The sequence below is a fragment of the Caloenas nicobarica genome, chromosome 5 (genome assembly GCF_036013445.1).
Source record: "Caloenas nicobarica isolate bCalNic1 chromosome 5, bCalNic1.hap1, whole genome shotgun sequence".
Lineage (NCBI taxonomy): Eukaryota > Metazoa > Chordata > Aves > Columbiformes > Columbidae > Caloenas > Caloenas nicobarica.
In genome coordinates, this window is record NC_088249.1 from 60,140,609 (window position 1) to 60,274,194 (window position 133,586).

The 133,586-nt window shown below is 40.3% G+C and overlaps 1 protein-coding gene across 1 annotated transcript; it reads right to left on the bottom strand.

Moving 5' to 3' along the window:
- Positions 1-871: 871 nt before the first annotated feature.
- Positions 872-120,440, bottom strand: KIAA1549L (KIAA1549 like). The gene is made up of 20 exons (XM_065636892.1): positions 120,191-120,440; positions 69,255-73,055; positions 67,758-67,870; positions 66,013-66,232; positions 65,141-65,274; positions 62,601-62,763; positions 59,527-59,586; positions 57,802-57,953; positions 56,202-56,373; positions 52,690-52,853; positions 46,123-46,313; positions 42,119-42,246; positions 31,183-31,361; positions 29,346-29,563; positions 23,597-23,726; positions 17,819-18,166; positions 10,905-11,002; positions 9,555-9,700; positions 4,911-5,062; positions 872-1,153 (listed from the first exon to the last, which is right to left on the bottom strand). The coding sequence occupies exons 1-20, from the start codon at positions 120,438-120,440 to the stop codon at positions 872-874; spliced, it is 7,101 nt and encodes a 2,366-aa protein (XP_065492964.1).
- Positions 120,441-133,586: the final 13,146 nt, after the last annotated feature.

A 133,586-nucleotide genomic window follows, 5' to 3' on the forward strand; every position in this document is an offset into this window, starting at 1 on the left:
GTCTCAGGTTTACCAGCTTCACATGCATTCAGAGTCAAAAGCCTGAATACAGAGCAAACAGAAATAACTTCTTTTCATTTCTCCTGGAAGCTTCTAGCACCAATATCCTTTGTTTGCTTTCCGGGCATTGTATTCTCTCATGCTGAAAATAAATCTCTTCCATAACTCATCAGTGGTATTCAGGGACAAGGTAGCCACTGATTATCAAAATATCATTCACCTTCTTCACAGTCTTCTCTTCTTTCACTTCTTTGTACTGTTAATAGGATGAGGAGAATCAGGGCTATTTACAGGACATTTATTTGTATGACTTACTCATCTCGAATTCTTTTGGTTTGAATACAGTCTCTAGAATGAAAAGGCTGAATGACTCTGCATTGTTAAAATCAGCATCCCTTAAACAATATCCTGCAGCAAACAATTAACATGGCCACCACACCCTCTGTGGCCTTTAGCTAACCGTGTTCTACTGGATTTTCTTCTTTAATCAAAGTTTTGACATGCAGAAGTTATTTTCAGTAGCTCTACCTTTGGGCCTGCAAATGAAACGTGGTGTGGAGCAAACATATTCAGCAGCATCTCTAGTGACGATGGGTCATAGTACGAGAGCAAAGTGACAAACACTTGCATATTATCAATCTTATCCATATTGAACAGTTACCCGGCAGCATTTCTTTAGCTGGCAAGCGGAATGATGTATTTTCAGAGTCCTGTTGCTCTACTTCAAGTCATTTCATAGTGTTGATTTTTCAGACAGAGAAAAATGCCATCACTTTGGCACAATTCACCACAAGCTTGTAACTGAAAATGAAAGGAGTCACTTTCTTGGCTACCTCAGGTTGCGTGACAGAAATACCGTGCACAAAAGATGTTAAACCTGGAATTCAAACATATCTGTTTGCTTCTTGGCCAGTTTAGCAACTTCTTCTCTTATTGCCTTTACAAGGGCAGCTGTAGAAATGTTGGTGAGAGGAGCATCGGACGGGTCGTTTTCCGTCAGGCTCTGCTGGGAAGCTGCGGTGGAGGGCAGAGGAGCTTGTTCCAGGCTGGGATGCATGCTCGCCTGCTGGCTGTACTGCCGAGGAAGCCGCGAAGGAGAATTGTGTTGGTAGCGGGGCCGTGGATAAGCCTCGATGTACCCAGGTAGTGGTACCTGTGGAGCATTGCAATTATAGAACATTATACAGAACAGTTGATCTGTAGTGCCACCTGCCAGGTAACACAAACCTCCCCAGGGCAGAATAAGACATAACAAGTAGACCCATATGAAGTGAATGTAAACCTCATACTCCTAAGCATCAATTTCCAAAAGTCTGTCTTGGCATGTGCCATTTATGCACGTATGTCAACATATCAGGTACTCAACTCCCCAGACTGTGGCAGCAAAAACACCTAGTAGGGGAAATATTGCATGTCCTAATTTATCATCAGTGCAAGAAGTCAAAGAGAGAAGCCTTTTCTGAAAGTGTGTCCTCTGCTTACTATTCCTCCTAAACATTTCAGTTTTAAACTGACAGCATCACTGTGTTTCAGGACACCAAAAAGCCTAGAACAGAGCTTGCTGATTTACAGCTAGTGTCTAATCCAAGTCAGCCAAGTCTCTGGACTTACTGTTCCTAATAAAAACTCAATAGATTCAGACAACAGGGAGAAGCTCAGCTATGCCAGCCTGGAAACTCAACACTGGCTTCTCAGATGTATCAGTATTTCTGGCCACATTTAACAGAATTACATTGGGGATTCACAATTTTACTCTGTTGTAACTTCACTGATAGAACCATGATATCAGCATTTGCAGTCCTTGGAAGTTTTTAATGCGTCAAATAAAAATAGTATTTTTTTTATGTTTTGCAAAAGTCTATAAAACAGGAATCTACAGTCCTTCATTTTGAAAAAGGCTTTATGGTGCTACAGAAGGCAACCCATAACCTGTTACTAGGACAGGATAATTTCTGCCTGAGAAAAAGCTTACCAGCTGATCATTCTAGTCCATGCCAATGACAAATAAGGAAAGTTCAGTGATGTTTTTTTTTATGAACTGTGTAACTTGGAAAACTACACTTATCTGCACTATACTCAGAACACTACACTTGTAAGTTAACTGGTAAGTTTCCACAATGTTTAATCAACTAAGAAGTTACTTTGTAATTCTTTTTGCTTTAAATGAGAAAAACAATTTTTACTTTCCAAATACATTAAGGTTTTATGTACGTTTATAATAGAGACAGCCAGTTAGATATGTCTGGATTTTGGTCAGGCTGAGGTATAAGGTGCTTCACCTACCAGGGCTAAGGCTTTGGCTTCAAGCAGACTGAAATGTCAAGATTTGAAACATCTGCCTGTTTTACATACCTTCTGGGGGACATGGGACTTCGGCACTTGCTTCAGAATGAAAGCTTTGGAATTTTGCTTAACTCCCATTTTCGCTCTGGCCCTGTGAGAGTTTAATAACCCCTTGGGTGCTTTTGGCGCTTCAGGCATTTAAGAACCTATGAAAACCTGACCACTAGGATTTGCACATGCTCTATGCAATCTTAAATATCCATCAAGTGATGAAGAGAATGTCAAACATGTTCAGAATGACGCAATGAGACAAACAAAGGAAGCAGGCATGGTATGAAAGGGACCATCAAATGCCTTTGCATCTGTTTAGTTTACAATAGATTATTCAAAAGACAAACATTTTAGTAGTACAACATGTGAACACACCACTAGAGGCCACCAGGTTACTACTTTCACCAGGCAGCATCTAGCTAATTTGGAAAAGAAATGCCTTATCGGATAATGCCCTTCTCCCACAAAACAGTGCTTCAATACTTATCTTTTAACCGAGAAAATAGTACTTTATAGTAAACTGAGCTTATAAACTCATTCTTTATAGTCAGATCTCCCAATTCCCATGTCATCTCATTTACAGTCCAGAAATGCATGAACAGTAAAGAATTTCAATTTTCACCTTGTAGATATTAAGCCTCTGTTCTTACTAATTGTCAAGAAAACCTTGACCAAGCTATAATCTAGAGGTTCAGAAACCAGAAAGCATCCGGAAACTCAAACTGAGTGTTACTTCAGTTCTTTATTTTTTGCAGTTTTAGTCAGGCTTTCTGACCATATTATGTTGCTAACACTATTACTAGTTCCTCTAGTAATGACTTTCAAACACAGACAATTTCTTGACAGATTTGCAGTCATTGGGAGTGCAAATTCATTGTAGAAACTGAAGTGTTCTGATTTTACATTTTTTTCTCCTCTCCTGAAAAGTCACAGGAGGGCTGAAAGCCTGAGTAACAAGTTGTTGTTCAAGCTCTGTAATGGGTAAGTGAAGTTAAAAGAAATATTTGTTTCCTTTGAATTCTACATTGCCACAGTTATTTTTCAGACAGCTCCTTGCATCCCTCTCCATTTCTCTATGTACGGTCCACCAGCACTAACTGCTCTTCTCACCTATTTCCCAGAAGACAGGGAAACCCACAACATGGTTCCAACCTTCTCCTTCCAGAGGAAGGACCTGGAGGCTGGAGACTTGAGTTCCAGTCTTGTCCAGTTGATTTTCAGTCACTCTTTTGACAAGTGATATCTGACTCTCTTTTCATGGGACTGCAGCCAAGAAGTAGGGATACAAAAGGGAAGAAGAACGGAAGAGAAGTAAAATTCTTTTCCTGATTTGTTTTGTGTCTTGTTTGTTTGTTTCTTCTTCTTAAAGAAAGAGTTTAAAATGATTGCTCAGACACAATGGGCCTCGGATTTAAAATGTCAGTAAGGTTAAAAACACCTAAAAAAGGCCAAACAAACAAGCACCACACAAACAAATAAACAAAACAATGGAAATTTAAAGAATTTACATGCTTTAAAGGGCAGGTCTGGGGAGGGAATCTGTACAATGGCATCAAAAGCCTCCAGGTATCAGGGGCACATCAGCAGATGTGCTCAGTTTACAGATGAACATACTTCTTTTTTCTTGACAGTTCAGCCTACAAATTCAGACTTACATCTGACAGTCAAACTGAATTCTTTTCCTCACAGGCATCGGGATCAGTAATAAAGATTTGGCAACAAATATGCACCCCCAGGAACATTTATATGACAGTGTTGTCTCTTGTTTAGCTGCTCAAAGCCAACTGTTAGACTCCAACTGCAATTCATTAAAATATTCTGTCGATGATATGCACAAGGAAACAGAATTCATCTCCCAGTTTGTTTAGCTGAATTGGTTCTGCATAAATACCAGATGTGAGCTCAAGCAGCAGAATTGATCTTTCCTAGTGGAAAAAGTGCCCTAAATTTTAGAAATTGTTTCAAACATACTAACTACTGCAATTCATTTTAGGGTGTCCCAGCTTGATTTCTTTGACATATAGGTATTCTTTGGACTAAAAAATTGCATCTGTCCCAGACTAGGCTTGTGCAATTAATTATTTAATTTATTACCTGTCACTGCAGCCTGCAGGAGGACTTGAAACGCTTGCACAGCGGGGCTGTGGCAGCACCAGGAGCTGGGATTCGGGAGCCAGGGCTGTCTGGAGAGAAGCCTCCAGGTGGGAAAGATGCTTCCCAGCTTCCAAACAGCACAAAGCCACCTTGAGAGGCAGGATCGCCCCCTCCTGCCATGTGCCTATCTGAATCTCTATTTTGGGAAATAAAAATGATACCTGACATACCAACTTTGAATGGGTGCCAGCCCCTAACCTAGTGTTTGATTTAACTCTTTAAAAGACCTTATTTACAATTCATGGTATGGACAGCTAAAGTATCTATGCCCCTTCTCATAACTTTTCACTACTAGAAATTATTACCATTCAAGGAAGAATTTTATCTTGCTCAGATTCTTTGCTGATCACTTAGCATTGCTTAAAACCCCTCCTCTACAAATCACAGAAAATATATGTAGTTAGAAAAGCAAGGATGCTTACAGAGTCTGCCCACTGCCCTGGTAATTCATTCTCTCCAGCATAGGGCATCCAGGCTTGGTTCCTGTATGCGGCGGGTGGTGTTGGGATGAAATAGCCTGTGAAGCCGGGTCGGTTTGCTGCTGGTATGGCAAACACTGCTGGTACGGTATTTCCTATTAAGAAAGAGAATAGATATAATTAATGGCTGACGTTCTCAATTATCAATTAGAAGATAATGCTTATGAATTAACTGGCCTCAGTCACTTTTTAAAATTTTTGCTTGTATTGGTGAGAATGTGATCACCATCAGCTGAATGTAAGGCTCCCACCATCTGACTAGAACATCTCTATAATGCTGGGAAATACTAGAGAATGCAAGATTTGCAGTTGTCTATATAATCATGCACAGCCTTCAGATAAAGATATGACGACTCAGTCCTCAGGACTTGATCCTTGTAACAACTGATCTTCATCAGAGCTTTGAATCATTAGAAAAAAAAAAAAGGCTCTTTTTTCTCCTCTTACTTTTGCTTCCTTTTATTCAATTTTGAGCTGTTGTTACCATGGGTTCCAGAGTAGTGCACCTTTCTTTTCAATAGCAAGTTATAGAGCATTCAGTTTACACAGTAAAACTGTCTTAATATCCGTAGGCAAAAAACCTACCAAAATGAGTGAGCATTTCAAAGGCTGTAATCTCAACAACTCCCTCATAAAACTTCGATGCTTCCATAAAAAATACCAAGGTTCTACCAGCTCAATTCCTCTTCCAGCAACAGTCTATGACTGCAATAAATTATGCAGCTACGACTTAAATATTCCCAAGGAAACTTGTTGACAACAAGTTTTATCATGTCTTGATCAAGACATATGCATAGGGGCGTCCAAGAAGCATTCTACTAAAATTCCACTATCAAATTCCAAGTTGGGTGGGAAAAACCAGCCTTCTTAGTATGAGGTTCAGCCAAATCTCTGGATGTGGCTCCATCTGCTCTTTCAGGTAGGGTTTATTCCTGGGGCTCACAGAGGTGCATGGAACAATGTGGTTCTTGCTGCAATTCCTCAGATTACCTACAGGATATAACTAGGCTGTCTGGAAGACCAGTATCTTATCACATGCCCCTACTATTTCACTTGAGAGAACCATCATAACTCCATGTATTTACTAAGTTTAGAATAAAATACAAACAACTTGCTTGTCCAGTAAGTTCTGGAGTTCAGTCCAGTAAGAGTCCTCTAGTGTCTAATTGCATTTGATGACAGACATCAGCAGTGTACCGCTGCTACACTGTGGTCATAAAATCCTTATTCCTAAATCCTGGTTGGTAACGTTCTGCATCATCTGTACCGGGTACTAAATAAAGCGTGTGGATGGTGGTCCTTGAGTACTCAGTTATAGTACATGGACATGCATTTTACTTTTCAGATTCACAGAATATAGCAAAACCAACATCATTTATGCGAAAGCAGGAGAGCCAGTAAACCCCATAGGAACACGATAAAGTACAACTCCTTTTCACTGAGGAATGGAAGTACGGTAATGTTGGATAGATATGAACCAGCTCTGTACTAGAGTCAATGCAGAGAAAATGCCACTCCTCTCCCCTCCAACTTCCCATCATTTGAATATTGCCACTAATTGCCCTCAGTAGATATGACACCACTGTGTAAGAGACACTGACAAAATGGCAAGACATGGGCATTCCCCTAAACTTCAAACAGAGAATAATTGATAGAAATTAGCATTGCTTACTGGCTGCTTCATCTGCGCCCCCAGGATGTAATTTACAGCCCCGGCACATCTTTGCTTCTGAGCACTCTGCAAGAGGATTAAGCTGCTACTCTGATGATACTGGGAACACTGCATGGGCTTGGACATAGAGATGGAAAGACTCAAACAATGACACCCATTCCAAAAGCAGTCTCCACAAAACCAGCAACTTATAGGTTCTTAATGACCTCCCGTGGAGTCCTAGGCTAGAAGGGCTGTGGATGTAATCAGGGCATGCAAAGAGGAGAAATATATACGTTGTAGAACAATTGTCTCCAGAGTACAAACATATCATGTGTTTCAACACTGTCTCAAAAAAAAAAAAAAAACAAAACAAAACAAAAAAACCAAAAAACACAAAAAAGAACCCCTCCAAACAAATTAACAACAAAAACTAACCAAACAAAAAAATAACAAAATAAAAATAACGAAAACAATAACGAAAGAAAAAAAAAGAAAAAATGGAAGAAAAAAAATTTGGCTTAAAACTCTTTACAGTTACACAGTGTTTTCTATTGTTAGGGACCAAGTCTCACCTTTCATTTTGACATTGGGTTATAAGTGAAAAGGCACTACGTCAGGGAGGATGCTGGAGTCACCCAGCCCTCGGAGAATCAGTCACTGTGGAATTGCTATGGACCAGTAGGATCTACAATGCACAGCAGGTAACCACAGGGTAAATCACAGCACCTCTACCGCAGTTCCTCCAGTCCCTCCGTTTGCAAGGAGGTGGGCTAAGAGAAGAGGTGTGGGTAATCTTTGTTCTTCCCAGGTCACAAACAGTGCAGGGGTTGCTATTTTAAATGTGTTAGCAAGGCTGGAAATATATATTCTTTGGACACGTACAGAGAAGAAAGTGCTGCTCTTGTAAATGACACATGGCTTCTACACCAAAATGTTCTTTTAATTTAACCACAGCAAAATGAGCTACTATTCAAAATGAATACTCAATTAGCTGATGTAACACTTATCCCAATTTGTACTGCAACATCATTATCTTAAAGGTGATGTTGATGGGCTGCATGAGCCAACATTAGGCTGTTTCATGCCAAATCAGCACCTGCAGCAATGTTTCTTCATCTACTGGGGCAAGAAAAATTTGTTTTCCTATCAGAACTTTAGAAATCCTTGTTTGTATTACAGTTGCAGGATTCTTGCAACTCTCCTTGTCTTTCCCTGTATTGTAGCCATTTGTAGCCTCTGTCATGTAAGAAAGTTCCCTCCAACTACACGATGAATAATTCAGGCAAGCTCCACAATGTACACAGAGGTCACTTTCTCTTTTCTGAAATGCAGCCACTCTTCAGTGGTAACACAGTATACCTGTTTTTAACATCCAGCAATAAAATCTCCACATCACTGAACGTTATAAAAAAGTCTATCACACAGAACACATTACTGCAGACACGAAGAAAGAGCTCTTGGTAGCGTGGCAAATTTCATAGCTTGAAAGCTTTAAAAATGAAAGGGTGAGCATCTGCTCTTCTCAGATTCACAGTCACCGTTGGCAGAAGGTATGACAAGAAGTGAGAGTAGAATGGATCTTTCAAACCTACTATATTTAATTAACTGACAACAGATTTGCATATCCACATCATTATTCTCAGCAAAAGATGTTGAATACAATGCAGATAACTCTCTATTACTTCTGAGGAAACCAAGAAAGAATTTTTTTCTGGCAGATTAACAGAGCAATGTCTAATACACCTACTAATTTCAAAACTTTGAATTGGCAATGTAGATTTTTTTTAATCTTGTAAGCTCTTTTCTATAGCTCTTCAAGAAAACATTTTGCCAACAAGAAGCTATTTCAAATATTTCCCAGCTAAATGATATCCAAATACATCAAAATATTGTTTTAGCTTAATCTCATGATTAAATCAATTCATTAGTAAATAAAATTCATATCAAAAGGACCAGGAACTTGCTAGGCCTTTAAAACTGGGACATTTAGACCCAAAACAAGTTCTGCACTTGAGCAGGAACTACCTTTTCCAAAACAGGAGGGGAGACAAACTAACAGATTACCTTTGAGTATGCAAAAGCACTGCTGCTTTGTGCTTTGAATGAGAGGGGGCACATATCTTCAAATTACCTCCCTCAGCAGCCCAGTCTTGTGACAAGACTAGGGGGTTAAGTTTCTCAGGAGGAAACAGGGAGTCATAAATCTCATCCCATAGTCAGGCTGGAAAACCTCAGTCTTGCACACATTATTCTTCATGTCCACTTGTTTTTCCTCCCTTTCCTTACGAACCAAGCAGAGCTAAATGCCGTTAAGCCTCCTTCTGCAGTACTGCTTACAGCTCCATTGTATATACTCTGTTTTCAAGCACTTGGCCTGATATTCTTGACTTAAAAAATTATGGAAGGATCCACCTCATTTCTCCATGCCCTTCAAAATGCCGCTACCCGTCTCTCCCATTTTGGTTTTTTCTGTACACGGTGCAACACAACACATGAATCACACTGCGGTCCCAGTACCACAACTTCTGCTTGTGCCACCCAACACCTTCTATACCAGCCCTACAAATTCCACTGTATTTTGTGGTATGGATAAACTGTTTTACTGGGCATTAATAATTCAGAGTCCTTACCAGTGAGCCAGGAGAATGCCATACTTGAACCATCTGGTACATAACTGCTGGGTCTTACCTTCAGAAATGACCAGAAATGACCTGGTGCTTCTGCAAGATGAGCAGCATTTTACAATGCAGCTGATGCTGCATTTATGGAGGAGAAATCCTTTGTAGGTTCTCCTTAAATTGCAGAAAAACACACCTAGTACACCCTTTCTCCAAATAATCATCTGCATTTGCTATAAAACATATATTCATTTATATGCAAAATAAATTGTGTGGCTCTCAAAGCTGCAAGTTTGGTCTGCACTATTTTTTCACCTGAGTGAAAAGCTGTTTGATCAAGTGGACCAACTGACATCGGAGCTCTCGAACCAGGTGCAAAGGATGCCTGATCATGATGCTGGGCCTGATCTGCACCACTGGACTCAGGTATTCGCACTTTGCTGCCAATATCTGATGTAGACCTGTTCATTAAGAAAGAAAAAAATAGGAACTTTTGTCATTCTGACTGACAGATGAGATTCATAGCCATATACCTGCCTATCAGCTACAGTGTGACAGCTAGGAAAGAGCTATCTGATTTTGCTCTGACATGACGGAAGTTTGGAGAACCACTGGAAAACAAGAACTCTGGAGCAGTCTGAGAACAACTTCTTTAGCCTGGTCACTTCTTTCCCAAAGAATGTTATCACCATTGCATAGAGCCTTTGCTTGCTGCTTCTAACAAATGCTTGTGACATGCAATACAAAAAGCAGAGCTTTACCACAGTTCATCAATACAAGACTGTAGACAATACCATATTTCTACAGTATGTGTGGCATGGTAATAGTAGGACAATACTATGGTAAGTAATGTTAATTGCACTTGGGAACTACTAAAATCTTTTGAAATGGTGTTTCCCAGTTGCTTTAGAGCTGAAATATAATGGATGAACAAGAATATGTCAACAGTGTCGGCATCCTGAACATTTGGATGCAGTTCTGATATTACTGGCAGCCACTCAGAAAAGTTTCCTTTGGCCTCGGTGCTCCACAGCCGCTCTCAGCAGCCCTGCGGTGCCTCCAATTGCAGTTGGCACCAGGCAGTGCCCAGCAGCACAGCACTGACGGCTAAATGAGTTCATCCACCACAGAAGTGCAAAAGTTCCTTGAAATGCATTTCATAGAGTCCCTTACTGCGAGGAAGAGGTAAAATACGTGCATCGAGCTGAGGCAATCAGGATTTTGCATGTATTTGGCTTCAGAAATGCAGGTGTGAGATATCCGAAAGCTAGGCAGAAATCCGCGGGCCCAAGGTACTGAGAAACATCTTACAATTCATCCATATCCTGTTGCAAGTGCTTACAATAGAGAAAAGCAGGGAGAATGACAGTGTGAATTATCTACCACACATCTGCAACACAATACGCCATTATGCAAGTCATGTTTTAAAAGAAATCAGAGCCTGGATTTCCTAATTTTCTTGAAACTGACTGGAAAATAGAAGAGAAAATCCATTGTTGTTCCTTTCCTCTTCATGACAAAATGAAATAAAAACAACAAGTTTCTGAGTTCATGAATGTGTCTTTATAAGTGGCTTATAATTGCCCCTTCAGGGTTTGCCCCAGTTCTTATTACAAGAGTGGTTTTTAGAGATCATATCTAAAATACAAGAACAGATAAATATACCTTCTGAGAGAGGCAACTGCCACAGGACCTGTTCTGGGAGGGACAGGAGGAGGAGGAGAACCCATTACCATCTCAGGAAGCTGAGAAAATCTGTAAGCCTGAAAAAGAGAAAAAAAAAATTCTGAAACATCAATAGATCTCAGTCAAATAAAAAACCTAAAGAACCTCAGAAATTAAATACCTGCTTCATGTGCCAGCCAACAGGAAGGTAACTTTTTTCAGCATGAATAGTAATTGCATTTTATTTGAGAATTTACAGTGCTTGGGCGATTTTAGGATGTGGAAGAAAACATGAACAAATTATTTCGGAGCCAAGATGAAGTCTAATTAAAATAAAATGTATTAAACACTGCCTCCGTGACATCTGTAACCTTGCTGGCAAAGCAGATCTGTTATGATTATGTGAGACTCAATAGCTGCTTTGGACCCACAGGAAAACGATCTCAGCATTTTCGCTTCCTCCAGAAACACAGTGTTTTAAAGATTCAGAAAACATCCTCAGAGCAGCCACTAGTGAAGCTGCCTGAGAGCAATACATATTTCAACCTCTTCCTTTCAGCCTTGAAGAGATTAAAAGAAAACTCTTCACAAAAACCCCAAGCTCTGTAACTTTCTAAAGCAATAACATAGATCTCAAACAGTTCTGAAAAAGCAGAGTAATTCAGAGGAACACAGGACCAACCATTGAGTCACAAAATTAAGCATCTTGCCTGTAGTAATTGTGGATTTCCTCACTAATACATGTGAGGGACAAACAATCATGTGCATGGATCCCATGGTACCCAAGAAACAACATGTAGGGCAAAATTTATTTTCTTTGTAGTCCTATAGATTAGATGTCATAATTTTGCTAAATATACTTAAATACAGAGAGATTATTTCTCTATAGCACTTCATTGACACTTTTATTAAACACATTGTGGGTTTGGTTGTTTTTTCTGGTTGTGGTGGTGGTGAGGTTTGTTTGTTTGGATTGTTTGTGTTTGTTTTTAATTATGCCTTTATTGACAATACTTCAGAGCAATGCACAGGATTAAAGATAAGATCAGAGCAGTAGCAAATAACAAATTATGAGGAGGCTGTCCAGTATCGAGACATAAGCATTTTGACAAAAACGAGTCCAAAGTCCAATGGTGGGATTTGGCCCTCTAGACAAGAGGTATTTGGTTTAGCCAGAGAAGCTCCTTCTGCAAGCAGCATCAAAAGCTAAAAAGACGTTCCATGGGATGAGTCACTCCTGCCTGTAGAAAGAGCCTACAGGATTTACATTATTAGCTCAGACTTAACACCTACATTTAGGTTTGAATTTGGCAATATAAATCCCACACTAAATAGCAAAAACCACTGTCTTTCAGTAATAATCTTTTTAAATTACACATTTAGACAGTGTTCCAATACCTTCTCTCTCAAATAGCTGCAAAGTTGTGTTAACACAGAGGAAGGGTAACTTATCAAGTACTGACTTTTGGTGTCAGTGTCTCTAAGGGAAAAACAATGCAGACCAAGCATCTTTCTCCTACCTCTCACTGCCACCCCTTTTAAAGCAGGGTAGAGTCCCTCAAACGCGTGTCTATGAAAATAATTTTTCTTTTCATGCCACCTACAAAGTCTCCTAATATTTACTGTCACCATGCTGCAATGGTATTTAAAGTATTTCTATATTTAGGGAGAAAAAAAAAAATCTAAAGAGACAATAGTACATTTTCTAGCCAGGGGTTGGAAATACTGATTTTTAATGAAAGAACTGTATAGAAAAATGTAAATGTTATTTGCATCAAAGAAAACCTCAATTAGATTTCTCCTAATAGTGCTGGACTTGAAATGGTCCGCAACACCTCTTCTGCTTCTGGAAATCTAGCAGTGCTCTCTCAAGCTGAACCAAACGCTTCCTTCTGGCTCCACAAGCCTTTCATCCCACATCTTGCTCTCAGTGTGCATTTGTACAAAGTAGGAAATTATATATTTTTTTTCCCCCAGTTTTAAAAGAGCAGCACATGACAATGTTTCAGCGTGGTCAGTGACTCCAGATGCTGTTTGAGTATAACAGGGTAGACAGAGAGGTAGATTTGGGGTTTCTCTTGTGCTTTGGAATATGGACATCAAAGGAGGCGTTTTAAGGGATCACAAAGAACAGTTCACAAATGTGCTGCGACTTGCACTGAAAATTTGGAGGGAAAAAAGTGAAATATAAAACCAAAGCACTTATTTTGGTGCTTACACAGGAGATTAACAATTTTGAGTAAGTGGCAATATTTTGCTAATGGCTAGGCAGAAGAAATCCCGTTAAGGTGAAAAATCCTGTTAGCAGATCTGCTACATGATGCTGAGGAACAGTCTGTGCTTGGGGACAGCAGTGAGTCCTCTTTGTGCTGAGCTTCCACAGACAACAAAATGGTTATGAGAAGGAACTCTAATAAAATTTCTATAGTTTTTCCAATGGGTTGAGGCATTAGTGTTCTCCTACATGCAACACACAGATTAAAAAAAAAATTCAGAGGCTAAATTAAACCAAAGTTTTACTAAAGAGGCCTGTCTGTTGTAGATTTAGATGAGCCCTTAGGTTCTAAGCTAACTGGCATGATTGTAGAAATAAAGTCACTTCACTGAAATTCATACACTGTTGTAAATCCAAAGAGGAAAAAAATAACAAGAACAAAAACCAAAACCCAACCAGACAAAGAAGAAAAACCCCACACACCAGCATGTATGAAGATGTTGATTTAATAGAAAATTTGTCTAATTTTGTTCTTTAAAATGAGCTTATTCTTCAAAAAAATGTTGCATCACTTTTGGTGTTCACAAAAAAACCCCAAACCCCATACCAAAAAAAACACACCTTAAAAAGAGAAACATTCTGTACGGATTCCAGCTCTATTTTGTTGAAAAATGAGGACTTGTATAATACAAAAGCTATGATAACCACTGGCAAAAGTAATCACATTTCAGATTCAGGACAGATTGCACTTGTACTAGACTATAGATCTCACACCACCCTTTCAGGAAGAAATGCCACTGAAAGAGTCTCTTGTGGCTAAAACACTGAAAGCTGAAAAAGCGAAACAGTGCAGATATAAAAAGTAATAAGTGCAGTTTAGCAGGGAAACTTCAGCCTTTGAGTCCAGGAGAGACACAACACAACCCTCTGGAAGATAAAGTCCTGCTGCCAGTGCTCACCTGCACGAGTGCTGATCAGACAAAAGTCTAAGGTAATCCCTGTCAGGGTGGAGGAAAGAAAAGTTAAATCAGAATACAATAACTGGAGTCTAAAGGAGAAACCTTGCAGGTAGCTTTAAAGCTACATTTCACATTTTAACACCTCCAATTTACAGATTTGTTTGTCTTGGGTGAAATTATTCAACGTTGCCTTCTAATTACAGGAATAACCATCTCCTTACATCTCACCATAGGAATTAAAAGGGGAGCGTCTTTCTTTACTCATTGAATGATTTAACTAATTTGATTATTAAATTGCAACCCAGGAATAATACAAACTTATTGATTTCAGCTGGATTTGGGTTTGCTTTGCTAGCTGTCCTGTTTTGTATTTAGTTTAGCAACTTATCGAAAGTAACTGAACTTTGGTAAAATACTGTCACTTTACCTCTGTTAAATGAAGAGACGCGCTGAGGACCTGGATCCATTACCAGTCACTCAGCCTGTACATCTGTCCATCAGTGCCTGTTGTGCAGCGCTAGTTCTCACCTTGGGACCAAGAGCTCTGTTATGCTCACTCCTCTTTCCAGAGCACTAAAGTGGAAAGATGTGAACTAGTCCAGCCCTGTAATAAAAAGCTGGATGTTTTTTCCCCTGACTGTAGCTCTCCACTCAGATAAGGTGTGTGAATTTCCAAAGCATTAACATGATCTGCCTAAGCACAACGCTAATGGTCGGGCTTGTGTTAAACACTCAATGCTATAACTCCATCCTCCAGTACACCAGCTGGATGACAAGGACCCAGACAAGTATTGCTCATCCCATTTTTTGAGGCTCCAGAACAACACTAAGAGTTCATATTTTCCTAGCTTTTCTCTGCCAGAAAAAGGCACAAGCCCGAGATGAAGGAATTCTGTTATCACAGGTCACCCATGAGCAGTTTGACAGACAGGCATTCCTTCACAAGAGCTACAGAGAATTTAAGTGTTAATGCTAGCTTGTAAAAACCACAGATGATCTCAAAAGAGAAAAGAAAAAGGGAAAAGAAGACGAATGCTCTGGAGAGATACACAACTCTTTGATGGTGGGACTAGCCAAGAAGTTGACTGCAGAAAAATCAAAGATCTGTAACTTGGAGGACACCTGAAGAAACATAAACCTGAAGTGTGGTTCTGGTGCCATGAAAGCATATGGCACGGAGGGAAATGCTAAAATGAAGATTTGCGTGCAGATTTTCCCTGTTTTCCCTTGATCCACTTACAATTTGTGCTTTATAAAGGTAGGGAACATTTGTGCTAGAAATCTTATGCAGCACTTGGATCACCTCTGAAGTGTCTTTGCAATAATAAAACCTAAGGGTGCACTCAAGTTACTGGCAAGTCTGTGAGATCTTGTAAAGTTTAGAGTCTAATGTAACTGGACTGCAAAGGCCAGATCTCAGAAGAGTGATGGGCTGAAGATCTTTATACTTGCATTGTATCTAGAGACCCAACAGTAAAGCCAACGTTTGCATTTGTTCCATCTAAGCGGGCAAAACGCTCTTGAATACAGATTTCAAATTACAATAGCACTGTTAACGTTGACTTCTAATTGCCACTAAGAACTGAATTTTAAGAAAGCAGAAAAATAAATAATTCTTGGCTTGCAGAAGTAACATCTTCCCCCACATCACAAACATCCCAGTGGTCAGGTACTTCTCATCCCCAAAGCTGCTGGAGGCTGCTCACTCGCTCCTCGGTGAGCAGCAATTTTTGCATGTTTTTCCCACCCACAGATCACTTCCTACACACATCTCAGCTGGATATTTTCAATTCCAATCCTCCAGCCCCACTTGAGAACAAACCAGTAAATGGCTTAAAGTACAGCTCCTGTTTGTGAAACTAATATGCAGAAAACTATGAATTAAGAGCCCTTACCCAAATTCCAGTAGCCTGTGACTATCCTAATCTGTGGCGATCAGTTATCTTCAGGGAATTTTTTAACACTATCTTCAAAATGCCAGAAAGATAAGCAAATGCTTAAAGGTCCTAACCATGCAAACGATTTAGAAGAGTAATGAGTCTTAAAAAGAAAATAGTGAAGAATTCAAAAAAGTATGGCTGTTATATTTTTTAAAAATCTGTCACCATATAATATTTTTAATTTCATTTTAGAAAGACTGCTTCAAGTGTCGAAGTAATTTGGCTACCCATTAGCTGTCTCTTATGCTTGTAATCGAATTCTAACCATAAAATATGATTATATGCTGTATGAAGTTCATCGGACCAATTTCAATGTGCCAGAAATAACCTTTAGCATGATTTAAATAGCACCAGTCTGAACCTTTGCAGGCAGCACCATTTGCTTTCAAATATGTTCACAATAGTTCAGAAGCAGCATCCCTTAATGTATTTTTTTATTGTCATGGAAGTCATAGTAGTAGCTATTTTGAACTGAGGACATTTTTCTGCATTATTCTCTTATTCTAGCTTGAATAAGGCTCTCAAACTGAAATGCATTCTTTCAAAAAAATATTCATTTTTGACCAAAAAAAAATGAACAACTTTTCACTGATATTGATAGATGGGCTATCTCTCATCTAGAAGCAATCACCTCTGGTTTAGCTATTTTGCTGAGTTTCAGAATATCTTATTGGGAATTCAGGGGTAGTTTAACATGCCAAGGGTATGCGCAGTGCTACTGCGATGGCTGGCTAGATACCTACTGTATTCCATTAACAATTTCCATCCATGGATTTCAGTTCCTTATTTATTTATTACTTTTATGAAGTAAGGACATATTAGCCATGATTTGAGGCTAGAAAGTGAGGGATAAAGAGCCACTTACATACGGTAAACCGAGAAGCCTGTGGAATTAAACCACCTCTAGAGTCCCAAGCCAATAGCTATAACTACAAGATTTCATTAACATCCCATGTTTCAGGTCACTCTGATTATTGCACTTGATGCTCTTCAGTGATGGACCTCATGCAAAAGTGTTGAATGCTTCATACCCAGCTGCCTACAGAGCTGTCCTGCAAAACCAGATTCCTACCTAATGTGCATTCAGTGAATAGGAGGAGACAAAATGCATAATTCATGCTCATGATCTCATGATTTACACTTATGAGGAGCAGCTGAGGGAACTGGGGCTGTTTAGTTTGGAGAAAAGGAGGCTGAGGGGAGACCTTATCGCTCTCTACAACTACCTGAAAAGTACTGAGGTAGCTGTTGGTCTCTTCTCCCAAGTAACAAGTGATAGGACAAGAGGAAACAGCCTCAAGTTGTGCCAAGGGAGGTTTAGATTGGGTATTAGGAAAAATTTCTTCACTTAAGCATTGGAATGGGCTATCCAGGGAAGTGGTTGAGTTACCATCCCTGAAGATATTTAAAAGACACGTAGACGTGGTGCTTAGGGACATGGTTTAGTGGTAGATTTGGCAGTGTTCGGTTAACAGCTGGACATGATGATCTTCTCTAACATAAACGATTCTACGACACACAAACAAGTTCTTGATCTGTTGAACAGTCTGGAGCTCAGTGCAGCCCATTGCTTCAAGCACAATTTAGACAAGACAACCCTGTGGATAAAATGGATACTGAGTCTTCTTGCAAGAGATGGGTATGGGTAAGTATACATACACCCCACTACTTATAGCTATTTAAGCATGGCTTTACATCTGGTTTTAAGCATGTAAATGGGGCTACTTATTTTAAAAAACGTGTCTCAGAGTAGAAATATCTTTCTGATATTACAATATACCAAAGAGAAGTTTCACTTACTGGTCGTGGTAAACTGTACTGATACATTTCTGGTCTGTATGTGGGTACCCACTGTACCCCCGCTCTAGGTCGGGTCATGGTACCAGGAGCGCTGGTCACAACCTCTGAGTAGGGCAGGTGTGGGGCCGAGCTGTAGGCCTCCTGCCTGCTCTGTCCTCCATGGCCCGCAGAGGCCAGGCTGAAGGCCTCTTCCAAGAGCATATGCATCTGCTGTCGAACCTCATCAATGGAGGGCTGAGAACTTAAAGTTGAGGTCTCCGAGTGGCCTTTAGCCTGACGGGACCTGGCGTAACTCCGAGGCTCGTTGACACGGTCAACATTTGTTTCTTCTATAATTTCAGGCTCAGTCTGTTGGATGGAATAAAAGCATGTATATGTAAAAAGCTTTACAAGACAGTATTTGTGCTGCTTTATAGAAAACATTCTCCAACACAGATGCAACGTATACAAAGTCAGGAATTGTGACAATATAGACACATGACAAATATTGGAAAGGAGTGATATGACACAGACAAGTATAATAACCAGGGACTCAAAGACTCTTTCATATTGTATATTGTTTGCTGTGAAAACTAGCAGGGTCACTCTGTAGCACATTAAATTGTCAATGACTCACTTAAAAACAATGAGAATGAACATTTAAATTCTTTTCTTAGTTGTTATTATCAACAGGAGTACAACTGTGCCAGGAGGAGTATGGTTCTCCAAATAGTACCATCACTATGAAGGACCCCTTACAAGGGATCACTTGTTAAAACTACAGTGACTGAAATTCTTCTGTCCATTCTCACACATTAAAATTTCGAAAGAATTCAAGTTCAAGAGTGTTCCTGAACTTTCTAACCCAGTGAGGACCACTAACAATGACACTACAAACTAGGTCCTGTCCCTTGCAGAAAATATCCTGAGCCAGATCAGTTGTATTACCTAGCCACTGAACAGTAGTTACACAGAAATTTATACAAAACTGATGTGAGAACAGTGAACGAAGCACATACTGTAAGGAGCAGATAGTACTCGTACAGCTTAACTTGAAGGGTTACTCCTAGGGTAATTCCTTCTGTACGGATAAGTACAGACAGAAATCACATCCTTGATTTTTTTGGCTGTAACTCCAAGACAGAAAACAACATCATATTTTAAAAACTTGACAGTGAAATACCTAAGTTTGTCTGTATTCTGTAAGAGTAGCTTTACAGCCTATAGTTTTAAAAAACACACTTTAAACAGGCAACCTGAAAAAGCAACCAATTGCTTGTAATTCTTGAACTACCAATAAAATGCATTTAAGATGCTAGGATAAATGGAATGAAGAATAGGATATGTACCTCCTTCTATAGATAGCACATGGTTAGAATTGTGTTAACATTTTAAATAGTCACAAATAAAAGAATAAAATAGGATGTTCTTATTAAAAGTTCCAGTACTCTCCTGATAAATTATATCCATGCTCTGTAACTCCTAGTGTGGCATTTTTTTTCCCATGTAATAGTGCTTTTCTATACCTGACTAGATAAGCAACTGTGCCCCCAACCTTTTGCAAGCTATGTATCATCGTACATGCTATAGGACAATCATAGTAGATTTTTCTTCATTTGCAGAGGAAATTATCTAACTGACTTTTTTTCTTGACAATAAATTTAAACAAAAATCTTAATTTGTTTTCTCTCTTAGCTGGTATAACTATAGCTATATTTTGTACTTAATGAAAATACAGCAATAAAAAAGGAAAATCAAGACAATAATTAATCATTTGCATATTAGAATTAAACCATTTATATGGTTATAGTTATATGGCATATTATCCAAATTCAAAACCACAAACCTAACTTCAGGCTTCCTAAGTGGTATACACATCAGATTAGGGGAGTAACAACACAAAGTTATCTTAAACTGAAAAACTTTGTAGGAAACCTTCAAATAAATAGCTTCCCTTCATTTTCTTCCTGCATTTTCATTCCATTGTTATTTGTGTTGTTATAGGGTAGGGTAAATAAAACTCAGGTAGATTTTAGAAGCCTGACCATAAAATGCAAAGGCAGTTCGTGTAAGTGCAACCAAAGAATCTCTGAAATTCATACTGTCCCAACTGGGTGATTAAGAAACATGATTCTTCTATTTCTTTATGACTGTACAAATGTCAGTGAATGGAATCCTGCAAGAGACCTGCTAGTACCTGATGCTGAAATAAATCCGGTTATCTACTACAACTCCTTGGAGCAGTCATTAGACCTCTATAGAATGTCTAAAATATATCACATGAATAAATGATGCATACTAGCAGTCAACATTTAGTCAGCTTTGATTTATCAATACAAAATTTGGCATGAAGATTTTGGAGGAGACTGGTGACCATTACTTTTCCTCAAGTTTTAAAATTTATTTCAGTTCATCCTGTCACTTTCTGATCTATATAATTTGCTTTCCTATCAGTTAAAACACGTAAGTATCACAAATAGATGCCATTATAAGTTAGCGTTACCATTATAAAAATCTAGATATAGCTCAAACACAGTTACTGTACAATAAACGAAACTGGAATTACATGAAGAAGGAAAATAAAGTCCCGTACTGAGAGACAAACTTTATATACTACTGGCATAACTGCTGCTGCTACTATATCTGTAAAATTCTTCAAGTGAGCATTAATCTGTAAGCTTTTTGAGGAGTTGCATTCATTTAATTATATCAATACAATTATATCAGTAAATTCTTTTGCATATTGATCTCTTAAATGTGTATAATGAGGTAATTTTATTGATTTTACACACCTAAAACAGCCTAAATATTTTCTGCCCTAGCACAGATCTCGTTGGCAGCCTAGTGGTTCTAGATTCTTTCTCTATAGCATTTGCTGTACTCAACATTGTCTGTAAATGTGTTGGACATAATAAACATGTTAATAAAGTTTACTTAATCTACTTGCTAGGTGAAGGTGATGATACTAAAATCTGTTGGGATAATTTAAAATTGAAAGACAGGAACTGTTCAATAATAACCCACTTACAAATGGTGCTATAAGGGCAAGTAATATACTCAGAACATCAAACAGTAGAACGTACACTCCAAAATAATACAAAAGCAACATATTCTATACAGAAAGAACTGTAATTATTGACCTTGTATCCTGACCAGTTTTTAGCTCTGAGAAACAGAACCACGACTCAGAGAACTATCACAAAAAATACTTATAAGGAATGAAATATTTTTAGAAAACTATAATTGAAATATTAGAATTTTTTAATGTAAGGGGAACCAAAAATACACAAATAAAAAAATCAGTAGTGTGGAATGGCAGATTTCTGATCTCTTATTTCCCCCCCCCCATTTAAAGGACAAAGCAAAATCATGCAGATCATAAACTCTCATTATTTGGTTGTGCATATGAGTCTGGCAGTTCTTAAGAGTTTTTTTAAATAATCTGGGGGATCTTAGTCTCTTTACTTATTAAAAAAAAAACCAAAAAACCAAAAACACCGAAACACACAAACAAAAATAAACTCAACACATTTGGAAAGAGAAACCTCAACACATAATCGGAGCATACTGGTAACATCTCAAAAAAAAAAAAAAAAAAAAGGCAATTCATTATTCTATTACAAAAACTCATGACTTGGAAATAATATGAGCTATTTGATTCATGAATTTAATTATTTGGAACTGCTTATAAAACACAAATTTCAGTATACTTTGGCAAGACTTGCTGCTAAACAACATACTGGAGGAAGTTGTTAGCAGGACTCTGAGAAGGCTGGCACCTTTAGAAGAACAAATTAGATGTCAAAAAATCGTTCTAGATGTTACTGTATAAAGAAGAAAGGACACAAGATTCAGTGTACAAATCAACCCTTTTTCACACATTTGCAGAGATCAGATTTACAGAGATGTTTAGTTGCAACACTGGTGAGTTCCATATGAATTCCTTCCATAAATATAGACATAAGTGCCCGTCCACGGGTATCCTGGGAGATCGAGCCTGTCAGACGCTCGGCACAGCTTTGCGGAGCCTCAAACAGGAGCGAGGGAAACCAGCCCACGCTGCAAGCTGAGGCTTGGGAACTAAATTTTGATATCCTGTCCCATTTTCCCCTGGCATTTCTCTGCTTTCAGGCAGGAAATGCATTCAGAGTTAGAAGAGGTGCACTGCAGTGAATCTGCAGCACATTGGGCAAAAGGGATTTTTACATAACTTATCAGTAAAAAAGGCTGTGCCACGGACAACTTGCTCGACTGGAATGTTAAAAAAAGGCAAAAGCAGACTTGTTTGTGATGTGCACAGATCTCACAGTTATAATTACTTTTAGGACATATAAGAAGCTGCATAAGCTCATTAATCTACTTCCAAGGTTTTTAACAATTTTTCTTTAAATTCTATTTTATATATTACATACACAATATATTAAAATATATTTTAAAAATATTTTTAACTAATAGCAGGAGGCTATGCCTGCTCCCAGAATGTTTTCAACATTCATTTCAGGAAGATATCACCTATGAAACACTACCATTTATTAGCATGTTAAAAAAATCCCTTGCTTTCTAGAAATATATGATTCTCAGGGTGCTGAAGAAAGGATGGCTTGACAATGTTTTTATTACCTAAGAAAGCACCAACAATAAAGGAAACATTTAAATGGGATAAAAAAAGAAAAATTTTTCCTGCAAAATGTAATGCCTATTTTGAAAGGTTATACTGTTGTTTTTCCAGGCTACAGCAGTGTATTCTAATGCCTCAGAAAGCAGTGAACCAAACGTCTTGGTTACATGGCACAACATGACTCATGCAATCTGATGGGAAGTGTCCACATGCAGGAAATCGTTTAAGAAACGTGACACCTACCACATGCCTCGAAGAATTCTGTAAAAGATTTAAACTTCCCTGAACACATTTCCTGACCTTGGTACATTCCTTCACCTTGCTAAAAATGCATCCCTTGCAGCTGAGAGAGTTGACAATTAAGCCCCACACAAAATGCTTGTCATCTATAGAATTTAGAGGATGAACAACCACCAGATGAACTTCTTTATTTTCCAGAATAGTTTAGACTAATCTTCAGGGATGGCTGAGCTACACTTTTTGGACACATGACAAAGGACTGAGACGTTTTACATTACCACATTGTGGGGACTATTTTTATCCTCATTCTGGGCCCATACGGTGTCAACTTGTACCCCGTACATGTTCAGACTGCACAAGACAACTAACCTAGCTTTGTGTTGGCTGCACAAGTTCCTTGGACCATAAGCCAGCATCTCCTCTGGCCAGTTTTGACATTCACCTATTTAAAACTTTCCCCGTTCTGCTGTAGTAAGAGGACAATATCGTTCCTAGGAGATTTCCACAAAACACTGACGTCTGGACTTTAGTGAAATTCCCAGAAGCTGGTTGTCCATTCCTCTGAATCAAGACAGCAGCATCAGGGGTACAGAACAGAGGATTTTAATCGCAATGAAAATAAGCTCAGTATCATTTAAGTGGCTGCGTACCTAGAAGAAGTATCTAAATTCAAAATCTAATACTTTGGCAAATAATGAGTTTCGGGGCAATTTTTTTTTTTCAAGTTAAGACTGTAAAAAGACATACAGTGACGAAGTACATGAAAGAGTCTGTGCTCTGAGCATCCTGAGCCTTTTCCAGGATGCTGAGTGCACATAATGTACTGTAACATTAAATGCCCAGTGGCACTCTGGCTTGTAGCTTATCAGTAGTTTCCTGGTTTTAGGAATAAGCTAAGACTTTGCTGAGCAAATTTCACTGCATATATCTGATAAACTTACGTCATATCCACTGTTACGGATTCCACGTCTAGGTCTTTCTCGAGTCACTAGAAGATCCATCTCAGTTTCTCCTGGGCTAGGACTGTTCAACGACTGCCTGCTTCTGTACACTGAGTTCTTTATCGGTTGCCTAGAAAATATGAAACAAGAAAACAGTAAAAAAAGAAAACAAAAAAAGTTACTGGCAGCAGTTTTCAATACTTACCTTTACTCTAAAATGACAAGGTTCATAAAAATGCCACTTTATTACAGGATATTCTTTCTATGTATATGGAAGTGCTAGAAATCAGTGACATTATTTAAGAGATCATTAATTTTGTTTATTGTTAAGGAAAATAAATCAAGTAAAACACATGGACATCATATGTGGGGGCTTATCGGATTAAATATGTCCCAAGAAGATATCAGAACCATTTTAACCTCAGCTGATATGATTCAAATTAGTAAAAAATAAATAGATGCTATTATTGAAAAATAATAGGACCTCCCATATACTCAGATGGGGAGCAGAGATTTTGGTTGCTGATCCTGAGCAACAAGAGAGAAGCAGAACAACACTCCACTGAAACAAACACCCAGCAAAGTGAAAAGGAAGAGAGACGGGAGTGGGAGGGAACTGCTTGCAAGATGCTGTTTTTAAACAGATGGTTTGGTAACTGGCCACGACTTTACCAGAGAGCTGTGTTCCCTGGGATTAAACTGCTTTGGAGCAGCACTGGGGCACAGGCATCCCCAGGCACTGAGCTTTCACCTCTATGTGCTCAGCTGCAAAGGTCTTAGAAAGAGGGCATATACCTCAATAGTCAAAATATCCTGTCATCTTTCCAATGCAACCATTTCTTTCTTTGTTGTTGTCATATACCTTTTCTCTGTAAGACACAAAACATATCTGTACATAAACTCTTCAGGAACAGTTGCCAAATCGTGATACGGGAACTTCATGCTTCATCAAGCTGCATCTTTTAAGAAGGCTACATCTAAACCAAAAAAGTTCAGGAGATGCTGGTCTCATAGTGTATCTGGCCATTAGTCATTCTCTTGCATATCCCAGAGAAGCAATCTTCCCACTGGAGATCAATGACAAACCAAATAACGACATGCCAGTTTCATTTATTAACACAGTAACTACACTGTTGTTAAAGCCTGACACAAAGTTATCTTTGGCTAGTCATGCTCTTTTTCTGCTTTGTGCAACTATTTTATCCAAAATATTACAAGTAGATCAGGTCATCTAACATGCCTGTGTGTTGCTCATTTTGCACAGGGGACCTGATGATGTTCATAGTAAAGTAAGAGAAGTTGCACTATTATGTCTGAATTCACACTTTCAGTCTCTATTTGCAAGGTAAGATTTACACCTGAATACTTGCATTGTGCTATCAGATGGATCCCCAGCACAAGCTGGGGGCCGCTGGACCAGCCCTGGTCACTATGCTCAGCAGGCAATAGTAAGAGAGATAAACAAAAGTGTAACAACACAGATTTGGAAGCGACCTGCTCCTTCAGTGTCTGCACTTAGGTCAGATGGACAGCCATCCATACCTGCCGGGATAAATTGTCCCTTCCTCTGGCAATTGAAGCCAGCAGTTCTCACGTAACCCTCACAGACTGACTAGAAACACACACTTATTCCTTGCTTTCACAAGGTTGTCTTGGGTAGGCAGTACTACCCAAGTAGCGATGTTGCAGCAATGTTGTGTGTCCACAACATTATTTTGCTCAGTTATTCCTGAGAAAGTAAAAGCATCCTTAGCGTATCGCATTCATCCAAGGACAGTTTTACATTAGACAAGTTCAAAAAGGGCATTTTTTGCCCTTCAGTCAAATCTTAGCACAAGATCACTGCTGTGTAGGGGGTTCAACACAGCACTGGGATGATTTGGAGGCTACGGGAAGGGAGCGTTACAAAGGTAATAAACATCAGTCAGAGCACAACAGGCTTTCAGCCATGATTGATAAATTTGTGGGAATCAGAGAAAAGTCGAAAGCAGAAATTTGAAAGGGGCTACCAAAAGGAGAAGACTTGGGTGACTTTTCCAACATTCTCCTGTTTGCCAGGTAACTTGAGAGAAAATACAATCTTGTGCTAAGGTTTGAATGAAGGGCAAAGAAAATGCTTGTATTAAAGTTAAGTGAGCCTGTGGCTGAGAGCTCTATTTCAGTTAATAAGTGGGGTAAAAATAGGGTATCCAGATTTGGAAATGCTTGGAACTTTCTGAACTGACTACAAAAAGATCTACTACAATATTTGAGATATTGAAAAGCCTAAGACCATTTCTGTAAGTGACATAAGAGGAAAACACATTAAGTAGCTTCTCTTCCATTCAGCAATTACAAAGACTTCACAGTTTAACCTCTCAAGAGCCATCAATGAAATGAAAAGACAAAGCAGACCAAATGAATTCACTAAGAAGAAGAAATAATTCTTCAGATATTACAGATTTGATTAACAGAACTTTTTGCCTTGACAGATTAGAGCAGCAGAAACTGGTTTCCAGTAATCCAGGAAGACAGACATTTACATTATCAGAAAAAAAAAAAAAAAAAATCAATTTCATGCTTCTGATTAAACTAAGTACTCAAGCATGTACTTAATTTTCAGGCAACTTTCAAAAACTTCTGTGCGACTTTTAATCACAAATCTTCATGCGCATGTTTGAAAGTCCCAATTGCACTGCCAAAGCAGAACATAAGCAGGGGTTTTAGAACAAATTTCCCCTCTAAATATAATCGTGAATAAATTAAAATGCCTTATCTTTTTTTCTTTCAAGACTATACTGTCAGTATTACCAGAAAACATGGGGAACTAGGTTACGCTAAGGCTAATCAGATCTGACAATCTTTATGTTCCTACATTAAAGGTCTCTAAAATTTCAGACACATTTTACAATAGGTCCATAACTTAGTTGATGCAGTTGTAATATATTTTCTAAGGGATTCAAATATACAGCTCTCTAATACATGCAGATTCTTGACCTGATTACAAACTATTAAAGCAAACCCCAGAATAGTGTGTATCATCAGTAGACTCTTAAAAATTGCCTTGAGATTGCCAATTAGCTCATTTAAGAAAGTTTTACTAATGAGAAAGGAGGTATGAACACTAACAACTGGCATTCAAATGGGTTAGCAAGTGCCTTCTGGGAACACAACTAGAACATTTTAAAACATGAATTTTACGGTACAGACAATTCAAAGGTACTAAGAGCACAAAGCTGTTTGTTCTTGAACAAATAACATTATTTAATGGCGATGTTTTGTAAATCACTTTTAAATACAATTTAACACAAATCCAAAATGTAAAGATGATCTTGAACAATGTAATCAACTGCATCTTTTTTCTCATAGATTTTGGAAATGCTGTAATAATGTGATTTAAGTTAATGGAATATCTGTAAAACAGAAAAGAGTGGAATAGACCTTCTCCTTAAAAACGTTGAAATCTTAGACTTACTCCTAAGTGATATTATTTTTAAAAAAAAAGACAATTTTTGAGTTTTTAATTGCTGTAACTGTAACAATACCAATGATACACAGCAGAAAAAGTTAGAAATAAAATCTTTTAAATTTTGTTCTAACCTAGATTGCTTTAAAATCAATTTTATTTCATTATGGAAATACAATTGTATTGATTCATTTACCAATAACCAAACCCCACATTACCTTGTAGTATTATTCAAGGTTTTCCTCCAGCAGTGTGCCATATTATTACTAGTTCAAAAAATGAAGTAAATAATGCTGTCACGTGTGTTGCAGCGTATCAAGCCCAGTTCCAGGTCTTTGTATGGAAATTTTAGCATAGACTTTGGAATCGGTTTGTTTGCAAACATCTGCAACATCTGTGAAGTTCATTAAATGCCTCGTATCTTTACAGAAAAGTGCAGAAATGGTTCTTCTCTCTTCCCATGCAGGGATGTAAACTATATATTTAACAAGTAAATGCAGCAGTCAGCCTTTTATGGTTCAGCTACACAATGAAATCATTCCTCTATAGCAGTATACCTGCCTTCAAGCAGTTTATATCATGCCAGTGATCACTATCTCAAATACACTATGACAGGTTTACACAACACATTAGAAAAGACGCAGAAAAAAAATGTATATCGGGACCTTTCGGCACATTGGCACATGAACAAACAAACATCAGTATATTTAACAAAAAGCAGAAGGCTAGCATTAAAGCTTCGTGTGCAATGTTTTAAACATTTCCAGCGTGGTACATGACACACAATAAATATCCAAAGTAATGCCTCAGTCCCGCACTATACATACAGCACACATCTTAATCAAAGTTTCTACTGTTTCATTTATATCTTCCGGACACATCGTGCAGACAGAGCAGCACTCCTGTGTACAAAGTTTTCAGTATCTTACCTTTTCAGTGCACCTGGAGTAATCTATTCCTCCCTCACTGGAAAGCTGCACAAGGAAATGATGCCCCAGACCTTCCACAGCAAGGATGTAATATACAGTTAAGTCAGCACCTTTTTTCTTCATTGACCAGTGCAACCCTGGGAAATGGCCCATCAAGGGCAGTATCCCTCAGTCGTTTAACTCTAGACCTATAGTTCTTCTGATCAGAACTTTTGCCCATATTCTGAGCCAACACTGCTTTTACATTTGCCATTACAGTCTCTCTCATCTCTGTGCTTCAAGGGTAATTGCTGAAGTTGCACTGTGTGCAAAGACCGTGTCACCACCAATGCTTTGATTGCAGTCATGATTTATGCTCATAGGAAAACTTTGGTCTGAACTTTCCAGGAGATGGGATGCAAGATTATACCACCAGGCATGAGGGCCATTTCCAGAGGAAATGTACTTCAATATCCCTTTTTCTCTCATGGACCAGCTGCTGCTGATCCCTGATCACAGTAAGAACCAGAGCCCTCATGGTGTGAGGTGCAACGGCAAACACACTCTCTTATGATCCTTCACACCTCCACCACCCCTAAGGAAGAGGAATCTACATACTGTGCCATTCCTGGAGCAGGACTGGCATGATCGCCTCTTGTCAATGTCTGAACTTGTGCTTCAGAGAGCACCAGCAATGGAGCAGGTCCACCCACCCACCACTGTAGGGTAAGGCAGAAGCAGCATGTAGACTCCCTCCTCATTTCTAAAAGAGGGAGAGGAATACTACTGGTGTGCCATCTTCAAGAGTCAATGAAGTGTTAATGAAACATTAGTGCTGTTATACAATATGACAGCTTCACAGCAGAGATGAGCAAATTATGACTTTCTGTGTTAAAGGCATGGGAAGATCACCAATAACAGGCACACACATACATCCTTACAGATAACCCTGCAAGGCTTACTGAAGTATATAGACAATATACTGGTTGTGTTATCTTATGCCTACTGCAATAGTTATATATAATGACAAAATAATAACACCACTGAACTTCGGAAAAGAATGAATTCAGCTGCTAAATTCCTGGCTTAAGTCCACTCTCAGTTTTACTAAAAAAATTACTACCACTTTTTCTATCTATCTTACTTCAAAAATGACTCACAAGAACTTGCAACAGTCCCCTTATCTTTTTGTCTTTCCATTTCTTTCTAACCACATCACAGTTTTACCAGATAACATACTTTAATAAATAACCATGGGTTATGTGAATTTTCTTCATAAAGTAGGAGGGACCATACAGCAAACAGTTGGCTCATTAAGAATGGTGCCTTTGATTCCCTACAAACCCTGGACATCAACTTTCCTCCCAGATGAAGAACTACATCTAAAAAGTCTTACCTGTTCTTAGGCTCAGCAAATGGAGACGAGACATCTGCATCTGGATCCAAAATGTGGTCAAGTTCTTTTTGGTTTTTATCATACATCCTTTTTCTCTCTGTCAGCCCCTTGTTGTTATCAACCTGTGGGAAATCATAGTACCCTTTCCTCTTGGCTTTCAAGCGCAGCTTGTTGCGGTAATGTTCTATATCGGACTTCTGCTTCAAAGCCTTGTTCACCTAAAATGCAAGAAGATGTTTAAAGGCTGGTGCTGGGCTGGCTACTCCAAACAGTATTGTTAGAGTGTGTTTAATACGCCGCATGTGTCATCTTAGAGAGTGCTTCTTGTCCCACACCGTGCCATCTGTAAGCAGCGAGGAACTGCAAGTGAACAGAGTCGCTGCATTTTTATGGCTTGGCAGATGGTTAAATAATTTTAGCCTAAAAACTATGTACCATCACAACAGTGACTCAGATACACCCACTGAAGAAAAACACCAATGATGTTAGCCAGTTGGCATGACCCAACACCATGTTTGCTTTTGGGCAGCACAGAGAGAACTCACCGATGAAAACGCTTCTGTAGGGTCCCAAAAGTACAGAGACATCACCTTTCACTATACAAAACCTTAAATAAGTCATCACTGATGGCTGGGGAAGAATTACAGTGAAATATCATCATACATTCCTCTTATTTATATGCTTCCCTACAAGTCTGTTATGAGCCCCTGTCAGAGGCAGGATCCTTAAATAAACACATTTGGCCTGACCTGGTACACATCAGGTTCCATGGATGCTCCTGAGTATTGAGAAAATTTCCCTCCTGCTTCAAATTGTCAGTTACATGGAAATGAGCAATTTACTCTTGCTTTCTGCTTCCAGAGTCAAATACTACAGTCTTCTCGCAAACGTCAAGAAATGCATGGACAAAAAAGCACATAGCACTTGGAGTGTCAGCCTGTTGACTCACAGAAAATGGATGCTGAAATCTAAATAAGCCTTTCTCCGAGTTTGTAAACTACGTGGCACATCAGGGCTTAAAATACAGGTATGAAATGGAGCACAACAGACTGCGCTACTCCAGGCCCATACTGGAAGCCTGATGACACTGTGTTTTACCGTGTCTCTGGCAGCAGCCTTCCCTCTTGCTTTTAAACAGCATCAGGGAGATCCTGGCTGATCCTTAAATGACTTGCAGTGCGAGTTTGCAAACTCTCTGACTTGTCCCCGTCACATTTAACAACTGCATTAAAGCCTCAGTCCTTTGTAAATGGATCAGTCTTGATTTAATCTGCATGAAAATATGAATACTCATACAAGTGTTGGAGCTAAAGCACGGGTTTTGGCCAGCACCTGGATCAGATGCTTTGTGCCATCTCACTTTGTTCCTAGGAAACAACTGCAGCCTCCACGCTCAGGCTGGAGTGCAGACTGAGCAAAGCCATGGTGCTGTTGCATCCCTTCTTGCTCTGAATGACATGTATTGCTCAGTATAGAAAGATCAGCTTGGCACCCAGATGATCTATACATTTCCATGCTCAGCCACAGAATTCACGTAGACAAAGATCTCATTCTGCTCTCTGTCTTCATTACTCATTTTGTTAAAATGAATGCAATAGAAGAATATTTGGAAGGTAGGAATATAGAAAAATAGCCCCTCTGAGGTAACATACATTTATAGCTGCATTGTGAAACAGCAGATTTTAAATTCTCAGACCTTTAAACCCACGTTAATGGGACTTTATATAGCATCAGAGTGAAAAGCTCCTACCAATCCTCAACTTTAACAGCCTTAAGATTGTTCCATCTGTGGATGTAGCCAAGGAAACTGCTGGAGACATTATCAGACAGTCCTTACCTCTCCATTAATGATGGCAGATTCCTGGCTTCGATCTGATGCAGCATGAACAGCAGGTAGTGCCACGGGTTTGATAGCAATCAGCTGTACCGATCCAGAAGAGGTGTCGAAGGGGTCAATGGCAGATTTGGCAATGTTATCAAAGAGAACGCCTCCTTCCTCTTCATCGCTTACAGGCACTAAAGCACATCAAACTTATTCAGCATAAAGACACAGATATTTGTACTGTATGTTTAAGGTGAAATTCAGCAAGCACATGCTTTAGGTTAATGATGTGCTTAGTACTCGAGGAGCAGACCTGGGAGACCTTTGCACTGGAAAAAAATCCCATTAGATTAGATAACATTATGTATTCAAAGGATTATCTGGAACTCCCCCAAAGAAGGTTGATTTCCAGTCTGCACTAATAAGATGAGGGGGAAAAAAAAGAGAGAGAGAGAAAAAGAATGACAGAAAATGGTATGAAAATGACAATGGAAGTCAAAGTACATATTTTCCTAGGTTTCATGTGGAAAATACATTATATACACAAAGACACACAAGCCTCCACGTGCCAAGGCATCAGTAGTTATGCCTGATCTAAACCAAGACTGCAGATTTTTTTCTCATACTGCAAGAGCATTCTCAGAATTTGAAAAATAAACCTACTGATTTTAGCAAAAGTTATTAATGCTAAAAATGCCATCTGTTAAAATGAAGGCATTACTGTTGTGTTTTAAAATATGCTTAAGAAACTGATGGTGTCCAAGTTTGACATTTTTAATTTGCAAAGCAGTACCTCAGGTGACCATAAAGTTAAACCATCTAGATTTCTTAAGACACAGGAGAAGGCTTTTGAAAATCTTTAAAAGTAAATGGCATGATGAAGCATTGTTAGTTTTAAATTTCTATATAAATGGATAGCTTTTTCACATACAGTTGGGTCCTTCCTCCCCCAGATTTTGTTTGTAAACCTGCATCACTTTGGCAGCTGTTGAATCTTAAACCTTTTATCCTCCTTTTGGAATAAAAGAATGACTCTAAAGCATGAGCACAAATTCTACAAAGAGATTCTTGCAAACATTTTTGACTAATTATGCTATTAGAGGGAAGAATGTTTGCACCATCTCCTAACTGACAGGAGCAGAGATCCTCTGCTAAAGAACAAAGTGGTCTGCTCTAAATTTATTTCCTCTGAAAATACACTCTGTTTTAATATTTAATCACTGCACAAATTACAATGGACTTGTACAAATTAGACAGCCAGTGATTTTGTTAAGAAAATATTTGACAGTCGTAACATAAAATATGAACCCACTGAGTAACTTCACATCTTTCTGTCTGTACTCAGTGTGGACTGGAGCTGACAATACTTGAACTTTTGAGAAATACATGGGTTCAGTCGCTCTGTCATTAAATATTGTCCCTCTGGCTCCACAGAATTGTCCAAATATGACAGAGTCTTTAGTGGGTCTGAAATCCCCTCGTCCCTCCCGGGGTTGTTCAAACACTCTGAATACGAATGCTCAGCGGAGCGAGCAGATCACCAGCCTGGCTCGCTGAAATGAACCGCTGGGCTGCCACTGACGACCGTGCCACCAGGACATCACATCAGCAAAACCAGATGAACGAAGAGACGCTTGCCTGTCACCGACAGCACTTGAACAGGAAGGCATTTCCATTGCAATAGGGATAAAAGTGAGCCATGGATGTTCCTCCCTTGAGGGCATTTTGAATCAGTTCAGTTCTCATGTAAGTCACCAGATGTGGTTCTGGAAGACAGGTGCTGTCTGTAATTCACTGCTGAAACTTCCACAATACCCTAACAAGGTATCTTCGTTGTGACACGACTATCTCCAAGAGAGAAAAAGGTTGTCTGAATTGTATTTTACACCAACAAAAATGGTCTCTCATGATGATTAGAGCTCAGGTGAGCCTGGATAGATGTCCAAGTACCAAGAAGCTGTGGAATCCCTTCTCCTTGGCTGCCTGTCTCAGCATTTGCCTGAGCTAGACATGCTCAAAAACCTTGGCTAAGCATCAACTTGCAAAACATCATTCCTTCCAAACACCCTCTGTGTACCCTGCTTCGAGCAGGAAGCACCAAGAAGTGCAGCTGCATTTCCACGCCAGTGTTTCAGAAGAGACCTCAGCAGTGATCTCCAGGCAACCACAGAGAGCATGACTAGCTACAGATGTGTGGGTTGTCTCCTCAGACGTCATTTCGGGCTCAGAAACCCAGAGTTTTACTTAATTAAACAGAAATCCTCTGGTTCAAAGACTCATTAAAAAAAAATTAAGGATAAAGAGAATCAGAAATCACAGATGACAGCTACTTCTGATGTGGTTCGTTAACGTGATCACATCTTCTGCATCTAGTGTAGTGCTATTGGCATGGAAATAACAGCCAAATGGGACTAGAAATTGGAAAGTCTGTTCCACCTTAGCTTAGCATTTGTTCATTAACTTGCATTTATTATATAAAAGTAGTTTTTCATTGCCCTTTTTTTCACCAATGAGCGATAAAGAGAGTCTGTGATCTGCAGTTACTGGCATGCTGCTATAGTTTGTATTGGCAGTGAACCATAAGCAAATACTGTGGGAATTTTAATATTTGCTCCTATCCCTCTCTTTCTGAGAGAATTTACAGCAATCGTTTATAATACGACTGAACCATAGCAACTTCTACACCTTAAAAAACAAACCAAAGGGAGCTCAGAGAAAAGCAGGAGTCCTGAAGTGTTTGTTTCTGCCATGTGTACTTGCCCTGGGCCAGCCCACCCATCCAAATGCCTCAGCTGGGTGAGCGACTGACAAGCACGGAAAACTGCCCAGATATTTTTTTTATAGTCACTTACAATAAGTACATTTGCTCATTATAATTAGCAACACAGATTTAAAGCAATGCTTTTAATTTCTGTTTCCAAATAGATGCATACCAACATTATTAGGGATTCGTTGTTCTTCTGCTCTTTCTTGCACTGTCTGCATGCACACATAGCAAGCCTTAGAAGCTGAGAGGCAGAAAAGGGAAAAAAACCTCCAACTTAATCATCTACTTAGCAGTAATTTCCCAACTCTGAAACATCTTGTGCTAGGTATCTTATGCCACATGATCCACTGAGATTGAATTACTCCTCCTAACCTTCCCGTAACTGAAGTACATGAAGATGGACCCAAAGCACTCATTTATTCAGGTTGAGTGCCAATTGCAGGGAGGATCAGCATGGCACTGGGTTTCTGAAGAGCAGCACGATCACCGAAGCTTGATTGCCACATCACTGCAGCTATTATTATACAAGATTCACTAGATTAAAGCTGCTTCAGGGATGCTGACCTCCAAGTTGGGTGCAGCTCTGCACTATCTACCCACCTGTGCCACAGGTCTCCAGCCAGCGGAACAGGGGCTGTTGAACTGTAGCTCTGAATGGTTAAGAAACAATTAGCCAGGTGGAATATGCTGTTTTTATGAAGTTACTAATTTATATTTTTTAAAAAGTTATACTTTTGTCAGCCTAAGATTTTGATATGAAGGCCACAGAAGATTTCTTCTCCCTCTCTCCCTCCACCTTGTCTTTCCTCCCCTCTCCCAAATCAAAATACATTGGAAGGGAGAAAAGAATGACTGAAATACTTACCTGTGAAAAAAGAGTAAGGAAATTTAAATTACGTCAGACCTTACAGCAGATTACATTAAATGACTGGGGTAACCTTACAGCAAAATATCTGAAACAAAGATATGTGCTGTCCTGCTCAGAAGCAACCGTTTGACCAGTTTTGGAAGTGTTCAGAAACAGGATGGCATTGATGGAAAAAAACCACAAAGCCAAAACCTGGGAAACGCTCACAAGCGGGTAGACGTGCTCTGCCTTTTCTTAGGCCATTCGATGAAGACTTGAAAATTTCCAAAGATTTATTTTGTATGAAGGGAATGCAAACATTATAACCATGCCTGTAGTGTATACCTATAGTTTGACAAAGAGTAAACTGTGTCACGGATCTGAAAGACTATCTTCTTAGGAAAGAGCCTGTGAATGAGTATTTCAAACAGAAATCCTCACTCCCGAATGTAAATTAATAATGGGGAAATAGTTTTCATTTTAGAGAAAGTCTCTATATAGAAAAAAAAAAAAATCTGCATAATTTAAATCATTCCATTTGTCAGCTGACTATCTCCAGAAAGTCATGGACAAGAGCTCTTAGCGACAAAGAGACATATGCTTCTGAAAGAGTTTATAAGCTTATAAAGTAAAATACAAGTAAATACATCAGTATCTGAACCTGTTCAGGAGTAAAATACCTTTCTCTAAGATACTGCAGTTCAACAGAAAACACACTTGTGTAAACACACACACTGTCACACACCCCACCCAAAATACACCCAACCGTGAGACAGTGTGTGAGACAGCACAAATATTACATTTTCAGAGAAGCAGACAGCTTACAGACTAATGGAAGAAGCTCATGATTCCTCCTGGATATTATTTTCTCATATGCAAAGCCTGCTAAATGCCAGGCCATGTCTCTGAGGTGGTGCAGACCTGGGTTTGCCTGGGATCCTGAAATAGGAGTCACCTGAACAGGTTGTTTGAGATCTCTGATCTGACATTTGCAGGTTTTTTTTATGAAACTGTATACATGGGATGACTACTCTTCTATTAGCTGCTCGTTGCATTCACTTTCTATGCACATTTCTTGTCCTTATAAGCACAAGCAAATATATTTTTCCCTGTGGCTACTTCTTCTCCTCCAACTATATCTGCTTCATCTACTTATCAAAGTCTTTCAAAAAGAGACCATGTATTTCATAATGTTTGTATGGAATCCATCAGACCTTTTTCTTGGCTGGCGATTCTATAATATCCTCCTGGGCATGTTTCATAATTAAAAAAAAAAAATAACTGACAAGGATGATGACTATACAAAGAAGACAGGAAAGCATGAGGACTTACAGCAGGAGCTGCTTCTTTAAGAAAATAGTGCTCTTTGAGCTTTAAAAAGCTTTGCAGAAATCGTTTTCTGTTCGCGCAATGCTGACGTACTAGTGAAAGATTACAACCATCCAGACTGCCACTGGATCTGATGGCATGAACATCAACACACTCTTCACACTGTTGCTTGGATGAGAACTGCTGTCAGACTCAATTAAGTGGCAGAGTAAAGCTCAATCAGAGGGGAAGGCAGACGTGAATTAAGAAATACTCTGGCACAACCACCTGCAGATCCCAGTTCCTTCGCAGATTTGCTGCAACAGGGACCGTAGCAACATAGGATGAGGTATTTTCTTGCCATGAGAAAAGCAGTCAAAAAGATTTTCTCAAAAAAAAGGGCTGAGCGGAAAGTATTTTCTATTTATTCTATACAAGTTCTATCATGCCTGTGAATACAGCATCTGGGTGGCCCCACTCATGCAGCATGGGCAGCTTGGAGGTTCTTTTCTCCCATTGACTCTCTGGGAAAAGAGGCAGTGGAGCATCGTCATCTTTTGCTTTTGCAGGAGTGTGAAAAGGCTCAGAAATGTGGCTCAGAATGTCGCAAAATAGGTTACAATACTTGGCTGCCTCTTGCAAACCAAAACCAGTGCAGAAAGCAGCAGGAACTCGTATTGGCTACGCCTGAAGAAATAAAGGGTTCACTGTCACCAGGAGGATGCAGACAGGGTCACAGCGCTCTCTATATTTAAATCAAACACACCAAAAAAAAGATAGTGGAAAAAATAGAAACAGTATGGTGAAATATCAGGCTATGTCACACAAGCCAAAATCTTTGGGGAAAAAAAAAAAAAAGGAAAAAAATCAACGTCTAGAGCTCCTGGGAGGCTCGAGGAGAATACTAACTGGTGCCAGTATGAGTGATCACAGCTGAACAAGTGAATTTTATTAAATGTTTGGAAATTACTTCAGAAAAGCCTAGGAGTTTACCGTGAGAGTATAAAGAGTGAGATGAAGATCTGCACTGCCACTCTTTCTGGGGCAAATGAAGCTCATGCTTCAGGATGGGGGAATGAATGACGAAAAGAATAGACTCGTCTCTCTCTACACCATAAATTCTTCCTAGCGCTCTGATTTCTCAGCCTTTCAGAGACATGGGCATCATGAAAGGGAATCCTCTCACTACCTGCGCATATGCTCTAATGCAGCTGTCTGGGCTCCTTCCATACTGGAAAGAGAAAGGTGAGTACCTCTGGAGCAGGGAGATCTGTCCCAATTAGCCATGGACCCTCTGGAATCAACAGAAAGCCTGCCTGGTTGGGTTACATTAGGAAGCCAATTTTAAAGGACCAAAATTTGGCAAGATGAAGCCCTTGCCACCGCGAATTGTATTTCATTTCCATCGCAGAAAAGGCAGATGAAGGGTGGTGGATGTTTGCTAGGGCACACCAGATCCTCCAACTACCCCTGTGTCAAAGCAGACGGCTACAGCGCTGCTACTGGATTCATTTGCTGTTGCCGTATTTCATTTGAGTCACTACAGAAAACTGCTCAGAAATTCAGAAAAGCTGTCTCTGACGCTGAGCTGCCACATCAGATAGTGTGAAAACTGGTGGCCCGCACTTTTGTAGAATAAAGGAGGCAGTGTATCATAGCTTGGCTGAGTTACATCAAAAAATTCCTTTGATTTTAGTTAAGCCAATCATACAGCCAAGTTTTCCTCCCTAGTACTTTCTTCTTGCAGACACCTGATTTTCAGATATCCCTACAAAGAACAGATGGAAAAAAAAGAATTAAAAATTTATGACAGCTTCTGCCTGGACAGCGAAAATCACAGTGTTAGAGTCTAATATTTTAAAAAGGAGTGTGGTCCTTGACTGAAGGACTTCTGAGAAGTTATATCTATTTTTAAAGACAATATCCAAATGCTTGAAAGATGAGAAGAAGTGTTCCAGCTGGGATTCCTAGGCAGAGGAAAGGAAGGTTTCTTACACAAGTTTGACTCTTTGCAAATATTCACCTGTGATGTGTGTCCCTTCGGGATGATGAAGTTCAAGCACAAAACTGAGCTCAACTATATGAGTTGTTCTCAGCCCCAAAGTTATGGAGCAAGTATGGAGTCGTGTGCTAGTAAATGAAAGCTTTTGTTTTTCTCAAAACAAACAAGAAATCGTGCAAGATCAAGCACTTAAAGGTTAGAGAAGAAAAAAAAATTCAATAAAGAAAAGAAAATCAACCTTGATAATTTTTATTGCCTTCGTTTTGTGAGGAGCTGGTGAAAGGAAACTTGGTATTCTAGGCTACTGGCTACTATAGTTCTTTAAGTTATTGTGCATTCAGTCATTTGCTTCTCTCTGAATGATATGAAGCCTGATAAAATGATAGGTGAAAGTGGTAATATCCTGTTGTTCTTTTCCACACTCTTACAAACCTGTCTCGGAAATTGCCAGTACCTCTGTTGGCTGATTCATTCATCTCTCAGTGCTCTAACATGTACGATTGGGCACTTTTTAAAAAAGGTTTTAATAATTACTTTCCCCACCCCACCAAGTGCCCAAAGTAAATGAAAGCGCAACTCGACTTTTAGAAAGGAAACTTCCAAATGAAATACTAATAAATGTTTTCCAAGAAAAGCAAAAGGAAAAAAATGAAATTATCTTACCAAAATTTATCACTATACTAATCCAAATAGATATTTTATTTGAGTTTTCTGTAGAAATAACGCTCAGCTTAATAGTTCTCCAGACCCTCCAAAACATCAGGTCCTTAAGCCAGGCCTGTCAGTCTATGCTGGTTTCACATTGTTCACTCTCAGCCCCGACACACTCCATTTGGAGTCAATTTTGATACAAGCCATATAGACTTTATGTACTGAGGTAACATCCAGTGCTGTCATTTTCCCGTGTAACTAAATGTCAGCAAGAAATAGAATCTAAAATTGGTCTGTAACTATGGCAACTAATGAGCCATTCTAACTTGGAGTCCCCAAATCAAACATGTGACCATCAAGGGATTCATTCCAGTTCTAAGATACTGTTTTTCAGAGAAGAAAATATGCTGCTGCTTTTGCTGACATGCGCATTAGAGGCGTCAGCCTAGAGCCAGGCTAGAGAGCTGGAGCAGGTTCAGACAAACAACAAGAAGAAAAGCAGCTTCTTTCTTAAACTGGAAGGAAAAAGCAGCCAACACATTCAATTGATGCTAATCGTGCTGGATAAAGACAAAACCCTGCAAAAAGAACAAAATATCTGAGATAACAATGGTGTTTGTAATCATAGCACTGGGGAGCAAAGCGTAAGCTCTATGATGAAAAGTAATGAGTGCCATGATTTTTGCTATTTTAATTTCAACTTCAATAGGCATCTGGGATTGCACAACTCAAAAGTTAAAACCACATCTGCACATGCCTAGAAAAACAAATGTGGGGCCAGCTCCATAACTCTGGTAAGGCAGAGGCTATTTCATTTCCCATGGCCACATATTCCATCTCAGAAGCTGTTCTAAAAGGGTTGTGTCAGGAAACTCTCTTGAAGGTATCTTAAAAGATACGCGTACAGCTAAGAAGTCTCCGTCTCTCTACTAGGGAACAACGTATTTATTCCCTTTCATATCTGTGCCTGGAAAGTGCCAGGTGACCCTTTGTAGGGCCGTGGTATCTGAGCGAAGTTCCTCTAGAAGTAGCTGAAGCCTCTACCAGCAGGAGGGCTTTGCAGACAAGGTGTCGCATGCACAGGGCCCTTCAAAGCCAGAACAGTCAGATAAAAACAGCCCGTCTATTTCATATTTTCTATATATGCTATACTATTACTTTTTAAACAGATAAACCCAGCTTTTCCTTTCTGTCACGGAAGCTCAAGATCTTGCTGCCAGGAACAAACAACAAGTAACCTTACTGTGAATGGACTGTACACCAAAGATGTTTTCCTGTAAGTCATTATTTAGCTCCTTTGCTGCTCCTAACAAGGAGCACCTTGACGAAGTTAAATAGCAACATTGACTATGTTAAATTATAACATTATTCAGGCTTTTTTTTTTCAGAAGAGAGAAGGTAAAATAAACATGTAAATAAAGCAGTTATTAGTTTTCTACAGCATTTGAAAAGTGCCTAGTTCTTGTTATGAAATAAAGTTGAAGCTAGAATTGTAATGAAAACGAGATTTAAAATAAAGGGTTACTATTCCTTATACTACATTGAAAGGTTTCTTTAAGTAGCACATATATGCTCTAGAAACGCAGTACGCTCCAGATCAGATGAGAAGATGTCAGGTGTTAGTCAATTTTTTAACAAAGAAACTGGAAGTTCTTACCCATTTTCTTTGAAGATTTAAAACCTAACAAAACAAAACAATACCTTCACTAAATTATTTTGCCTACATGTGTAAACATCACCTGACACTGTTTTTGATTATTGACCTTCCTGGGTAGGGAAGAAAAAAACCATAAATCACACCTTTTAACACTAGAAACCATAAATGGTGTTGTCTCATAAAATGAGCTACATTTGAAACAGTGAAAAAAATAATTATGACCTTTGAAACATAGAACAATGAAATATTGTTATGCTGTCTATAAGAAAAAAATACCTCTTTGAGCAAGACTAGTCAGAATACTTATTATTACAGGTCTGAAGTAATCAGAAAAGTCACGGGTCTGTCAGAGGAAGGCAGTACAGGTGACAAACACATAACAAAAGAAAATTAACAATTTGACTTCTCTGTGTGAATTTGCAAATGTGCATAAATCTCAATGAAGCTGATTTTAAAATGGAGTGCTACAGTTATATCAATTATACGGTCCCCACAAGATGTGGTGCATTATGGCACATGAATGGAAAGAACAGAGGACACTTAAAAAACACAGTATGGTTTTGCTGTACAGAACAGGCCACCTCTGGTGCTTTGTATCTGTCTATCACTCTGTATTCCTGCTAAAGCAGCAAAGCCTTTGTGTGACACTTTAGTATTAGGCATCACGATCATCAAGAGATGCCACAATGTGATGTTGCCATCAGAATGCTCCAGAGAGATTACTCAGCTGATTTACTGGAGGAAGGAGAAGAAATCAACACTAGGATTTTCTCTTTACCCAAGTCCTTCCATCCACACTTACATTTTTAACAAAGAAGAATTATGGACTTGTGCACACGAAAAAATCTGATGACAGCACGTACAATTTAATTACCTCCCTTTAGAGGGAAGTGATCAAATGGTTCAGCCACCGTGTTTTCTATTCACATGTAAAATATAGCTATGGGAGCAAAGCTATAACTCAGGAGAAATAAGGAGAGAGACAGACAAAACAAAAGCAAGGAAGAAAGCCGATTGCGTTCTATGCTCTTCAGATGTTCCTGACACATCTCAACTCACAAGGTCACCACCATCAACCAAGGGCTTGTAAAAAACATCTAGTGTAACATCCCATGTGCATTAGAAAAAGCTGTCAGCAGGTGTTAATAACAAAAAGGTATGATGAAGATGATAAGAGATGAAAAGTTAAAGCTCTGATGTCTCTCACTTTCTGAAATTAATTTTTACCTAATTAATTCATCTTCATCAGATCTGGGCCAGCTCAGCAACGGCAGTAATGGAAATTAATATCTTACGGCTCTATGCAGAAAAGAAACCTTAAAAAATTACTTCAGCAGTAATGGGAATGAATATCTTAGGGCTCTACAAAGAAAAAGGAAAAGCTGTAAACCCTGTCCACCTACTACACAGCATCATGGCTTCATTACTTTACTAGTACTTAAAAATAAAAAGAAAAAAAAATAAAAAGAAGGGGAAAAAAAAGAAGAAAGAAACAAAGAAACAAACTTTGCAAAGGCCCACACAAAGGGTAAACATCACACTGTTTCGTGCAAGGTTGAGAAACGGTTGCAGCAATAAAGGGAAAATAAAAAAGCTACAAACAGAAAATGCCCAAGTACTGCTGAAGGCATAGGAAGATGGTTTCAACATAGCTGGTGCCTGCATGGGTACGGCTACAGGGGTGACCACAAGCAGTTTTCATCAAGAAACACTTCTCACCGTTTCTTTTCCTTCCTTCGTCTTTTGTCACTTTTTGCGGTGCCATTACTTTCTGGAGGGAGCTCCGGCTGGAGCTGGGCTTTCCCGACCCGTTGCTGATGATGGAGCCGTTCTGACTCGAGGACCGGCTGCAAGTAACCATAGCAACAAGGGAGGCTGTGAGCTCTTCCCGATAAACCTCCTTTCAAGGTTATTCCATTCACACGGTTTGCATCACTGAGTTTTCAAGTCTGATTTTGTACCAAAAGGAGACAGAATATAAACTGCACACAGAAACACAGTAAAGGCAGGAACGGGGTGATGGCAGGAGAACACAACTTCTCAATTAGTTCAGGGCTGATGGGTGTCTTAGCAGCATAGAAAGCAAACAACATCAAAATGCACAACCCCCACAATGACAGAAGCAGCACTGCAAAGGACAAAAAATCCTGTTATCAATTCAGTGTCATTTATACAGCTAAAATAAAGCAGCCCTCTGGTTTTTTACATATGGCTAAAGTAATTCCTTTATTATTTACCCTCAACTGTTTTGTCAGTCACAATGCAAAATTCACTCACTTTGCATGTACGCGCACAAGTGATAAGAAATTTCTCCTTCTTTTCCTTTTTGCCCATAACCTGGCTTAACCAGCACCATTATTTGCTGAAACTCTTCAGAAAATGCTTGTTTTACTCAGCCATTGCATATCCTTGCCCTGAAACTGGTCCCTGAGAGGGGAGTGCAGAGCAGAACTCCTGTGAGTGTTCAGTGCCGACAAGGAGCAATAAATAAATGAGCACTGTAACTCCGGGCTGCACTGGGAGCAAGCTCTTCTTTTTGGGGTGGGTAAATTACTCAAATCCTAATGCACAAGTTGGGAAAAACAGGCCAAAGTAGAAAACATTAAATTTGGTGCTACTCCACATCCAGATGCGGTGTCACGTTGTTTCTACACGTGAAACTTGCCACAATGGGAATGCAAACTATCTACAGGACCTGTATAGTTACTCATGCACCTATCTGCAAGCTATCAATAAATTGTCATGGCCAACACCACCATAATGTAAAGAGCTTGCATCAGAGGGAGAAAGGGGGGGGAAAAAAAAAAATACTTAGTCACAAGGACTTCCATTTACAGAGAAAAAAAAATAAAATCAAGTTCTATTCCTGTCACAATGGCTTTATATCCAGAAACCAATACCGAAGCAAAACAACTGTAAAAAGCATCCCGAAAATTATTGCAAATACTATATTTCAAGCTTGAAACATTCATTTACCTCCAGTTCTGACCACTCTGGCTGGTGTAAGCAGAGAACACCTACTGTGGTCAGAACAGGAAGGAACAAGTTATAAGAAAGATAATTCTTATGGACTCTCTTTTGAAAATAGCCTAGGTGGAAATATCTATAACTTGAGATGACCTCTTTCCAGTTACAGGGCTTTAGCAGAACTCAGCATGCAACCCAGCTCAGCTCAGCCCAGTCTGGGGATTTTCTTGTGAAACTCTATTGAGAATAAATATTCTTGAAAAGTAGCATTTCTCTCCTATAAACCTGTCTGTCACTGCTAATGAATAATCTCAGCCCAGTAAAAAAATTTGTGCAGGGACAGACCAACACCTGAAGGAAATCTGTTCCACTTGGGAACAAGGAAAAGAAGCAACCACGGATAACTTGCACCATGATTTCTGCTGCCTCTAATCTAAATAGTCATCCTTTTAAGTGGCCATCGTATTATTAACTGTGAAGTTTCCTCCAGTGGTAATATCAAAGATATTCTGATCAATTACCAGCCACTTCATAGCAGTCTGATTTAAATTGACCTTTCCAGGCTGCAAAGTAGCCTGGATGAAAGAACAAATACATAAAGGTCAAGAAATATTTCTTCATCTTCAGAAGCCATTAAATTCCATCCCCAGGCACAGCTCCTGGGAATGAAAAAAGACTGAAATTCTGCCTGTTCTCATTTACTCAAGTAATCACCCTGAAGGACGCAAAACTAACTCTTATTTGCATAGAAAGGCACCAAGGTTCAAGACATTTGATAATAAGAATAATTTTCCTGTGAATTCCTGGATGAAGATGGTTTATCGACATTTGTTTAAAATTGTGCAGATTAAACAGAGGGGGATTTCTGTGCTCATTCATATGACTGAGTGAAGTGCTTCATCGCTTTTGTTAGAGGATTAATTAATATGGCTGGTTTACATTTTTCGTGTGTATTTACACATGGCTTTCAGGGTGCTTTGAAACATTTTAAAGAACAGTTCCAGCAAGGACTTAACCTGTGGTAGCCCAGCACCAGCAACCACAGCAGGTGTCATGGTCATCTTCCATTTGTCATTCCATCAGAGGATGGAAGACTCCACAAGGGACAAATGCTGTTTGCCTCACACGGACTATATAACCCGATTCCAATTTTTCAAGTGATTTATGGTGTGAACAACACATTGCTGACATTAAAGGGCATAATAACAGTTTATGGCCAAAGCCAGCGAAGCAATCTCAGGAACCAGGGGAGTTTTCAGCTGACTTACTCTTCTCTGTCTATTGGTACTCCCTGCAGACAGCTCTCTCTGTATTCCAGGTGATTTACTACACAACCAGAGCTCAGGATCCTTCTGTTTCCAGTTTTTTGTAGGGAAAACCTCAACTTCTATTGAGGTCTATCCCCATGAAGAGCAGCAGCACCAGGTCCTCCAGCCCTGTGCCATGTGGGGTGACACCTTCCAGTGTGGGACCTCCTGTGGCTGCAGATTCCTCCGGTGCATCCCTGTCACTGCCTACAGCAATATCGTGCAGAGTTTTCCAAGCTTTTCCAACACTCCAAAGGGGCAAATATCACTGTGCATTGACAAGCACAAGATGAGGTGACTCAACTATGAAGATTTGATTTTCTATAGAATTTATCTGCACTAGCCAGATACTTACCTTTTATGCCACCAAGTTCCTTCAGGAAGCAAGGACTGAACTAGACAGTGAGCCAAACTCTGAGCTAGGCCAGTGAACTAGACAACAACTGTTATCTCTATTCAGGCTGTTAACTGAACAGTTTTATTTTCCTCTGTTCCCTTTGGTATCACTCTTTAGCAATAAAGAGTTAGTGATCTTCCACTCTAAATTAATTTCAAGGAGAGCAGATCAAAGAAAAGTGGACTTGACACATGCAAAACAGCTAGGATGAAGGGATAATCTGCTTTCCTTGCCTGAGATGACCAAGAGAAGAAATAATGACATTCAGCTACTCTGATGATCATTGAGGGTAGTAGACATGAGGTAAAATCTCCTAACGGGAAAGGTAGCAAAGAACAGATTGCTTGAAAAGGCTGTGATCATCCCACCACTGGAAGAGGTCAAAAAAAAGGTAGATAAAGTTGAGTTAGCGGTGTATTTGACCCTGCAGTGGAGAAGACGAAGAGGCAGATAACTTCCTGGGGACCTTCTCATCTGTGATCCTACAACTCTGTAGACTTACTATGAAGAAACTGCAAACCAGAGACACTTTACCCTAGACACTGATGTTATCTAGTCGGTTCTTATACTCTCAAAACTTTTGTCCTGCTGCAGATGCCTTGGATCTAGAGGTTTTCCATAATACAGTGTATGTTTATGGTTTTCCCTTCTGCTAATGAAGACATTGGGTCCAATTCTGGAGTGACAGTCTATAAGTGGAGCTTCCAGTGGCTGAGGTCCCATCTTTTGGTTAATCTGAGAAATGATCAGTGTTCGTACTCCAGATCCCACGTTTCATTTGGGTTCATCCCTTGTAACAAAACCAGCATTCATATGAGAGCCACTTCCCTTTTACATCCTCTACGCATGTGCAATCTGTGAAGTCTTCACTTTATCTTGTATTTTGCAGCAATCTTACACATCCAGCGCAGACGAGCGTTATGCCACGAATATATCATGGAGGAACCATCTGCCACATGCAGAGCCGGGGTGCCAAACCTTACAGGTTTTCTCTAAGCAACCAGCAGCGTGTACCCCATTCCACCCCTCTGTGGAAACATGCCAGTTCATACCTTTTCCTTGTTTCATTGGACTGGGCAGTTTTGATGGTGCTCCCATCCTGAGTAATTTCTCTCTCCTGGGAAGCAGGAGTATCTCTAACTGGAAGTGGAAGTACAACAGTCTCCTGAGTTACCGGTAAAACCTCATCTTCAGCTCCCTGCTGACCTAAGTGTTGCTTGGCATAGTCAAAGCCTTGTACTGGCTGCAAAAAAAAGTGAGAGAAAAAAAGAGATTTCCAGCATGTGTCATATGTTAATATGAAATTTCCACTTCAATATAAAATTTTCCACTACCCCTTAACTTCTTTAGTTACATAAACAACGGGTAAAAAATATGCAGATTGCCATTTGAATGCCCAACGAATCAATTTTCTGATGAGATCTCCATTCCACACATTTTAAACATGATTAGTTAGTATAATGTTGATCTTGGCTAACGTTTCTTACTCTGCCATAACACCCCCAGAAATTCCTTTAATGGACAATGAATATATGGAAGAATAAAATAGGAGGAAGAAAAATAAGCCCATACAGAAAACAGAAAACTTTCTATATAAATAAAGTCTTAGAGTTTCAAATAGGGTGGGAGTAATTTATTCCAAATCAAGAAAAAGCAAAAAAGGCACACATAAAAGTCTCATGGGTGACATTTTCCAGAAAAATATCTTTTTCAGATCAGTGAAATTTTATTTCCCCTGGCTCGCCAGTCGCCTACTGGGAAGGTTGTTATTGACTTCACTTGTTTCTCTCGGGAAGTGGCATTTGCAAGATCCTTGCAGCGAGGCAGCCCAGGGCCATGTGGCCAGGCTCTCCTGCCCCGAAGTCTGGACACACTTTCACTGCTGCCTCTGCAAGGAACAAGCAGAACTGACACATGGCTTCTGGGTAAAGCACCCACCAAAAGGTCGATTCTCTTAACGGAAAAACTAGCGCATTTAAGTAAAACTTCAGCTTACTAACTGAATTTTCCAATTAAAAAAGGAAAAAAAGGAAAATAAACCACTCACGGAAATTCTTCACCACGTCTGCAAAAAAATATATAACACAAAAAATGTTCTTGCTACACTAAATTGAATTAATTGACCAAAAACTGGAAAGATGCTCTTCCTGAAGTAGAAAGACTATTGACAGAATGCTAAAAAAGCACCATAAAACACACCATAGGTGATTTTAACCCTCAAACATGTTTCAGGAAACACATCATAGTTAGACAGGTAGTACCTGCATAGCCTCTCTTGGGTTCCTGTCATGTTGCCATTGAATATTTTAGTTCCAGAAGAAAAACAGCTGGATGAAAAAAAAATTGCTGATGGCACAGGAAAAGGATGAGCTCTGCAAGAAGCATTTTCTCTTGTTCTGTCTCTTCCTAAATCTGGGTTATAGCTATAAATAAAAATAAATTTCATAGGCAATCTCAGCCTGAAAAAAAAAAGAGGCTGTCTTCTATTTTTTGAACTAAACCAAAACATGCTTTTTATTTAGGGGGATCTACATTGCATTCCTAATCTCCTGTTTGAACTGAGGCTGATGATTTGTAATATGCTCACGTACTGCAATATTCCTCTGGTAAGTGCATTAAGGAGACATTAACTGGGCTAATGCTGATTTGGGAGAGCAGGCGTCTCTACACATTACCACAATAGAACTTGCAATATATCAGAAAAATGCCAATTCACCATCACCACCCCATGGCAAGTCATGACGATATCACCCTGACAGAACCTTCTGCTTGCCCTCCTCCCAAGGCAGGGTACCACAAAAGCATCCACCGAATTAGCTGTGAAGGGAGGAAATGAAGAAAGGGAAAGGAATGAAGAAAGGAGAAACAGAAGCTCTGTGAAGGACAGCTAGGAAGAACTACTGCACACCATCCTAGACAGTAATATTTTTAACCAAAATAATATTTTCCAACCTTGTTATCTATATTAACTGTTAGTCAAGATCATGTTAGTTATTCTGCAAAAAAGACAACAAAAGGGAATAGCTAATTACATCAGTTATTTCTCCCTCCATGTCTTTGAAAGAGAAGTTACAACTTATACTTCATACCTTCTTTAAAAAAAAAATAATAATAAAACAAACAAAACTAAAACAGAAGCAGCAAAACATGAGAATTTCTACAGAAATCTGCAGAGTCCCAGCTTGGATCTGCCAATGGAAGACAAAGAAAGAAAATGAAGAATTATTTTAATCTGAGTTGTACTTACCACCATGTCTAGTAACAAATTGCATTAAAAGAAGAGCTGAAAAAGCCATCCTCATCAGCAGACATATTGCGTTAAATAAAATTTGATCTTGGAACCCTGCTCTGTAAAAGCCCACAGGAGCAGATGGCTTTACCACCCCTGAAGGGAACTGGCAAAACTAAATCATGATCAGGCACTGCTGAAGCACTGCAGGCAGAGATGTCCAGTACAGCCACAATACTGAGAAAGACCGAGGGACTGAGATTTGAATGTTGCTTAGGAAATAATAAATGAATTATGAGACCATTAAATTACATTGCCTGGCAAAGGGCAGACTGAATACAGGGAGTTGTTTCCGGGATGTTTTTCCTTGTAATGATCACAAAAAAGGATAAAAAAAAAAAAAAAAAGAAAAAAAAAAAAAAGGGATGATCAGCCCCTCCCCTCTACATATATACCCAGGTACACAGTTTCTCTAATTTTTTTTTTTTTTTCCCTGCCCTTTATCAAATTGATAGAGGTTGTTTTCTCGTGGCCTGCAGTATTTGCTTTTGTTTCTGGGTCTTAGACTGTAGATCTTATCTCTGTTTACCTAAAGCTTATTCTTTCCCGCTCTAAAAGAAAGGAAAGGTGACAAATCAGATTACAGCCCTTAAAAAAGCACACTGTGAATTAGAAAGCAAGTGAGGTAAAAAGTAACATCCACCCAAAACCTCAAAGTAAAAACAGTTGCTCAAAATAAAATCAGCATTGAAAGAACATTAAAATAAATTCCCATCAGAATTTCACCAATTTGAATTTATACTTCTTTTAATTTGACAACTCGAGAGCCAATTGAAAAAACATGGTAACAGTCCCTTTTCCCTGCAAGTCAGTCTAGATGCCCCTGACTGCTAAGGCAATTCAGAACAGCAACACAGTTCCTAAGGAAGATACTACGAACTGCACTCCATATGAGAGGTCGTTTTTTAAACTTCATTTATCTAGCCTTCAGTCTGTTACAACAATAAAAGTCATTCCTAAATTACCAATCACAGGCAGCAATCCTGCTGTTCTGCTACATCACTTCCCCCGGCTACAGAAGGATATTTAACGCTAAATGTTCCGTTCATTCATTACCCTTCCATGCTGCGTTCACGCATCCGATGCTGCTGGCGGGGGACGCGCAGCAGCAGCTCCTGCTCCCCCGGGAGCCATCGGGCTGCAGCGAGGAACAGGCAGCTCTGCTCCGCCAGCCCCTTGGAACAGGACCTTTGAAATCCAGACACATAAAACGGCACCACTGAAAACAAAACCGGCTGAAACCCAAGGTTGCGGGTATCCCGTAATAGTCTCTTTTCCATTCTACGCAGTTTGCTGGGTATTCATAAGGTATCAAAAAGCTGCTCCGGTGATCAAACAACAAATCTCAGATGCACAGAAACAAAATATTGAAACTGCTGCTTAAACTAAAAAAATCACTCTGCTGTGACTCCACTTACAGAACGGATTCAGCATTAATCAAGCAGTCTCAGGCACTTTTCCAAGCCATGAAATATAATATACTCATTTTAAATGTGATATAGATATGTGTTCATCAGCTATTTGTATTGCCAAACTGCATGACAAGTAGCAATTACAGTTTAAGTAATTACCACTATCCCTGATATTTCTTACACTGGATTTAAAAATAAAACTAAAACTGTTCCTTTCAAAATGGCCTTATTTCATTGTCTTCCCAAAATTCATGTCTTAGTTTTCTTCTAAGTAAACATGTTGAAATCAGGAATGATAAAACCAGTTTATTCCCAACCCTGCTGCAGAATTTATCTTCCACAGTCCATATACGAGCATATACCCTAAACTAGACATGGCTGAACCATTTTGATGGAGCCATCATTGTGAAACTAAACAGAAATCAATTGAGCTTTCATTTTTAAATGCTTCAATTTTTTATATAATGAATTCAATTAAATTTTATGGAGTCTCAAAATATACCAAAAAGGGGAAATGCACTCTAGAAGTGAACTAGTGCATTCCAGCAGCAAATGTGAGCAAGTCTGCAGGAAAATCTCCTGAAACAAGTGCAGTGAGGATGCTGGGAGCTCAGCACTAATTGTTTTGTTCTGCAGATCCAGCTCCTGTCTGACCACATTGACTGCTGATGCAAATATAATCCCACTGAACAGATTTCAACCTGACCACGTATTTTTACAGCCTGATTGAAACTGGTTTCTCAGGAAAAGCAAAAATTCAACTTTCTCTTCCTTTTTGGAATGACAGCTATGGATTAAAACACTAAAATACTTTCAAGTTTTTTTCCCGTGCTGTAGCTTCAACCAGCAGTCTTGTAGGAATTTTTTCAAATAGCAACTTTCTTCAGCTGTAAAGTATCCCATAACAATGTCCAGCTCAAAAGAATGCACAAATTTAGTCTCATTTTGTCCTTTAGCTAGAACTAAGATTACATACAAGAAGAATCAAATGGTGCATAGTATTTGCAACAGCCCCTAATAAAGCATGACTTGCACTTTAGAGGTTCCAATATATGATATCAGTGCAGTGGTATTAATTTTTCTTTGTGTTTGTTATACTGCTTGTTTCACTTTTGCAAATAACAGTAGATAAATAGATGAGCATACTGGAAACAAAATGGAAATGTCTTTTTTGCATCATTTTTGATACAAATGTCTTTTTCCAGCTGGCACCAGCTGCACCCATCTGCAACTAGCCTCAGATGAGGAGAAAAGAGCTGTCATATGCAGCATGCCTTCCTTCAACTCTCCCTCCAATCTACATTTTTCAGCAGAAGCAACAGAGCTGAAATCACAGTAATCCTGCTGTCCACAGCATTAAGAAATGAAAGAAAAAATGTATCATTTCAACCCCATGTCAATGGAGAAAAACAAAGCCAGCTAGAAGGGCAAAGGAACAGTATGACTTACGCATGGGCTCTAAAGGCTAAAAACTCTTAACTTTGGGTGGCCCTGTTTAAGAGCCATTTCATAGCAGTATTGGGAAGGCAGACGATACCAGAAAGTCAGCAAAAAGACTCCTTAACGCTGTTCTGAAAGTGTTAAAAAGCCGGCACTTCTATCGCAGCGCGCTGGATGCTTGGAGGATCGTTCTAATCGCGTGTGCGCACGACTCGCACTTCTTGGTATTTATTACACACACCAATTGCACATTCGTTTATTTTTACCACTTAGTTCATGCGTCAAACATAAATTATTTACATAATCCCACCCTTTGCCAGAAGTCCATCTTTGGTATTTGAGGGTCTTCGTCAGGGGTCTCTAGTGGCCCCCGGTGGTCTTTGCAGCCTAGTCGGCTTCTTGCCCTAATTTCTTAAGCATGCATGTTTTCTTTGTGTGCTACTACACGGCAAAAGTCATGTAGCTCTTTCTTCATTTAGTGGAACATTTTGCTTTCCCAGCTTGCAAACCAAGGACATCCTGCTTTGCCTCGTGTCCAGTCTATATAGATATTGTTTCTCTATTAAGTTCCTGTTACATTATGCCTAGTCTTGTTACATTAGGCCTAGTCTTGTTACATTAGGCCTAGTCTTGTTACATTAGGCCTAGTCTTGTTACATTAGGCCTAGGGGTTTCTAAAAGACTTTTGTTCCTCTTATCACAGACTTTTTTCACTATGGAGACAAATCGGTATTCTGTGGCATTTTTCTGTTAGAGACAGAATGAAACTGGAAACGTATTTGATTTGGGGAAAAAAAAAAACACCAAACCAAAAACAACTTGTAACTGATATGAGTTAGTAACTTTAAGGAAAATATAATTGTTTGAGCCCAGCAAACAACATCCACAAATAAATTAGAAAGTTCAAAACCTCTAAAAAAAAAATAGCAGTAGGAGAAAATTTCTGAAAAAAAAAATCAAATAATGTCTTTTCTGGATTAGCAGCTAGGTGAAGAACTTCTGGTTTGGACCAGGTCTGAACTGCTGCCAAAGCCCAGAGCTTCAGCCATGGCCACCTGCAGCAGGTAGGAGCAGCTCAGGCCGTGGGTTTCAGAATGAGGTCCTACAGGAGACGTGCTGCTGGCAAGACTGAAGGGTGATAGTCCCTTTCCCCAACTTTATGAAGGAAACGACTACCCTGAGTAAATCCTACTCAGCCCTAATGGCTCAGTGCCTTACGTGACTGTGTAATGGTTATTCAACCACTGCTACCTATGCGGCAAGGGATGAGCTGCAAAGGAAGTTGATGAGCCCTAAGTAAAACAGAAAGGTAATTGCTGTGACCAGTGGCATCAAGGACAGAGAAGAAGTGCAAAGATCCAGCCTGTGAATAACGACCATTTCAATTCCAAACATCCTGCAACTACATCTAGCAGAGAAACACAGTTAAAACCTCAGAAAGCAAATGAACATCTTGGGTCTGGAGATGGGTCACTCACTTTAGCTCTCTGAGGCAGGTTCATCATGGTGTCTGGTTTGAAGTCGTTCTTGTTCTTTCTGCAGAGAACCGCTGTGATGATGATGATGATAACTGTAACCACAGCAATGGGAGCCAGCACTGCTGCAATGATCCACAGGTTGTTTGGGGGGTTCTTCACCACAGCTACAGAAAATTGCAAACCAACATTGATAAGTTTTACTGTGCAGAGGCAAAATTTAAATTGCTTCCAACACAGTCTTCAACTGTCTCAATATAACAATTAGTATAAAAGGATGTTAGTAATCTACTTATACCTTTGTATTCCTTAAGTGAAAAAAATGAATCAGCAACACTGTTCAATCACAAATCCCTGGGCTCTCTTCTCTTACTTACTATAGCCAGCCGCAAAATATTTATAGCCAGCTACAAAAGCAGCCACCAACACTGAAGTCAAGCTAGATGCCACGTTAGATATCACTCCAATGGCTCTTTTACAGAACAAACAAAACAAGGTGCAAGTCATACATCCTTAATTATTTTTCAAACATCAAACCAGCTTATAATAAGGCAGCCTATGTGTTAGAAGTATACACATGGAGTCCATACCTGGTGTCAAAGACTTACTGGCTCAGCAAGAGAAAACTGGCAGAGCTTTCAAAAACAATGAAGTTAAGCGTGCTAATCGTTATTATTTATATTAATAGAGCAATAAGAAAATGCTTCTCTTGTGCTCTAGAAATACTTTATCACAGTTAAGGTCAAAATGAATCCATCATTTCTGAAGGAGGGGAAATTATGAGGCTGGAAAGAGCTACTTGCAGATATATTAATAAGGGCACTAGGAAAAGGGTACATTTCAGAAATGCAGTGGTGCCAAAAGCTTTTAGTTTCCATTTTATCAGAATAAAGTCTCTTCATGTGAATCTTCAACTTGTACATACATAAGAGATCTTTCTGCGACACATCCCCAGTTCTACCGTTCCATTTCTTTCTGGAAAAAACACCACATAATCTCATAATGCTGAATTTTGGTTTAGTGAAATATTTTGTGGGCTTCCTTATGCTATATCTATTTCTTTTCCTGTGCCACTGGTTGCTGACATGGACAGGCAATTGCAAGAATCCCAGAATAAAGCAGCCTTTCCTATTTCCCAGGGGACTAGTGCTTTCAAATGTCATTGAGCTTATTAGCTGTCAGAGGCACTCAGCATCTCTCAGGATCAGACTTCGAGTACGTACCGTCTTGCTCAGCAGCAGTTATGAGAGCCAGCTGAAAGTCTGCTTGAGTCTCATTGTAGACCTACAACTTTTTGCAAAGCCCATGTAGTTTGTCGGGTGATGTAGGAACAGCACCATTAGGTACATATCTTCTGCACTTGCATAATTCTAATTTACTAACTCTGAATACATAGTCTGGGAGTAAAAGTGCTGTAGAGGAGGAAAGTGAATCTGAATTTTATCAGATAACAGTAATTTTAAATTATAGACTGCTGTTGTGGAAGCAGCAAACAATTGGTGAAAAATTATAATTATTCTTTCTAGATGACCTTACGGCTAATAAGACAGACATTTAGGAATCCTGGTTTATATCTTTAATTCAATTACCAGCTTCCACTGTGACCTTGATTAAGGCAATCCACAGTTCATTCAACTCAATAAGACTTCAGTGGATTTTGAAGCGAGCCTTTCATTTTGCTATAACTGAGTCCCTTGCTTATAAAACAGGAACATCCATATTTTTTTTACTATTCGTCTGTTTTGTCTAACCAGACTATGAGTTCCTGAGGGCAGATGTCTTTTCTTACTGCATTATGGTACAGAACTTTTCATTGAGCTATGAGGGAAGTTATAATGAGTAAAAATTAAGTGCACACAAAGTATTTTCTTTGGGAATACAAAGACAGACTACAAATACTGTGTCCAAAATGAAAGAAATTATTTTTTTCTGTAATAAGGTATAAAGATAGAACTATCTCCTACATTTCAAATACTCTAGCTTCAGAATCTCAGTTACCTGGGGTCATAATTTCAATTTCTGTGTATTCTCTTCTTACAATAGTCTGTGCTTATTTAACTTGTACGAAAATCTACAGATGAACAAGGCTGCCTTATCAGACCATGGAAGTACAAAATACCTAAATACTCATATAAATCACAAAACTGCACAAAGAGCTCGGAATTGCTGTATGTTATCTATAGCTACTTTAGTAAAAATCACATTAAAGAAATATTATCATGGAAAACAAAGTTGTTCAGCATTTAAATGCTGGACTTTGTGGAAGCAGGAATGGAGATCCTTGGTTTCAGTCCAGTTAAGGTCAGTAACAGACCGTGATCAGATCAAGGAGCAGGTACAGTATATAGTGCAGCCTCTGAAAACGCTGTCATACTTTAGTCTTCTAACTCAGTCATATGTTTATGGGATGATACATCAATTACTTATTACAGTGGTTCCTTCTTTTCCTGTCACTATTACATGTAATTATTTCAATATCACTGCTCTTTCAGGCAGAAATAATGTCACCAGGGAGTCTCATTTTATATGCCGTTTAGCCAGTGAGGAGATCCAGTACTGAAATCCACCATATAATTTTTATTCCATCTGGATAAATACCTTAGCAAAGTGGAGAGATTCAGTTAGCTAAAGGCACTAATTTATACAGTAAGATGTTATTGCACAAAAAACCCTCCGAGCTCCACTGCAGACAGGTTTATGACTGTAGGTCAACTATACAGGAATACAAAAAAACAAACAAACAAAAAAACCCAACAACAAAACAAACCAACCTGTGCCCACAGTCAGTAACTGACAGAATTCAAACTGAGAAAATCTCAAAACTGAGAAATTCAAACCACTTTTTCAAAAACACTTTACTTTTCAAGAATGGATTACTTTTTTGGCCGTGTTATTCTGAATGATGCTACCATATCTTGAATCTGAAAACTGTCCATACACATAAGTAGTTCTGCCCAACTACACTTTTCTGATTTGTGTCTAAACAATAGCTTTAACAATCATGTGGTTCTTGGTGAAAATAACTATTTTTTAAAATATATCCCTTTAAGATAGAAGCAATCTACATTATTCTGAACAAGTCAAAAATAAGGGACATCTTGATAGCCTCCACATACAGTGTCATTTTACTTTAGGTCAAGTTACTTGAATGGCAATTTAGCCCCATCAGTCATCAGCCTGTGGTGTCACAGTTTTGTTAGCATCAGAATTAATTCTGACTTTACAGTTCCGTGAAGTTGTTCAGCTCATAGAACTCTATGTGCAAAATTAGTCGTACAATAGAGTTTACGGTGATTGGCTAAATAAAAGTTGGTATATAGCTTCGATCTTCTATGATAAAAGATTAATCTGTCTTCCATATGAAAAAGAGCAGCCTGACTTAAGCAGCTGCTCAAAAGTGCAGCTGAAATTTCCCTGTGTGATCAGTGGAGGATTCCCACACCTACACTGCTGTTCTCATAAAAAAAAAAAAAAAGACGACTAAAGCAGAGATTTTTTTTAAAAAGAACTCTTACGATCAGCTTGAACTTGAATAACATAGCCCAGTGTCAAGGCCATCCGCTGGGAGTCAACAGTACTCAAAATTTTGGCAGCTGCAGTGCCCAGCAAAGGTTTCCCGTTGTATAAAGTATAGTATGTCAGTTCAGCTGGCTCCTTGGGTCCTGGAATGCGCTGGATTTTTACCATCTTTCAGGAAAAAAAAATAAATAAAAAAGAGAGAAAGAGAAATAAGATCTGTTTGTATTATACTATTATAAAATGTACCAGAAGCTACTTGAAGGCAGTGCACAGAGGGAGCTCCTTCAAGACCCTATATAAGCATAAGCTCCATGCAAATATTCTTATAGGATCAGAGCTTCCTCTCTTCATAGCCTAAGCTATTAAGATTAGTGAGGACTGACTGCCTTCTTAATAATTTTTAAACACAATCCTAAGGTAAAACCCTATACTAAGAACAGCATGCAGTAAAAACAAGGAGAGGATCAAAAGTTTGCACATTACAGTTCTCTGTAAAGAGGGAATTCTTAAAATCTCTCATAAGATTGAAAATCATACTTTGCTGGCATATTGCAGTTGAAAAATTCTCTCACATTTTGCCTGTATACTCATTATTTTTGATCCCAGGCTGACAATAAAGAGAACCATGCTTTTACCATTTTATTCTGCAGAACACTAGCAGAATTTTTACATTGTACTTCCATCTTTCCCAGGAGTAGATGAAGTGTCAAATACCTCTAATGATGAGACAAAAAAGGAGGTTTGTGTATTATGTTATGGACTAAGATATGTCAAGTTTTCATGGAAAATTTTACAAAGGTTCACACTTCTGGCAAGTAAAAGCACATTTCTTGGTTTAAATTCTTTCAGTGGGAAAACACAAAGAATTCTGGGCAAATAAGAAAACTAGTAATTTGCTTTTATATCTCGCAACAAGCAATTCACGAAAATCATCATGTAATTGAAAAAGAAAGGGCAATAAGTTCTTGTGCAATTTTTGAAGACAGATCCTCTTTGAACACCCAACAACTAGCATCAGTTGGCTAAATTAGCGAGAAACAAAATAAGATGATTTTTAAAAACTGAATGGGAAATGCTGGTAAATAAGAGAAAGAAGATTCATAAATTACTCGGGACTGAAATCTCTACTTCATAATGTGATCTGTGGCCACATGATTTGATGACTAACCCTGTATAAAGACCGCATCACACATTTTTTTCAACAAAAATTAAAAACAAGTTCTAGCTTTAGTAAGTTACCTGCATAGTGAAAGAGCTAAGAAACCTCTCTTAATTTAAGAACAAAAACCCAGAACTCCTCATTATGCTGAATACACTGAAATATGTACATTGACCTCATCATCTTAGCAACCAAAGAGAAAATATTTATTAACACTAATTACCTAAGATGAGAGGCAGGCAAACATGGGTGACTTCAGAAAAATAAACCCATTAGTAATGCCATGCATTTTGCACTTGCTGCTTTGGTTTTAACAAAAAAAGATAGAAAATCTCAACCCATTTACACAGTTTTGCAGACGAATTGGGGCAGGACACATGCAAGCAAATCCCTTTTTTCAACACATATCTAGGTGCAACCGATGTCGCGTTGACCACCTGCACGGTGTAGCTGCCCACAGTGGTGGCACGTTTGAACCGCCGTCCTTGCTGATGGGACATCATGAACAGTGGGGCCAAACGCTGCTCCATTAATCTCGCAAAGCTCTGGTTGTTCAGCCCCAGTAATGCAATATCAACCCCTTGAATAACTGTGGGAATGGAGAAAATCACAGATCAGCACATTTTAGATGGACAGAATAAGTAACATGTGGTCTGTAAGGCAGTTTGGGACAAGGATGTACTAACTAGCTTAAAAGTAAAATAACTGGACGCTGTTAACCCCCCTCAGTAATTCCCAATGGGTTTATAACATGCTTCTATTTCAGCCCCTGCACTGTTCTTCTCAGGTAATGTCAATGATGTTTCAGAGAATAAAATCCTCCAAAAACTTTCTTGGGCCTTCGGTTTACCAAAATGGCTCTAGGAAGCACCTCATCTATGATCTTCAACATAGAAGGTAAAAAAATATCAAAGCTGTCTGGTTTTATACTTATCGCCAGATGCACCTGTTAACTAAACAGGAGTTTTTAGTCCAGTAGTTTTGAAATCCGAAGTTAGAATTTTGCACGACTCTGTTTGAAACAGAACACTATATGTTTGAGAGCAATGAAAACTAATAAACATTTCCTAAATAAATGTGAATGTAAAATTAAAAGACACTGAATTTACATGAAGTTCAAATAAGTGATATTGCATGTTAATTTAATTCATACGAATGTATGGGCTTTCAATATTATTTTAAAGAAATCTTTTGGGATAACCATGAGATTTTTGAAAAGAATGTTTCCATTATAATACCACTAACACTCCACTACAGAAAGTGCACAAAGGCCAGAAATGGCACATCAGGTTCATGGAGTCCAAAGGGGGAGAAGCTGTACCACTCCCTTCAGAGGATCATAATTTCTACGTAAACTTATTTTTAATCTCAAAATCTCTCTCTCAGGTACCAAATCACACCAGCTTTTGAAAGCAGAGTGTAGAACTTAATCTCTTTCATGTCAGGCTCCTTTTCTTTTTCTCTCCTGAGCATTAAACAATTCCACGTATAGAAAAACTGATTAGAAAGGCTTTGCTATCAAGTCACTCAAAGATGTCTGGGGAAAAAGTGTCTCTTTCTTGCCCAGTTATCACTTCTAAAGTCAAAATGATTGTGAACGAGAATGTGATACCAGTGAAATAACTGTGGTAAAACAAGTATTTTGAAGCCCAACAGCATTCTCTGTACTTCGTTTTACACCAACAGAAAGTTATGTGCTTAATGCTTCAGGTGAAAAATGCAAATATTTCTGGACCCAGCCAGAGTCAGCAAATCAGAACTTCCTCGATTTAACAGCTGACCTTTCTTCCTAGGTTATGTCTACAAGCCTCTTTTGTTTTCAGATTTAAATCCAAGTCCCAGAAAAATAGAGTAAATTTCTTAAAACCTATTTGTGTTTTAAAACTCTGAGAAGATAATGCTGCTCTCAGAAGTGCTTTAACTGAAGTGGCATAAATTCTGAGGTTAGTGTTGGACGCAGGAGACATCTCTGTTCAAGATGACAAATCACAGTAATGCCCCAGAGTAGCTTTAAATACATTTGCCCAGTTGAATGCAACAGGAAGGTTCACTGGGCAGCCACTGTTTTTCTGTAAAATTACTGCACCAATGTGTTTATATAATTGAGCACTAAAAATTGTTACCTGAAGTCCATAGAGGAGAAGAAGAAGATTAAAAAGTACCTGTTATCACCCAGTAGTCTCTAGTTGACTCTGAAACATCAAGGTTTGGATACTCCAAAGCTTTAAAATAAAAGTTGAAATTATGTCATATTATTCCAACACACTACCCTTTATACATCCCAAAACTATTTGGTTAACCAGACACTGGTAAATAAAATTGAACTATGGGTCAGGGGGAGACCTAGAGGTGTAATTTTCAGGATTACGATTTCTCTTCTGTCTGAAAAAGGACATCAAAAGCTCTGCCATACAAAGTAAAACATATATTTCCTGTCACCAAAATATTGGCTAGTACACTGCCTGGGGCAAAGCCAAGGATTGCCCATTACTGAAAATGATATGCAATCTGCATGTGTCTGTTATATACGTTTCTGCTGCTTTCTCTCTGTGAGTAATCTCCTGGGGAAAACAAGGTGACATTCTATGGTGATTCTGTGATTTAATCCTTATTTAACCTAGACCACCATTTCAACCTAAAATAATATCAAAAAAAACCAGGATCAGATTCCACCAATCACAAAGTGCATTCCACATGAATTACAAATAAGACTTACAAAACTGTGAGCACACCTTAAGTGTGGTATTCTCACTCTTTCACTCTGCACCATTTAAGAAATTACTACCATTCATGTTTACACCTGTGAGAAAGTGATGTTTGCCATTTTTATGCTCTTTGTTAGCTTTTCCATCTCCAAAGTGCATTAGGCTGTAAAGTTCACCATGCTGCTAATTCATTATACAGCTCAGCATTTTTTCCGATAGATTTATGCAACACGGAAAGCATTAACACTTGGAACTTAATTCATAAAATATCCGTGTTTTGCATGTCGATACACTGCTATTGAGTTACCTTGATTTTTAAACTCCAAAGTGGCTTGGAACAGTAAACATAGTAAAGGATCTGGTTACACACAGTAACTGCTTTGGAGGAGGTGTCCTGCGCTGTGCATTTCCATCACAGACTGCGAAGGCTCTGGAGGAGCCGCCAGAGTCTACTGGGAAATAACATGCTCTGAGAACAGCAGCAATATTTGTTTGATAAACTGAAACGACTGCACTGCCACATGAATGAGCATCAAACACTTCTCAAAGTAAACATTTTCTCAAGACGCGTTGCCCGTCTGAAGCCATAAATACGACACGCACATCAAGTTCATGAGTTTGCAGCATACCTGCTGTGCGGGGAATAAAACCAAGAACTCCAGAATGAAATATAAGCTATTAGTAGCTAAAGACTTTATCGGGTCAGTTCATCACGCGCAGGGATCAGCAGACAACCGCAATACCACACGAGACTCTTACTGTGTGACAAATGCCTTGCACAGCTCCTGTCTACCAAGCATACTCCTGTATTGCCTTTGCGAGAAGCAGCATCATCCTCTTCCCGCACAACAGGCCTATTTGGGAGGCCAAAAGCTCAAGCCAAGTGCAGTCATCATCATCAACACCGGCTCGGGCTTTGTCCTTGAGCTGCTGGATGCCCCATGAAGGTGAGTCCTGCACATGGGGCACTCTTGTGACAGGCTCGCCCCTCAGTCACACAAAGGAAGGAGCTTGTCTGATGGTGAAAGGGTCCACATCCCTCTCCGGGTGTGTGTTTGCCAATGGTCTCCTGTGGAAAGACCTGATGAAAATGCAGGCCTGCCCTGAGACATCTCTCACCCTGTGATGGAAGGTCTGATTTAAAAGCACACACCAATGCAGCGCAAGAGCTCATCATCTGGCAGTTTCACCTATTTGTTTGCAAATATCTGATTCAGACAGGTAATGCCTCAAGAATAGACCCTCTTGGTTTTTTTCCAAGAATTTGCATGATCACCAGAGCTATAATACTTATGATCCCTGACTGCCCTGCACTAGAGAGAGACCATTTACCACCCAGACAGCTCATTGTGCAAGCAACTGATGAAGAATAGCACAAGGTAATTGCTCTGCTGCTTTGCTGTTTGCAAATAAAATGGCTTGAGAAAAAAAGGTAACTTGTGTTTTCCCCAGTGCTTGCTTTCCAGCATCCTGGTTCTGCTTTTTCTTAGAATCAGAAAGTGAACAAGCACATTAATAATTTTACCTAAAGCTAAAAATCCACTCAGTTCAGTGTTCTGATCATAAAGACATATTTGGCTCCATCCTTATGTGCCAAATTATTTCAGTTCTTGTGAAATGAAAAATTATGAACTACTCCATCACTGGTTTAGCCTTACGAGTGGGCTTCATAGCTACCAGAAGCTTAATCGGAACTGGTGTTTGAGCACAGTAAGTCAAATTTAACAAGCATCTCATGAAGATTAACATATGGTGAGATTAGGTGAAACCTGTCCTTCCTTAACCAGAGTCCATCACTATGTACCGATGTACCTACCATGTCCCAATCTCCTCTCACTTCCAGTGAACACTGATCTCCAGTGAAGAGATAACCCAGTTCCACAGTGAGCTTAATTTCACATACCAAGTTTAACAAGCAGATTAAACAGAAATCCCCACAATCAAAAAATTACCATGCAGAGTCAGAGAGCATATATGGCACATAGGCTGCTCAGACACACAACTTTCTCTCGCTCTCTGGACCTCTGACTCCTCAAAACAATTGAAAGTCAAGCAAATTATTGACACTAAAGTTTTTAGACGACATTTCAAACTGAGGGCGAAGTTCAGCAAATGCTGACTCTCCAGTGGAGTAAAGGGCTATGCTGAAAATTAACTTCATGTGCTGCACTAGGTTTTCCTGAAATGGAGAACTAGGCATGTTCTGTGTTTCGTTTTATATAAAACTACAAATTTGCTTTGTTTGGAACCTGGCACAGGCCTTTTTTTCATTTATGACAGCATATATGCATTGTTCTCAACTATCTGCCAGCATTTCTAGCAGCCAAAGCAAACACTGAAACCCAGAAATCCCGCCTACCTAATCCCCTTCACATTAAAAAAAAAAAAAAAAAAAAGTTCTAAAGTAGTCAGCAAACACACCTACAATCTGTGAGCTTGACGACAAAGCTTATGGCACTTGCAAAACAAAAGTCCAGTACCGGTTAATCTTAAGGAGCAGTGTGCTGGTGTGCTGGGACGCGCGTACTTACATTCTGCAATGGTGAGAGGCGGGTAGGTCAGGTAGAAACCCACTAGCTCAGCTGACAGTTGATTAAGAAGGTTGCTGGAAATAGTGCCATTTAGAGTTGTGCTTTGATTGTTCACTACATAAAACAGAGTGACAGCTTGGGAGACATTGGAGGTGTTCAAAATCTGAAACAAAGGTAAAGAAATAAGGTGTAGCTGTGTTTCAGCTGAGTGTAAAAAACAACAAAAAACCCCCCAAGCAAACTGGAGAAATGTTAACTTGAGCAATGGATTATATACAGCTCACTCAACATGATTGTGTAAAACTTTACTTGTCTGATACTTTAATTCCTACTTCAGCACACAGAGTTACTGGAGGCCAGCAGTAGGCAGAAAAGGTGGACTGCAAATATTTTTCCCTGTTTTTACCAGGAAATGTAAGATGAGGGAGAGGATGCTTATCAGCAGAAGTGTCCAGTGTTTGATGCAGAAGAATTAGGCCTGTATGTCTTGCTCTCTTTCTGCCTTCCTAGTGCAGTTTTCTAGACCTACTCCTTTTCCATATGAAATAAAGGGATATCATGTCTCTTCTGTTCCTGGCATCACATGATTACCTGCTGTCATCCCCACTTTAGCTCTATGACAGTCTCTTCCTGAGCCCAAATCTGATGACTGCATTTAAGGACAAATTCTATTTAGCAAGGACTGGATCAGATCCTTAAACACCAGTTTTCTGCAGGAAGCAGAGAGGCAAAGGTGGGGCAGGAATGGAAAAAATGTGTTTTCTCAGAAATCTCATGCCCTAGGACAAGAGGAATGTTTTTTGGCTACTGATGCTGTAGGTAGAACCAACAGCATTCAGCATTCATGAATGTTATTTAAATACCCCATTTTTATGATTTGGATCACTAAGTAAAAACATAAAATGTGGTATAATAAAAGCATCAGAAGAAGAGTTCAAGGTCAGACCAAAGGCCTGCCTAGCTCACGTCCACTTACAAATAGCCAAGAGCAGACGGTTGGAGAATGAGCACAAGCCAAGAGGAGAGGACTCTTTCCCACAGTGTAATGTCAGACCAGAGCTATGGCCTGAGCCATAAATCATATGATTGGGTTTAAAAATGGTTGATGACTTTTTGTTCTCTAAGTTTGGCCAATTGCTTTTTGTAACTTCCATACTTTTTCCAGTTAACTCTGGAAATCCTTGAGATTTTATTACCCACTGTGTGAAAGGATTTTTCTTTTTATTTAAACCTAAGTAGTTCTGTTATGGGAAACTCCAAACAATCACTCCTGATTCACTACACCACTCATGGTTGGAGAACCATGGCAAATTTAATTTCTTCTTGTGTGGAAGTTGTTTCATGCCTTTTACCTATCTTGCTGTCCCTCCCTCTACTCTCGTAGTGCAGCAACACCTTTTTTGAATCGGCTCCGTCTGCTCTAGAACTGGTCCTCCATTCGTAATTCATCTAAAACTCTCATACTATTTTCTGTTGCACTGATTTAGTCCTTTTCATGGTACCAAAATAATTTCAGAAAAATTTATCATGAAGATCACACCCTTGAGTCCCATTCTTCCCAAGACCTTCATTCCATCAATTCCTAAGTTGGCAATACCCACAAAAACCACAACCAGTACCTTCTTCTAGGGCTCTTTACAAAATTGCCTAGGTGCTTTGTGAGATCTAGCACTTCTGCCATAAGCAAATTAGCCACCATGAAGTTCCCTGCAGCATCACAGGCACAGCTATTGAAAAGCGTGATAATCGCTCTACCCACTGCAGTAGGTCACCTCTTGCCATGTACTTTTCTGCCCCTCTGAGCTCCTCCAGTTTGAGCACAAGCTCACAAGAGGCAGTGCCAAAGTAACTAAGCAGAGCCCTGAAGACCAATTTTCTCCTTCTGGTAAGCTACATACAAACTATTCCGAGGAGCACAAGTCCATATATAGAGTTTTATGCTAAGTCAAATACATATTATAATATCACCCTGAGGATAATTTCTTTATTCCTGAAGTACTGCACAGAGCATAAGAGTGTTGGCCCACTCTACATATAAAGGTCTGCAAAAATCAGGCCCTTAATAGTGAATTTAGGTCTGTATGGAACTGGAATGCACACACCACAAAAAACAAACCAAAAATAGCCCACACAACACAACACCTATATATTTTAATAGTTCAGATCTTACAAACAGCTATGCATGTCACTATTTTTGTACCTGAATAGCCTCACTGAAAGCAATTAATGTGTCAGAATAACATATTCAGGAAAAATAAATATTTTCAAGAACATTTTATGTATTTTTATTTGAATTACACTTAAATTATTTAACTGCAAACAGTAACATTCAAATTCATTAAAATAACAGTAACAGCCTTCTATAAATCATGCATTTAAAAGTTTTCCCGCAATAAAAAAACACCCTTATTTCAGATGAAAGCATAAACTTACTCCATAGTGGCTTATCAGAGATATCATGTTGAAATACAAGCATGAACATAGGAAAGAATAACCCAGAGAGTTTTGCAACAGGCACTGGCAAAGCACCAACGTTGTACCTGAACCGTTAAGTTGTTGCTGGTGTTTAAGACCTTTCTTTCAGCATCCTGAAACGCTCTCTGTAATCGTTGCTCCATGGTCTGAACAAACTTGCATGACTGTATATTGTCTGTTTGACCCACAAACTGCAGCTCTGGAAAAGGAACAACTTATTTGTATGTGGACAAAATATTCTTGGTCGCATAACTCCTGTAAAGTCTGGCAGCAAAATGACCAATTTGCAAATTAAGCAGGTGAAAATAATGGCACAGAGGATCAGTTTGTGTCATTTAAGCACCACTCTAAAGCAGCCTAAATTAAGATAAAAAATAAATTGCATTATTAGAGCTGATACTCTCCGCAAACACATGGAAATTGTTTCTGCTCTGATACATAAGATCATAAGAGCAGTTTACTGTTCAAATACTTACTCAGAGCCAGGCAGTAAGTGAAATCATTCTAAAACACAAGTTTTACTCTTAAATCTTGCAGGTCATTGGCTTTTACAAGATATAATCAATCAGAATATTGATTCTCATTCTGTTAGTGCTATGAAAAAAAGATACTAACTGGGTAATTGCAATAACTATGTATCTGTAAACATGAAGGACACATAAGAAATCTTTTTTACAATTGAATATGCTGTTGCACAGCATTCTCTGCCCTTTTGTAGCTTATACTGCTCTGCTGCACTGCAACTGCTCTGCACTGATGCTTGAAATGGTACAGAGGGGTTAAGCAATGACCCTGGGTTAGACTGCTAGGAAATAAGTCATATCCAATGGGCCCAGAAAGAAAAAATATAGAAAAAAAAAAAAAAAAAATATATATATATACATATAAGCAAGACACGGGTTACGGTAAAACCCCAGGCGGTCAGGACCTCGCTCACCTGTTTTCAGCTGGAAGTGGTAGGCGGGAAGGGGCTTCCACGGCAAGGCCAGCGCCACCACGGACTGGAGATGTGGTACGTGCTGCTTTATGTCTGCTGTGGCGTTGCTAATACCATACGCAAGAAGCCTTTCAATTACAGCAGCTGGAATAAAGACCAGTCTCCCCCGTGTAACGTAGTAACCAACTGTTAGATTGTGCGATTGCTCCAGGATTTCAACCTAAAACACACAGGGAAACATTTCTTTTTAATTTTGTTGACAGTTCAACCACTATTTGATGGGACTTCTTACTGTGAATATGGCCCCCTTGCAGGGTTTTCTATCCTGTAATCCCCTATAAACCCTATAGGATCAGTTAGTGTCACATCAGACATGGTATTATAAGAGCAGAACAGCTCAGAGCATTTTAGACCCAGCCTATGCAGCATGTGCTCCGAACTGAAGCAGTGCAGTATTGCTACCAGAGCTCACATACCTCTAATTTAGGCTGGGACTTCATTCACATAGGGATATGTGACATTTTACTTATGAATGTAAAAATATAGAGAATACAGAGAACATCCAGCTCCTACTTCATACCTTAAGTTCTCTTTGTGTATGTGTCTGTCATTGCAGGTTTGGAGACAAGTTTTTGAAAGACAAAAGTTTCCAATATTTGATTCTTCAACCTCAACTGTCTCTTCTATGCTACTTTTCCCATACTGTCCCAAATGGTTAAGCTATCACCTATATCAGTAGCAACGACAAACCACAAGAATGAACACACTGTGAACCAGAACATGAGTTGAGTTTTACCTTAAAATTCTGCATTTTCCAAACTATTTAAGCCCTGAAACAAGTCCTCCATGCTAGGTTTTAGCTGGTTTCCTCCACCAGGAAAAGGCAGCTTCTCTCAGATTTACAAGAAGGTGGGAGAATAAGTCTGAGAGTTTCCATTGCTGCTCCTGACACTCAGGAATATGAAATTCCCAAACCGATGAACATCATCTGAACTTGCAGCAATAGAGCGTCGGAACAAAAGTCAACCTGATCCCCTCTATTTTGAGCAAAATGACTTTTTTTCTTTACCAGTAGCTTGGTGACTATAACTCGTAACAGCCTTGGACTCCGCACAAACCCCTGCCTAAGTGCACGGGAACCTGCGTAGCAGAGAAGAGTGTCCTAGCAGCCCACCTCAGCCTGCTCTTACACCCAGCAATGCAGAGAGGTTCGTGCAATTTAGCTGCAAAGTGACAAACACATCTCCCTCATTTCTTTTCAATATAAAGTGCTCTCTCCTTGCTTAGAAGTTTCTTCCCTGTGGAACTGCACTTGTCAGGTACTGGGTTTTCAAGTCAGGGAGCAAACTGACAGCAGCGACACCCCATTTAGCAGCCCTGCTCTTGCCATTGATCCAGGCTGAGCTCAGCAGCACTTGGCTGACGGTGAACAGGAGTCAGTCCTGAACTGCAGGGGGATGAGGAAACTGCTGTCAGTAGGCATTTGCCAGAACATATCAAAAAGAAAGATACATTTTTCCCTTCTACTTCGTCAAATAAAATGGCAAAAGCTTTCAACTGGTCCTTCTATTTTTAGAGCCTGGCGTGGGTGCCACCTATGCCTGCCTTCCATAGGAAAAGCTGGGTACTCCCCTCCAAGAGGCCTCCTGCATCCAGAGACAGCGCTGGAGCTGCAGCCAGCTGGGATTCTCTTGGTGTTTCGAGCTGTTTCGGTGAGATCACGCAGGCAAGCCAAGCATGCTCACCTGAGCACTGACATTTTGGTTGAAAGCTTGTCTCAGCGCTTGGTTGAGTCCTTTTCTCACGCTCTCCTTGAAGGGATTGCTGATCAGCATCCTCCTTGTGTTCAGAAAGAGAACTGGGGAACAACAAAAGCCACATGTCAGTTTGAGACATTACCATGCTACTGCTTGCATTTTTAAGTTGTTTTATGTTGGGCTGCCTAGATGGAGATCGTCAACGCAGTTGGGATTTGCAGCAGCTCCAATGGCAGCAACAACTGCAGGGGCTCAGTAGCGTCCCCACGTTCCTTGTTCATCCCATGGCAATAGCCCATTGCTTCCAGACTGAGGTCTAACAAATGCAATCTCTTTAGCAACAAGTCTTTGCATGCTGCCTTTTCAAGGGAAATGTGATGCCATAGGATTGCCCACAGACTGGTGTAGCATTCCCAGGGGACTGAGCTGGTGCTGCACAGGCAGGACTATGTAAATGATGTGTGCTTCACACCTTCATGGCAAGAATTAAATAAACAAAGAAATGTGTTACTCCACTGCTACAATTATTTTTCATTAAGGAAGTGTCTGTACATTTTCTTTATTATCACTAGGTTTTTCTTTTTCTCTTCTAATTTACAGAAACTTTTATAGCTGCATTTAAGTACTTTCAATCAAATACTGTATACAAGGTACTTCTATCTTCAGAAATAGTTGCTGATATTTAGCAGCTACTAAACACACATTAGGTCCAGAAGCTGCTTATTTCATTGTCCCCAGTGTTATTCAGGTCTGTACAGTGTCATAAACCCTTTTATGAAGCTATTCTTCTTTGCTGACATCTACAAGACACACATCTTGCAGTGCTGCACTGTGCTACTGTAAGGAGTCCATATGAAGCCTGGGCAAGGGAACTCTCCAGGTCTCTGTAGTTTAGAGTTCTTACAGCTAAGGAAAAGCTGTCTGTAAAAAAACACCTAGAGCCAGAAGTGGCACTGTTCACATTAAAAAGCTCAAAATCCTCCCATTTTGAAGCATACAACTCTAAATACTACACATCATTTTCAAATGTGTCTTGATAGAATTAATAGCCCATATAAAAACAGAAGTAGATACTCATATTTAAACAGGGCCAAAGACTGAGGCAGGTTACTGCACTGTCTTCTCCAGTGACACACACTCCTTACTGCAAAGCAGAGACCAAACCATCATGTCATACAGAGTTGTCTCTCCACACAGGTGGTTCTGCTAGCTCCCTGCAGTGATCTTCTGACCATCAGAGCCCCTGATCTCACTGCTTCATTCGACACACTTGTTGTAAAATCCAAATTACAAATAAAGCCAATGCCACCCCTACACTAGCAATCCTGCTTTTATCCATCTGGTTTCTCAGTGCAGCAGCCTCGTCCCCAGATTAACCACTAATGCACCCACGTTCTTTGACACTTGAGTGTATTTCCCCCTTGTCACCAGGTGTCCCTCATAGACAAGCCAGGTCCTTTCAGCAAATTTGGTGGCCCCATGTACCTGTTTTAACCATAAGGTTCCTGGAGAGCCGGCAATCCAGGGGAGGAGCTGCCGTCATGTTAGCGAAAGCGGCTGCTGCCGTGGTTTCGGGAGGAGCAGAGGTGATTTCCACGGGAGTAGGGGGAAGCCTAGTTGTTTTCGCTGATGCTGTAATAGATGTCAAAGCTGCTGTAATTGTCAGTGGGTACGGGGTTGACGTTTTGGTGATTTCTGAGCTTGGGAACTTCTGGGTGTCAGCTATTGTTGTTTCTATCTGCCTTGGTACATGTGCTGAGGGTGCAAGCGTGGAGGCTGTGCCCGCACTGCTTTTAGGGGTTACAAGCACAGCTGACACAACCACGGGTGATGCAGTCGTGTTTCTTGTTGCAAAAGGAAAATCTGTATGTGTTCCTACTGAGCTTAGATCCAATGCCAGTTTTGTGGCCATGTTATTTTTTGTTAGTGTCAGTACTGGTGTGCTTAAAGCCATCACAGATGGCAAAGGTGTGTTCTCAGTGCCCAGAGAAAAGGAGGAAGAAGCTGGCACTGGTGAAGCTGGAGATGATTTTCTTGTTAGTGGTTTTGCTTCTGAAGTTCCTACTGTAGGTATTGCACCAGAAGATACTCCAGTTAACACTGTAATGACAGAATGGGTAAAGTTGGTTGTTGACAAAAAAGGAGAAGTTAGTGGTGTTGGTGATGCATGGACAGAAGTTATGATGACTGACTGCAGAGCACTGGTGGTAGGGGTTTGCAATGGGTTGCCCTGCATAGCTTTATTAGATATATTACTGGGAACTAGACTGTATCTTGTAGCACTTGTGTCCCACTCCTCCACACTAAATGTAGCTGGATTTTTATCAGCTGAAACCAAATAACCAGAGGACTCTAACTGGTCGTCTGCAAATTCTGGCAAGTTTCCAGAACCAATGTCTTCTTCTGTAATAAAACTATGCAAGAGAGTTGGGCTAAAAGGCCTGGTTATGGGAAAGGTGGATTCTGTTGGCAGTATGCTGGGGATGGCACTGTTTTCATAGCTGTCTGAAAAAGTCAAGTTGTCAGTGAGCTGAAAATCCAACATTGGTGTTGTGCCTAAGGTTTTTGTCAATAAAGTAATCTTTCCAGCATCAGCTGTTTGTGATTCTAGAGAGCTAGGGAACGCAGCTGTATCATTAACAGGAGGCACATGTAAATGGAGAGGTGCTTCATAGTGTATACTGATATTAACATCTCCACCAGTGAAGACATTAGCAATGTTTCCAGCTGTGCTTCCACGCTTGTTTTGCAGGGGATCAGGCATTGTCGAAGTGGTAGCAAGGGTTGAATACTGAACAGGAGATGTTTTCAGTGCAAATGAATCCACACCAAATTCTGGAAAACTATTCAACTTTGTTCCAGCAAAGGACAAATTTGAAATGTTTTGACTAGAGTTTGCATATGTATAGTTTGCTGAAGGCATGGAGAAGAATGACTGCTTATTTGTATTCATTTTCTTTTGCAGACTTGAAACTACTGAGTATGGTACATGGTACTCAGTTTCCAATGGAGAAGTAGTTGGAGGAACTTCTCTTATTGCCATTTTGACTGAAGCTTTCACAGAAGGAATACTAATGCCAGGTGAAGACAGCAATGCTGTATTGGTCCATGCAGAAGTCAAAGTTGTGATTTCATGAGAGCTGACAGGATCTAAATTGCTTTCAGAGTCCGCACTCAAAATCCTAGAAAAGCTGGAGCCGTGGCCGTCTGTCACCGTTGCCATGGAAACCTGCGATGGCTGCCTTCCCCACGCTGGAGGCACGACAGCAGCAAGATGCTTTCTATCAACTGAACGTGAAGTCTGACCAGTGGTAAAATGATTTAACGCTCTTGGAGGTGAATATTCCACATGTGGGGTCACAACAGTGGGTTCTCTCACATTTCTGTCCTCATTTGCAGTTACATCTGGACTTTCTGCAGCACCAGATGGAAGACGTGCAGTCACAAGGATACTAGTAGCAGGTGTATTTCTGAGAGCAGGTTCAAGGTTTGAAAGGCCTATAGTAGAAGTAATAAACAGTACTGTAGCTAGACCAGGACTAGTCATGCCTGTTTCCAAAAGAGTGCCTCGTATTTTTGATCCTTTGTGGGGTTTACTAGTTTGGATATCTGGAGAAACTATGGAAAGCTGAGATCCATAAGGCAGAACATTATTAGTATTAAAGTCTGTCGACATCTTTGCTGTCACTCCTCTTGTGAAAGGCTGTTGAGCTGTTCTTGCCACAGAAAAGACACCAGAAGTTGAGAGAGTACGTGCAGAAGCAGTTGGCAATCGCATGCCATTTGCCTGAGAAGCACCGTCAGTCAGGTCTCCTGCAAAGGTCTGATTCTGAGCCACCACCGAGTGCCGTGAGGAAACAGTCAAAGGGATTTGCAAAGTATCCTCATTAGCTGCTGCTGCACGGGGACTGTTTGTGCGTGCCATCCCAGCAAAGGTGCCATTTGTCTCAGTTAGCAAGAGAGACCTCGGGCTCGTTGAAGAAGAGTGTGTTGCATTTCTAAAGGGAAAATCTGTTTCACTTCTAAATGCTCGTGCTGGCAGCACCACGCTGCGAGCGTGCTTTGCATCTGGAATAAGTGATTTTGGCAATGAAAGGGAAGATGTGCTCTCTGTTGAGCTGGAGACCTCAGCGAGGCTCTCGGAAGCCGACGACATGAAAGGTGCACTGATAGAGCCTGTAGTGCAATTAGTCTGTGCTGTGGAAGACTGAGGATGACTCATTCGGGGTATTAGATGTGGAGTACCCACAGGATGGGAGACTGATGGAGGAACCTCTGCTTTACCCTGAAAAACTGGCAATGACAGAGGAGCGATATCACTGCTTCTGTCAGTCAACACTGCCTTATACGGCTGACTGTTTGGTTTTACGCCGGTAGAAGACACGTTATACAGACTTTCATTAGGAAACAGTGACAGGCTTCTGGAAGTTACTGGCAGGGAAGACTGATATGTTTTTGACACAGGAATATCAGAGTATACTGACAAAAAAAAGGTCCTTTCTGAAGGAGACCCTTTTCCCACTGTTTCTGTGAAATGCATTGTTGTTGATCCAAAGAGATGGAAAGGCAGGGTACCCGTAAACAGCTCGGGACCCTTTCTGTGATTCACCATACTGGAACGTACTACAGTGACCACGCTTAGAGGACTATTTCTGCTTTCACTAACCTGTAAGCTGGCTGAATCTGTGTTGAAGAAACCTTCAGGATCTGCAGACAAAGGCACTTTGATGGGCAGTACAGCTGGTTTAGAAAAGTTAATGGTATGAGGTGACTGAATTACCAATGAGGAGAATGATGGTGATGGAACAACAGCAAGCATGTCTGGTCCTGATGTGCTTTCTTTTGAAATGGAGGGTGTTTCTAATGGCATCAGCTGAAATGGCACAGCTGTACTCGAATGTGTCACTGATGGTGTAGTGGGCAATGTGGCAAACATACCAAGTTGAGGCAAACCTGATACAGCAGCTGTTTCATCTGCATCTTGGGATGATGACCTCAGAGGCGACTCAGCTGAAACTTCAGCAGGTTCCTGGGACGCACTGTTTCCACTGCCTTGATAAAGGGTGGGCAACAGGTGAGTTTGGTCTGAAGTCCTGGTACGTGTGCCACTCAGTGTTGTTTTTATCATCTGAAGCAAGTTAGCATTCTCCAAAGTCTGTCCCATAGAAATTTCAGCTACTGAGGAAGTCTTAGTTTCTGTGGAAGGCCATGTTGGTGATAGTATAGATCTCCAATTAGGAAAAGATCCTGTAGAAGGAGCAACATTGACATGCTGTTGCCTAATGCCTGTAAAATAATAAGTAAAATGAGTATGTTCTTTCCCAAAAGGAAGAAGAGATGTTGTCTTGTTGCAACAAATCAGAACACAAAATACTTTATGGTTAGTAAAATTAGTGAGCTTATTTTTGTATTTTAAGGGCCTAAAAATTCAGAGAAAGTTTAAAAAAAACCCCAACAAACAAACCCCAAAAAAACCCAAACAATCCACACCACCCCCCCCCAAAAAAAAAAAAAACCAAAACAAAACACACAAACAGTGAAAGGTACAATGTGGCAGATTATAAACTCCTCAAGACATTTCATCTCACAGAAGAATAAGGAAAGCTTCCTTGACCATACTGTTTCAAAATAGTACTCTTAACTAGCATGGTTCAACACGCTAAAAGACACATTTTAAAGTTGGGGACAATTCTTGACGTTATCAGTCACCCTGTGTCAAAATATTATGTGAGAAGATGGGTTTAGAAGCAGTGTAGAGAGGGAATAGATTTTGACAACCGAGCTTCACTGACTCGTCATGCATTCTGACATGGGAACAGAGTCAGCATTGGCTGTGTTCCTGCAGGATGCATCTGGAGGTGCTCATCTTGCCAGTTCTAATAATGCATGCAATAATAGACACAAAAGGAAGAAAATAAAAAGGGAATGAACATGAGGAAAGGAGGGTAAGATCCAAAACAATTAGGAAATTAAAATCCTTTTTTGATGTGTGCAGATGTACAACGCATTATTTCAAACACCAGTTTACTCTACATTCAACACCATAACGTTCCTAGGCTTTGTTTTCTTAAAATGATTACAGTTATTCTAAAATCATAGCATGGGAAATCTCACATTCTTACTAATTTAAAAATTAAGAGTCACTCAAGAGTAAAATTTAAGGTGTTTTTTTTTCCCCTACCCCCCTGCCAAGACAATACATCAAAACAGAGTACTGGCACTTGCTACCACGTCAAGCTGTGCCCCTTGCACAGCTGAACAGAGGCACAATGCAGAGCCAGTCCCTGCCGTCCAGCTCCAGCGCATCTGGCTCAGACAAGGGGGATGCCAAGCTCTTCCATACACATAATTGCATGGAGGAGTAAGCAAGGGCAGACCTCGAGATACACGGTTCATGGGTCAACAGAGCCAACGGCACCGAAGGGGATCAGCTGGCAAGGACAGGAGCCAGCAACAGAACACCATACAGCAGAAGAGAGGAAACTGGGTCACACGGCACCTATTTAAAGCTAAGTTTCTTTCTTGTGATGCCCTTGTACTACACCGCCCATCATCCATATGTGCAGGTCAAGGTAGATGATTAGACTAGCTCCTTCAGGCTCCTGTGTGCATTCAACAGGAACGTGTTAGAATTATGTTCAGTGTAGCATTTTCACTCCATAGACAAAAATAACCCACAAAAAAACCTAAACAACAGATCTTCCATTTTATCCCTGTATTCAAGAGTTTTATTAAGCCATGGTGAAGAAGGACCATTATTAGCTTTCCTCCATTGAAACACAAGAACAAATACAGAATCTAGAAACAGGTTGTTTCAGAGGAGCAGCTCTAGGATGGGTGACAGAGCAGAGCTCTGCCCTTTTAGCAACTAAAAAAGTCCCCAGACGTCTTGCTTGACATGGGCTAACTTGTACACTAGCATTTTGGAAAAAAGCAAAGGTAGGCAGACACAGGGCCACCTAGAGCAACGAGAGATAAGCAGGCTACGGGGAAACCCAATTAGCCTTTATGAAGCTGCATCAGAAGATCATCAGGCTGGACAGGAGGCTGCAGAGTCTACAAGGGAACCTGACCCACCAGGAGAGTTTTGCAGCACAAAAGTAATGCTTCTGTACTATGGCTGCCGATGTGTCATTAGGGGACCTGAGAGCTACAAGACTGGTGTGGCCTAATTTCTGACATTCTACATGCTCCACCATATGTTGAGAGGCACACTGTGATTTAGACTGTGGTTTGGTGGCTCCTCCTTCCCTGCTACAGTCAGGCAGCTTTTTAACAAAACGTAGGAAAGAAAGAGGTACATATTTTGCTCAGCTAGAATGGACTCAAACAGATACTTGAAATTAAGAACTAGATTATTTGCTTTGCAAAATCAGGCATTAGGCAACCTGCAGCTTAAACTTCTGTGAGTTCATCTCAGCTGATGAAGTCATCATTACCCAAGCTGTTAGACCTCAAACTGTCTTGTTTCACCTCTGAACTGAAAGGCCGTACTGAACAGTGAATGTAAAACCTTCACGCAGGATATTTCATCTAGCACTTAGCAAACACGAGTCCTAAAGGAGAAGGAAACAAGTCGATGTTTTCTTGCTTTCTAAAACAGCAAAATCTGTCAATCTGCACAGTCTGCACCATACATTTATTCACACTTTGGTTTAATGAGAATGATTATGAGTAAAGAGGCAATATAAACCTGGAAAAAAAAAAAAGTATTGAATTGATGTTACCACATTTTGACAAGAAATAAAGGAAAGCTCAAACAATAAAAGAAGATAAAACACTGAACAAAAATGTCCTCTAGCCACTGCTTAATTCTAGTCCTTCAGTTCTTGCTTCTTCCATTGCATATCAACTGGCAACTTTTTTGTTTAAGTCCATTAATGCAGTAAAGCTTTTGAGTAACTGAAGGTTAAAAAACATTATTTAATATTCTGCAGTCAAAATACAATGCTGGTATTCCACTGCCACAATTTTTGTTTTATTCTACCTTTACAGAAAGACACCGACTATCAGTACCCATTTCAAACTTCTGACAAAAATTCAACAACCTGGTAGTGACTGGACGCAGCATGCAAAAGGTGAGATTATCTTCCCAATACCTGGAGTTTAAACTGAAGTACATACTCTTTACTTGACCTTTTACTTGGTAGGATGATATTAACAACTACAGATCCTCCTCAAATACTACACAAACAAAGACTGGAAAAAGAGAGGACAGGCGCGAATATTTCACTTTTATCCCTACTAACAACTAAAGCACTTGATGCAAGAAGACAATCAATTCAAACCAACACAAAAGTCGCAATAAGAACTCAATCCTGCATACATTGTGCACCGAGCCATTGCTTGTACATAGCAGCAGCTGTTTCTCAGGTCTCGAGATTTTCTGTTATTCATTCATACTTTGGGCTATGGTCTAACCACCACCTCCAACAATCCATTTAGCAGTAACCTCGTTACAACCACCATCATTGATTAGGGATCTTTCAGTTTACAATAATGAGAAACGCCTCCAATATGCCATGGCAGGAAGTTAAAAATTGATCCGGTTTAGAGAAAATAACGGCTTTATAATTTCTGAACCCTTTTGTGCACACCTAAAGGAGTAACAGGGACCAAAGAAGGAACAGGCAGCCAAGAGGAAGACCAACATCCTCCCCTATCTCTCCTCTAATAAAGTAAAAAGGATAGCAAAGGGAAGCCCATTAGCATGAGCACCCAGTGCCTGTCCAAAGGTTGAAGATTATGCATACCTCTAATTAATGTGCAACAGTAAAAAGGGATAATGAAGTTACCCACCTCTGAGACACCACAGTCATATGTTATTCTTCACACAGGTTTGGTTATTTTTAGTGAGACAACTGTTATAGTTGCTAAGCAAATCTCCCTTAGAAAAATTAGTGGCTAATGAAGATGCCTGTCTATTAGCCATGCCCAGAAGATCTATATTTCATAGAATAATAGAATCACAGATGATTTTTGTTGCCTTGACTTCCATTTCATTAATCACAGATCATCTGGATTAGCAACATTTAAGAGTACAGCTGATAAAGAGGACATTTGGAAATTTCATTGTATGACTGGCCAAGACATCTTCTCGTTATATGTCAGGTATATATCTTTTTGTAACCTTCAGCATACTGAAGACAGGATTTCAATTTTCAAATGAATTTGCTGTAGTTACTAATTTGAGACCAAAAAAAAAAAGACTAAAAATAATTCCCAACTAATATTAACTATTGTAAAGGTTAAATGTTACTAATACCATATAAAGCACAGTGGAAACCCAAACATTAAATTATATAAGCAATCTAGATTTTATACAGGTCTAAATCAACCAGCCTTAAAGCAAAAGCAATTCCAAAGATAACCTAAAAAAATAAAAAATAGTGCAAGAAACACAATTACTTACAAACATACATGAAAATAACAATTTACTTACAAGATAAGTACTGCTGAAAGAGAGCATTTATCACTTTACTCCAGTCTACCCGGTAACAGATTGCACTATCCTAGGGCTGCATCGCCTCTTAAAAACAAGGCCACTATTATATCAAAAAAATGCTGTGTTTTGTTGAGGGTTTGTTTGTTTGTTTTTTTCCTTCTCACAAGTATGAAGTTTCCTGCTTATTGTTGTTTTTCTATGATGGACTGAGTGACCAAAGGACTGATGTGACCAATATGGGATATGATAGGGAAAGAAGCAGAAGTGGAATTGTTACACCAATGGAAAAAAGGCACCACCCTACCCAAAGGATTATAAGATTTACTTCTGCTGTTGAAGGATAATAAGCCTACACAGCACGATGGTAGCATCAATATGTTATCTGAGCCACCTCAGAGTTTCCCAAAATGTATTTTTTTTTTTTTACTCCTGAAGAGTTTACGATAGGAAAAAAATGGCACAAGGAATGCAGATTTCACAGGTCAAAGGATATGAAATATGCTACCAACAAAAGACAGAAATGCTCGGCAAAGTGTTTATAAAAATAGCTATGTAGCATACCAAAATTTTACTCTTACTCACTGTGCAGAATGGCAAGACTTCATTATGCCTTCATAATATCTGTTATTCCAGCCTTACATTGATGAAATTACTACATCACAACATACGCATCCCATACATCTCACTTCTGGCACCATTCCACAAAGACATTTGCAGCTTAATTTCACACCTTTTGCATAACATTTAACCTCTGAGTGATTTGTACCTATGTCCAAAAGCTTACCTACAAATACACATACTGAGCCCTGGTTCTACAGTCCGTGTGGTTTGGGTCAGATTCCAGAAGAACCAGCCCAGAGGGATCGCCGGGCTCAGGCAGGTCCCTGGAAGGGGCAGCACACAAACACACACATTTTTGGCAGCTGCAAACCCACAGCTATTATGGCAGGAATGGATGGTGGAAAGGTGGAGAAAACTGCTTCCTCAGGATTGCACAAACTTACTCAAAAGCAGGCAAATAAATTAGCCAAATAAATCCTGGTCTTTGACCTCCTTAATACCAATTTTTTAATGCAGATTGTGAGAAAAATTTACACTAGTTCAGACTGATTATCACATTTGTTTCAGTTGTAACTTTTTCCAAATTAGATACTGACCTTCCAGACCCACAATTCTGATCTGGAGCATTAAAACACAGATTTTCTTAGCAGCACATGCGAGCTCGTTCACAACCTATTTGCCTGTCATAGTCAACAGCTACAAGAGGCAGTCGTTAAAAATGAACATCGCCTGCCCTCCAAAAAGCTCTTTTCCCAGTGATCTTAGAAAATGACACCAAGATACTGTTACTAATTTATTTTTATAATCAGAAAAAAAGTTTTGTCCCTAACCTACTAGAATTTGTTTAAACAAAATAGCTTAAACAAAAGAGCTTCAGTGAGGAAAAACTGTATGAGGAGATATTGTACTGCACAAAGTCTTCTCCTCAACCAAAACCAGTTTGAACTTTATAATAAATCATAGAAAAATGTTGGGACACAGTATTGGGTCATCTCGATTGCATGGCCGTATTCTTGTTAATGTCAAAATCAAAGCAGCAATCTCTTCTGTTAGGGAGGTTTGTGCATCTGCCCCTCTCTCACAGACAGATTTCCCTTTGGGTAGCAAGGGAAACACACGAGCCACAAAGCTTTGCATCAAAGGCAAACTTTTAGCTATGAAATTAAATATATAGAGCTGCAACGAAGTCGTACTTCTCTCCCACTTCCAATACGCCCTGCCTTCTTCACTAACCCAGCCCAAGCGTAAGCTGGCTGGGCTTTGGGAGAGCAGAGCCTGCAAATGCTTCACGGCTGTCACCAACATTGCCGCAGGAACCGACAGGCTGCTGTGACTTGTACCAAGCGCCAGCCTTGCCCGGGGGGGACATGCGTCCCCTTGGCCACACAGGCAGCTCTGCCGCGATGCTTTAATCCTGTCCAGCAAGCAGGGATGGAGGCGAAGAGCAGTATAAGAGACAATAGATTATCCAGGATAAAATAACACGCTCTTGTCGTCGAGGAAACAACTTGGCCACCAGCAATTCCAGCTGCATCGTCTGCGTGTTGTATTCACGGAGCAGATGCTCAGCCGGATCACCGGGAAATGCAGGAAAGAGGAGCGTGGCGCAGGAGGAGTGCATCGCCACGCAGTGCTGCAGGATGCCTGCTCGTAATCATATAGAAACCAGAATGTGCTATAGGAGCTACTGTCCTTGCACCTGCTGAATGTGCCTGTTACCATTTCTGCTCGAGCTTATCACATTATTCACAGAATTACATATATTTAAATGAATGAATGACACATTTATTTTTCATTTTAATTTTTATTGCTTATTGATCAATGCTTTTGTGAGTGTGACAGCCCGCTTTAGCACACTGCTTATCTATTTATTTGTAAACACACAGGCAAACTTTTGTAAAGGAATTGTGTTTATTCAGGAAAGGTTATATAGACACCACTAGCATCAGCATAATAAGTGAGTTAACAAACAATGTAGCAAAAAAAATTCAAGGTCATTTGGGAACACGCAATACCAAAGCTGTCAGTTCTCATGATTTTACCTTGAATCTTAGAATATTTGAGACTCTTACTATTTCAACTTTCACTCTTTACATGAAAATTCTGAATTGTTGTGATTATGCAATAAAAGAAAATTAAAATATTTTAAAATCCCATGATTTTTACGCAAATGACATTTTTAGAGGAATGTCTTTTTTTTTTTTAAATTTCTGGAGCTAGGTCAGACTGTAAGGGTGATACCAAATTCTGAATGAGCATAAGAAGAGTTTAGGTCCAAACTCCAGTCTGGTTAGTTTTTTCTACTGGTAGTTACAAGTCAGGGATAGTATGGCTTTCTCATTATATGCAATAAAAGTGCATTTTCTTAACTACGAGCTATTCCTTTAATAAAGCTTTCAGAGTTTAAAGTCCCCCTGCAAAATCAAATACAAGAGGAGACTGAAGAGAATCCCTGCTAAAAGCCATATAGATAATTCTACGAAGAAAAAATATTGTCTCCAGAACTTTTTTAAAGAAATTATAGTGCTTTCTAAAGGTTAAACTGTGCACCAAATTACATAACACAATATATTTTGACGTGCTGGTTGGGTAATTGTGAATGTTCCCTTGAGCCAAAAAGCTTCCTGCTCACCAAACCAAGCACGTCTTCAAGGGAATCTTTTCTTGCATGTAATATTTGAGGCTGTAACCCATGAGTGGAGACGACCTCCTAGACTACGTTCTACCAGTGCTAGGACAGCAACTCGATCTCCTCCAACAGCTTCTGCCACCCTGCCAGAACCTCAGCTCCCCCAACAGAGGAAAGACACCCACATTGTGGCTTCAGCCAAAATCTGAGGCACCAAAACACCAATGTGCAGCTGCATATTCCTCATGTGCAAGAGCCTCCAGCAGAGAGACAGTACCAAAAAAGGTTGGTGGCACCAATATCTTTTGCCATGGCTGCTGTTAACTGAGCACAGGAGTGTTAATCCTTTGAGTGCTGCTCGTTCTACAGATGAGCAAGCCCAGGAGCAGAGAGCACATGGATTGCTCCACGTTATAGACCAAAACAGTTTCACAGAAGAAAATTAAATCCAAGAATTGCTGATTATCACAACATCGGCTCTACCCAACACATAAATGCGCTAGAAGCATCAGCTGTGAAAGGTACATTATGTGGCTGTAGCTAAGCAGTGTGCCACCCAAACGCCAGACATGGTGTCCAGACACCCCTAAAACTGCTCAATTTCAACTTATTTCATCCATTTTAGAGCTTTGAAGCTACAGTTACAAGATGCAACACACACGCAAGTGCCAAGGCTGGAAAGGGTGAGCTCGCTGTGTTTTCCAGTGACTATTCGAGGCCAAGACATGAAGGGCTGACAGGGAGGCTGCGCCGTGGGTATCCCCATGCTTGCCCCAGACGACATAGAGCCAGACCCTCTCTGGGGTCCATCCCAGCAAGATAATCAGAGGTTAATCCTCTCCAAGGAGAGATATGGTCTCAGAGGTGCTACGTACACAGAATCAATACAAGGGCACAGGTTTCCATGATGACTTTTGCTGCTCTCAAGCTCTTTCTATGCTTGTGGCCTCTGACTGTAATGAAGGATAAAGAGGTGAAGACCAGGAAAGAAATGTAGATCATGCACAGAAACATCCTGCGTTCTCTGTCTGCACAGCATTCAGTACTGCTGCACTGATAATGCCTCAAAGTATGAAAGTCACTGCTAAAAACTAAAATATTTTTTTTAAAAAACCACACAACAATATCTTATTGATTTTTAGACTGGGAAAATTTCTATTCACACTGAAGAGAGTGTCCAAAAAGACCACTCGACATTTGGAGTAAATCACATACTTAAAAAAAAAAAAAGGAACAAAAAAAATAATCAAGTCCAAATTCTATTCTCTCCAAGATTTGCACCAAATAACCAGTATTTATCCATCCTGATATACAATGCACTTTCTGAATCCAAAAAAGCAAAGTCTATTACTTAGCCCCAGCACACACCAGGGGTAAATTGGTGAATGTATAATAACCACTACCATGAATGAGCCAACAGATAAATATTGAGCTGAAATGTGGCACACCTTTCTTTGCAGAGGACTCCTTTATGACAGTGAATGAGACTAAAACAATAGCTTTTGCTGAGAAAGAGTCCACATGAAATGGATGGGTTTTTTTCTTACATTAGAAAAATTCTTTTCCTGAGCAGGCTTGACAGCACTGAAGATAAAGGACAGCACAGAGAGCTGCTTTTTAAGGCTGGGGTTCTTTCCTCTCTCTCTCCACTTAAATGACAGAAACTAGGAAGAAAACCCTACACACATAATCTCAATTTGTCCTTTCTTAGGTATTGACTTTTTGGGAATTATCAATTTAAATTAAATCACTTGAAAAAAAATACTTGTTATTCAATATTGCCCTTTGATTCCTACTTTTTACAAATGTAGCAAGGGCCCTCTCTCAAGAGGAGGAAAATATTTTCCTGTGAAGGAAACTTCCAGTTTCCAGGGATCTGTCAGAGAACTTCCTGAGGTCAAGTCAGGATAACAAAGCAGCAACTAAGTTCTGAACAACAAATCAATCTGCAAGTTTGCTATGACCTGCCATGAATTTCCAACATGAAGTGCAATATATATTATGATTTAAAATTACATCTTAATGAACTATGCGTATCAACTAGGTAATTAATTCTTAAGCCCCTTGTCTGCTCTACAGTAGATGAGGACTTGGCTTAGGCTAGGAACTATCATGCAAATGTTTAAAAATTATTTCCATTTTCTATTACTTTCACTGTGCTTTGTACAGCTCATTAGTCTTTATTTGCAGGATTTTTTTTTCTTTGCTGCATAAACGTGGCAGTAGCTCAAGTTTATAGCAATATGTCGCCTCATTTCACTTTCTCACCTCTTGGAAATTGCTGCAAATACTTCTCTGACAGGACACTGCTACCGTCAGTAATAAAAAAAAAATCATCCACAGCCATTGACAGAGTACAAGAGGGTAAAAGTACAAAGGGGGAGTCTGGTCCATGGTGGTAAAAAGGTTAAATAACTGCCTGGTCAAATCTAACTTTTCAGTCATGAATTAAAATGCAGAAGAAATGTTATACAAATGCAAATACGTGACATTTGCTTCTGAATTTGAAAAATAAATGGTAACATTGGCAGACTGTGGGGTTCCCAAGAATGCTGGAGAAATACCTGAGCGCCCAGCCCAGCTCCAGGGTCCCCCGTGAGCGATGCACACTCAGACCATCACCAGGATGCAGGTGTCTGCACCTGCTCATCACACATCTCCCTGCAAAAGCAAAGGACCTCTTGGGAAGCCACATCCCTCAGACAGAGAGCTTGGACCCATATGGGCTGTACCTCTGCAGTTCTGGGCTCCCTAGTTTAAGAAGGACAAGGAATTACTGGAGAAAGTGCAGTGGTGGGTTACAAAGACGATGAGGGGTCTGAAGCACCTTTCTTATGAGGAAAGACAGAGAGCTGGGTCTGTTCAGCCTGGAGAAGAGAAGGCTGAGAGGGGATCTTATCAATGCTTATAAATATCTCAAGGGTGGGTGCTGAGAGGATGGACCAGACTCTTTCAGTGGTGCCCGACAATAGGATGAGGGGCAATGGGCACAGACCGAAGCACAGGAGGTTCCATCTGAATATGAGGAGAAACTTCTTTACTTTGAGGGTGCCAGAGCCCTGGAACAGGCTGCCCAGAGAGGTTGTGGAGTCTCCTTCTCTGGACACATTCAAGACCTGCCTGGACATGATCCTGTGCGATCTGCTCTGGTGAACCTGCTTTAGCAGATGGGTTGGACTGGATGATCTCCAGAGGTCCCTTCCAACCCCAACCATTCTGTGAAACCCAAAGCTCGCAAAGACTCAAAACACAGAGATAAAGCAGGTAGATGCATTTACAAACTGTAGCTCTGCTCTTAAACACTGGCTTGCATTGGCTGCCTAAACATGAAAAATGTCAGTATTAATCAGTGAAACGGTATTAAAAGGTTAATTCTTTTCCCTAAGATAAAGGTATTGGCATTTTCTGTCAAGTAATTAGGCAGCAGCATTTTCCCTGTGAAATGAGCACACTGCCAGGAGCCTTAAAAAAAAATCATACAAAAAAACCAGAAGCACCACTGCTACAGGCATGATCACATTTGAGTAATAGCTGAAGTCATTTTTAATTGTAAAACCAGTAAATAGTTAACAGTTATCAAATTGAGCATCTGGTTCTCAAAAATAATACACACTATCTGGAGCAAAGGGCATTATTGAAAAAAAAGATGCTGCTATTTCCAGATGGTGCCTGAACAGTGCTATACTAGTTGGTGGACCTCCTAATTTAAATCTGCAGTGTCCTACAGAAAGGTTTGGGGTTCATGATAGAAAATGATTAAAATATTCCCTCTGATGAGATAAAAGAAGCCAAATAAGATATATTTTCTCTCCTGTAGCAGTCTGGTTTTCTTGGCTATATTCTGCTGTGCTTTAGTTCACGGGACTCACGTGTTCCATCACATTGCACCTTACAGAATAGTAAAATGGCTCTTGTCGGAAAGCAATTGAAAACGCTTCCCTTTTGGATCCCAACTGAAAACTAGCTCTCTCACTTTTAATTTGTCTCAGAACTAAACGCAGAAAACACCTGGCTCTGTGACCCACTTTGGGTACAGCCACGATACTTCTTGTCACTTGATTGCTGCCCCTTTTTGCTAAAGTTTCATGAGATTTTTGTTCTCTTAAAATTTCTGGAAGCTATTTCCACAAAAACAGCTTCTAACCAAACCAGACCCTAATTCACAGAATCACAGAATCACAGAATGTTAGGGATTGGAAGGGACCTCAAAAGATCATCTAGTCCAATCCCCCTGCCAGAGCAGGAAAACTTAGGTGAGGTTACACAGGAAGGCGTCCAGGCGGGTTTTGAATGTCTCCAGAGAAGGAGAATCCACAACCCCCCTGGGCAGCCTGTTCCAGTGTTCTGTCACCCTCACTGAGAAGAAGTTTCTTCTCACATTTAAGTGGAACCTCTTGTGTTCCAGCTTGGACCCATTACCCCTTGTCTTACTGTTGGTTGTCACCGAGAAGAGCCTAGCTCCATCCTCGTGACACCCACCCTTTATATATTTATAAACATTAATGAGGTCACCCCTCAGTCTCCTCTTCTCCAAGCTAAAGAGACCCAGCTCCCTCAGCCTTTCCTCATAAGGGAGATGCTCCACTCCCTTAATCATCTTTGTGGCCCTGCGCTGGACTCTCTCCAGCAGTTCCCTGTCCTTCTTGAACTGAGGGGCCCAGAACTGGACACAATATTCCAGATGAGGTCTCACCAGGGCAGAGTAGAGGGGAAGGAGAACCTCTCTGGACCTACTAACCACCCCCCTTCTAATACACCCCAGGATGCCATTGGCCTTCTTGGCCACAAGGGCACAGTGCTTCCTTCCCAACCACTCCATTAATCTTTAGAGACACGCATGGTCACTTTTAACAAAAAGAGAAAGACGATGCTCTACTCAGACAGGCTTTTCCTTTGTGCATATACTATGGAAACATTTTGCATTTATATAACTGATTATCTGGATCTTAAAGCTCTCAGGCTAATTGTGATTTTAGGAGCATCACTGCCACACTGTCAAATACATGCACTATATAGCATTAAAGATGGTTTTTCATTAACTTGCTCTGTACTGGCATTGCTCTTGAAATTAGATCATTCAAATGAGATGGGGATAACTGGGGGAAACTAATCACCACAGTTTGTCGTGGGTTGTTTGTTTTATTTTGTTTTGGTTTTTTTAAAATGAAAGAAAAATATACGTAGAGAAAAGGCACGAAGGAAGAAGGTGCTAAAACTGCCAGGTCGTGCAGCCATTTGTTACTCTTATTATCAATTAAGAGTTGCTCGGGTGTCAAAATAACCAGTGTTAAGATCCGAGTCCCTGGTGCTACCAGAAATAAATCCTAATTATCTGAGGCTTTGCTCCAGGTAAAATCAGAAGTGCAAGGTGAAAGTTTATTCCTATGACCTTCCCGACAGATGAGTTACTGCACAGATCAGGGGAGTGCTTAAAAAAATTCCTTAAGCGAGATTTATGCCACCTCCAGGTACATTTTCAACACACACTCTTCCTCACTGTCAAGATTTTATGGATGCCTGGAAAATGGGGAACCATGAGCAGAAACATACCCACAGAGGTGACTTGTCACTCCTATGGAAATTAACGTTCACTCAAAGACCACTGCTCTGTTCTTTCATCAATCAGGACACTGTTACAGTAAACTGGTGACTTTGTGGATGAACCACCATTGAATAGTACTAAAATTGTGAGTGCAGTGGAGAGTTAGAGCGTGGATGCTGAACATTTTAAAAAAAAAATAATCAAACCACAGGAGGCTCATGACTCTGGCACAAGCAGTAAAAAAGTCTGTAAATTATTTTTTCAAATATCCATTTGGCTCAGATACATCTACCTTGTGATTTTTTTGAACGCTCTCAATGAATGGTGCTGCTTTGCCACCACCCCATCAGGGTTTGTCCTTCCCCGCGAGCCCCCAGAGGAAAACTCGCATGAGCTGTGGGACCCACCCTGCTCCCCAACAGCTCAGGACAAGTTCTGGCTTCATGATCATCTGTGCCCAATGCCAGCTCAGATTGAGCAGCAGCAGTGGATCCCCAAGGAACGCCCAAAATGCTCCGTTGCACCTGTGTAACAAGAGCAGGAGAAGGTGAACACCACTGTCAGGGCAGTTCCTCAACCTGCTGGAAACTCCTCTGGCCCCACAAGGAGAGGGACACACAAGAGACCCTCTACCTTGGTGCCTGGGCTAACAGGTGGGTGCTATTTTGAATTACCTTAAACTGAAGGCAAATGCTTCATTTGCAGGAGGAGGCAGAAATGAGATTGTAAATTCTGGTCACAGTCTAAAGGTTTGTCTTGTTGACTTCCACTTTAATTTCTTTTCCTTTTTTTTTTTTTACTAAGACTGATTTGCATCTTAAATAAAGACTAATAATTAATTTCATTCTTCACTGACTCCTGCTTTTTTATTAACGGGTAATTCTTAAAATAGTACAAGGAATGTATCCAGAATTCCAATTAAAAATATAAATGATAACAATTTTCTGCATGAATCAAAGATCTGTCATCTCAGAAATTGTAATTTCAAAGCGATAAATACACTTCAGTCACATTCCCTTTCTGCAAACCACCAGGCACCATGTTTCTTACCCAAAAGCTTCTTTTATTGCAGCAATTATTTAAAACTCTGCCTAGTCATATTAAAATGTTGACAATAACAGAAATAAATGTTGACAACAGAGTATATTACATTACTTAATAGCATCAATCACAGGGTCTCAGTTTGCAACTATCACGAGGCTGAACTGCTATGAAATAAGATGGTTTGTTGGCAGTGCAAAATTTAGCTTGAAGCTAAAAAATTAATACTACACATTTATCTCTATGATAAAGAAACAATGCTGTAGAATAACAGTGGATTAAAAAGGGAGCCTATACAACAGGGTGAGCCAGGATATGTTTAAATCCTGTCTCCCTGTGTGTGACTAGAGTTGTGTTCTATCATGAAAGTACAATTTTCTTATCATCTGAGTAACGTTTTGCACAGTAGGAGAGGGAAAAAAAAACAAAACGAAACATGAGTTGGTCCAACCTGTCAATTCAATTTGTTTATAAGAACTCTTTCAACTGAAACATGACCTGCTTGCTTCAAGTTTTTTTTAAAAATTAATTACAGAAATACATTCCGACCTGTTGTTTGCATAGTAAATCTAATCCCCACCACCATGAACCTACTGTTACCACCTGCATTTTTGGAAAATAAGCATAGAGCTCATCTAAACTGAGGTCACTTAATGCCATCTCATCACGGGAGGGGACTGAAAGCACAGGCTCCTATTTTAAAGCCCACTCTTTCGACAACCGTTGTATAAATCAGATTTAAAGTAAGAATAAATACTTAGCTTTTGATGTGACAGCATTTTGAGCTTGCTTTGCACAGCTGCAAACAGCTGCAAGAGCGGTAAGGCAGGGATGAATCGGGCCCGCTGCAACTGTACGCGCTTTGGCAACTCACTGCATCTCAAAACCAGAGAAGAAGTGGCAGGATTTGCTCTTGAAAATTTGTGGTCTTTTTTAAAGCCTCATAAAATGCTCCAGAAACCATTGACCATTTTCATTTGTTTTATTATTTTTGCCTCGCTTTGTTTTGGTCACCAGCTTTCCCAGGGACTCCAGACTAATGAGAAAGGGGAAAGTCTAAATGAGAAATATGAGAAATCATCCAGCAGTACATCAGTCAGGCTGGGTGTGAAAGCAATAGAAAGTAGTTCATGGGTACCATTACAGGCAAGTTATAAGTTCTGGATTCCAAGAAGAAATACATTAAATGTTATTTATTTGTTTATTAAGTTCCTGGCTTTAGCTTTTTTTCCTGTAAGCTATTATGTTAATCACCTTCATTCTCCAAGTATGACCATCAGGTGGAAAGAAACATTAAGAATCAGTAACAAATTGTACTATATATGCGCAGGGGATCTGTAGATGAAAATACAACATGTAAACAAAATATTGTGTAGATTACAGCTAGAAGGTTAAAACGGGAGGCACTGCACCTCTGCTCAGGCCAATGCAGGAAATCTAATTTACCAAGAACAACATAATGGATGCAGTGCAATTACTGTAACTGTCAACATCAAAGTCTTTGAAATCTCTTGGCACTATCATATAAAAAAAGAAATCTTCAGGAACTTTATTTAATTGTAGATGCACATTAGTCATGCTGTCACACTGTGCCTGCTATCACACAACGTGCCTAGAGGTATGCATTTCAGTTATTTGTGAAATATCATAACGAGCTAAGTGAAAACAACATTTGGGAGGCAACAAATATCATTCAGTGGGTCCTCTCAGTGTGGTGAAGGGCTCCAAGATTAAAAATAAATTAGTATGTTCAGTCTTCCATAACGGTTCAGCCATTCTGTGCTGATTCAACCTCCAAGCCAACCTGCAGCCAAGCCATGTTTGCTGTGAGGGGTTAGAGGAGCAGTCCCTGGTGATTTAACAACTTTTCTCAAACTCCAGCAAAATTAGTCCTTGCTGGCCTGTGGTTCCTTCAGGGAGATGTGGTTTCTTTAAGCAAAGACAAATAAATGCTTGGGTAAGGTTTTGCATCAGTGATGAGAATAACATTGCTCCCTACTTACAGGATATAATGCAAAAAAAAAAAAAAAAAAGGCACCATTTAGACAAATAACCCGAGGACAACACCATTCCCTTAGAAGAGGCAGCAGAGGAGGAATCAGTGTTCAGCAACCAGTGACCTCTAGGAAATGACCTGCTGTTTGGCTATGGGCTAGCTCACAATTCAACGAGCAGGCTTGCCTGCAGGCAAGCTATTTCTTAAAAAAAAAAAAAAAAATTAAAAAAAAAAACCTCACCACTGCATTTTCAGGTAGGTAATTGCTAGTGTTTCTTCCTATATTTTATTATATATTGAATTGTATACATAAAATTGCTAGGGTAAACTGGAATACAAGAACTTCAACATGCAGATAAGTCATAAAGCATCATCAAGACAGTTTCTATCCGAAATACCAAGTATCTACTTTACCTGAGCACCATTTTAAATTTTTTTAGCATTTTAAGTCAGGTACATTAAGTTTACTTTCCTGTGGCATGCCGATTTCCCCCCTTTACCTTCTCTGCTGCCTCTAGAAGGGTTTCAGTCCCAGCCTCACATACCAGGCGTCTGAGCCAAACTGCCATGAACCACAAACCCCACAGGGGCACCCATCTCCAGGGGTGGTTTGGACCCTGTGGACAGCCCACCCACACCCACTTTTCCTGGGAATCACCTCCCTGCTGGGGCAAATCCCACCGCTGCACTCATCCACAATTCACGGTTTGTGAACCCGTTTGCCTAGGAAGGATGCGCTGAGCACAGACATGTCGATCTGTCCTGTGGGGTATTTTCCAGGAAGACATTTATCCTCTACATGAGAAGAAAAAAGGTTATACAAAAGCATTCGTGAATTTGTGGTCAGCCACTCTCCCCTCTATATTTCTAACATACGTGGGGATCAGCCTGGAAAACAGAGTGACAGTGTCATTTTATATGTCAAACTAACACTGTCCAAAGCCCACCAGCAGTATTATCTATTAAGTTAGGGCAACATTTACAAACTTGGTGGACTAAATTCCAGACTCAGTCACCAAAACAGGAGTAACCTGATTTCCTGAGCTGCCCACCCTGAGCAACGTCCACCAATTATGCAGTGGCCTGAGGATGCTCAACACTTGAAAGACAAGCCGTTTCTACAAAGATAGCTCACTGTGGAATTCTTGTCACAAAATTAAGATCCCAAATACATGCCTTTCAGCTATTTGGCCTGAAGTGTATTTGTTGCTGAACACAGACAAATTAATTTCTAAGAAAATATAAACAGAGAAACCCAGAATTTAGAATATTGTTGTACTCCTGTGAGATTTCTTCTCATCATGCCTCTACAACGAGGACACTAAACAGTAATTTAAAATTGTATGCATGTACATAACATTAAAGATTTATGTGGTAGCTTGGTCCCCAGCTTCTGAAATACATAAATACATTAATGCAATATGAAGGATTCTCAGAGATTCATCACAATTCTAGGGGTTTTGAAGGAATTTTTGTTTTTTGTTTTTCCCTCACAGTGTCACAAAACCCAGAAGAGCTGCAAATCACAGTCACTACCAATGGGGCTGAAGCCCTGTGGTACTTCAGAAGGAGAGAGCAGCCCAACTCTCAAGGAAAATGCCACCACGCCATGATTAAAGGCCAGGCAAGAAATACTGAAATATAGGATCTGTGGAAGAGGGTTGAGATGACAACAGCTGGAAGGCAACGAGGAGCAAGGTGAAGGCACAGGAAAGGGAGCACCCCGTGATGCAGGCAGGGGATGGGGCACATCAGGCGATACACGTCCATCAGAAGAAACAGCAAAGTGCCTGTGGGGCTTCTGGCACCATAAAACAGGCATAAAACTAGAAAACTTCACTAATCGATCTTGGTGTCTTGAAACCTGGCTCACTGATTTCATAAGTGCAGGAATAGCAATTACACGCCTATACTTCATATATTCTTCAAAAGAGAGGCTCAGTTTGCAAGCCACTCATCAGCTGAAGTGCCTGAAAATAATTTTATAAACATCTAATAAGTACTTGGCATTTACAAATGGCCAGGCACACAGTGATCAACATTTTCATGCAGAGTACGGACATTGGCCCTCTGTGATCTGCCCTTTCAAAAAATACAACTAAATTAAAAATAAATTAAACCACACACACAAAATTTACATATTGTGCTAGCCTTTTCAAGTTTTAGTATTTTTTTTATCTTAAAAAAATGTCCTGAGTATATTGCTGCTTTGAGTAGGTAACTGACTTTTTAAGAAAGGTGAAATTTAATACTGAAGCTATTCCAGCTTGTGGAAATACAAGCAATTATTTTAAATAATTCCATTTAAAAGGAAGGTATTATTTAATCTATTGAAGCATTTTGAGACAAAAACCTCATAAGGAAATATTTCTGAAAATAAAGTATTTCATATTTTCATTGTTAAATAAAGCATTCCTTTTTTAGACATGCTCAGAGAGTAAGTAATCTGAAGGCAAAAAATGTGAAGGTTTAGTTAAACATTTTGTTGCATGCCAGTCTGAAACATTTGTAAGAGGGCTGATTAACTTCCTCAACATCTTTGTTTTTCCTGGTTTGGCAGAAAAAAAAGAAAAGGGCCCATTACTCTTCTAAGGCACTTTGATTAGATTGTTTGCTGCCTTACAACATGTTGTATATTTCTCACTAGGTAAAGACAATTAAAATAATCAATCTGAGCAGAGAGCTGCATTTTGCTGCGAACAGCATTTATTCAAAAGGTCAAACATTGGATTGTTGTTGCTGTTAGCTCTCACCTGTAGCATCACAAATACGGAAGAGAAGTACCAGCCAGGGAACAAAAGGCCACACACACCAGTCACACCTGCGGCCAGACTTTCAAAATGTCCTGGCTTAAAACCACTCAGCAGTTGTAACCAAAACCTTGTTCTGGCCTTAGCTCAGAGCCCAGCACCTTCCCTGTGGTCCAGGGACCTGCACAGCAACATCTGGAAGACTTCTCACTTCTGTCCTCAGCCAAGAGGATGCACGGCTCCCCCGAGAGCCTGGCCCTTAAAGCACTCTCTGTCCTACACCACCTTACAAGGTATTTCTGCTCTTCCAGAATATTTGCTTCCCACAGCAAGGGAAGATAAGGGCTCGTGATTGGTGTCTCAAGTCAGCCCATGGACCCAACAGAGTTTGAAGAAACCAGACCATGCCCCAAGTAAATTCAAACTGCAGTGCCAAATGCTAAACACGGTAGTGAATTTGAAACAGCAATAAGAAAGAGTACTGAAGATTGCTAACGGAGTGAAATACACAATTAACAGACCATTAGGTCAACTCCCTATTACACGTGAAGGTTTTGAGCGCAATGTTTTCAAATACAACAAAATGCATCAGTCCAAGTGAAAGGAAGGCATAGAGCCACCACCACCGCTGGTGCCATCATTAAATCACTGTCACCCAAAGACACGATAGAGGTACCACCACATGACTACCATGTCGCGTAGCGCAGGAGGCAGAGCTTTGGGACCATCCACGTCAAATCCCCCAGCCTGCCAGCAGCGTTCAGTGCCCATGGCCAAGTGCCCTCCGGCGGCCACCATTGACCCCCAGCCTCTGGGTTAACAAAATGTTCTCCTATCCCTCCCCGCAGGAGAACGTACTCGATACGCTTGGCCATGCCTGTTAACTGCAACACAAACAAGCCCAACCTTCGATCCTCTCACGGCAACACCTTCTAGTCAACAATGCGCAAATTGCCTAATTGTTATAAGTGGAGTTTACAGGCAGCTTGTTGACACCTAAATAGACTCACAGAAGGGCAATTAAAAGTTTCTGTATATGATTTCTCTGACTTGGATGCTCATTTCTGATACAATTTATTAAAAAAAATACAAACTAACAAACCGGATGTGTTTGTACACCAGAAATAAACATAGATCATTCTTAGAAAGGCATTAGGCTGAGAGAAAACAAATATCTTCTTCTGACAATAATGGAACAAAGTCACTGCATGTCCAATGAGACCAAGAACGGCCTTTCCCGCACACAGAGGGGCAAGATTTTACAAAGTAGTCTCCCAGAACTAATGTCACAGTGCTAATTCCCAGTGGCTGCTCATTAAAATATCATAGCATTAAAAGACAGGGCATAAAGTACACATTTTCCTAAATTCTACAAATGCCAGCAGATGAGGAAATGCCCCTCAGGATCTCACTCAGGAGAAAAGGAGTTACAACTAGAAGACAAATAAGACAGGATTTCTTTTCAAATTGCTGAGCCCATACAAACCTTCATCAGCCTCGCTCTTTAGCTCGATGTTGGTGACTGCACCAAGTCCTGAGCTGAATTAAGTAGCCACAGACAAGCCTGCTGGCCATGCAGCAAGGGAAGGGAGACGATTTCCCCGCTCGTCTACTCAGTACATATTTTTTCTAATTTAATAATTGTTTTACCCAGAAGGAGAAAAAACAAACCACAAACCAAACTTCTTTACATGCCAAGTAGAGTCCTGCATGCCTGCCCAGTCCTCAGAGATGTTCCCATGAAAGACCCAGAAGAGACCAGACACACACCCGCCTTTTCACACAGCAGTGCATATCTCTGGCAATCAGCTCCGTAAATTCTGCCTGGGGTGCAACAGAGTTCATACTGGTTTTCTGTGGCATGCTCTCATCCATCTGCTCTCCAGTGCATGTTTTCATTAGTGTTAAAGCCAATACTGCGCCATGAGTGAAATCGCTGCTGGATGATTTGCACAGCTCAGGAGAGGAACGTTTTGGTGTTCCCTAGCTGAGCAACTCAGCCTCCTCACAGCAGCTGCTTCACACTGCAATGACCATTTTTCTCCTGCTAGTTCACGATGCAAAACAAATTTCTCCTCTAGGACAGATACTTTTCCAGTCTGAAATGCTACATATGCTCCCAAAGTACCAGCATAAGCCCTTTAGCAAGCTGTCAGATTGGCCAAAATCTATGGGTCCAACACTCCCAGTAGGTATAAATCAGCCAGGAGCCTAAAGTGAAAACAGTGAGGAAAATCAGGTTATACCAATAAAACCAATACTTACCTTTATTTCAGATCTGGTGTATGCAATCTGCCGTCTTCAATCTAGCAGAAAATTCAGCCTTTACTGAAAACAGACCATTTATTTCAGGGTAAGAAATGGAGATCGTGGCACCAGGTAACTACACATAGAGGGGCTGACTTTTCAGCTCATCACTGCGAGAGCCCCAGGGACCAGGTACCCATAGGCAGTGCTGCTATAACCTCAAAACAAGCCCTTGCAGGCCACAGCACCTGCTCCTCCTAAATAGCCCTGCCCGCAATTACTGGTGGCAAACTAATTATGGGAGTGGTGAAAGAGGAGGCAAATCATCCTCAGAGGGCAACTGACCTCCTTGCCTTGATTAAGCTGACTAATAGGTTTAGCAGGTTATCATTGAAAACATTTTCTGTGTGAGGGATTTTCTTTATAATCCACAATCCCAAGACACACAGAAAACACACTTTTGCAATTATTTTTCAAACTGCCTAAGTAGCCATAGGATGATAAAAATATGCATTAAATGATTCATTTATGCTCACACACTTGCTTCTACAGAACATCCCACAGCAGAACCCTACACAATCAGTACACCAAAATGATATGAAAGGGAGACAGATGCCCATTTTGCTCTGATTCAAGATGAAGAAAATTTACAGCTCAAATCTTTAGGCACTTAGAAGGTCAAGCACATTTATATTTATCGCCGCCCATCCCCTGTTTACTTACTGTAAACTGGGTGTTGCTTTTATCAGTTGAAGAGCAAAGTGATAAAACATGGTTACCATATTTTCTCCTAAATGAAAGTACAATTTTTTGTAACTTAGTTCAGAAGAATATATAATGCACACATTTCTTGCATGTATCGTTACTATGAATCCACAGAGAATTGCATAAGTCCTGAGAAAGACACCTCAAATTCCTCAAAAAATGCAAGAGTAAAGCATATGAAAAATGAAAAGTTGACTAAAATTTTGTTCTTTCTTTTCAGTTTACCAGTCATAATGCATGGCAATTCATTAGGCAGAAGTAGGCTTTTTTTCCCATTATCATTAATACATCTGCACGATTCCTTGGCAAATTAAAAGTAATTTTTAAAATTACCTGCTACTTGTATTGGCAAAACAATGTAAGAAAGCAGAAAATACTTTGGAAACTGTTTTTCTAGAGAGAAGTAGTTCCGTTTTGGACTCACTGATGGACTGTTGGGTGTACACAAAGGTAGCCCGCTCCTTTGGTCCGACTCTCAGGAGCCTGGAGAAACCAGAGCTTCATGTCTCAGCGATTGCATCTCACATATCCATTTAATAGTTGGAGAGAGAAGGGAAAGATCACAAAGGGCTTTCTGAGCAGGGCAGAGCAACTGAAGATCTGTGGGGCTAATAAATGGTCACTGCCCTTCTCCACTAAACACAGAGACCGGGCAGGTCCCACTCCCAAGACCACCACCTCTCCACAACAGCTTTGCTGGATGCAGAGATGACCGATACTACCAAGGCACACATAGGATTCGTATGTATTCATCGTAAAATGAGAAAAGACACAGCATAAGGATGTACCATTCTGGAAATGTGACTCATACCCACCCCTGATCTCCTGCCAAACATTTTAATTACTCCCTCTCCCCTCACATCCCTGACCCACTCCCATTAATTCTTTTCAGACAGCTACTTCTACAGGGAACAGCCCCAAACGTGAAAAACAGCACGCTTTATCAGCCATGCTACACTGTCACCTTACAGACCCTGCAAGGTCACAGCACAGCAAATACACTTGCCATGCTGTAGCCGTGGTTTAACAGTTCAACGTGAGGGTTTGGGGTGTTTTTACGATTGTTTTACAGGGTATTTCAAAAAAATGGACCCAGTTTGAAATCACTACTGCTTTGAAACTTGGTCCATCTTTTTGAAACACCCTGTATTTTAGAAACAAAACCAATTTCTCTCTCTCTCCCACTCTGGCACCGAGACGAGCGCACCCCACAGTGATGCTGAGGAAAAGCCCCATCACATCCCCAGCATCTCCCCAGGCTCGCAGCCCAGTGCTGGGCTTGGGTGTGCTTTTTGTGCCATGCGGAGCTGACACTGCGCTACCAATTCTGCCTCTCCATGAGCTCCAGCCTTGCTCTTCATCTTTCTGCAATTACCTCTCGATGAAGAGCTCAGTGATTCCCCGTTTGCACTTTGTCCTTCATTTTAGCCTGAGTGCAGGCTCCTCCTGTTTGGGGTGTCCCAAGATGTGTTTTGATCCTACACCCCTTTTCTGTCGTCCCTTCCATTCCTTCTACATCCAGACATCCCCACTCACTCTCTCACCAACCCCACCAAACATCTCCACAACATGGAAATGTGTTCTCCATGTCTCCCAGTTTTGACTGTGACATCCATTACACAATATTCCGTAATGCATTTTGCTTGGGGTCACTTAATACTTTTTACAATCTAAATCCTAAAAAGCAAGGAAATGCTAAACAAGTGGAAGATTTCAAGTAGGTGTTTCACCTGCAACAGTGATTCCTATATCATTAAAAAGAACTGCTTTTCACTCCCCATATGACAGAAAAACACACGTTATGAAATATACCATCTTTACTAATAGTATGACGTACTTTAATAATTACCCTATCAGCGAGATCAGCATGAGCAAGGACTGATAACATAACTCAAGTGAACAACTCGTTGGAGAAGGATGAAGCGATAATAGTCTTATGAATGGACTGTCAGGTCAAAATAAAGTGGACTTTACAGATTTTCCTCAATTATCACTCATTTAATGGTCTGCCAGACTTACAGGCCATACAAAGACAGATTTACAGTGCAAAAATGCTGCCTTGGAGAATGTCCTTAGGATGTTCCTGGCCGTCATGAAGAGGCTGCGATCCTGCCAGCCAAGGCTCTGCAACACAACAGTGAGCTTAACCACGGCATTCTCACGGATAGAAAAAGGATCTTTACTCTCATCTGGCAGCTTCGAGACAATTATAAACTATGAAAATGGATACTTTGGTTTAAGCAAAATTAATGGCAACATAAAGTAAAAGTGTTAGTAAGTCTGACTAGCTTCTCTCCAAGATACATAGGATGTTACCTGACAATGACTTTAGTACATTGGAAGACTGAATGAGGGTAAACCAGCCATTCAGTGGCAAAAAAACCCCTCCCAGCTTTAGCGCATAGAAAATTATAAAGCAATACATTTAGTTTACATGTTCCAAAAATATTTTTCTCAGATAAATACGATGAAAATACACAGTGATCTTCATACAGACCAAAAAATTGAGTAATGACATTTAGGTAGGTGAAAAATTGAATGAAACTTCAACATCCTAATAGGAATGGTTCCATAATTAGTATCTAAGTGTTCTTTTATTTTTTACATATCTGTAATGATATTTCACACACAAATTCAAGAAATGGTGAATTCAGTAATTATGTTTTGTGCAAATCATTCATACGCAGTACAACGCTGCTCATTTCATAAGCTGAAATTTTCAAATATAAACTACCATTACAAAATCCTGTTATTCGATGATGCATTATCTGCCCTGTTTTACAGAGACACCTGCCTCAGTGCAGCTGGGGCACAGCTGGAAGGGTCACTTCAAAGGTCTCACAAAAAGTCAGAGGACAAGTGCAACACCAAAGTCAGAAACCCTCAGCATCCTGAGTTTGAGAAGCTCAACATCATGTTCTCCCTTTCTGTTATTTTTACTGACACAAAGATTTTGCACAAGAGTGCTGAATATCACATTTAATCAAAAACTAAAACCTGATCTTATAAATGTTACTCAAATTGGAAAGTCAAGTATTCCAAAATTAGAAAATGTTCCTCTACAACAGGCTTTGATTGCACACAGACATGCCACCCGTTCCTCCCCTTATTCAGCAGGACTGAATAGCAATCAGGAATTCAGATGTCTGTTCACTTTTTTTTTTTTTTTAATAATTCTCTTCATACCATATATTTCCCATATTTGCTGCATGCATCAGATTTTAGTCATGAGATGCTGTTTCATGTTTATCGCTGAGGATACTGTCCCTAACAAAACTCAATTGTTTCATCCATTCCCCAAATTAAAAAAAGTTTTCACATATAGGAATCTGCTTTTGGATATAAACATGAAATCCCAAGAACCTGATTTTTCAGAGTATATTGCACTTGGGATGTCAGAGTCCAAAACAGATAGTAATTACTTCATTTTTTGTGCTGTCTTCTGGGAGAAGTAAGTATATTCTGATAGACAGAAAAACATAAATAGATAACTGACATATCTGCAAGCTCACAATATTAGGAAACAAAAAGGACTCAAAGCCTGTACTAGTCATACATTTTTCACGTCCTTACAAAGCAATCTATGTCTTTCTCTCTCTTCTCTGGAATGTCCCCAAAGATATTTTGATTCTTAGTTCTCTAACTATACTCTGAACACCTGTATTCATGCATTTAGCTTTGAAAGCTGCTTTATATATATATATATACTTGAAAGATGAAGAAAGGTCTGTGCATCTAAAACATGCAAGTTGTTCCGTATAAAACATCTCATCTCCTCCTATAAACGTCATCGTGTTTATATCCCCAGACCATCCCAGTTACAGCAATGAGGTTAACAAGGTGAGTTGAAAAGGTACAAAGCTCATTACAGAGGAAAAAATAATCTTGAATTCACTTCTCTGCTGAAGATCTTCTCTGAGAGATTATATTTTCTCATGCGTCCCTGTCAGAGGTTTTGCATATGTGCTAGGCACCAAAGTGTAAGCAGAATATGTGCAGACACTAAACCTTAATAAGCCAAAGACACAGGGGGTGGTATCTGAACTCACATTTATCCAGATCTGTAGAGACAACAAAGCCATAGACCCTTCACACTAGCACTGTAAGTTACAAAACATTGAAGTCCTATTGAAATAATCCTAGGATTTGCGTTCCTTTAAAAAAGTCTTAAAATTGTCAATATGGAGAGCGATATGCTCTATAGCCATTTCCAGACGAGTTGGTGCTAGATGAGAAGGTGTAATCATTTCTGCTGAATTTGGAAAAAATCAGCTATTGATTGCAAGGGGTTAAAAATAACTTAACGAAGTCATTAAAAAAATGATTAGGATTTGTATTTTCCTTTGTTCCTGTTCAATGCAACAAATATCTCATTTAGCAGAAATATTCATGGTTAAGAGATGATTTCTCGTCAGAAGAAAATCAGACAAATGGCATATTTTTAACAAATGCTTTTAATTTACAGAATGGGTTTTGATGTGCCTCCAACTATCTGTATTTCTGGCTCACCCCTAGTTACAGAGAGATCAGTGCTTTTCTAGAGGAGGCTGACTTGATACGTATGCTCCATTTTTTTTTATACCATTCAGCATTAAATAAGGAGGCATGATTGTTATCTTTCTCTTCAAAAGACTGTATAAACGAAAGCAATACTTTCATTTAAATAATACCACAAAGTGTTTATCAAGTAGTTTACTTATAATGCAAGCCAACAGCATACTGGATACCATTAAATCAAATGTAGAGTTACCTCTGATTCACACACTGAAACCAAGAGTCAGGACCAGGATCAATGCTGCACTGAAATATGTATTAATCACTTACATTAAGTCAAATTGGTCAGATTTTTATCTGTTGTAAATCAATGTAAATCCACTAATGTAACAGTCAAATCACACGCCAAGGGAAGATCTGTCCACTTTAATATTGTTTCATAATCGCTTAAAGAAGTATATATTCCTAATGGAAGCAAGTGCATAATCACTCTTGCAATTACTTAACATTTTAATGATTTTGTTATTTGTGATCAGCTTGCTTGGAAAGTATTATCTGTAAGAGAGAATTTGCGATTTCTCTTTGCAATAGATCTAAACGCTTGGAAAAAGAAAAGCAAACCCTTCAGCGTAAATGCCAGCTATCATACTTGAGCAGCACCAGCAGCATGTCCGGTGTGGTTATGGTCCCTTTCTACTTTCAGAACAGAAAAAGCTTCCACAAGAAGCAGGCAGAGCTGGTGCCCAGCTGAAGGGAGTTTTCCTGAGCCAGAGCAGGGGGAAGCGGGTAAAACGGGCCAGAAGGAGATGGGTAGGACGTGGGTGGTGTGTGCCAGCAGGAAAAGTGTGAGAATTGATGTGGTGGGATCATAAAAGTGAAAATTATGCATCCACACATTTTATACAAATTGTTTTTTCCAAATACTAGCTGAAGTAATGCTTTATATATCCAGTGAGACATATGAGCCCTAAAACCAATCTTTCTTACTTACCAATGAGCCCTACAACCAATCTCACTGGGTGGACAATGATGAAATATGAATAAATTTTTAGACTTAAATTCGCAAGCTGAGACAGGACTGTAGTGCTGTCATTGGACAATAGATTTATTATTAGCTGAAAGGATCAAATGAATGCAACTTAAAAAAGCAGTCGACAGAGCAGGCAAGAAAGACTAGAATCTTTTTTTAAGACTGCCTCAGAGGAAAGTAGACCTTTTCACAAAATGTCTACACATAATACAAGAAAATATATAAAATAAAAGCATTTGGCCCACGCCCTCAGACATCATGTGAATTTTGGGGTTGTCATAAGTAGGGACAGGAGTTCAATTTGATAATCCTTGTGGGTCACTTCCAGTTCAGGACATTCTATGATTCTATTAAAATATCCATTATAGAAACATAAGCTAAATCAGAATGTGAAAAGACTCAGCGTTTCCTCTGAAATTGAGGCTGTAAAATGAAGATTTTTCGGGGCAGTAGCTTGGGTTGCATTTTGACAATCGGAGCAAGCAGATATTCACCTGAATGTTACCAGCTAAAAATACATGTGCTGCAATTATATTCCACTTGGAAAGGCATTTGTTAAATGGATGTCTTAGAAGCTCACTTGCCTGCATCAAAGTCACAGAATGCTTCAGTATTGCAAAAGCCTCTGCAAATATATAACCTTGCCACACTGTTATATCAGCTCCTACAAACCTGAGACTCATAAACCAAAAATCTGGTATCTTCTCTACAAACTACAAGTAGTCTTTAATTAAGCACATAGTAGTTTAATCAGAGATCAAAGATACTCGCCTTTTGTGTATCATGTATATTCAGCACGCAAGGGAATTGAGTGAGGTGTCTCTGCAACTCTGAAGTGCATTCAGGATTCCAGGGCTCAGCTTTGGGCAGTGATTCACGGTGTGAGCCTCTGGAAGGTATTTCATCTCTCCATGCTTTTGTGTCCCACTTGCAGGATGTGTTAAAAAGTGACCATTTGAGAGGCAGTGGTCTCATCTGAATTAATGTTTACAGAAGTTCAGTGAAATTCTTGAATATGGGGAGGACAACTAGAAAAGGAAATGCTATCACTATTTCCCTTCCTAAGAAAACTGCAAGGTGCCCGGTACACAATTGTGGAACAGCTTTACCTGAATAGGTGGGAAAGTGAGGTATTTCAGATATGAGAAGAGTGGGGTTTCTTATTGGGATAGTGAATCTGCCAACTAGGCTAACTGCCTTGTGAATTAGAGACCGTTCCAACGAGGGTTGCGATAATGTAACATACCAAATCAGAAAGAGCTAAAAAAAAAAAAATCCTAAGTCTGTAGAATAATTAGCTTTTGATGTTACTGTAGAAAACACTGATGTGTAAAAAACTCACCAGCACAAAACTCAGAACATGAATCAGTTATTCTGGAAGGTTTCTATTTACCAGAACAGCCCAGATGATCAGTTAGTATAGCAAACACTCTAGCATTTCCCTGGAAAACAGCTCACGGTAATAAATAAGGTATAAGATAAACATATCTTGTAGGAATTTCATTTGCATCACACACAGGTTTAGAGCTGCTATTATAAATCCACTGCAAACAGTCAAAGCTCCCATCAGCCAAAAAGAACCTGCCCAAAGCAACTGGAATTTGCAGGAGGCTACAGGAGGTCTATCGTGATGGGATTAACAACCCCGATCTTTTCTGTCAGATTCGTTGCTCAGAACATTCGTAGCATCACAAAATTTAAATTGCATCTTTGAAGTGGCCTTCCTATAATGAAATTCACTGTTTTTTAACCAAAGGGTATAGAAACTGGAACACACAAATTAAAAATCAGCATTTAGTTAGACCCTTGATGCTGTGACTGAGGCAACAGTATTCACTGTGCTGGATAAAAGAAAGTAGTAATTTATCATTGGAAAGCATGGAAGAACCATTTTATAGCACACAGGATCTAAGCAAAACCATGATAGTTTATTTTATGGCCTTAAAAAATTAAATATTGAATAACTGAAGTTTTACGTTTTATTTTCAAAGCAAGTCCAAAATGGATGTTCTTTGGGTTTGCTGCAATGTAATTGCTCCTGAATGAGAACTGCTGATGCTACTGACAAGAGATGGAGTCAAGATCCCTGTTGAGAAGATGCAGATCTTCATGTTTCCCTCTAATCCCATAGCAAAGAAAACATTTTTATTGAGGAAGATGTTTTGGGCAAAAAGCTCTGAATCTTCTCCCCTTCCAGCACAAGCAAGCCTTACAGATGGCAATGAAAAAAGTCATTTATGAGTGTGGACCCTATCAACCATAAGCTCAGTTGTGCAGCAGGATTTGCCCATTTGGACAGACAATGAACCCTAATTCGTCCATACTTTCATTCACAATGCTCATAAGACATTATTTCAAAGAGGTAAGAAAGGAATTGAAGCCAGTAATTCCTTTAAACTATCTTGTAACTTAAAAGCTTGTACAGAAGTAGTCCATGGATTAATGGAAGTTTTACGATACCACAGGACTTTTTTGGCTGTCCTACTCATGAGGTCTCACTATTGGTTAATGTTGTCTGAAAATTATTGATTGTATGTACATCACAAAACAATACTAAGTATGGTAACGGATAAATTAAATTCATTATTATCTGTTCTGTGGGGGAAAAAAAATGACAGCAATAAAAGACATTAAAGACAAATAAGTGTGCTAACATAGATTTACTACTTCCCGTGAGCACAGATTACCACCAAGGGTAGCTGGTGAGTGGGAGGCTGCCCAATAGGCAACAGCAAGAGTTGATAGATGTTTCACTAAAGCTGCATCAGCAACTCTACAGTGAAAAGGTAAGGTATTGGTTACATTTTGTCAGTATTTCTCAAATGCCTTATAGCTCCTTTTCTGTCCCCAGGCTAGTACATAATTATTATCCTGTCAGAAAACCTGCATTATGTGGTGCACTGGCGTGTATCCACAGGGGGATGGAGAAACCTATGTTAGTCATACTGCAGAAAATGCATCTGTAAGATATAAGTTGTGAAAGGATTAATGAGTGAGGAGCAACAAAATGGTCATTCTGGTACCTAACACTGATCCATTCTTCTAAACCTCTCTACATTATCAAAATGACTATTACAGGCAACAAATGCAGACGAAGCATTAGACAATACCCTCTCAGGCACTGTAATAATGTAGCTTTCTCTTCATGAGTTGGTGGCAGGAGAAACTCAACATTTTTTTGTCCAGAGCAGGGAATTTGTCAGGCTAGCCAAACAGAGGTGTATCAGCAACTCCATGCTTTTCTTTACAGCCCAACTTTCTTACACCAGCTCCTTTGGCTCCTTTTCCATTACCTTCAAAGAATTTTCCACCCCGCCACACACGCCCCTATCTCTATGCTTCTCACATTGTGAAGCGTTTGCAGGACAGATTTCAAGGGCTGTCCCTATCACAATCACATGTGCTTTCCAGATAACTTCTGGGTTAGCTGACAGAAGATCCACTGCTTCTCTCAGTTCATAAGGTATGAGAACAGCTGGTCTAGGAGATGGTTCTTTAGATGGCAAATGATTTTTAGTAAATCTGATTACTCCCCCCCCAAAAGCAGTAAACAGGACACTATTTTATTTTTTTTTTTAATACCTAGACAAAGTTTAGGACTTAACAAGTGCTTTGAATGGGCATGCTCACTGTTTCCGCTGACTTGGACACCCTTACCATGATCACATTGGAAACAAATACAAATATGTTTAAAATAAAAAACAAAATGAGGCCAAGAAATTTAACAGCGAAGCTATTCCAGAGTACAATGACTATTTAACTAGAATCAAAAAGCCTATGCTAAGATCATAGCAGACTATTCCTATAGTCTGGTTTAATGGGATTATTAAACATGGTTCAGCTTAATTGTGAAGGTCCAAGTTGTATACATTTTTCCTATCCCATTTCCAGCACTGGATTTTATACATTTCACATAAAGCGTTTGCAACACAGAATTTCTTAGAAGTTTCTTGCTCTTCTACAACTGCACTATCATTTATGTGCCATACTGTTCCATTTCTCACTTAAATGCATCAGATTTTCTTGCAATTTATTTTATTTATAACAAAATCTGCAAAGATTTGACATATTCAAGTATAAACGTACCTATACTAACTGGAAAGGATTCTTTGTAGATGTTAAGGGTGATGACAAATGATCAAATTCGGATTTCCTTTGTCAATAAGCATTTTCCAGTAGCATCTGCTACCTCCCCTACAATGCTCTGACAGTAACTGATACTGAATCAGACTATAGGGTCTACAGAACATTTCACAAAAACAAAATGAGAATCCATTACCACTTCTTGCATACCCCAGAGAAGGAAGTTTGAGGTTCTGTACTGATTCAGTCCCAGAAGACGCCAACTCAAATAGAATCATTGAAATCATTTTTGTTGGAAGAGACCTCAGGATCGAGTCCAACCATAACCTAAATCTAGCACTAAACCGTGGCCCTATATATACTCCCTATAAATTCTCACAATTGCGGTTAAAGAAGATTTTCCACCACTGGTAAAGGACAGACAAGGACAATCAAGGATTTTCAAGCTCTAAGTAAGCTATAAAATGTATGCCACTCACCTCCAACCGCACACTAAACAGTCAGCAAATATTGTGGAAAAGTAAATTACCTGGCAAATAAGTAATTTTGGGTTGAGCGAAACAGTTAACAAGTTTAATCAGTCACTTTAGGGAACATTTTGTTAAGTCTGTTGGAAGTTTCCATGTTTCTTCCCACAACTGTGTTAGTTGAATTTTCCTGCTGCCAGCAGTTCATCTAAGAACACACCATTTTGGAACAAGTAAATAACAAGTGACAGGTGTGACTCAGCCAACTCGTAACTAAAACTGAAGCATTACACTAGCTATTGACAGAGTGAGGCAGAAAATGGGAGAAAGAAGAGTTACAGTGACGGTCTCAACTTAAGAGTCCTAGCGATATTTACACCGTCAGCAGATGGACTGACACAGTCAGGTCTAATTCACAGTAGGACTAAAGCAGCAAAGGAGTATGTTTGTAAGAGACAGAGCATGACAAGGCTATATCAAGATTTTTGCACTGTGCCTGACTGCACTATAATCAGTCCTGGCCAGTAATAATACCATCAGCTGTCACTGGCAAATAGCCGTATTTTATTTCTAATATGAAATTGGAACCTTTCAGATGTAGGCAATGAAAAACCCTGTTGAATCTTAAGTATTAATGGAGTCCACATATCACGTTGTCTTTTCATAATAAATCTAGCTGGACAAATTCTTGGTTCAGCTTGGAATGGACATCCTCATCACGCTCCAGCATCATACCTGCATGGTCGGCATCATCTGATGTTTTCTCTCGTCTACTGGATTTCTTCTGAAAATTCACGTAATTTTATTCCTGTATACCAACTTATCCAATGTTTCAGTTGATTTAAGAATCACAACTGACATATTTTATCTTGTCAAAGAGCACTTGCCTCTTGAGGAAAGTCAAAACTGGAAGCAAGGTACCAGAGGGAGATTACTTCAGTGCCCCTGGAGCAGGGAGGCCTGCAGGGTGCAGGCCTGGAGATCACTTGGTATCCTAAGGACAGTAGCAGGAGAGAAAGAGATATGGAAGCCGTGAAAAATACCAATAAAAATGTAGACCTTCAATGAGTCTTGTATCAGTAAAGAACGGATTTTGACCAAGTGGGCCACTGCCTTTCTATGGAGCAAAGCTAAGCTACCAGAGCAGGTGTAAGAGTTTGTGGCATTGACAAAATATGCAAGATATCACTCGCTACTGCCACTGGAAACAATGGTTTCAGGAAACTGCAAAACATTAAAAAAATAATAATTTTAAAAAAAAAAAAAAAACCACACAGATGCTTTACCTCCTGAGAAGATGACTCTCATTAGCAATACAATTCCACACTGTACTTAAATCCGAAACTTTGGAGACCTTTCAGAGTGGGAACCTGGAAGCGGGTGTGGGCTGAATCCTATGAGTAGCATCACAAAACACCGGAGCTGTGCAGAGCCAATTTACTGCAAAGCATTTTGCTGCAAGGCTGTAATAACATCTGCCTGCCTCCTTTCCCCTCTCAGGTTTGCTGATACTAGCTTTTATGCACCACTGGATCACTCTATGTAACGACTCATGTTGAAATCATTAGGAAATAATTCAGGTTTTTCTACATTAATGACTGACACAATAAACTGTGTCTTATTTAACTGTTCCATTGTCAGAGCTTATATATGGATCTTTCCAGAACTGTGTTTATTTCTCACTACCTCTATTTCTAATGCCCTTAGTCAAATTGCATGGGGTTACTTCCAGCATGAATTAGAAACCTACTTAATTGTTCTGTGGAATAATTCTGGTATGCAGACGGATCATGAAAATGAAGCTACAAGGCCAAATCTTACCTCCATGCATCTGCACAGGATGCAGGGAGACTTGATGCAAACCACTAGGAGTGGTGTTCAAGGGCTGAATTTTAATGCATCCACTTATTATTTTTGGAGCTGTTCTATAAAACGCTGCTTTTCTTTGTGCTAATCACGTGTAACAGTTGAGCCCATAATAATATAATCATGTATGAGTTAAAGCAGCACTAAATTGTTTCATTAATTTTCCTATAAAAGGACCCTGATTTCTCATGGCTACAACCGAGACATCTAAACACAAACTGCAATTTATAATGCTGCACAGTTTGGCCACATCTACAATGCCTGTTTCCCACAGTTCCATTCATTTAGTGGAAATCTTGCTTTTCTATTTCCCTAATATCTTCCTGGAAATTCTTCGGTCTCTGTCCCTACACTTTGAAGCGAAAAAAAGTGTATTTGGAAATCTCAGGTCTTCACAAAATGGTGGAGAAGGCTGGAGAGGGAGTAACGTTCACTTGCACAGTGCAGGGGCTGGCGCCTGGCAGGGGAAGGAAAAAATGAGTAGGTGGTCCATATGTTTCTGAACAATCTTTAGTTCAACTCTTTCTTTCTGGCAGATGCAACCTTCTGTAGAGGACACCATCTTGGCCAAAAGCTTCTATTATTACTGTCGTATTTTTTCCACCTCTGCCTCCTGCTATCTACTGTTTTCTTAAGCAAAAGCAAAAAGAAGCTGTCTCTTCACCAATGCTTTCTTCCAAGCAAGGCAGCAGAAGTCACGGCTGTTGCATCTGATAACAGGTCCTGGTATCCTGCAGGACGTTCATGGCTGAGACTATCGCTGCTAGCATGATAAAGTCTCTCCTTCACAAAGGGGTTTTGTAAGTCATTGCCTCAGACTCTGCAATGTTGCAGCACAGAGTTATAGTGCAGCTTTGTTATCCTTGGCAATGGGAATGAAATACGAAAGAGTACAGCTCGTTTTCATTTTAGTGTATTTTTAAAGAAGAAGTGTTAAACGGTCAATATTAGCATGTGAAGGACACCTCTGAAGTCATACACAGATACAGCACTAACTGTGCCACTGTACATATAGGAATTATGATGCAGGGACACTCTTCTCTACCTGTTGGTCAAAAACTGGAAAAGTGATGCTGTCCCAGATCAGATCTATGAGACCTATGAGCAACAGATCACCTTCCACACATGGGTCTTGCTCATTGGAGCATGGTACACCAGGATCCAGGTCTTGCTCATCGGAGCATGATCTACTGGGATCCTGCTCTGCACGATGCAATGCCTTGCAGGAGGAGGCTGGTAAGGGGAACAGGCCATTCTTGGACCTGCATGGACAAGACCTGGAACTGTACATCAGTGCAGTGACCCCACAGATTATCTTTAGTCATTATTTAAGTACTAATATTCACTCTTTGGAGCTCTTGAGAGAGGGGGTTGTTCTCGAGGAGAATGATGTTGTGAACCAGATCTGTCCTGACAGACATAGGGTTGTTATGAAGGCATTTGGGTCCAAGAGTAACCACAGGCCTCTGCAGATCATATAGAACAGACCTTGGCACGTTATTCCCTTTCTATGGTTCCAGTTGTGTACCTGTGGGGTAGCTGGAAGGGCAACATCTTAGAGAAAGTCATATAGAACAGACGAAGCTGGCATGCACCTCTGGAGGTCACCAAGTCCAGCATCCCCCATCAAAGCAGGGTCAGCCAGAGCAGGTTGCTCAGGGCCATGTCCAATCAGGTTTTAAATATCTCCAAGGATGGAGACTCCATTGTTTCCATAAGCAAAGCTGCAGCGTTTGACCACCCTTACAGTAAAAAAGGTTTTTCTGGCAAAGAGAATGACACTGTGGCACAGTGAATAAGCTGAGGTTTTAAACTATTCTTTTATGTTAAGATACTATGAAATTCAACAAAGAATGATCTGTTTTCTATAGAACTCTTAAATGACACTACAGGAATCCACAGAGTGCTCTCTGCTGAGCTGCAGAGGTTTTTAAAAGAAGTTTAATTTCTGTAAAACCCACCAATCCCACCCTTCTAAAATTCTACAGGCCTACTCTCCCGGGGTTCATTATCCCAGAAATCCAGGTCAAGAGCAGCACTGCTCATCTACCGCTCACTCCAAACCTCAAAACTAACGGGAATACGTACTATGTAACGTCTACAAATTGCATGCTCCTCCACAGTATATTCTGCAGTTCAACAGATGCCCTGATGGGCAGTAGTGCTGCTGCTGCAAGCACTGCAGGTGATACTCAGTTTTTTGTTTCAATAATGGACCAAAATGATCTAATGGGAGCACAGCAAACTGCCACTTGTAGAATTTTTCACTACAAACTAGACGTTTTCCAAATAGACCTAAAGCTGAACACTTAATTTTGCTGCGTATTAATAGACTTTCCAAAATGGCCAATGCAAGCTTTTGATGCAACAGGAAGCTTGATCGCTCAGGGGCAGCCAAAATCCCAGCTGCATTTGAGGTGCTAATTCTAGTCACTCACGCCACAAAAACCACAGGAGGAAGATTTTCCAAGATGGGATGTTTCCGTTCCTCTGTTTATTGTACCAGTGGCTGAGTCATCACAGCCTCAACAAATATTCTGTAATTAGAGTTGTTCATTTTAACAATACTAAAGAGCTCCAGAAAAATAGCTGAAAATATTTATCACCATTTCAAGATTGAAATACTTTTGCCACAGTGCATCCTGCCAGGTAACCTCCTTGGCAGCTCATTCTGAAGTGAATGAAAATTTTTCTCTCAAAGAAGAGCTGACACTGTGAAACCCTTTTTATAAAGCATCATGAACCTAAACTTATAGAAGACTTAAAATGAAGGAAAGGCAGGAAATACCCCACGGTTGCTGTACTGGACTGGGACTCAGGACATCTGAGTTCAACTCCCAGATCCCATCTACGGCTTTGATCTTCCCGCACTCAATGTGACAGGTGGTGCCGTATCTGAGGCATCACTGGTGGGGACTCCTGTAGCTGAGGGTGCTGAATTCTTTCCATAATGCCCTGCTTTCACTTCCTTGTATGTTTGATAAACCGGAATATTCAAGAGGAGGTTTTTAAATTTAAGAATCTTCTATGTATAATTTGGAGGCGTAGGGATGTGGCATTTCAATAAAACAGGGTTTTTTTAAGAAAACAAAATTAGAGAGCAAATGTGCTATTTCATCCTCTCAAAAATTACTGCAGCTTTTTGTTTGAGAAATATAAGCATACAGATGCTTTGGAGCAGGGCTGTGAAATACAGAAATGGAGTTATCTTACTATCAGAAATGTGTCGTTTACTATCCCTATGACTATCCAGCCAAATCTACTCAGTACAAGACTCTGAAAAATGACAGTTTGTTCATTCTAAAGACATGTTGGAATTTGGCAGCATTGTCAAACTCTCTTTTCTCAACACTCAGCTCAAAATCAGGCCTTAGGTTTCTCAAACTAGACACTCGGAAAAAGAGAAGCCTCGACTTTGGTTTAAATTATTTGCATTAGCATCACGAACAAACTCTCTTGTGTTCACTCTTTACTTTCTAAAGCACAAAGCCTATCTCAACTGCCTAGTCCCGAGAGGCCATTCCCTTTCTGCAGTTCATTGTTCACAGCAGAAAATATCTTCCAAATCCTACAACTGAGACAGTGGTCTCACAGATAACAACTGTTGTTTCACAGCCCTGGTTTATTCCTAGCCCTTGATCCATTCTTTACTGAAACGGATAAAAACCTTCAAAGGCTTAAAAAAGTAAATAAGAGACTATGAAATTAAAGACTATTCTGTGATATGTAAGCATTCAAACAGCAACCTTAGCCTACATATTTCCAGGCTTCTGCACCTTCTTTGCAACCTCAGTGCTATGTCAGTGCCATTACTCTGGTTACACACCAATAAACAACAGCAAAACCAGGTTCTCAAGTCTGAATCTTGTGCATTAAGGTAACGGCATTTGTTCTCTCCAAATATATGATCATAAAGGGGCAAGTGAATCATATGAGGATAAAAATTAATAGTACAGTTGTAATGCATTAATACACCACTTTACATTTTACAACCCTGCTGGGAAGACAACTACAGATTGCATAGGAAATACACATAATACGCAATCTACTAAACAAATAAACCTATTTTAAATGACTAACTATTGCACAATCCTTACTTACTTCCACACATAACACCAAATACAATACTAATTTCACATTAAATAAAGCACTAATTTCTAGAAACAAGAAATTAAAACTTTTAAGACAGATCTACTTAAATGACTTTACCTCACAATTTGAAATGCCTCCTGGTAATACTATGCAAGCAAGGAAAAAAAAAAGCTATCCAAGGAACTATTAGAAATGCCTTACCTTGGCTACAATTAGTGCAGTTTAGTGTGAGCTGTAAATTCTACTGATTACATTTGCAACTTAAAATACGGTCACCTCACCACTTAATTATCACACATAGTTTCATAATAGTTCACCTATTTCATTTCTATAACAGGGAAATCTGCTAAATAGGTAAAGACAGTTAGTAAATCATGATGTATCATTGTAGTGCTAGGAGCAAACTGGAGTGCTGTCAACAGCAATTCTATAAAAACAGTAACATGGAGGCTTCTCCTATCTGAATCAGCAATATTTAGCAGTTTTCAGTAAATTAATAGCAGATTCATTCTGCTTGCGATGCAGAAACACTCCGCGCTGGGCACACTTCAGGTGGGGAGAAGTTGCACAGAAGGTGCTTCGCGTTCCTCACCCACTTACTCGCTCCCCCCACAAAGCCCATCCAGATGCTGCCAGGAGAAAACAGCTGTCCAGGGGGGTTCAAAGAGACCAGTGCAAAAACAGGTAGCAGATGCTAAAATGAAAATTTACCAGGTGTGTATCAACTTCAGATTTTCTCATGCAAAAAACCCCATTAAAAATAGTAACACTATCAGCGCACACTGTGAGGCATTATTGTAAACAACTTGTATCCTAAATGACACTAATAACATAGTGAGTACACTGAAGGTGAGAAAAAGATTGCAAGGAAACCTGTAAAAGATTCCACAACTGCATTTAGAAATGAACTCATTAAGGACAAAAAAAAAATTACTAGCGCTACACTACAAATTATTTTTTTTCATTTTGATATGGCTCTGAGTTTATTACGCTGCACTTACAGTCCAGATAACTGTCATAGCAATTTGATATAATTTTTTTCTGTTAATTTCATTAAATTAGCTTCAGTGCTACAAGTAATAAAACACTGACTCCATTTTCACTGCTGACTGACAGACACTGTATTTTGTTCACTATCAAGATTTAAACTATGCTTATACAGTTTAAAAGCTCTGAAAGCCCTAATCCAGCAGAATTGAATATGTTTCCTAAGGGTAAGTAGCAGCCTACCTTCATGTCACGTTTTACAATATCTATTCAGAATTCAGGAGTCTCCCAGGAATTAGGAATGCCAGAAAAATAGAGTTTATGGAATAAATTTAAAAAGGTTTGATTAAAAAAAAATTAGCTTGGCAGAACAGAAGTTATTTTTAGAGAATGTTCCTGTACTATCTCTTCTTTATGTTTTCACAATGCTAACTGGAAAACAACCCAAAGCCATTGAGTTTAGTTCCCATGATCTCAATCATGTAATGCAATTTCAACATTTATGGAAAAGATTAATTAAAAAAATGTCCCATGCAGTTCCCTAAAATAAATTGGCTGTACTTTCAGCTAGGAAAAGTGAAAGACAGACATTTTCTCACTTGCAAATGCTGTCATCACCGAAGAAAGCATCAGTGGGAAAAAGGAGAAAAAAAAAAAATCAGTTTTGTGGTGCCAGAAGTAAGATGTTCACATTTTATTCCTGAACACTTGATTTAGGAAATACATCAGCTGGGTGGTACCAAATACCTATAGAGTCATTTGGGAACCTGAGCTGAAGAGAAGAGGAAAGCTCCTCCAGATTAAACTCAAGCAAAGAAGGCTTTGCACCATCAGCAGCAGACTGAACAGGACACAGAAGCGTTACTGGACGCTGGAGAAGGACAATCTTTTGGTCTGGTATTTGTACAGCAATTAGTGGTAAGAAGCCCAGGTTTAGAGAGATATATAACAAATAAATACAAAATAAATTAATATAGTCAGTAATTATTGTCTATTCACTACCATGATCGCTTCCCTAGATGATAATTCATTATTTCAAAAAATCTCCCTTTGCTGATCTTTTTTCTGGCTGAAGAATTTTAACACGTTTCTTCTTCATGAAGCAAAGGCCATCACCCAAGAATGATGGCAGTGATGGGAGACACACAGAGAGCTGAGCAGACAGGATAAATAGAAGTGTTCACCTATCTCCTCTAACAAACACGTCATCTGTTCCCATGTTCCTGCCACAGTGATTCCATTACTGACCACCCAGGAAAGAGGCATTGGGAGGCACGGGGAACTACCAGGTAAACACACACATCCCATCTATGGCAATGCAATACTGGTTAAAGCACACGTGCAAAGCATGTGTGACACGTTGGGTATGAAATACTGCAGCATCTTCAGCGTGCTGCTCTTGATTCCACACGCAGGAGCAGCCCATCCTCAGAGCATCACCAGCTCCGGCTGCGTGTGTCCGTGCATGCAGCGCCTGCTGCAGCCGGCATGCGGGGAGCTGCAGCTGGAAGGTTTCCTTCAGTCTTTCAAGGTATGCAAAATAATTTTGTGAGGGGGCCAAACCAGCATGATCATTTCCAGATATTCTGCTCAGATGCCTAATGCAATTGTGCGTGGAGGAAATAAAGGGTAGCGTGGAAGAAAGACAACGTCTGGAAAAGTAAAGGAGCAGTAAGAGGTTAAATACGCCATAACATGAAGAAATCCTACACACAGTTCAATTTAATGTACCGAACTGGTGTTTTGCAGAGATGTGACCCTTTGGCATCCACTGGCCAACCTGGGAAAGCAGCCTGGCTTCTCATTGCGGGGTGAAAGGCGAACTTGAATCCATGCACAGAGAGCAGGGAGGAAACACTGCACGGTGCACGGCTGCTGCACAGTCATCCCCGGCTACAGCAGCAATCTCAGTGTAACCCACCCGTGGGAAACCGTGTGAGTGGCTCTGGAGTCAAATGCAAATCGTAAGTGAATACAAATTCAAGGAAATAAAGACAAGGGAAGAGCTAGTATACATTTCTTTCATACATTCTGAAATTGCAGATTGTTAATATATTAACATATAAATCACAGAGCTAGGCATCTTAGATCAAATATTCATGAAAACAACAATTTTAAAGCTATCACTTTCCTATCAACTAGCGTTGGCCTTACAGAAATACAGGAAAAAAGAAGGGACTTAGAAATACACACATTTTCATAGAAGCAATACATTCACATACAAACAAATACTTGTATTTACTTAACACGCCAGTCTATCATAGCTACCAAAACATTCATTGCCATATGAAAGAGCAAGAAATACACATGGGCACATACACGGGGCAGAATCTTCTCACCTATTAACGGGGTGTTTGTGCACCATCTCAAGAGCTGTAGGTCAGAGAAGTGAGCAGCAGTCTTTGCTCATAAGCAGTACTGAATAACCCAGGCATATTGTGTCAACACTGCTTAACCACTGCAAAATGAACATGATTTTGTGCCAACTCTTTTTAATTCTTTAGTATTAGCAACATGAAGGGCTCATGCTTTTGGTATTTAACGCTAAAGGCAGATATAGATACTTTGAGCTGAACAAAAACTGCTAAAAGAATAACCTGCAATACATAACCTTGCAAACAAGATCAGAGGAGCCAGTGCCTGCACGGATGACAAAACAAGCACGAGACTAATACAGCACTTGGAACAATTCATCACGGGTGCCTCAGGGGCGGCTTTACAAATGGTGCATGTAAGTGCTTGGTAAGACTTGCAGGAGCTGCCAGCTCTGAGAGCTGCCTGACACCTACTCACTTGAGAAGCCACCAGCCCCTTGAAAAGGCACAAAAAATTTCTGTGCCTAACTTACTCTAGTGATCTTGCAGGCTGCCATTTGCAACCGTAGGCACCTAAAGGCCTTTGTAATTCTCAGCAGTTGGTGGTCTGGCACCTCCTGTCTCGCTGAAAATTACTGAGCACCTATGGTATTTTCATTAATAAAACAGCCTTCGAGAACCTCAGGTACTTTTGAGTATCTCCTCCTTTGGCAAAAGGCCAAATGTGGGAAGAAACAGGATATTGTAAAACCTCAGCTTATGGCCCACAAAAGCCTTGATGTAAATCTTAGTTGCAATATCGTACCCGCTAATGAGCAGTATTACTCCAGTATCTAAAACGTCCAGCATCAGGACACAGCAAGTAACACTACAAGTTGCCACATCAGTTTGTCACATCAGGACAATTACAAGGACATTCCAGCAAATTCAAAAAAGGAGTGAGTTCTCCACAGGCATCCTACCTTTTCTGTCTTGCAGCCACAAGAGCGCCTTCCTTCACAAACCCTGACCAAGCTACCAGGCACTGATCAACAGGTCTTAATTTCACTCCAGGAGGCAGCACCTGGGATGAGCGAGGGACAGAATCTTCCAACAGCCTGACTTGCTGTTTACTTTCCAGCAATTTCTGTAAGCTCCAAAGGCAGCATATTGCTCTTTTTGCACCAAAGTATATGCTCATTTCATCTTCTTTCACTATGAAATCTTAAACCATGCTTTGTTATAATGTAAGTCACTGATCTGAAAACTGCAGATTGGACTACGTCCTCTTTTTTTCTCTCTCCAGAGAAAAGGCTGAGCACCAGTGATCTGCATCACCTCCTTATGAGATTAACCCACAAACCTGACACTAGTTAGCAATTTATGAATAATCCCTGAGAAAGGAAAAAAAAAAAAAAATCAGATGTAGACTGTTTGACACTACAAGATATCTTGGAAGACAGAATGTAATTTTGTGTCTTCTCTAAAAATGTGCACTAAGGGGGGGGTTTTGTGGTTTTTTTTGTCTTTTCAATAGAATATCAATAGGATTGTGGAAAACTGCTGAAAAGTTTCAATTACTGACACACTGATAAATGCAACACCTAGAGCTGCAAGTGAGCACTCAGCAGGACAACGCACATGCAATAAGAGGAGACTGTTGCATGTGTATATGTGTTTGTATAACACAAGACCGTATGCTGACAGGATTTTTGTTTCAAATAAGAAAAGCCTGGAGATACAGGCCAGACCTTTTACGAGCTAATTTGTATTTTTTGGTACCTTCTGTTGGCTGAATGAATCGACAACTGTGTTTACAATGTTTGTCGAGCTGCTCTTAAGGCAGCTGGTTCCATGGAAGCGATGGCAGATGTTTGTCATTTCTTTCTGTCCCTAAGCCCAGACACAGCTCATGGTTCCCCACCCAGCATCACAGCAAAACTCAAAAATCGGCCAAAGGATGAAAAACTTACTGAGAAGGGTTGCACTTTCGTCAGTCTTTCAAGTGGACTGAGAAAAGAAAGGAAGGTAAAATCCATTGCTTTAGTTTTGTTTCCCTAGGAAAGCACAAAATCTTAGTGTTTCTTGCATGTTACCTTTCAAATTGTATTGAAAATTGATGCATTAACGAAATCCCATAGAAACCAATAATCTTTTTGTTAAAGATTTCTGCCAGCACCATCACTTAGTGAACAGACTAAGAGAAGATAAGCGCGCATCAGAGGGCTTTAGGCAGGCTCTGCAACACATTCCCGGTGGTTTGGGTAGACCAAGCTTCAGGGTCAGCGCTCCCACCCTTTTTCAATGGGTTTTGTTCCAACAACTAAGCAGCAGAATCCAAACCTAACTCAAGAACAAAACGCTACATTTGTTTTGATCACATTAGAGTCAGAAGGAGCTATTAAAAGAAGTTGTAGCAGATGACTGGGTCCCAAAGAACCACAGGCAAAAAATTCACGTGGCAGTTTCATAACTTCAGTCCTACTTATTCTTTCTTTGCCTATTCTAATTACTCCCTGGTACAGAATAAATGTAGAAAACAGATTAAATGCTCAGGAAAGTATATGAATCAGCTGGCCTGAACAACAAAAAAAAAAAGCTATTAAACACAATTAGGTAACTATGTCAATTTAGAAATGTGTAACATGTTTCTGCCTGAGTGAATGTACAAAGCCAAAACGGAGAGTCGTGATCCGAAGAAAGGAGCAGCCACTCTGGGTTTTACAGAGGTTTTTGACATTCCGTGCTGGTGGCCAGGTCTCGGTGGCCCGCTGCCCTCACGGAGCATCACTGCTTGCCAGTGGCTCTGGGGAGAAATACATTCAGATCTATATTGCCTGCAAAACCTCCCAAAAAGTGCTGTTACACTGAGATGGCTAACTATGTAAACTTGCAGCAGGGATATAGCACTGGGACTACACAGGTTGTCTAAACTGAGTCAATCATAGTTAACATAAAGTGGAGATGAAAAATTGATGTTTTACACTGAGATTAACTCGGCAAAAGCAACTGTGGGTAGAGAAATAAGTCACAGTAAAATGGATAGGTGTCTCCTCTCTCCTCTGGATTTACAGTGAGAAAACTATTCCAGGATAAGTGCTTCACAATAAATACATTTTAAAAATAAATTCTTTTCAATACAGCAAGTTCTATGAATGTATTATTAACTCAGCGTTGATGGTGCTCCTACACTTCATGAAACTTTGGAAGCAAAATGTGCAATAACATGGGTTTTAAAAGCGCAAGTTCATTGAACATAAACACTGCTGTCAACGTAGCAAATGCAAATGCTAGTTAAAGTAAATTAATTCTTTAAAGCTGATGATATGAATTACTGTACATAATTTTATCTCTTAGAGCCTCTGTAATCAGGAGCTGTGCATCAAAGCCCAAGCAGACACCAGAAGCTGTGTAACCGATACCTTTCAGACACTGGCACACTCCAGTAAAAACCATGAAGTATTTGACACGTGCCAATACAGCACTTGGGGAACAGTGAGCAAACAGTCCATACAGAAAGCATTTACTATACAGAAGCCCCACAAAGCCAGATGCATAGCATATATGGCACAATTTCCAACATGGAAACATTGCAGAAGAGTTGAAAAACTCCAGATGAATCAATAAACCACTGACACTGGCTATTGCTGGGTTGCAGACCTGGCACATCAGCGCTGAGCCCAGCGGGCAGGGGACACATCGGCACAGAGCGGGGGATGTCAACCCTCCTGCCAACAGTGCTTCACCTGGGGCCTGCAAGGGTTTTTTTACCTGGGACTTGCTGGTGCATCACCTGAGACTGGTGAGGGTTTTACCTGGGACTTGCTGGAGCATCACCTGAGACTGGTGAGGGTTTTACCTAGGACTTGCTGGAGCATCACCTGAGACTGGTGAGGGTTTTACCTGGGACTTGCTGGTGCATCCCCTGAGACTGGTGAGGGTTTTACCTGGGACTTGCTGGTGCATCCCCTGAGACTGGCGAGGGTTTTGCCTGGGACTTGCTGGTGCATCACCTGAGACTGGCGAGGGTTTTACCCGGGACTTGCTGGTGCATCACCTGAGACTGGTGAGGGTTTTACCAGGGACTTGCTGGTGCATCCCCTGAGACTGGTGAGGGTTTTAACCTGGGACTTGCTGGAGCATCACCTGAGACTGGCGAGGGTTTTGCCTGGGACTTGCTGGTGCATCCCCTGAGACTGGTGAGGGTTTTACCAGGGACTTGCTGGTGCATCACCTGAGACTGGTGAGGGTTTTACCCAGGACTTGCTGGTGCTCTGCCTGTGACTCGGTCGCTGGCCCCATCTCCTGTCAGGGGTTTGCTCTGGCAGCAGGCAGGCTTGCTCAATGACACTACGTGTTGGTACCACACAATGACAATTAGAGAATGGATGTGTGAACTGCAGGTCTAAACCCAGTATGAAAAGGAGATGCCAGCCTGCAAATTCTGCTTGCGTTAATTTCTTTTCTTGCAAAATATTGGTAGAATATTTACTGCTTCTTCAAGAAGCTGAAGAAGCCCCCTGGTTTCCCAGTTGAGATAATACAAAACCCCCTTTAAGTGCTGGGGGAGCCACAGGAGATGTTTGTAAAGCCACACCAGAATATTTAAGTGACTTCACTCTCTCTTTTCTTGAATATTACTATGTTTTCCCTAGCAAAGATAGCTTAACCAGGGAGCCTAAAAATACTCCTAAGAACAATTTTTACCACACAATGGGATATGTACACATTGGCAAGTACTTAAAAATAATCCCTATTATATCCCATTGACAAAAACATGCACCAGAAACCTCATTAAAATAACAGTCTATCAACACTGTCAGTATGTATCTTAAGAAAAAAACCCAGACCTTGTGCATAAAACTCCATTTAATCTAAGTTTTCCAAATCATATTGCCACCTCAGTTATAAGAATCTACTTGTATTAAATACAAAGCAAATAAAGTACATTCTTTCCTCCTAAGTGAGATTATGTTTCCCTTTTAGTCATGGAAATTATCAAATGGTAATATTCATTTAAAAAAATAGGTTCCCTAAGGAGACTGTCGCACCAGATAAAATGGCAATCCTTCAATTGTTTACAAGAATAATTGCCAATATTATAATTGAGAAGAGTATTGATAAAATAAAAGGATTATAAGTGTTACTCTGATGGGAGTAAGTCTTACTTCATACAGGAATAGAGTAATAAAAGTGCATTACTTTTCATTAGATAATTGCTACCATTTTTTTTAACTTTTCTTATGTTTAAATAGCATTGACAAGAAAGAATAACATTCTTCTGATATTAAGAAGACTGTAAAAGAGGAAAGTGCTCTGTAATTAATAAATCTTTGTTTGCAGAAGTACACATTCAGTGCTGAAAAGGCAAAACAATGTTATTTCTACCAAGATATGCTGGAACACCCAGATATACACACAGATACTGAAAAGGTGGAATTTGCTGCTCGCAGCAGCTTTCACACACAAAAATTGGCTTACTGTTGTAAGAACCCAGTATTTTACTAGTGGGTGATGTGAGGTAAGACGTATGCATTTTTGAAGTTAATTACTCCCAAACTATTTTTCTACAAAAGCAAAGGAACCAAGAGAGACCATAGAGAGACACGTTAACTAATACACCTGTCTTCATTCTCAACCAAAGTGTATTTGGATCTAAAACCAAAAAAAGCATGACTAAGACTTAAAATACACATATCACTGTATTTTTCTCTTCCTTCTAGAAAGAGATGTCAACAATAACAAAATAACAATTACATGCCACTCTGAATTGAAATAAAGTTCACGGTATTCCTGAAAATGTCATACCTACAGATGTCTCAGTACTTCATCAGTTTGACTAATATAGGTAGATTTTGTACTCTGCTCTCAGGCTACTGATCATACCTACCGAAACAACCCATTATTTATTTGAAGTGGAAAACTGATTTTAAGAAGGCATAGATAACTCGAATATTACACTACACATATTTAGCTTCCAGATTATTCCTTACTGTATTTTATTGACATTGTCCTAGTCACTGAAGGGCTCAACAGATTAGCAGTATGACTTGCTGGGCACCTTAGAACAGGAATTTTAATTTGTATAAGCATGTAGTTTAGGAGAGCATCACTCTCATCCTGCATACTTACTGCCCTCCATAACAGTTTTGCCTATTTCCTTGGTCATTACCGTAGTATAAACAGGAAAAAGTCCCCCTTCTGAAAATACCTTTCCCAGGGGTATCTCTATAAACTTATATTTCACAAGAGAAACCGCCTGTCCTTCAGACTCAACTCGCAGATCAGAGTCTCTGTTCACATCCACTGAGGTCTGTGTGATTCCTCCTTTTGCTTCCCAGGTGAGCAGGACCAGACCGGATCTGAAAGCCAAGATACCCATGTCTAGGCCTAACTAGTCATGGAAATACCCAAATAGTTTAAAGAATTCAATATAATTACAGTGAATTTAGGCTGGCTACAATGATGTTAAGAAATTTTCCGTGTGCACGAGTAGATAGCATTGATTTCAGCAATAACTGCCTAGAAAAACAACTTTAGAATCAAATTAGCAGTTAAGTAATTGTAGAAATTATACAGAGATTTCTTTGATTGGACAGTTGTAATCATAGATACAGAAATCTATCGTACATATACTCTGCATAATATGCTACATCATTGTAGCCTACAGTTAACATTGTTGAAAAAAAAATCACATTCCCAGAATGTGTTCCTGTAAGATTATCTCTTTGGGGTGATTTTAATTATCTGCATTTACTGAAAATATTGGATATATTAAAATATCCGATAAACTTTGAATATTCCATCCTTTATTATCTCAGCCCTAGTCTCGTTATCTATTACTTTTAATTTATCACTGATTTTTCAAACGAGCTGTTGGCTTTCCAACAAAATATACACTGCCCAGCCAGTTCATCTAACAGGGATCAGCATTCTGCAGTGTGGTGGAGGACTGTAGTTTAATTTCAGATAAGCATTATATGTGCTTCCTGACGAGCATTCCAAGAGTTTCATTAATTGCAGTGGCTGGCTAGGGGCCTTTTAGAGGACAAAAAGGAGATTAATATGAAAATACCATTCCAGTCTCCTAGCTAGGAAGGACACTGAGAGCCACGCTACAAAAAGAAGGAAGCCAAAGTCATCACAAAAGGAAAACAAACCGACTGAAATCTCACCCACATGAAAACCAGCAGTAGAGCTTCTGCAGGCTCCGCCCGAGCCAGGATTTTTCACAAGTGTATTTCCAGCTCCCAAATAAATTATTGCAAGAAGCACAAGAGGTCGAGCTCCATCTAATACAAACCTAACACCCCAACTCTTTAGCTGCATTTGAGGAATAAAGTCTTAACAGTTTCACCTAGCACCCCTTTAGCTCTGCCTGAAGTACCTACAAAGAAAAGAATTTTAGACAGTTTGCACCCAGAAAGACCACCGGACTCAGCACGCTTGTCCTCTTCTCTTTACGCAATCCCTAATCCCCACCTCTCTTAAACTCAGCTCTACACACAGTTCTCAGCACTTGGCTTGATAAATCAGTCTCACGGGCGCTGCTGGGAAGGTGGGACAGCCCTGAGCACCAGCTGGCTTCAGAGACACCAGGGACACAGGGACACACGGTGGCTTCCAGGTGTCTCCATGGTGGTTCACAAACCAGGAGTAAGGCACGCAGCCCTCGGGAGAAGCGTCCCCTATGCCCAAGCAGTGCTTGGTTTTCCAGGAGCTTATCTGCTATGCATCTTCTTATAGTTCATGTTCTTTTAGTGCCAATTATTCAAATTTTGGATATTCTCTTGTCCATACAGGAACACAGGAAATGCCACCCTGAACCAAACGGGATCCATCTGGTCTCTGTCAGCCAGTGCAGCCAGGCACTACCACAGAGCACACCAGACCTACATTTTGGGGGTTCTTAAGCACCCATTTTTGTGGCAGCGAGTCCCACAGCTGGAGGAAGCGTGAAGCAGCATTGACGAGTTTTGAATTAGATTTTTTTTTTCTCAATTGCTGTTTGTCCCCTTACTCCCAGTGCTAGGAGACAAAGCAAACAAAGAACAGTATTTATCTTTGTTCTATAATATTGTGACATTTAAAGAGGGTAAATGGGAACTGTCAAATAGAGATTTTTGATATTGCTGCTGCTGATGGACTGGATTAGTAGAGAAAGGATTTGATTAATGACGAACAAAAAGAGGATGGAGTAATTAATGTCCAGGAACAAATTTTTACAGACAATGGATCACTTTAAATTAATTTTATATTTCTATCGGACTACAAATTTGATCCAATATTCTTAGATTTCAATGAGGCATTTGACTTTATATCTCACATTTTGATTAATAAAATATAAAATGAATATGGTGCATATGCAATAGGTTTTAAATAATTAAATTGAGCAGCAATGCTTCTAATAGATTCCCACCAGGACTGATTCTCAGCCTTGCCCTCCTCAACATTTTTATCAGTAACCCGAGGAAGTCAAAACTGTCTCTGATAAAAGTTCTCAGATCATGATGGGGAAGGCGACGAACAATAAAGCAGGCAGGCAGATGCAGTTAAGTATCAAATCACGCAGCTGGAAATAAAGACTGTAGACCAGTTTCGTGGGATAAGAGTGACTACAGAGGGGAACAATGATGAAGGGTTAAGTCTACTGAGGAGACTGCAGCTTCCACAAGTAGGAGAAGCATTGTAGCTTCAGGGATCATTAATCTTGCTTCTCTCAATTATACTAAAGTCTGCAGAGTAGACTTACTCTAAAAAAATAAATCTTGGAAGCAGAGGTGAGTAATCACATCAATGGAAACTCCTACAGGAGTAGCCTTAATTCAGTCCTTACATACAGGGAGGTCAGCACTACAACAAAAAATTATACTACATATGACACTGATGCCGATGCCTGTTCCTGATGAACTAGGAATACCAGACCAGCTCTGGAGGCTGCAGTTCCAGGGGAACATCAAACTGGAAAGACATCAAAGAGGACTCAAAAGAATGACAAAAGACCTGGAAAACAATGCCTCGGATTGAACCAACCGAGAACTCAAAGCAAAAGGCATGACTTGATCACAGTGTACACGTAGCTATGCATGGAAAAGAGATCGCAGCACTATTCTGTCTGGTAGATAGAGTGGCTGGGAAATGCAGTGGGACAAATTCAGTTTGGAAATTATATAAATTTCTAAACATGATAGCAACACCCTTTACCAATAGTTGTGTTGAACTGCCCAGTCCCTGAAAAATTTTAATTAGGACTGCATGGCCTTTTAAAAGTTATTCTCTCTCCAGAGCCACCACACATTTATCAGTCACTAAAACAAAGAGAAGTCTGATGGTCCACCTTGTACTGAAGACAAATCCAATGTCAGTGACTCCTTTGTGACCTAAATACCTAAAAATCTCTTACCAATACATTTTTTCCATGTTCTGTACTCCTTCTTATGGCTGATGACTACCCTTTTCCAATTTGCACTATACTTTTGGATGTGAGACGACCAGAGGAAATTCTGTACGTGTTCAGGACTGACCCTAGCTGGTCAACAGGATTTTTGTATATGGTTCCTCAGTAATATATAAAGGTATCTCAGAGCTCTTGTAGGTGACAATCTGGTAAAATTCCTTTTGAAAACAAATCAATATTTTCATATTAATTATGTGACAGGACTCCATAAGCTTTTTACAGGTGTTTCACTAGCCAATGAAAATAAAAAGTAAGTATAGAAAACAATGCTTTTTTTATAGCAGTGGAGCCACAAACGGCACCACATAAACTGTCTAATTGACACTCTTGCTTGTTTGCCCAGCGGATCACTGCCTGTAGTCAGTTTAGACCCAAGCTCTAATTCTCCAATAAGTCAAACTTTTGTTTTGAAATACTAATGAATTTTGGATACCAAACCTTGCATAGGAAAATATATTGATAAATTCAGTAGGTTGCAGCTTTGAAAACATCTCTGTTACCAACATCTGTGGGCAAAAGCTGGGCAATTTCAAGCATGTTTGTGGACTGGCAGTCAACGATGGAAAGTTTTTCAAGTCTGCTTTTACATGAGTATCTACTTCAGCAGCTACACACTTCGAGACTTTCAAAGCTGCTGAGCATCAAGAACTTCAGACAAACCTAGCTGAGAATACTGAACTGCCACAAGAATCAAGCCCATATTGGTCTTAAAATCTCCCAGCCAAGATGTTTTAGGACAAGATCAGAAAAGCATTTTAAAAATTACAGTATCATGTGATTAGAAGATGCTAAAACAAGCAATCAAACAAACAAACAAATAAAAAACAGTTTTACAATTTCTTTAAAATATTCCTAAAAATTTTGGCTTAAAGACCTCACTTTGAGAGCATACTACAATGACAGAAAACTGTAAAGATGCGTTCCCTTTCTTAACCATCCATGGCCCTTACAAAAATCCATTTATTCATCACAGATGTATTAATCTGCCCAAGCTACTCATCAGATTTAAAAGAAAACTACATGAAGAAAGAACTAGACAAGTCTGTAATGTTTTCTTTTAAATCAGCTTTTCAGAACTTCAGTAATGAACAACATCACATAATCTAAGTCATTTGTATTCTTTTCAAAACCAAGAAGTACTTGGGAACAAACTGTTCCCAAGGATATACTTCAGTTTTTCACCTTTTGTCTTACCATTTTTACATTGGTTGACAACATATTTTACTGGCCTCAGTTATTTCATTGTTTAAGAGATACCAAGGAAAAGAAATGTGTCTTTGTTTCACATTCCTTTGGAATGTGCTTTTTGACATTCTAATTTTAATGCATTTAAATGTTTAGCCTTTCTTTTGACTTACTAACAAACTCTGTCTCAGCATTGTGAGTTACTCATATTTATATAACAACCTTCTTGTGTTACCCTAGCTAGTAACCATATGGGGTTTAATTTACAAAATCCATACCTCTCAAACACAGGGCAACAATTTATTTTAATATTTTTTTTCTGTTTATATTCAGCCAAAGACACTGCAGTGAGATTGTCATACCACTAAACAGCTGAGTGATGCAGGACAGTTCTGCTGCTTTTTTTATTAACTGGTATACAGATGGATTTTAATTTATATTGGCTTGCTTCAGGAATTTTTTATCACCACCCATCTGCACGAGCACTTAGGAAAACACTGCACATGATCAGCACATATATCATATAGAAAGACTTTCCTAGAGAGCAACCAAAATCACTACATTCAACATGCATGGTGTTTAAAAAAGATGGACCCAATTTGAAATGACTACTCCTTTGAAAGTGGGTCCATCTTTTTGAAACACTCTGTACGGGATTTTTAGTCATAATAAAGAAAATGTACACACATGCAGGCAATACAGGAGACATTTCAAATGAAGAGCTACTGCTGCTTCCTCAACTGATGCATCAAACCTGATAATAACACCTGAAAATTGAAGAATATTCCCAGAACAGTTACATTCTGTGTTTACAGTCTTGCATAGTTTTTCCTCTACTTTCTCCCATATATTTTTCCTATTCAAAGTCAGTAGGAATCAACCGGGGTATTTCCCTTAAAAGAGCAACACTGGTATATTGCTAACAGGTGACAGAATGTTAGACAAGGCATTGCAGATAGTTTCAAACCCACAGCAATGTGTGGTGGAGAAAATCTGAAAACAGGAACTGTCTTCTAAGTCCGAATTTCTGTTTTTTCCATCTTTGAAAGTTCCTACATTTTTCCCTCCTTCCTCCTGCTCCCAGAATCCAGAAAGGAATTTTCCCTAGTTTAACCTTGAGATCTAGTAGAAATATTGTATGCGTTACATTTTGCTATACACACTGTATATGCCTCATACCTGCAAAAGTAATTGTTATTTAAACATTAATAACATAATAATTTCTTTTCACCCAAAAGGGGCCCATAGTACTTCTATCTTCAGACTTCCCATTTTCTGCAATAACTCCTCTTTTTAAAAAGTAGTCAAACTGAGTCACTTATAGCTGCTGTTGAGAGGCGCTTAAAAGCATCATCAGTGTTCAAAGTTGCACTTCAGACACCCATCAGCACCATATTTCCATTTCAGATTTTAAGAATGTAACTGCCCTTTCTTCTTGTGACAATAATTATGAGGTGCAGATGTTCCCTTTATATCCTTCTGCATGTACGTAGGACTGCCACTAAAATGTCAGTTCAAAGCCTGGACTTTGCTCTTCTTTTTCAATTTTAGATCATTTGTCATAGACCTTTTCAAATCTAAAACTATTGAAAGTTATGTTTAAGGAGGGAGAAGGGAAGACCCTGGTGTTTTTTTCAAAACATTATTTGATAAACTCTGAGGTTTAGTTTATGGAATCTAAAAATCTTTGCTGTGGATCCCTGGTTTTTGTGTATTTGGGTCTTAGGCAGGACAGGAAGAGAGTAAGCGAGGTATTACCAAGGAATTTATGGGTGTGAAGGTTTAGACTTCACTAACATTTGAAAGGCAGAAAGCCCAAAGAAGTTGCCCATCTTCTGCTCAGCTCCTCTTGGAGCTGCCAGCCTTGCCATGAATGAAGACGACAATGCCTCACACCTGTGGGCAGAGCGCTCAGAATGTCCTTGGCTCTCAGACCAGAGCAACTGAAAACATTAACTCTGCCCCGGGATGTTATCTCCTTGTTCTCAAACTAAGTCCAAATAATGACCATGCTAGCTATGGAAAAGAAAGGTTTCCAACCGCATGAAGAAAATTAACTCATTTTCAGTCAAACCAGCGCAATGCCCTATGTCCAAAGCCCACCAGGGCTATCCCACCTTCTTAGTAGGAAGGCATGTCTGACCCTCAGGATTAGCAGTAAAATGCAATTAGTTCAGTAAGTGCAGTAGTTCCTTCCTTGGACTCAGCAGAAGGGAGTTAAACAGTAAATAACCACTGAAATGCTCATTTTTTTTAATGAAATGTTGACATGTTTGGACATTCAAGCCTAAATTCATATGCAAATACCATCAGTATTTACTTCAGCAGGAACAACCATTCCCACATGACTAAGAAAAAGCCATAAACAGAAAATTACTCACAGTCCCCTTCCTCTTGTTCATCAACCTGGCCTCAAGCAAGTGTAAAATATTCCAGAAAACAGTACAGTAAAGATCAGGAGGATGCAAGATATCCAGTACACTAGTGGGTGACTGAACATGACGGCAAATAAGATTTGAAAGTTCTTCTCTATCCATAGGTCTCAAACAGCCAGTCAGTATTCCTCACAGGCAAAACATGGACACTCGTCAACCTCATCCAAGATACCAGTTCCTTAATCTATAGAGAACAGTTGTTTCAGTAGATATGACGTTAAAATATCTCATATCTATATGAGTACTAAAACCAGAAATATTTTTTATCAGCTAATGTGGAGAATAACTCTGACCCTGGAATGCAGTGGAAGAAGAAAACTCATGACTGGTGGATCTATACCAAGTGTACCCATCAAATCTTCAAATCCACACAAAGCAGCATATTTTCAATGTCCCTGGTAGCCTGATTGCTTCAGCTCATGCTGCAGATTCCTGTTTTGTTTTGAATAAAGTGAGTCAGAATTTGAACGTTTCACTATTCTTTCACAGGGTAGATATCTGCATGCATTTTGTTTTGTTGAGATAATCAGAATATCAAAAGAGCGATGTGACCAACCTGAAACTATTGATTTTCTAAAATACTGGATTGGTAATTTTGGAGATCAACCACAGGAGGTGTAGCGGTGCCTTTCTCTACATCCTCACCAATTTCCTCAACGCAGAGCTGGATCCAGGCAACGACACACGCCCTGATACTCTCACACCCCTCGCCTCTGTAGCAGCTCCTTTGGCAATGGGAACACCGACCCGTACACTTCCAGATGTGCCAATTCTGGCTCTTTTTGTGGAGTGTGAGGAGCTGAGAGGCATTGAGTCAGTGCTGAAGTAGCTGCCATCCAAGGAGAGCCATGGCTTGTAGGAGGTGGGACTGGCAATTCAGCAGCTGGCAAGGACTCTCTAAGTTGTTCAATCAAAGTTCCAGCTGCGAGAAGCCACCACTGTGCTGGAGGCGGCGTTACCGGTTTTGAAATCATTGTTAATTAAGGTGAGATCTCACTGTGCTAGCATTCAGCAAATGCAGGAAGAAATGGACCTTTCCCTGACAAGTTTATCATTCAAACAGCCTACACAAACAACCATAAAGGATGATGGAAAATGTAAAAGGTATATTTTAATGTTTCTTAAAACTTTATTTCCCCAGTCCTCCTACCCCCCACAGCCTCTCTGATCAGTTGATTAAGCTCACAGACAACACAACTGTGAGCATTGTGCCTTTAGCCCCATTTTACTCAAGCAATAGTGCCACATGTATTTACCGGCTGAGACGGTCCGCTGAGACCAGACCAACTTTCAACAGCTGCATTTCAAAGTTACATTCATTTCAGAAACTGCCCCTCTCTTCTTCCCCCAAGGAAAATGGTTTCCCACAGTTCCTGCCTCTGGTTCATGAGGCAGGAGGATGGTAGGAGTCAGTCCAAAACCACACATTTGCTCATTCGTTTTCTGGCTCATTACTGTTTCCTTTCTTGACAGATATACGCAGTTTGACTGAATTTTTGCACTTGTTATTCTATAATGCCTCAGAAACCACAGTTATATACTTCTGATCATGGTGGACAATGTAATTTTATTTTCAACCTGAATTCAAGTGGTGGTCCTGGGGTTGACATACTGTGGAAATTAATGATTAACTCTGCATCTAACTGAGCAGTTTGGTATGTATCCAGCTCAAGAAGCATAAAATACTTCTAAAATTAAAAATAAAGCTTCTCATCTGCTGTTTGAATCCTAATCACTCTGTAGTCAATGGTGAACGTGTCCCGAGGCACTGACCAGCACTGAGGTCTGGTTCTGAGCCCCAGCACAGAGATAACCAACCTCTCTGCTCCCAGTGCCTGCTAGCCCAATGCCCCATCCTGTCAGGATCTCTTTTCAGGGCGATCTCTTCCCTTTGTGTTGAATTTTTAGTGAGATCAAAGGAACTATTGTTACCACAGATACCATCTCAGGGATCAGGAAAATTTCGAGGTGTCTTCTGAAGCACTAGGACCAGAATAAAACTTCACTCTTTATCCTGCACGCCCCAAGTTCTCTGTTTGGTCTTCACACACAGCAATGCCATGTGTTGCTCAGAAGCCCAAGAGAAGAACCAAATAATTATCTGTGCATGTGTACGTATGTACATACATATGTATGTAATTTTTCCATTGATGCAAATATTCCCCAGTGGAGAAAGCTGTAGTAAAAACTGTTCATGACAAATATCATTCCCAGTGTTTAACGCATCATGTAATGCCAGTTGGACTTCATGGCAGTAGACCTGCTCTATGAACCGTACACTTTACAGTAATAATCACATGAATCAGTAAAAGCGTGTTTGCTTAACAGAAATCCAGAACTACAGGTAGACTACTGTATGTAAACATATAGAGCTTAACCTTCTTAGACAAAACTAATGTTCTTGTTTGAAAACCTAGCTCTACTACACATTTTGCCCCACCTTCAATAGCAGACAGTGTTTCATATGTTCTCACTAGAGATACTTTTCATTCTACTCTTGAATCTAGTGATTAAGTGTAAAGAGATGTCTTGTTGCATTGTCAGAAATACCTCAGCTTTTAAAATTAACCTCTGAGAGCCTGGGTACCTCCAAGTGAAGGTACGTTTCATAATTTAGACATGGCACAAGAGTTCATGTGAAACCCAGACTGAATTGCCAAGCACAGGTGGAAAATTAGCCATTTCTCTAATAACAGGTCAGTTTATCTTATAGAGAGAAATCAAACCATGGTATTTACACGTTCGGAGCAAGTAATGAAGTTTGAGGCACTGTTCCACCAACTTACAACCTGCAAATGAGAAACCTTATTGTGTTATGGCTATAAAACTGACATCAATTGTGTATGATTACTGTACATTCATGTTAACAGCTTCAAAATGTGGATAGACATCCCTGCTCTTTTCTTAAATCCATGGGATTAATCTAGGCATATATCAAATTTAGCCTCTTTCTATTATTTTAGCATAGCCTTAGAATTATATTTGGCATCTGTATCTGGCACACACAATAACTACTAGCAACAGTCATTATTTCTGCATTGAGGTCACTGAATATATCGACTGCCGTAAGAAGTCGGGAGAGCACAGAATACTGCCTGACTCAAAAAGTCAAGAGAAACAGCAAAAATATAACCCAGAAATTGTCGGAGCTCTCAGCTGCATTTGAGATGTAGCACTCAGATCTCAGCAGAGCTTGCCCTCTCCTAACCCCTCCTTATCTTCCCCTCCTCTCCGACACACACACGGACAATCGCCAGAAACGATCCTTCGGTTTAACAAAAGCCTCTGCTTGTCCCTCTTTCTCTGCAAGAAACAAGGGCTAATCCAACCAGCCTGTCCCATCGGAAAAGCTGTTATTTGTGCGTTAGCCAGGACGAGAAATGCAGCGCAGGCTCCCCACAGGATAAGGCAGAAAACCCCTTTTCACAGATGAGCCTCTGCTCAAAGAGCGGGTAAAAAAGATGCGGAAGACAATGAGGAAGAGCCTGGCTTCCCACCCCCCGCCCCGACACTTACAGTATTACACGGCACAAGGTAGATTTCACGTTTTCAAGCCCTCGCCTTTGAAAGCACGGCTTAGACAGGCGGGAGACCCTCTGCCATTGCAGCAGGTGAGGCTGTTCTGCAGGCGGCGGCAACTTCCTCCGCGCAGGGAAGCCCGAGCCTCCCCGCAGAGCCGCGCTTTCCGCGCCAGCGGCGCCTTCTCCGCGGGCAGGGCGGTGACAGCGGTGCCCGGTGACAGCGGTGCCCGGTGACAGCGGTGCCCGGTGACAGCGCTGCTCCCCGCCGCCGGGCCGCCCGCCCCCAGCCCCCCGCGCCCCCGCCGCGCTCCTTACCCGGCTCGGCCCGGGCGCTCGGCAGGAGGGCGACGATCACCCCCAGCAGCACGACGGCCCCGGCCAGGCCCGTTCCGCCGCCCGACGGCCGGGCGCTGCGCGGGGGAGCGGTGCCGGGCGCTCCGCCGGGCCCCGCGGGGCGCGCCCCGCTCCGCCCGCCGCCCGCCGCCCGCCGCCACATCCCCGCGCCTCGCACGGCCCCGCCGCGGCTCAGCGGGCAGCGCTGCCCATCGCCCCGCCGGGCTCTAGAGCGGCGGCTGTGCGGGGACGCGGCGGCGGCGGAGGAGGAGCGGGGGGCACCGCATGATGCCGGCGGCTCTGCCCGGAGCCCGCCGCGGTCGGAGGGCGCGGTGCCGGTGCGGCCCCTCCGCCTCCGGCGCGGAGAGCGCCTCGGAAGGGAGCTTCGCATCGACAAAGGGCTCACGTCGCCGCCAGTCCCGGCCCCGCTCCCCGCCCTCCGAGCGCGGGGAGGCGGGGAGCGGAGGCGGCGCTGCCGGGGCTGCGGGGACCCCCCTCCACCGCTCCGCGGGGCGCCCGGCCCCCCGCGCCCCCCGCCGCCCGCTCCGCCCCGCGGCTGGGCCGGCGCCGCTGCCGAGCGCTCCCGGGGCAGCGGGAGGGGCCGCGGGCGCTGTCCAGCACGCACCCAGCCCGCGGCAGCGGCCGCCGTCGCCGCGGGGAGACGGGTGGGGGGGGAAAACCTCCCCCGCTCTGTGCCTTCGAGGGCACGTTGAATGCACTGTCAGACCTGGGATCTCATCCTCACCCCCTCTAATTTTGTAAATCGATTGCACCCAGCACTGCCGTTGAGGTGTAGATGAAGCTGTGCCTGCTCAAAGTGGTCCCGTGACCTGGCACGACCAGAATTCCTTCTCTGCTCACCTTGGGAGCCATTTATTGCCAGCTGATGTACCTGTGAGTCTCTGGGCCAAGACACTGCCAAAGATGGCCCTCATTATCTGAGGGGCCGGTGAGGACTTCTTGGGAAGCAGCCCAAGCATTACCACCACGCAGAGCATCACTGGCAGCAGTTCTGCAAGTGCAGAAACAGCTCTGACGATAAACAAGCTGGACGATATCACTGGGGTTGAGCAAATGGGCCACTACATCCACAGCCGCCCAGTGTGCAAACAGGGGAAAGGTCTTCTCATGTCACCCCCCTCCTGCATTCACTCATTTGACCACTCCAATCCTGCCCATGACCACGCGCAGACCTTCAGGCTGAAAGGGGAGCTTCCAAGCACAAGAGGTTTGCCTCTGTGGTGCTTCCTGGTACACCAGGAGGCCAAACAGCACTTCAAATGTATTATGGAGATCAGAGAAGTTCCAGCAGGAAGCAGAAGCTGCCTCAGTCACAGTCAGACCAAACATGGCGGCAATTCATTTAGTGTGTTCCACAATTAGTATTTTCAGCAGAGGTAATATGAATTCTTTATTCTAATGTCATTCTCTTTCTTGGTAGTGCTTCCTTGAGTTCCTTTAGTTCCTAGATCATGTCTGTGTGCAACAGACAGTGATGGTGGGAGGAGGAGCAAAGGTGGACTCAGGACAGAACGTGCTCCAGGACCCCGAGGGTCGATTCTGAAAGGGTGCAGAGTCGTTTCTGTGTGGGAAAGCAGTCCCAGCCTCCCAGCAGTTCCACCACAAAGCGAGTCGTCATCTTTCTGGTAAAATCTTAGAAGCCAGGTTTGAGGTAGAGCAAGCCCCAGCTTGACTGCCTGCTGCCCAGCTACTCACAGTATCACCCAAGTCCTGATGACCTGTAATTACATATTTATCTGACTAGCTTGCATACTACAAATGTCACCAATACAATTACTCAGCCACTAATACATCCCCATTTGTGCTATTTTACTCACTTTTTCCTCAAATCACTAATTCATTCTACACAAGATTAGCTTCCACATGATGACTACTAATGACTGTCCACAGAGGAAAGATGGCAGTTGTATGATTATTATAGTAAAATCGATAGCTTACTCAGCACTCCTATTATTTAGGGCCAATGTATTTAGTGCAGGGCCCTCTGCTGGTACCTTTTGTTAATTGTACGGAGTTCTGTGTAAAACCCATGTCATCATTTTCATATTTTTCTAGGTTTTATCATAACAAAATCTTCGTAATAGATCCATCAATAAGTTAATTTTGAGAGTGCTTTTTCCCAATCTAGCTCTTAGCCATTACAGTCTTTTCTTAATTTTCCATTATACAGTATATATGTGTGTGGGTTTATATTATGTATTAAATACAGATTTTTTTTCCCAGCAGATGTAGTTGTTATTTCAAAGGATTTTAAAAATGCATGTTTTCCAGAATGCTGACTGGATAAGATCTCTTACGGCGACTGAAAAAAACGTTGAAGTTTTACCAAGTGACTGCAGCTAACTACTTCCTAAACTTACATTTGGCAATCCTACTTGTCTCCATTTTCCAGGAAGGTAATTTTAACCTTCGGGGGGTACCTGTGCATCCATACTTGGTGCCACGATTTGCTTTCCTACATACATGTTCTCCTAGATTGTGCATGTGCTCTGTATACTTGATACCAGGTACTTTTTTTTGCAAGCACCACGTGTTGCCTGTATATTCCCTTCCACGGTTACACGTGTGGAACAGGG

What these genes read in the sequence shown, in the direction of transcription:
- KIAA1549L (XM_065636892.1), bottom strand. Translation starts at nt 120,440, where the DNA reads ATGGGTATCTTGGCTTTCAGATCCGGTCTGGTCCTGCTCACCTGGGAA. An exon ending in GCCTCTCACCATTGCAGAAT is followed by an intron (nt 59,587 to 62,600) that starts GTAAGTACGCGC and finishes TTTATTTTAAAG; the next exon opens with CTTTGGAGTATCCAAACCTT. An exon ending in TGGGCAGCTACACCGTGCAG is followed by an intron (nt 56,374 to 57,801) that starts GTGGTCAACGCG and finishes TTTTCCTGAAAG; the next exon opens with ATGGTAAAAATCCAGCGCAT.